Source organism: Zalophus californianus, chromosome 9 (assembly GCF_009762305.2).
Source record: "Zalophus californianus isolate mZalCal1 chromosome 9, mZalCal1.pri.v2, whole genome shotgun sequence".
Taxonomy (NCBI): Eukaryota; Metazoa; Chordata; class Mammalia; order Carnivora; family Otariidae; genus Zalophus; species Zalophus californianus.
In genome coordinates, this window is record NC_045603.1 from 21,152,329 (window position 1) to 21,270,894 (window position 118,566).

The window sequence follows — 118,566 nt, forward strand, 5'->3', positions numbered from 1 at the left end:
GTGACTTGTTAATAGTGGGGGCGGAAATCAGTGGCCAAAAGCCTGGAGGTCCAGACCCTTTCCTCTTAGCTCGAGTTTATCGGATCATATCACCTCTCTGGTCCTCAGTTTTCCATCTGTAAAATGAAGGCGTTGATCTGGAATGATGTTCTCTCTCTAGAATTTATTCCTTCCTTCACTCATCAAAAACAATCAGGAACGGGGCAACGGGGTGGCTCAGTCCTTAAGTGTCTGCCTTCAGCTCAGGTCCTGATCCTAAAGTCCTGGGATGGAGCCCCGCATGGGACCCCCTGTTCAGCGGGGAACCTGCTTCTCCCTCTTCCTCTGCTGCTCCCCCTGTTTGTTCTTGCTCTCTCTGTCAAATAAATAAAATCCTTAAAAAAAAAACAAAAAAAAAAAATGAGGAGGTCCTGCTGCTGGTTTGCTGAGGGACTAAAATGAAGAAGACAGTCCCTGCCTTCAAAGTGCTCAGCATGGTAAAGGCTCAATGGAGGTCTGAAAAGGAGGGAACACCTAACAGTCTTGTAGGTGGTGGTCAGAGGTTTGAAAGGAGCTGAGTTTTGAAGGATGATTAGGAATCTAACAAGAGCAAGGATAATGGGGGATAAGGAGTGCTTTCCAGGCAAAGAGAACACATGGTTCCAGACATGAGAGCACCTGGATGTTCTGGGAATAGTAGGTTTGAATGACTGAAGATTAGGAATTGGGAGATAGATCAGACTGGAAGAATAGGCACAGATGAAAGGTCTGGTAGGTGCTGAGGAGTTTAAAATTTTCCTTGCAGTCATTCGGGATTGGTTATAAAAAGGGAATGATATGATGGTATGTTTTAGAGAAAAAAAACAATTTCCAAGGATTTTTGAAAAACAGAGTGAGACTGGCGACAATTCCGAAAACTAAAAGTTAACAATTACCTAAACTAATTCAAAAGGGATGGAGAGGAAGAGGCCTCTGGAGATACCTAAGACGCTGACTTACTGGACTTAGTAATCATGTCATAATGGTGCCAATCTAAGAAACACAGGGAAAACAACCATGGGGAAAGAAAACTGCACTTTGGTGTGGGGTGTGTTCAGGTTGAAGTGTGAGAGGAACATGCAGGTAGAGGTGCTCAGAAGGGGTTTAATTGGTTGGTGCAGGAGATAGATATTTGAGAAGTTAATTCAACAAGTACTTGCCCCACACCAGACTATCCTAGCACAAAGGGTCCTGTTCTCACAGAGCTTACATTCTGGGGTAGGGGGGTAAGATGGTCATCCAAAACTTGACATGTAAGTGGTAATTGAACCTGATGCCCTACAGTGGGCCTTCTTTTTTACTGAATTGATCCCAGAACCCTTTGGTGCCCTTGACTACAATAGATCAATTTTCACCTATTGTTCAAATAAATGTATGTTTTATAGTGTTTCTGTTTAAAACTAAGGACAATTTGTCATGTTACTTCATGTAGCCAAATTTCCAAGTGGAGTAGTAGCTTTAAATTGGACTTATTGAGTACTAATATCAAAATCTGTACACTTCTCTACAGAACTTTAAGAGTTGTTTGATGAGTCATTAACAATTTTTTCTTACATGCATACTATGTGCCTAAGCATTTGAATACCACTTATTAAAATTTGAAAGTATGCTATACTTATATATGTACATAAACACTCTGTAGCTCTCTCTCTCTCTCTCACACACACACACACACACACACACATCCCACTTAATATTTCTAAACCATTTACTGAAACTTCGACAGCAGGGTATTTTATGCTTTCTTTTTATTCTCATTGTCTATGTAGTTTGTCTTGGTAACTTCTGTACCTTATAAAGATACAAGACAGGAGGAAAGTGAATCTGCAATCAAAAAATCTAAGCAAATCACTTCTCTTTAAGCCCATATCCCTCACTGGTTAGATGTGTACATTGGGTGAGGAGTTCCCTTCTAAATTCTTTGATTCTTGTTGCTTTTCCCTTCTGTATAAAAAGAAAGTTCTCTTGTTGCTTTCTTAACCTCATTTTTATTTCCCAGTTAGTACCATTTTAGTTCCCAGTTAGTACCTCACTCCCTAAGTGCACTCACCATCCCACCTATCTTGATTTTAACACTACAATTAGTAATTGAGGGTTCTACCTAATGAAGTGAAATCTACTTTCATGTGTAGATATTCTAATTGGTGCTTAGGTTAATAGCTATATTTTAGAGGTTCTTACTTTACTTGAAATTGCCATGGTTGCAACATTCAGAGCAAGCTTCACCGGTCTGTTTTCATCAAATGATAAAGTCTATTATTTATGACTTTGCCAGAATTGTGAAGATGTGCCCCCACTTTAAGAAAGCACCGTGCTTGGAAATCTAAATTTTAAGTTGTTACATTAGGAGTAATCACTTATCTGACTAATCAAATAGAAGAGCCTCTCAAAATCATATACCTCTTGGATGTTGAAATATGATTTGGCTTTTTCACAGCCCTGCAAGAATGCTCTATTGCTTAAAATATACCGTAGTTACAAAAATAAACTCAAAATGGATTAAGGGCTTAAATGGGAGACCCAAAATCATAAGAATCCTTGAAAAGAACACAGGCAGTAATTTTTCTTACATCGGCTGTAGCAACATTTTTCTAGATTTATCTCCCAAGGCCAGGGAAACAAAAGCAAAAATAAACTATTGGTTCTACATCAAAATAAAAAGCTTCCGCACAGCAAAGGAAAAAATAAAACTAAAAGGCAGCATAGAGAATGGGAGAAGATATTTGCAAATGGCATATCTGATAAAGGGTTAATATCTGAAATATATAAAGAACTTATACAACTCAACACCAAAAAAAACAAACAATCCAATTAAAAATGAGGAGAAAACATGAACAGACATTTCTCCAACGAAGACATACAGGTGGCCAACAGACACATGAAAGATGCTTAACATCACTCATCATCAGGGAAATGCAACACCACAATGAGATATCACCTCACACTTGTCAGAATGGCTAAAGTCGGGGTGCCTGGGTGGCTCAGTTGGTTAAGCGTCCAACTCTTGATTTTGGATCAGGTCGTGATCTCAGGGTTGGGAGTTGAGCCCCGCATTGGGCTCCATGCTGGGTGTGAGGCCTGCTTAAGATTCTCTCTCCCTCTCCCTCAGCCCCTCCCCTAAATCCCTCTCTCTTAAAAAAAAAAAAAAAAGAATGGCTGAAGTCAAAAATACAAAGAACCATAAGAAATATAAGAAGCAACAATTGTTGGCAAGGATGTGGAGAAAAAGGAAATCTCATGCACTATTAGTGGGAATGCAAACTGGTGCAGCCACTGGAAAACAGTTGGAGATTCCTCAAAAAATTAAAAATAGAACTACTATATGATCCAGTAATTACACGACTGGGTATTCACTCAAAGAATACAAAAACACTAATTTGAAAAGATATGCACCCCTTGGGCACCTGGGTGGCTCAGTTGGTTAAGCGACTGCCTTCGGCTCAGGTCATGGTCCTGGAGTCCCGGGATCGAGTCCCACATCAGGCTCCCTGCTCAGCAGGGAGTCTGCTTCTCCCTCTGACCCTCTTCCCTCTCGTGCTCTCTATCTCTCATTCTCTCTCTCTCAAATAAATAAAATCTTTAAAAAAAAAAAAAGAAAAGAAAAGATATGCACCCCTATGTTTATTGCAGCATTATTTACAACAGCCAAATTATGGAAGCAGCCCAAGTGTCCATCAATAGATGAATGGATAAAGAAGACATGATAGATAGATAGATGATAGATAGATAGATAGATAGATAGATAGATAGATAGATAGATAGATGATAGATACACACACACACACACATATACATACAGTGGAATATTACTCATCCATAAAAAAGAATGAAATCTTGCCATTTGCAACAACATGGATGGACCTAGAGAGTATAATGCTAAGTAAAATAAGTCAGAGAAAAGACAACTATCGTATGATTTCACTCACATGTGGAATTTAAGAAAACAAATGAACAAAGACAAAAAGAGACAAACCAAAAAACAGACTCTTTAACTATAGAGAACAAACTGATGGTTGTTACCAGAGGGGAGGTGTGTGGGGGGTTGGGTGAAATAGGTGAAGGGGATTAAGAGCACACTATTCTTGAGGAGCACTGAGTAATATATAGAATTGTTGAATCACTTATATTGCACCCCTGAAACTAATATAACACTGTATGTTAAGTACACTGGAATTAAAAAAAAAAAATAGTTGTTGATTTTTTTTTTTTTTTTTTGCTTTTGATGGGTTTATTAGTTGTTTTGTTCTGCATTTTGTGGCTGCTGCTGCTGGTTACATTTAATTCCTTGACATTATTGAGTGTCAATCTATGGATTATACCTTGTGTGAAGTACTGGATAAAATTTGGGGACAATAGAGGGCTTGATTTATTCATAATTAACTAAACTACTCATTCAGCAGATAATCTATTGAGAGCCAACTACATTAAAAACAATACTAAGCTTATCTTAAAGAAATGTTACAGATTTGCATTAACAAATAATATGTATAAGGAATTCAATGATATAAAATTTTATAACAACAGTTGTGATTGATACTAAAATGTTGTATTTATGTAGTGGATTGAATAGTGTGCCCCCTCCCCAAAAATCGTATCCATCTGGAACCTCAGAATGTGACCTTATTTGGAAATAAGATCTTTACAAATGGCCCCCCTCCTCAGTTTTGATAATTTGCTAGTAGTGTTCACAGAACTCAAGAAAACAGTTTACTTACTATTACTGGTTTATTATAAAGGGTACAACTCAGTAATAGCCAAATGGAAGAGGCACAGGGTTAGGTATGGGGGTGGGGGAGAGGACATGGAGCTTCCATGCTCTCTCCAGCACACTGACCTCCCAGCACCTCAATGTGTTCATCAACCCAGAAGTTCTCCAAACCCATCATTTAGGTGTTTTTATGGTAGACCTATTACATAGGCATTATTGATTAAATCCTTGGCCATTGGTGATTGACCTCGATCTCTGGGATCATCTTCCTTCCTCAGAGTCTGGGAATGGGGCTGAAAGATCCAGCTCGCTAATCACATGGTTGGCTCCTCTAGCAATCATGCCCCATCCTGAAGCATTTACAGCCCCACTCCCATCACCTTATTAGCATAAACTTAAGTCTGGTTGAAAAGGGCTTGTTTTGAATAACAAAAGATACTCCTTTCACCCCTATCAGGAAATTCCAAAGGTTTTAGAAGCTCTGTGTCAGAACTGGGGACAAAGAACCGACATTATTTCTTATTTTATCACAATTAGTTTTCCACATGAGAAGCACTGTTATTTACTATTACAAGGTCTTAACTACATGAATAAATCCACACCTGCATGATAAACTCCTACCTCTGTCTACAGTGCTCCCTCAGTTCCAGTTCATTTCCCATCACTTTCCCTACAGATGCCTTGTAATCTGGGAAACACCAAACCACATTCAGTTCCTCAAACTGGATCTCCTCCTTCAGGCATTCAGAAATTGACTTCTCTGTCTGAAGTGTCCTTTCTTTACCACCCCTCTTCCTTGGTGGGCCTGCAACTTCCCACTTTTCATTCATTAGCTCAATCCCTTGAGATGGTAGGCGCTGGTATCTTCATTTCACAATGGTGAAATTTAGGCTCAGGAAGGGTTGTGCTAAGGGTTGTCTCTCCCCAGATTACTTGTGCTTTTTTAACATTTGCACAACTCATCACCCCCTGCTTTTGCTCCTGCCAGTCCTTTCACCTTGAACCCCCTTCCCTCTCACCCTGATCCAAGGAAGTCCTGGCTACCCTTCCAAGTCCTAGGGAATTGCCACCTTCTCCATGAGACTTGCCCAGTGAGCCCACAAAACTTGCCTCTGCACTTCTTTTAAACCCCTCCAGGCAGCTACCACGTCCTAAGGATCTTGTACTTAGTGAGGACGCAAATCTTCTTGTTGTAGCCAGTGGAATCCAACTAATGCTAGTCCCACCTCATTCCACTATGTTTAGCACTTTGGCATGCTAAGCAAGCTCCATTTTGTCTGACATCAGGAGAAAGGGACATATAAGCCCATTACTTATAGAAGGTGTTTTATTGTATTCACCAAAGGATAATGGGGAGAAGAATGCAACAGTATAACAATGAATGAAGGAAATGAAATAATTCCTGCTTTGGGGAAGTATACAACAGCTGTGCACCCAGCTGTAGGAGTGTTTTCCAAAAGCAAAACAAAACAAACCAAAAAAAAAAAAAAAGATTAATTATATGCACTGAAGCGAATAGTGAGTGCTTTTAAGAGAGAAAAGGGAATATCCCATCACGGGAGTTGTCTGCATTGGTAAATGCTGCTTCAAGACCCTAACTGCAAAAGGGTTTGCTTGAGGGAATACATTATGTGAAAATCATTAATTTTTCTGTACGTTATCTCTTTGAACTTCAAAGAAAATGAAATGATCCACGGGCTATTACAAATAAATGAATATTCACCAGGACTTCTCCAGGGATGAGAAAAACACCATTTGTGTTATGAGAGTTTATCTTTTTGTTAATTACCCATCACCCCACGCCCCAGACACACACACACCAGGCCCAATAGGATGTGATTCACCATTTAAAGAAATGAGTTTGTATTTTTCAAATTTTGTTCCAGAAGAAAAGCCTGTTGCCATTATGTTCAGTTTATTGCCAAAATTGAACACAACTCTTTGATAAAATGTATGCAAATAAGGTAAGATGAAGAGCAAAATGAAATTTTCCCTATTTCAACAGAGAGAGGTAAAGAATGATCAATTTAATTAGGCAAGCAGGGCATGCCAATTAGAATGAAAGAGTCCCTGAAGCCTTGTAAAATATAATGTAAAGAAAGTCATCCTATCTAGCTCTATATTTACAACTGTGGAAGTTATGTAATTACTGCATAAATATTCGTCAAAATTCTTGTGTGAAACCAGGTACAAATGAAATAAAAGAAAGTTATACATCAGATTTATATTATGAGGGAAATAAAGAGCTAGATGCTATTGCCCCTTCAACGTTCATCACTGCACATCCCAGATTTCACAGAGAAGTGGGGTAAACTTATGGTCATTTACTCTCCATGACATCAGCATCTCTGCATGGTGATGATTGAACGTCCGCAACTCAGTCAATCGACCCAGGAGACAAGCAAAATGTTGAGGATTTTCAGGCTGATAAATCTTGCACAACTTTTGGAGCACATCAAGCAGTGGTTCCTGAAGCTTCTCTACTGCCTCTCTGTCCTTTATGTATTGTCTGTCTGTTTTGAGGTTTAAAATAAAAAGACAAAATTAAAAAGTGGAGAAGTGTTAATTTGACATAATTATAGCAACAGTAACTTGCTTGCAATGTAACTTATAAATGTGCACTTTTAAATGTACAAATTAAGTATTTAACTTGATGAATTTTCACACACAAACACACACACATGTATGCATGTAATCACAACTAGATCAAGATATAGAACATTTATTGCCCCCTAAATTCTCTTTCTAATCTATGCCCCTAAAGGTAACCCATACGGTGGACATATGTATCATTTCTAGTGGGTATATTCTAAGTAGCGGAATTGCTGGGTCATAGAGTATATGTGTGTGTAACTTTAGTATGTATGGCCAAAAAGTTTTTATTTTAATTATTTGTTTTATGGTAAAACAAAGTAACAACCTGGGATCGAGCCCCACATCAGGCTCCTTGCTTGCCGGAAGCCTGCTTCTCCCTCTCCCACTCCCCCTGCTTGTGTTTCCTCTCTCACTGTGTCTCTGTCAAATAAATAAATAAAATCTTAAAAAAAAAAAGGCTAACATTGAAATTATGCTTTACAAATCATGAATGTGGCATCGCTCTCAGATTATTAAAATAATCCAAAAATACAAATTTTATGTGCAGAGATATACATTTTGACATTGTTTAAAACAACAAAAAAAAGGAAACATCCTGAATATCCAAACATGGTAACAAGTAAATGATTGTACATCCATATGATGGATATATACATTTCAACAAACTTTTACTGATATAATTTTCTTTGAGAGAGAGAGAGTGCATGCATGTGCACACAGACGGGGAGGGGCAGGGGAAGAGGAAGAGAGAGAATCTTAAGCAGGCTCCATGCCTAACACAGAGCCTAATGGGGGGCTTGATCTCACAACCCTGAGATCATGACCTGAGCCGCAATCACGAGTCAGACACTTAACTGACTGAACTACCCAGGTGCCCCATTACTGATATAATTTTTTAATTATATAGTATGTTCTCTATTATTTTAAAAAAGTATGCAATTCCATTTAGGTCCCTGTTCAAATACCAACCCCTTAGAAAAGCCTTTCCTGACTACAAATAATAGTAACATTCTGCCACTTTCTTTCCTTATATCCTCATCTTTATATTTATATATTAGCATTACCACCTCCTGAAAATTACTTTTGTTTCCTCATTTATTGTCTTTCTCACCCTACTGGAGTGCAAACTCCATGCAGCTGTCTCCTGCCTGTTTCTTTACTGCTATATCCCCCAGTGTCTGGAACCATGTTTAGTGCATAGTAGGTGTTCAAAATGCAATTATTCAATGAATGAGTGTAATGTTTAGAAAAAACGTTGAGAAGAACTACACTGAAATATTAACAATGATTCCATTTGAGTGGTGGGATTACAGGCCATTTTACTTTTTCTTTGTGTTGCTGTGTCTTCCAGTTCTTTAAGAAACATTATTACTGGTGAGGGAGTAGAACAAATAAATGGCATAAAAATAAAAATGTAGCAAAGAAATTACCTGGAGAGAGGATAACAATTGCTGTAAGCAGAGCATACTCTTCCTGAGTCATTTTCAATTCTGCAATGCTTTTATAAAAACTAAACATAGGTGTTATGTACTCATCAGAGATACCTATGGGGGAAAGATGAAAAATTACAGAGGCATAATAAAATTTTTGAGTGACTAAAAAGTGTAAAACTATAAACACATGTACATACATGCACGTGTTAATATTTATGCACAAATGCACAAATAATGACTACATATTATGTGTCCAGTCAAAGGCAGGTCATCGCAAATACGGTCAGGTAACAAAATCCTCAAAATATCACCTAATCAGTGATTTGTGTGTCCCTGATTTTAGCAGTGCCTTTGTTTCAGTCACTTCTGTCCAACAATAAATGATAATATTCTCAAATTGCCCAAAGACTCTCCCAACTTCACCATTTTCTAGATAGGGTTTGGTTAATCTTTTTAATATTAATATCTATAATCACGGTATAGGTAGCATCTTAAACAACCAGCAAAAAATTATTGTTCTTAAGCCCAGAACATAAACATCTGCACTTACTACATTGGCTAGAGTTCTTCTCAGAGTCCATTGTCTACTAGGGCATTGGTACTTGGCTGTTCTCTTCTAAGTCAATACACCCAAAATCAAAAATACCATGTACAGATCTAAACTCCTCATCTTAGCTTCACCCACCCATCTGTCCGTGCCTGACAACTGAGACTCAGCCCTCTTTCTAACTTGGGCAGGTGCTGAGTCCTATGATTCGACCTGCTACCCCTCCCTGGGTGCTCCCTCTCCTCTCCATGACACTGGGAATTGATTTCCTTTAAGTCCTTATTTCTTTCCATCTGGATTACTACAACTACCTCCTCACTGGTCTTCCTGTCTTCAGTTCAGTCCCAGAATCACAAAATTCAAATCATACCCTGTCCCCCCAATTCCTACAAACCTTCAAAAACTCCCAGTGGCTTTTGTCATAAATGTTCTTCCTTTTTACATGGGAAATTCCAGGGCCTGTCCCCTGCCTATCCCACTACCCACTACTCACCTACATGATAATACTAGTAGGATCCACATTTATTAAGTACTCATTATGTATTAGGCACTGTTCCAAGCACTTCTTATGTTACAATTCATTCAATCTTCCTAATACTCCATGAGATAGGCACCAAGAAATTATATAATTTGACCATAGACACACGGTTGGTGAGATGTGGAATCAGGATGTGGAATCAGGATTTGAACCACAGCTAGCAGACTCCAGAATCCTGGCTCTTAGCTGTCACTAAGCTGTGTCACCTTTCTATCACCCAGCCTTTACTCCAGCCATGTTCAGCCACTTGGAGCTCCCTAAATTACTCAAACTGCCTGGTTTTTATATTCTCTCTACTTGGAATATCTTCCCTCTCCTTTATCTAGATTAAACCTCTTCGTAACTTAAGACTCCTTTGTGTCACTGCCTCCACTCATTCAACAAGTATTAATTTTGTGCTTGTTCTGTGCAAAGATCCACTCCAGAAGAGCTTTGACTGCAGAATTACCGAGAAAAGGAGGAGGAGAGGGAGCAGGAGGAAGAGGAGGGGAGGAGAAGGAGAAGAAAAAGACCGCGGGAATGAAAAATAAAAAGACTGTGATGTGACTTACGGATGAATTAAGATGAGGATGAATTTCCCAGAATCGGTCCACACTAAAATTGACTGCTCTATTCCATCTCCAACCAGACCTAGAGCCATACAGCTTTGGCCAAACCAAACTAGAATATAGTTGGATTCCAGACACTAAAGGGTACAATTATCATCTAATATTATGCTTCACAGAGTCAGAAAGTCTAAATCTTTACCTTTAGAATAATGTAAAGAGTCTTCCCAAACTGAATCCCTGGACTTTCTCTCTTTAGTCAGAATGTCTTCCCTGTTGACTTTTGATTCTTTAACTGACCCCAGTGGGCTCTCTTTACAATAGTGTCTTTGTTAAGCAACTTGTATACTGCATCATGTGGAAGATTCCAGCTTTTACAGATTGAACTGAATACCCACGACTAAACTAGATACAACTTAAAAATGCAGAAGGTTGAAGTATGTGAGCCTGGGAATACCAGTCTTGGTTTCCAACAAACATGGAGGTTGAGTTAGTGAGCCAGCTCTGAGTTTGAAATCTGACCTATGACTTGATGTTGGTCACAGTACTCAAACTTCCATAAGCCTCAGTTTCTTCATCTGTGAAATGCGAATTATAACAATAGCATTATATGAGATAATATATGTGGAGTGCTTAGCATAATGCCTGGTTGATAGCAAACCCTCAATAAATGTTAGAGCAAATGCTATTATTAATATTCAGGAAATTGGATCAATTTATAGATCATTAATTCATTTTTAACTCAGTTCACCTTAATTTTAGTTAGATTAAGCTTATTTACTTTTGTGTTTACAAAGCTATGTTTCTGGGGTTTTTTACATCCTGCACTCTCCTAGAGATGAATACAAATTGGCTGATCTGCAATTTGCTTCGGTATTTTTCTAGGTGTTAAAGCTAAACTAAGATCTATATTTTCCTGGTAAGGTTGTTTTTTTTTTTCACTTTAAAAAAGAAAAATGGCAGGGGGGCGGAGCAAGATGGCAGAGGAGTAGGAGACCTGGATTTCGTCTGGTCTCAGGAATTCAGCTGAATAGGGATCAAACCATTCTGAACACCTACGAACTCAACAGGAGATCGAAGATAAGAATAGTAACAACACTCTGAACAGAAAAGCGACCACTTTCTGGAAGGTAGGACGTGCGGAGAAGTGAATCCGAGGCGATATTCGGGAGGATAGACGGCGGGGGAGGGGGCCTCTGTCGGCCGCTCCTTTCAAGTGCTAGAGCCGCGGAGCACAAAATCGGAACTTTGAGAAGCCGGCTCCGCTGAGGGACGTCGCTCCAGTGGCTAAGCAGGGGGTGGAACCCTCGCGGGACAGTGTGGTCTCAGGACCCTCGGGGTCACAGAAAGACCAGGGGTGCCTGAGTGTGGCAGAGCTCCCAGGTATCGGAGCAGGGAAGCCGGCTGCAGAGAGGGAGCCGAGGTGCGGGCTCTCACCTCGGGGTTGCCATAAACTGTGATCCGCGGCCCAGTCGGGCCACTGCCCTCCAGCAGGGACCCAACAAGAGGCAGAGCCGGGGAGACTCCCCTTCCTCCCCCGGGGAGGAGCGGCGCGGAAGCGCACCACAGGGATCTGCTGGGTTTGGAGACTCCACACGGGGTCGGGTGCCAGACATAGAAATGCTCGGTCACAGGCCAGGTGAGCACGGAGTGCGGCCGGCGACTGGGGAGACGGGAGTGACTGCTTTTCTCTGGGGGCACACTGAGGAGCGGGGCCCCGAGTTCTCAGCTCCCCCGGGCGGAGATTGGGAGGCCACCATTTTCACCCTGGTCCTCCAAAGCTGTACCGAGAGCTTGCAGGGAACAAAAGCTCCTGAGAGCAAACCGGAGCAGCTTGCTTAGCCCGGACTCACAAGGGCGGGGCAATTCTGCCTCCGGCAAAGACATTTGGGAACCATGGCAACAGGCCCCTCTCCCAGAAGATCAGCACGAACAGCCAGCAAGCCAAGACCAAGTTTACTGATCAAGGAGAACGGGAGAACTCCAGCGCTAGGGGAATACTGCACATAGAATTCATGGCTTTTTTACCATAATTCATTAGTTTTTCAAAGTTAATTTTTTAACTGTTTTTTTTTTGAATTTTTCTTTTTCCCTTTTTCAAACAACATCTTATCAATCCCTTTTTAAAAAAACACTTTTTATTTTTTATTTTTAGAGTCATATTTTTATCCCTTCATTTATATCCCTTCAAAATACCCTTATTTTTGGCATATATATATATATAGGTTGTTCTCTCTTTAAAATTTTGAGATACAATTTCTTCTAACAGATCAAAATATACCCTAAATCACTAGTGTATGGCTTTGTTCTAGTCTCCTGCCTGATCACATTCTCTCCCTTTTTTTCTTTTTTCTTTTTCTTTTTAAATCTTCTTCTTTCTTTTTAAAAACAACTTCTTATCAAGTCCTTTTATAAAATCTTTTATAATTTTCATTTTTACAGTCATCTTCCATCCCTTTATTGTATCAACCCTTATTTTGTACATATATAAGTCTTTCTTCCTTTAAAATTTTAGCAGGCACTTTCTTCTAACAGACCAAAATATGCCCAAAAGCTAGTGTGTGGCACTGATCTATGCACTAGCCTGATCATATTAGATCATATTCTGTTTTGTTTTGTTTTGTTTTGTTTTGTTCTGTTTTTGTTTGTTTTTATCTTTTTCTTTCTCTTCTTTCTTTCTTTCCCTTTCTTGTCCCCTTGTTTCAGGTCTTTTCTGATTTGTATAGAGTATATTTGTTATACTGTTATAATGTTAACCTGTTAGCATTCTGTTCTCTCATTCATCTGTTCTCCTCTGGACAAAATGACAAGACGAAAAAAATCACATCAGCAAAAAGAACAAGAGGTGGTACCGTCTGCCAGGGACCTACTCAATACTGACATTAGTACGATGTCGGACCTAGAGTTCAGAATCATGACTTTAAAGATACTAGCTGGGCTTGAAAAAAGTGTGGAAGTTATTAGAGAAACCCTTTCTGGAGAAATAAAAGAACTAAAATCTAACCAAGTCGAAAGCAAAAAGGCTATTAATGAGGTGCAATAAAAAATGGGGGCACTAAATGCTAGGATAAATGAGGCAGAAGAAAGAACCAGCGATATAGAGGACCAAATGATGGAAAATAAAGAGGCTGAGAAAAAGAGAGAGAAACAACTACAGGATCACGAGGGCAGAATTCGAGAGATAAGCGATATGATAAGATGAAACAACATTAGAATAATTGGGATCCCAGAAGAAGAAGAAAGAGAGAGAGGGGCAGAAGGTATATTGGAGCGAATAATAGCAGAGAACTTCCCTAACGTGGGGAAGGAAACAGGCATCAAAATCCAGGAGGCACAGAGAACCCCTCTCAAAATCAATAAAAATAGGTCAACACCCTGACATCTAATAGTAAAACTTACGAGTCTCAGAGACAAAGAGAAAATCCTGAAAGCAGCTCGGGAGAAGAAATATGTAACCTACAATGGTAGAAACATTAGATTGGCAACAGACCTATCCACAGAGACCTGGCAGGCCAGAAAGGACTGGCATGATATCTTCAGAGCACTAAACGAGAAAAATATGCAGCCAAGAATACTATATCCAGCTAGGCTATCATTGAAAATCGAAGGAGAGATAAAAAGCTTCCAGGACAAACAAAAACTAAAGGAATTTGCAAACACAAAACCAGCCCTATAAGAAATATTGAAAGAGGTCCTCTAAGCAAAAAGAGAGCCTAAAAGCAGCATAGATCAGAAAGGAACACAGACAATATACAGTAACAGTCACCTTACAGGCAATACAATGGCACTAAATTCATACCTTTCAATAGTTACCCTGAATGTAAATGGGCTCAATGCCCCAATCAAAAGACACAGGCTATCAGATTGGATTAAAAAACAAGACCCATCAATATGCTGCCTGCAAGAGACTCATTTTAGACCCAAAGACACCCCCACATTGAAAGTGAGGGGGTAGAAAACCATTTACCATGCCAATGGACACCCAGAGAAAGCTGGGGTGGCAATCCTTATATCAGACAAATTAGATTTTAAAACAAAGACTGTAATAAGAGTTGAAGAAGGACACTATATCCTACTTAAAGGGTCTATCCAACAAGAAGATCTAACAATTGTAAATATCTATGCCCCTAATGTGGGAGCAGCCAATTATATAAGGCAATTAATAACAAAAGCAAAGAAACACATTGACAACAATACAATAATAGTGGGGGACTTTAACACCCCCCTAACTGAAATGGACAGATCATCTAAGCAAAAGATCAACAAGGAAATAAAGACTTTAAATGAAACACTGAACCAAATGGACTTTACAGACATATTCAGAACATTCCATCCCAAAGCAACAGAATACACATTCTTCTCTAGTGCCCATGGAACATTCTCCAGAATTGATCACATCCTAGGTCACAAATCAGGTCTCAACCGGTACCAAAAGATTGGGATTATTCCCTGCATGTTTTCAGACCACAATGCTTTGAAACTAGAACTCCATCACAAGAGGAAAGTCGGAAAGAACTCAAATACATGGAGGCTAAATAGCATCCTACTAAGGAATGAATGGGTCAACCAGGAAATTAAAGAAGAATTTAAAAAATTCATGGAAACCAATGAAAATGAAAACACAACTGTTCAAAATCTTTGGGATACAGCAAAGGCAGTCCTGAGAGGAAACTATATAGCAATACAAGCCTTTCTCAAGAAACAAGAAAGGTCTCAAATACACAACCTAACCCTACACCTAAAGGAGCTGGAGAAAAAACAGCAAATAAAGCCTAAACCCAGCAGGAGAAGAGAAATAATAAAGATCAGAGCAGAAATCAATGAAATAGAAACCAAAAGAACAGTAGAACAGATCAACGAAACTAGGAGCTGGTTCTTTGAAAGAATTAACAAGATTGATAAACCCCTGGCCAGACTTATCCAAAAGAAAAGAGAAATGACCCAAATCAACAAAATCATGAATGAAAGAGGAGAGATCACAACCAACACCAAAGAAATACAAACAATTATAAGAATATATTATGAGCAACTCTATGCCAGCAAATTAGATAACCTGGAAGAAATGGGTGCATTCCTAGAGATGTATCAACTACCAAAATTGAACCAGGAAGAAATAGAAAATCTGAACAGACCTATAACCACTAAGGAAATTGAAGCAGTCATCAAAAATCTCCCAACAAACAAAAGCCCAGGGCCAGATGGCTTCCCAGGGGAATTCTAGCAAACATTTAAAGAAGAATTAATACCTATTCTCCTGAAACTGTTCCAAAAAATAGAAATGGAAGGAAAACTTCCAAACTCATTTTATGAGGCCACCATTACCTTGATCCCAAAACCAGACAAAGACCCCATCAAAAAGGAGAACTACAGACCAATATCCTTGATGAACATGGATGCAAAAATTCTCAGCAAAGTACTAGCCAATAGGATCCAACAGTACATTAAAAGGATTATTCACCATGACCAAGTGGGATTTATCCCTGGGCTGCAAGGCTGGTTCAACATCCACAAATCAATCAACATGATACAATACATTAACAAAAGAAAGAACAAGAATCATATGATCCTCTCAATAGATGCAGAAAAAGCATTTGACAAAGCACAGCATCCTTTCTTGATCAAAACTCTTCAGAGTATAGAGATAGAGGGTACATACCTCAATATCATAAAAGCCATCTATGAAAAACCTACAGCGAATATCATTCTCAATGGGGAAAAGCTGAGAGCTTTTCCCCTAAGGTCAGGAACGCGGCAGGGATGTCCACTATCACCACTGCTATTCAACATAGTATTAGAAGTCCTAGCCACAGCAATCAGATAACAAAAAGAAATCAAAGGCATCCAAATCGGCAAAGAGGAAGTCAAACTCTCACTCTTTGCAGATGATATGATATGCATGTGGAAAACCCAAAAGACTCCACTCCAAAACTACTAGAACTCATACAGGAATTCAGTAAAGTAGCAGGATATAAAATCGATGCACAGAAATCAGCGGCATTCCTATACACCACCACAAGACAGAAGAGAGACAAATCAAGGAGTCGATCCCATTTACAATTGCACCCAAAACCGTAAGATACCTAGAAATAAATTTAACCAAAGAGGCAAAGGATCTGTACTCAGAAAACTATAAAATACTCATGAAAGAAATTGAAGAAGACACAAAGAAATGGAAAAACGTTCCATGCTCATGGATTGGAAGAACAAACATTGTGAAGATGTCAGTGCTACCTAGAGCAATCTACACATTCAATGCAATCCCCATCAAAATACCATCCACGTTTTTCAAAGAAATGGAACAAATAATCCTAAAATTTGTATGGAACCAGAAGAGACCCCAAATAGCCAGAGGAATACTGAAAAAGAAAAGCAAAGCTGGCGGCATCACAATTCCAGACTTCCAGCTCTATTACAAAGCTGTCATCATCAAGACAGTATGGTACTGGCACAAAAACAGACACATAGATCAATGGAACAGAATCGAGAGCCCAGATATGGACCCTCAACTCTATGGTCAACTCATCTTTGACAAAGCAGGAAAGAATGTCCAATGGAAAAAAGAGAGTCTCTTCAACAAATAGTGTTGGGAAAATTGGACAGCCACATGCAGAAGAATGAAACTGGACCATTTCCTTACACCACACACAAAAATAGACTCAAAATGGTTGAAAGACCTAAACGTGAGACAGGAGTCCATCCAAATCCTAAAGGAGAACACAGGTAGCAACCTCTTCGGCCTCAGCCACAGCAACTTCTTCCTAGAAACATCGCCAAAGGCAAGGGAAGCCAGGGCAAAAATGAACTATTGGGATTTCATCAAGATAAAAAGCTTTTGCACAGCAAAAGAAACAGTCCACAAAACCAAAAGACAACCGACAGAATGGGAGGAAATATTTGCAAATGACATATCAGATAAAGGGCTAGTATCCAAAATCTATAAAGAACTTATCAAACTCAACACCCAAAGAACAAATAATCCAATAAGAAATGGTTAGAAGACATGAACAGACGTTTTTCCAAAGAAGACTTCCAAATGGCCAACAGACACATGAAAAAGTGCTCAACATCACTCGGCATCAGGGAAATCCAAATCAAAACCTCAATGAGATACCACCTCACACCAGTCAGAATGGCTAGAATTAGCAAGTCAGGAAATGACATATGTTGGCGGGGATGTGGAGAAAGGGGAACCCTCCTACACTGTTGGTGGGAATGCAAGCTGGTGCAACCCCTCTGGAAAACAGTATGGAGGTTCCTCAAACAGTTGAAAATAGAGCTACCATCCGATCCAGCAATTGCACTACTGGGTATTTACCCCAAAGATACAAATGTAGGGATCCGAAGGGGTACGTGCACCCCAATGTTTATAGCGGCAATGTCCACAATAGCCAAACTGTGGAAAGAGCCAAGATGTCCATTGACAGATGAATGGATCAAGAAGAGGTGGTATATATACACAATGGAATATTATGCAGCCATCAAAAGGAATGAGATCTTGCCATTTGCAACAACGTGGATGGAACTGGAGGGTGTTATGCTGAGTGAAATAAGTCAATCAGAGAAAGACATGTATCATATGACCTCACTGATATGAGGAATTCTTAATCTCAGGAAACACACTGAGGGTTGCTGGAGTGGTGGGGGGTGGGAGGGATTGGGTGGCTGGGTGATAGACATTGGGGAGGGTATGTGCTATGGTGAGCACTGTGAATTGTACAAGACTGATGAATCACGGATCTGTACTTCTGAAACAAATAATGCAATATATGTTAAGAAAAAAAAAGAAGAAGATAGCAGGAGGGGAAGAATGAAGGGGAGTAAGTTGGAGGGGGAGACGGACCATTAGAGACGATGTACTCTGAAAAAGAAACTGAGGGTTCTAGAGGGGAGGGGGGTGGGGAGATGGGTTAGCCTGGTGATGGGTATTAAAGAGGGCACATTCTGCGTGGAGCACTGGGTGTTATGCACAAACAATGAATCATGGAACACTACAACAAAAACTAATGATGTAATGTATGGTGATTAACATAACAATAAAAAATTATTTAAAAAAAAAAGAAAAATGGCAGTCTTTAAGGCTTTCCTTGGCATTCAGGGACTACACCCATCATTTGTGGCTACCTGAAATAATAACTCATGACCATGCTATTTTTTTAAAATAGCATACATACAAGGATTGACGATAATATTAAAGGCAGCTGATTTGAAAATATTTAATTTTTAGAAATCATCTTTGACCACCTAACTTCCTATTTTGTCTTTCTAAATCCCCATTAACCTTCCAAAAATGTTACCTCCATTAGCGATCTAACTATAGCTAATACTTTTGAGGAAAAAAGAGGTAAAGATATTTGTTATGATTGTACATATTGTACAGGCTAACAGTGAATATAGTGAAAATGTAGAAAATAATTGAATTTTAAAAAAATAAATTTCCTACAGCATAGATCAAATATAAATCTGCATTTAGAATTGGAGTTAATAATCAGAATTAACCACAGCACCATCAACAAAGGGGTGTTTTAAGTGTTTATGAACCAGCAATTTCTAACCTAAGAAATGTAACAATAGTATCATTCCAAAGGGGCAATCTTTTCTTGTTTTCCTGCCTCCTCCTTTCTGGAGACTTGCTTCAAGTTTGTTTCATTTTTTGCTCCTATGCCCAATTAGCTGATTTTTGGCCACAAGGGGGGGCCATTTTCTAACTTAACAACAAAGACTACTGTGAAAAAGGATAAAGTTTAAAAAAAAAAAAAAAGTATGTTTTTGCTCCTGTTTCTTACTTTGCCTTTTTTAAAGAAAGAGGTATGTAACTGAACAATTAATTGTTCAATAATCAAAAATAGTGTTTGAGAGAAAAACTCCTTGATAGAATTAACTGCTATTTTATTTTGAATGTAAATGTCTTTTATTTCCTAATTAACTTCCAAGTTTTGATTGGGAACAAAAAATAAAGCAGAAGGATGTGTGTGTGTGATACAAGAATACATATTACAGAAGACACTATTCCTGGTATTTTAAATACCTCTATCTGATTTATTATACTTGATGGGATCAAGATAGACCAAGAATCTTACTAAAAATGATGCTTTTTGCTCAAAATCATGTAATTTGACATTTTCCTAGAAATGACACCACCCCATAGCATAGAAGTTAAGGTATAAGTCTCTGACATGCCCTACAAAGCAAGTTTGCCTTCTGCTTTCCTTTCAAACTAAGCTCTCTCCATCCCAGTAGTTTCTCTATGAGCTAATGACACCAAATCTTGGTTCCTGAAGCTGATTCACATCACTGTCTACACAATTTCTCTACCTCCCTCCCCCCTCAATCTCATGGCCAATGTACTATGGCAGAGGCAGACCGAAGCTCCAGCCCAAGGTCCAGCCACTGTTGGTCTCATTTCTCTTGTCTGAGGTTGGTCTAGTCAGCGACAGTACAATTTTGACCAATGAGACAAAGGGGAGTCTACTCGGGAGGTCTCAAGAAAGATTTCTATACTCAGGAAGAGGTCATTAAGTTTCTTCATTAAGTTTTTTTTTTCTTTTGGCCACTGTTGCTCCTAGATGTGATGCCTGGAAATGCTGTGGCCAGGAAGAGAATCAGCCTGAGGATAGAGCCAATACACCAAGGATAGCAGAGCAGAAATTTGAAAAAGACCCATCTTCCTGATAACGCGTTGAGCTCCTTAATTAACCAATTCTGCCGCCACCTTTTCTCTGGGTTTCTCTTTGAGCTAATGTCCTTACTTTTTAGGCCATATTGAATTGGATTTTCTGTAATCATCAGCCAAGGTCATCCTAACAGATAGTTCCTCTAAAAATAAGATACATTTTTAAAGTCTTCATGCTTTTTTGCCTGAAATATAAGGCAAACCCTGTTAGGCTAGGACACATCACTCATGTTTCAAGGCAACATTCAAATTTTGCTTTCTCTGTGGAGCTTTCCCTGTGTCAGTGAAGCAGAATTAGCTGCTTTCTTCTCTAGGTTCATTTCTATTGCATCTATCACAATTCATATCTCTCCTCCCCAATAGAGTGTGAAATGCCAGAAAAAATTCTATGAGAACAGAAACCAATGCTGTATTCCCAGTGCTTGACATACTGCCTGACCACTAAAGGGTGCTCCACAGATGTTTCTCACTTATCTCTGTATCCTCAGTAACCAGCATCCTGCTGGAGACATGGTAGAAATTAACAAATGTTTGTTAAATTGGGCAATATTCTGTTTTGCTAGTTCCTTGCAATGAAGGTGACATAGTTGTGAGACATGATGGGGCAAGGGATGCCCTTAAGACAATGGAAACATTCTCATGGTGTTAAGAGATTGGACCCTAACCTCTATTTCAACTGCTAAATTCTACACAGAGAGTCATTTGTGCCATACTGTTTGCCTTAAGTGAAAAGCTGCCAACAAGTTAGGAATTCAAAAAACAATTACTTTCAAAATAAAATATTTAATTTGAAATATTTAATAAATAACATGCTTCCCATTAGTCCTAGTGGCTAAATGTTACGTGGCTAAGTTAGATTTCACTGGTGCTTAGGAGTTGCCAGAGTTTGAATTGTCAAGTTCCAGATTCATCTCAACAAAATTCACCAATTTTTGTACACCAACTGTGTCCCAGGCACTGTGATAATGCTGGGAATAACCTTCTAGCAGTCAACAGATTAATGGAAGAAGCAGATACATAAATAAATTCATGTTGTCCAATACTGGACAAGTATAAAAGGCTTAGGGAACACAGCTGAGAGCCAATGAAAATGCTGACTCCTATATTAATTTAATACTTTCTCTTATTTTGAAAATGCCTTTTTCCTACAGTTTGAACCCCACATTTGTCTATGCCAAAATTACATGAACACTTTAAAAAGGAAAATGAGGTGTTAAGAACTCTAAATTTTGACTTATGCCTTTACTTTTCTTATAAACAGAGCAATTTGCATCGGTCTGTGAAAAGTTATTGCTAATTTCCTTAATGTTAAAATGTAAACTCATTCAATGTTAGCAATTTCAGTGCTGTCGTATTTTATGGTATCATATGATTATTCCTAGTTTTAATAAATATTTCAGCTTTAAAATCTAGTTTGCATAATAGTACATTAGGAATAATATAATTGAGGCACTAGAATTATATAGAAATAACCCAACCACAGGTTATGTCAGATATAATGTTCTGAAGCCTCAATTAACATAAAAAAACACTATAACCCTCATTAAGTAAATGTATCTCAGGAGACAGTACTTTTGTGTATGTAATTGGGATTTAATAATAGCAAACAAAAGAGTATGAATTTGAAGAACAAGAAAGGAAATTTCACATTATATTCCTTAAAGAGTTCTGTAGGCATAGACAGGGCAACTTTGAGATGATATGTTTCTCTAGAATTAAATGTACAATAGAAAGAAGAATGTGTTATATTTGCATAAGAATAAAAAGTTATTCTGAAAGGTCATCTTGCAAGATCAGGTTTTTATGTGGTGTGTGGAAGAGGCAATGTTCTAAAAATCCACTGGGAGAAGCAAATTCATAAATATTAATAAATGGAAACATCATTATAGATAATAAAATACGAAGCAGCATGTGAGTTTGAATGGGTTTTATTGTCACAATATGTGGTTGATGTTTGGGTAAAGTAATCTATTTATGAACTAGAGGCACACATATTTATTTATACAGTTCGTATTCTGGAAAACATTCTTGATCTTTTCTGAAACTTGCAAAATCACAAGTTCTGAAACCTATGTTAAGCAAGTTTTGGGGGTTTTTTTTGGTACCTATTTTTAACCTGCAAGACCCTCACAATTTCATACCTAGTTATTGCACTGATTTCTTTATAGACTTGTCTCAACCCCTCCAAAACTTCCTTCATATTACTGCTTGAAAGACTTTTCTACAGTACTGCTATGGTCATGTCGTATCTGCTCAGAACATTACAAAGACTCCTCATTATACAAGAACTATATTAAACTATTTTTTTGGTGTCCAAAAAAAAAGTCTAGCAGTTACTACATTTCACCTTCAGAAATACTATTTTTCAGCAATATCATGGTATTTGTGAATCTAACACATGGATGCTCTCACACCTCCACATCTTTGCACTTGCAATTTCTATATTATTATTTAATGGCTATAGCTCTTGGAATGCCTTTCTCAGACTTTTGTGGTTTGACGAGTTCTTAACCATCCTCCATGATTCACTTATCAACTTTTTAAGCCTTTTCTGACTCACCAAGTAGACTCAGGGAAGGCAAGCACATCTTTCTGCTTCAATTTCATGTTGCATATACATCCCTCCTGGTCCCAATTACACTGCACATTGTTTTGGAATCCTTTGCTTATACAACTTACCCATTAGTCTGTAAGTTCTCAGGGGACAAAGATCCTATTTCCTCATCTCCATACCCTCAATAATTATACAGTGCTTGGCACAAATCAAGTATTCGATGTGCATTTGTTGAATAGAAAGATCTCCTTTATAGTGCCTATTGATTAGTAACTCATTTCCCCCTCCTGCTCAATGGACATAAAGTTTCAGTTAAGCAAGATGCATCTCTGCTTTACAACATTGTACCTCTAGGCAACAGTGCTATATTGTACAATTAAAATTTTGCTAATAGTGTAGATCTCAGGTTAAGTGTTCTTATCACAATAAAAAAAAAATCAAGATACTCAATAACTGCCCAAGTGACTGGCTAAACCAGCAGTCAGAAAAATTGATTAGTTAAGAGAAGACAAGCAGTAAGACTTATAGAACTGGATGGTACCTTGGAGGTTACCTGATTCAACCCTTCTCCCTTACCCCCAGCCTCCTGGACGAATGGACAGATGAATGAACACACACACACACACACACACACACACACACACACACACACACACACACACACACACACACACACACACACACAAAATACATTCCAGAACATGTAAAATAAAATCTGTCCAGAATCAGAATCCGTATTTCTTGATAATATACTGTCTTTCAAAGGGTGAAAATCTCCAACAATATATTTCTCAGACTCTTTCCCTTCTCTCCATTTCTTCTGGGAGCATGTTCTTGAAACCTCTTGCCTCCTGAGAGATGTCTCCCATCCTGGCTTATCCTAACATTGCTGGAAGATTTATAAAGCATGACTGATGTTTTTCCTCCCCTGCTCAAAAATCTTCAATGTCTCCCTATTTCTTAGAAAATAAAGAATAAAGCCTTTATCCTAGCATTCAAGGCCCTCACCATTTGACTCTGACTTTTAAAAAATTCTATTTCCCTTTGATGTAACTCTGAATCCAATCAAACTCAGCTATTCATTCTTCTTTGTGTATATAACCTGAGCTTTCTTGCCTCAGTCCTTTGTTTCTGTTGGTCCTTCCCTCTTGTACCTCTACCCTGAATATTCATATCTAATATCATTCAAGGCCCAGCTTGCCAATGAAATCTCTCCAGAGCCTTACCAACTAGAAGTCACCCCATCTCACTTTCCTTCCACATTTTATTAAACTATCAATGTACAGTTCATGTCTTCCTACTAGACTATAAGTTCCTAAGAGAAGGAAGATGCCTGATTCCTCTCTTCACTACCTCCACAGTACCTTGCCCTTAAATATATGTTAAACTAATAAATCAATGGATATATATGAATAATGCATCTTTTTAAAATGTGCATTCTTTAAATCCATCGATGATAATTATGCTTTCAGTATTTAAGAGAAGAAAACACAACAATTATGGGATGGCTGCTTAAAGAATAATTTTCAATTTTTCAATTCTTTTCCTTATATTGCAAATGCAGAACTTCCTAAAAACTTTACTTCCAATATCTATTCTAAAACACTGATTTTATAAGTACTTAAACTTGTTCTAGTCACTCATAAGAGGATAATACTTTGGGAAGAAAAGATCTTGAGCCATCATTTCATTTCATTCATCCCTCCTCTCCCAATCCATATATAAAGTATCTCAGGAAAATAAAAACTTATCCTATTTTAAAACTCTTCTAAGATAAATTGCACAGAATTCCTAGAAATTTATTCCAATGTCTCTTAGCTCTTTCTGTCACAGTATTCCTCTATAGTAAGTTCAACTCATACTATTATTTTATTTTGTCTATTGAGAGGCAGTGTAGTATAGTAGTTTAGACACAGCGCTTCTAATGTCAGACTTCCTGTCTATCTCTGGGAAAGTTATTAACCACTCTCTGTGTCAGTTTCCTTATCTATTAAATTTGAATAATAACAGTACTTATTTCATAGGACTTTGCAAGGATTTGATGAAATCATATATGTAAAGTATTTAGGACAGTGTCTAAAACCTAGTAAATGAGGTATAAATGTTGCTATTAATAATTCCTTTTATTTTGCTTTGAATAGAGATGGATAATAGTTTGATTCATAGTCATTCATACATGAAGGTTTTGAACAAATGAATCTTTTTTTTGGACTGAATTATCTCAGCTCCTGTATGCTATGTTTTTTATCAGACTAATTTTCCAAACTTTAAAAAATTCCTCCTTTGGCCCTTAATCTTAATATATGGCAAAGAGTATTTTTGGTATTTTGCTAATACAACCAGGATTTTTGAACCAACCCTCTAAACGCCTCATCTATTTAATTCTTACTTGCAGGAGCAAACTCTTTACCATTAACCAAATCACTTACCACTCTTCCGAATTCTTTCTTCCAGTAGGTCAGTATGTCCAGCTGGAAGTTTCTTATTGAAAATCTCAGCTGAACGGAGGAACATAGCTTCAACTGCAGACCCTTTCAGCAAAGCAATCTGATCTTCATGGTCCAAAGTCTGAAATCCTGGGTGAAGGTGATAATCAAATCAGTATGAGGAAATTGTGAATTCTATATTAACAATATTTCATCATCACTATCATCCCCATTGATAAAGCATTTCCATAAAGTGATTTTATAATTGTTTTAAGATTGGGTATGTTGAGGTTCCGCCGCCCTCTTTCTCTTCAACGAGGTGGCCGAGTAGTTTGGTGGCGGCGGCCTTGCGCATTCGTGCCCCAGATGCAGAGATGCAGATCTTTGTGAAGACCCTGACGGGCAAGACCATCACCCTCGAGGTTGAGCCCAGTGACACCACTGAAAATGTCAAAGCCAAAATCCAAGACAAGGAGGGCATCCCGCCTGACCAGCAGCATCTGATTTTTGCGGGCAAACAGCTGGAAGATGGCCGTACTCGGTCAGACTATAATATCCAGAAAGAGTCCACCCTGCACTTGGTGCTTCGCCTCCGGGGTGGCATCATCGAGCCTTCCCTCCACCCCAGCTGGCCCAGAAATACAACTGCAACAAGATGATCTGCCGCAATGTTATGCTCGCCTGCACCCCCGCGCTGTCAACTGCCGCAAGAAGAAGTGCGGCCACACCAACAACCTGCACCCCAAAAAGAAGGTCAAATAAGGCCCCTCCACCGGCTCTTCCTTTGCCAGCAGGGCGGCCTCCTGCCCGAGCCCCAAGGCCCTGGGGCCTCAATAAAGTTCCCCTTTCATTGACTGGAGCAGTAAAAAAAAAAAAAAAGATTGGGTAGGTTGAGTCATTAAGTATCTACTGTTCTCTCCCAAATAGAAGCTGACTTTTATTTTCATTGAGTAGGATTTGTTGAACAAGTTGGGTAAAAAAAGGATGTCAGATCCACATCAAAAATACATATTAAGGCAGAACAGATTGATTCAGATGAAGCAATCCTCAGAAATTAGAAGAAAACAAATTCTCTTTGAGCCAATATATTAGTCACATCTGGTGTCATAGGGTCAACTCTGCAGAATGGAAGCATCCACAAACCAGAAAAAAATCTTTACATATATCCAGACATTTAAGGGAATATTTGGCTGATTCATTAGTTCATCTGGACAATGGGGACATTTTCAAAAAAACAAAACAATCAAGGTCATGTTAAGATACCTGCTCTGAGCTCAGCACTGTATCATGCAGGGTAGAAAAAATCAGAGAAATATGGGAATGGATTGATAACCTGAAGGAACATACACACTTGGAAAATCCAAAGTCCTATCCTGGCTTATATGCCACAGTCCCCAACAGCCTCCCTGACATCATTTCTTCTTCCTCCTTGCCCTCACTCACTGCGCTCTAGCCACCCTGACCCCTGGCTCTGCTGTGAACCAACAAGCTTGCTTTGCCTCAGTGGTAAATGCCCTTCCCCAGCTATCCCCATGTCTCACTCCCTCACTGTATGCAGATCTCTGCCTCAAGGTAATCCTACTAAAATAATACTCCCCAGAACTCACTGGTTCCTACCTGCTTTATTTTTTATTCATAGAATTTACCACTACCTAACATAATAAATTTATTTGCATATTTGTTGATTGTCTGCCACATCTAATAGAGTATAAACTTCCTAGGGGCAGACACTTTGCCGTTTTGTTCACTTTTGTATCCCCAGGGCCTGGCACATAATTGATATCCAAGAATTATTTGTTGAATAATTGGATAACTGAATAAATGGGAAACAAACACAAGCTCCTATGCACATATATACACACACACACACACATGCGTGCGCATACAGTACATATAAACTATACCATCAGGGTCTAAATGGCTTAGAAAAGTATTAAATAACAATGGGAGTTTAGAGAAGAGGGTAATGAGAAGGATTAAGAGTCACTGTCTTAGGGCGCCTGGGTGGCTCAGTCGTTAAGCGTCTGCCTTCGGCTCAGGTCATGATCCCAGGGTCCTGGGATCGAGTCCCACATCGGGCTCCCTGCTCAGCGGGAAGCCTGCTTCTCCCTCTCCCACTCCCCCTGCTTGTGTTCCTGCTCTCACTGTCTCTCTCTGTCAAATAAATAAATAAAATCTTTAAAAAAAATAAAAAATAAAATTAGACTATCTGTTTAAAAAAAAAAAAAGAATCACTGTCTTAGTGAATCTAAGAGCTCCTTTGGGGACAGGAGCCGTTCCTGCAGGGTCTCCAGCACCCTGGACAATGCCTGGCACAGATTATGTTCAATGAACTACAGAATGAAATGATTCATCTCTAATATCTTTCACAAACACCTTTCATTTTTGGAATTATAGCACTATTATTACTATTTATCTAATGCCATTTCCATTATTATTGTTAAAATGTTAATTTTAACTGTATTGTTACTCTTGTTAAAATTTCTCAGGAGTTTTGGGTCTTTTATCTCCTTTTGTATTTTAATTTTTTTCTTTTTTAAAAAGTTTTTTTATTTTTTAATTTTTTAAAAGTTTATTTTTAAGTAATCTCCACTCCCAATGTGGGGCTCAAACTCTCAACCTCCAAATCAAGAGTGACATGCTCTCTCAACTGAGCCAGCCAGGTGCCCTTGCTTTACACATTAAACATACATTAATTGTACTCTTTCCTCCCCTCAGGAACTAGTCTAATCAGATGTGTCAGTTATTGCTGTTGTCTTCAGATAAGCTACCTTTTATGAAGATTTTTTTCTTCAATTATTTTGTGATTCAAGACCAACAGACCATTTGAACGGAAAAACTCTCTTTTCACAAACAACCAAAAACATCAGATTTCTCCCTTTCCCAGTTCCTCCTCCCACACTTCCTACTCTTATATAAACTTGTTTTTGATCAAGATTGCCTTAATTAGCATATAACAAATTAAGTCCTTCTTTCATTGTTAATAAAAAATGAGAGAATATTAATGTTAAAATGATAATGAGCACTTTCTCCTCACATTTTATGAGTTTTATGTAGGCTTATGTCTATCCATGACACTTTAATAAAATAATAGCATAATGCTGGCCAAAGAAGACAAATTAACCTGTCTAATTAAAATCTTACATCAGAAGTTGCTTTCTATAATTTAATATTGCAGGGTTATGCTGTTGTACAAGGTTTTAATTATACTCTTCTAGATCACAGAATTCTATTGTACTAATATATTTTTAAAACACTGAAACAACTTAAATGTATTGGTTTAGATAGCATTGATAATGTTAGCTGGAAGAATTGGGAAGCTGGGAGATAAGAATCTTGAATTCTAGTTTCTGTACTGGCACCATCCAAATGACTATGGATAAGTTCCTCTCCCTCATTCCACAAATATAATTGTTCATTAAGCCCTATCAATTTTTGAATCTCTCTTCATGTTGTTTTCTCTCCATCTCCCACTGCTGTTATTTTATTCCAAGCCCTCTGCCTTGATCAGTGCAGTAGCATCCTAACTGATCCCTCCTCCTTGGTCTCTCCCCATTCAAATCTATCTTATATAAAACTGATCAAGTCATATCTATATAACATAAATCCATAGCTTCCCTGTCAACACAAACAACAACAACAAAGAGGCACCAAAAGTTCTCTACCATCCAGGGGATGATTATTAAATTCCTTAGTTAGACCCTTATCAGTCTGGTACCAACTACCTTATGTCTAACCAAGGAGCCCACCACATTATGCTGCGATTACATGGAATTTTCCTCTCTCATCTCTAATAATCCTGTTTTTATTTATGCCTTATATTTTACATTTTTACAAGCAGATCTCTCAACTTGGAAGTTTCCTTCTCTTCTGTACCACCAGGAAAACTGCTTTATCTTTTAGACCCAATTAAAATATTATTTTCTTGGGCGCCTGGGTGGCTCAGTTGGTTAAGTGACTGCCTTCGGCTCAGGTCATGATCCTGGAGTCCGGGATCGAGTCCCGCATCGGGCTCCCCACTTGGCGGGGAGTCTGCTTCTCCCTCTGACCCTCTCCCCTCTCATGCTCTATCTCATTCTCTCTCTCAAATAAATAAATAAAATCTTTAAAAAAATATTATTTTCTTTGAAGTCTCCCTGTCTTTCTCAGACAATTAGCAACCTCTTCCTCTATGTTCAAACAGCACTTGTATATAATTTTTTATTATGACCTTTCTTTAATCATTCCCCTTGAAGGTAATAGCTAGATACTTAGTATGAAATAGGTATCAACAAATGTTTATTAAATGAACAAATGGATAAATGACAACTTTGCAAAGTCTCAATTTCTTAGTCTATCAATTCAGAAGAACTATTATAAATGATTTCACATATCTTACCTGGTTCTAACATTTCATGCCTATAGTATTTAGACACATTAATTTAAATCAGATGTAAAATAATCACTACTTTACAATGAACAGAACTAACTCTCTCAATGTCATGAGAATATTACACAGTATAACAGAAAAGTATCTACATGTAAAAATACCTGGCAGTTTTTTTGTGAATTCTACGAGAATCTGTACATGACTCGTTGCCATTTCAGTTAAAATGAGAAAGTTTTCTTCTGCACTAAATTCTTCTTTTAACTAAATTTTAAGAGGAAAAAAAGCAAATGATAAATAAGTAGGTAAAAGGATAAATCAACACAAAATCATTAGACTAAAGAACCAGATTTGGATAATAAAATTTAAATTCCAGCTCATATTTTTCAGATCCTTGGAGGATAATTACTATCACCTAGATAGATATGAGACTTCTTATTCTTTGTTTAATGCTGCTAAAAGTTTAAATGTATAAACTAAATTCTCAGCTCTAGTTATTTCAAAATAACAAATTCATATATAAATTCTACCTCCAAGGTACTAAAAGCTCCAGAAAATATGAACTTTAAACCCATGTATTTTCAGATACCTGTACGTACTATTTTATTTGTTATTTCCTGAGGCATCCTCTGTTTGCTGTATGAATCCATAATATAATGCAGAAGATTCTGTTGATCTGGGGTGAGTTCAGTTTTCTCCTACACTGGCAAAAAAATAAAAGGTGTTAGGGAAGGTGGTTATAAGGCATTTTTTGTATATGTGCGTCCATCTGGAGTAAACTTATCTCAGAAATTGTTGATAAAAGCCCTAAATATGGCAGGAACTATGCACTCTGATATAATGTGTACCATAATTGCTTACTCTGGGTCCTTGGGCAAGCCATATCACATTTCACTAAATGTGTCCCAAGTTGTTCATTTTTCTATTTGTAAAATAGGGATAACAAAATATCCATTTCATGTGCTTCTTGGTAATATATAATAGTCTGGATATGAAATCTATCAAGCCCATTCAGAGAGAATTTCAGTGAAAGTTCACTAAGGAAAAGTTCCCACATTTTAGAGCATTCATATAAAGCAAGAGTTGACAAACTATGGCCCATCAACCAAACCCACCTGGTTTTGTGACTCGACTGGAATACAACCATACTTACTTGTTTATGTGTTATCTATGCTGCTTCTGCACTAAAATGGCAGAGTTGAGTAGTTGTCATGGAGACCTTGTGGCCAAAGCCTAAAATATCTGACCCTTTACAGAAGAAAGTGTTTGCCTAGCCCTGAAGTAGAGTCATCAATCTGGACAATTCAGACCCCAAACATCACTTTCTCCCTGACTAGCATCTTTTGAAGAGTGTGGATAATTGTGTCAACTCTTTGATTCCTCATACCAAAGTGTGATTGACGAAGTACTATGGCAAGATAATATGAAATTATTTTTTCTGAAATGAATGCAAAAATACCATACTTGGAAAACTAAATGTGGATGAAGTTTTCCTTGTTGGTAGTACAATAAGTATTAAGAAGAGTGTGACTTAAGCAAGTATGGATTTTTGTTTTCTCAACTAATGGCAAATTAAAGTTCCTCCATATACCCTGTGGATTATCACCATGTGTTTAACCAATCATCCAAAATGCTGTTCCTCTATTTTGTCTCAATTTGTTCAAAGGATTTCTTGCATAATTTGTGAGCTCTATGGGAAAGGCTTTTCTCTATTGTTCCACAGATGTGTATAGACTCAGTTTTACCCATTGATAGGGACTAATCCACAAACTTCTACTGAATACACATCCTTCCCACTTTACATTTCCCTTCTTAATGACAGAGAAAAGAAAATGGTCATCAGAACTCAACCTGAGGGGTGCCTGGTGTTCTCAGTGGGTTAAGTGTCTGCCTTTGGCTCAGATCATGATCCCAGGGTCCTGGAATCCAGCCCAGCAGCAGGGGATGCTCCCTGCTCTGCAGGGAACCTGCTTCTCCCTCTCCCTCTGCCTACCACTCCCCTACTTGTACGCTCTCTCTCTCTGTGTGTGTGTGTCAAATAAATAAAATCTTAAAAAAAAGAAAAAACCCTCAACCTGAAAAATCCATTTTCTACACTGAACCATTTCTACTGGCAACCTCTTGGTAGTAGGAGTGGAATGGAGCCAGGGAGACAGACAGTGTTCATTTTACTTTATTTACTGCTATTATTTGAATTTCTACACCAAAGCAGACATTACTTTCTCGATTAAAAAGAAGAAACCCACTTAATGCACAACTGGAATGAAATTCTGCTTATGGTGGCTTTAATTTTTTAAAGCCTCCCAGCCAGGTCACTACATGCCTAGAAGCTCAGCAGCTATGGGCTTTAGCGGACACCATTGCATGTTATTACCCTGCATGACTTGGTTGTCGAGGTCACTTGTCGCAAATCCCGACCTTCGCTGTCTTCATTAATGGTCTGATCTGCATGCTGCTTCACGTTTTTTCTTAGTCGTTTAGACTTACACTGAATTTCAGTTAACAAGCCTGAAAAAATAAAACACAGAGATTTCACCACAGAGTCGCATTGGGTCTGTGGTCATGAGGCTCACATCCATGCAATTTGGCACAGAGCTAATTCTAGCCCTTCTGAATTTTGAGACTTGGCCTTGAACAAGAAATTTATCCCTCTGTGACTCTCAGTTTCTTCATTTATAAAATAGGAAAACTATCTACCTCAAAGAGTTTTGTATAGAATAAGGATAATTGGGGGTGCCTGGGTGGCTCAGTTGGTTAAGCGACTGCCTTCGGCTCAGGTCATGATCCTGGAGTCCCGGGATCGAGTCCCGCATCAGGTTCCCTGCTTGGCAGGGAGTCTTCTTCTCCCTCTGACCCTCCCCTCTCTCATGTGCTCTCTCTCTCTCTCTCAAATAAATAAATAAAATCTTTAAAAAAGAAAGAATAAGGATAATTGGGGCTTTTTTAAAAAAATGTACTTTATGGAAAGAATTTGTAATACCAAAGCATTGTACAAAGCAAGGTATTCAGTCAATAAAAAAGTGAATGACACTCTCCCCATTCCAGGTCTAGGGGACCCTGAAAGCTAGTGTTTCACAACATAATGTTAATATTATTTCTCATCCATGTTCACATAGCTGTATCATAAAAAGTATATTCAATTTCACATTAAACACACATAAGTAAACACATACTGAGCAAAACAAATGTCAACATCCTTTAGGGAAAATTTTAAATCTTCTTAATTTTTAGAACTGTATACATTATTAAGAACATAGTTAGAGATGGAAATAACTCAAAGGGACTTTGAAATTTCCTTTTGAAGAATCATATATCATCATTAATTTATACTTAAACAGAGCTATAAAAAATAATGCAGAACAATCTTCCATATTCCCACTTAACATCCTTATTCTCTCAATGTTAATGAAACTAAGTTCCAGGAATTTCTTTGTCCAGGGAATTTATTTTATAAGATCACAGGAAAGCTCTGCATCTGTTACTGGACAAGTTTACATTAATAATAGTACAGACTCTTGTAGGTGGAATCACGAAAAATATCCTCAGTGCTCCCATTGGAATGAGTTCATGTTTAAGTGATGAGCAACATGAACTCCCCAGTATCAAAGTAAGCATTTCCATTGCAAGATTGGATTCCAGCAGTAGCCCCTACTGCAGTCTCTTGTTTCATATGCTAAGAGGAGATAGTGATCATCTACTATAAAACTTTCATCCACCCAGAGCTGGATTATTTACACTGACCTATTTTTCCCCCTCCTGCACACATTATTTCTCTGGGTCCATCCCAGTCGCCTGTACAGTGTGGGAACAATAGAATAGGAGTCACCTTCCAAAGGCTTTTATTCCCTGTGGCATTCCCTCCCTGAATGTTATCATCCCCTTGATGACATTTGTTTGTCATTTGCATTTTGAGGAATTGGACATATCTCAAAATCTGAGTGGTCTGTAGAATTCGCAGAATGAAAAATTAATATGTTATATACTAGCATGCATTCCAAATTGATGAAGATTATGGTTCCTCACAAAACCAGCAGTTAATACAGTGTCTCTTTATCAGATCAAAGGGCCAAATTATATTAAAACCCACAGTAGTTAATTTCCTGTGTAAACCTATACAAATTGGTTCAAAGCTGCACTAAGAGAAGAAGGACTACTAATAAAATGACTTGGTTTAAAACTCTATTTAGACAATTCAGAGGCAGTTATACCTTATAAAACATTCTTAATCTTTCCCACTACTGTGAATTTTTATGCTAATTAAACAATATTAAAGACATTAAATCAAATTTGGAGAAAATTTTTAGGCTGTTGTCATTCTTGGTAGCTTATTACAACATGTTACTTTCACTGTAGATTAATGCCACTTCACCCCACATGTGATTCTTGCAACAAGGAACAACAAAAAGCTGCTTCTTTCAGGGGAATAAAATGCTCTGTAGCTGACACTTTGGACAATTTCAGTGGCTCATTACCCTTTTCAAGAATTTGGATGGCTTAGTCAATCTCTTCTTTAGTATGTGAAGTACTAATCAGATGAGTTACCTGCCTTCTGCCTCCTTAAGAGATTTTTAGTGGAATTTAATTGCTTGATGTGAATACCTGTATACATACATTCAGCCAACATTCCCATCTCTTTGCATTTCCTTAGGCGACACTCTTGGCACTTTCTTCGCATGTACATGTCCATCACACAGTTGCCCCCGTTTTTACACTTGTACACAGCATTTTTGGTAATGCTTCTCCTGAAGAAACCTGTGGAAGAAACACAGAAAGGAATAAAAGGGCTCCTAACAACTTCTACTCAGAAAAACACATTAGGATTAAGGCATGCCAGAGCACTGTCTCAAGAACCTCTGGAGAGGGACGCCTGGGTGGCTCAGTCATTAAGCGTCTGCCTTCGGCTCAAGTCATGGTCCCAGGTCCTGGGATGGAGCCCTGCATTGGGCTCCCTGCTCCGTGGGGAGTCTGCTTCCCCGCCTCCCACTCCCCCTGCTCGTGTTCCCTCTCTTACTATGTGTGTCTCTCTCTCTCTAATAAATAAATAATATCTTTAAAACAATAAAAAATTTAAAAAAGAACCCCTGAAGAGCACCCAGGTCATCCTTGAGTGTACAGGTGGCAAAGGTACCTTCAACCTTACTGCAACATCCAAAAGGCTGTTATTTTCAATTTCTTGCTCAAAGATAAAGACACGTTTGAATTATAGCCTCTCTTAAGAAAAATCTTAACTTTTGGGGGGAGTGGTTAAAGATTTATTTATTTGTTTGAGAGAGAGAGAGAGGGAGCAGTGGGAGGGGCAGAGGGAGAAAGAGAGAGAGAATCTCAAGCCGACTCCCCACTGAACTTGGAGTCTGACACGGGGATCAGTCTCAGGACCCTGAGATCACGACCTGAGCTGAAACCAAGAGTCCGTCACTTAACCCACTGCACCACCCAGGCTCCCCTTTGCTTTGTTTTTTAAGATAGGTTACTTTCCTTATATCTTTATTGGGAGACAGCTGTGTACCAGTGAGCTCTAGGGGCCAGGGGTACAAAGGCAAGTAAGTCGTCCCTGCCCTCTTAGCGTTTATAGTGTTAAAGCCATGCAAACAACCAAACAAGTGAAATTGTGTTCCTGGGGTGGGCTGGGCTGGGCAGAGGAAGCAGGGAGAATGGTCAGTTCTGGGTGAAGAGATCAGACTCGGAAGTAAGTGTTGAGCTAAGCCTTGCAAAACGAGTTGCTATTTACCAGGCAGACTGGGAGAGGTCACAGTGATGGCTTCAGTTCAGTATTTGATATGCCCAGCCTTGTGTAATAATACAAACGCCAACCTTGATTTAAAAGCAAACATCTCCCCTGAGAAAGGATAGCCACAGCAGCAGCCTGTTACAATTAAGCTGCAGGCAGGAAGGAAACACAACTGCCTCTTTCTCTTTTTCCCCCACTTGCCACCTATCCTCTCTCTCCTCCACCCCGCTAACTGTAATTTCTGACACTTCCAGAGTCAAGGTGAAGCAGTGAACAAGGAGAGGATTGTGGGAGGCAAGGGAAGAATTAACAGGAAAGTGCTTAGTTGCCTGCACTGTTAGAAGCTGGCTTGTGCCTAGCAAGTTTCTGAAATTGACTCCTCTCTTGGGTTGGGTTCTTTAGAGAATGCTCACCACTGGGATTTGTTCCTTTGCAATTCCTCAATGAAGGCAAATAAGTCTCTATTCTAGCCCATGACTTATATCCCCTTCTTCCACATGTAGGAATTTGGCAATTCACCACCATCCTTTTTACTCTGAAATCCCTCCATGTGGCCTTCTTGTCATGAGCTTAAGACAACCCTGTGCTGGCTTTCTCTGGTCCAGCAAACTGTGGGGAGAAGAAATCTCTCTGATTTATCCATAAGCAGCCACCATATCGTTTGCCCTTTCAGCTTTTCAGATGAAAGTCAGATGCCAGTCTCCCGTGTCCCTCAGCTGTAAGGGATACATATCAATTTCCTCAAGTGATCCTGTTGAAGACCCTTTTGTTGGGCATGGGGTAGCAGGGCCTACTTAATGTATAGATTACACCTGGGGAAGGGGGGACACGTTTTCCTTAATCCTCACAAAAGTATCATATTTTCAGTGGTGGTCCTCAGGGAAGACACCTGCATCCCACACGACCCCCCTTTGCAATGGGATTTATAGCACACAAGTCACACGCTCCAAAATCTTTAAAGACTACTCTAGAATTTCCAACTCCTGACTGCTTCACACCCTCAAAGTAGGTGAGGTTTTTAACTATTTCTTAACTACCCACTGCAAGATGGGCTCACTTTGGATGTAGCAACTAGCGTGTTTATGAATGCTAAAACTGAGACACCAAGAGTCCTTCCTATTTTAACAGCCTGTTGGAATAATAGTTAACGTTTATTAAGCACTCCCTGGCTGTTGTTCTAACCACTTCACCTGCATTTAGTTATTTAACCTTCATAACAATTTTATGATGAAGATAATATTATCTGTTCCCATATTACAGATGGTGGAAGAGAGGAACAGAGATTAAGCCTCTTGGCCATGATCACATGGTTAATAAGTGGATCAGGAGGATTCAAACTCAAGCAGAAATTTCATCACAGACATGGAGATTTGTACATTCGTTATGACAATTTTTCCAGCAGAAGGCAATAAAAATTGTTCTAGTAAAGTAAGTATAATATGACAATGTCCCAATAGCTAGAAGTTCTGTGTCTTGAGGAAAAGGCATTATATGGCTAGGAATGGCCCTGATTAATTCTGAGTAGGGGAAATCAGAGAGCACTTCAGTGAAGGAAGTAGAATTTAGCCAGGTGTTGGAGAATAAACAGGGTTTTGAAACATGGACTGTGAGGAAGGAAGGACATTCTGGGAAATGAGAAAGTTATGGAAATGCCAAGGAAGGTTAGATGATCTATTTTGGTAGGAGGGTAGAGTATAGGGAGAATTAGTGGAAGGTGGGTAAGGGCATGTAGTGGGACAGAATATGGTTAAGTGTCCTTCAACATGATACAAAAGCTGTTGAGTTTTTACCATGCAGAAAGAGAAGCCATTAGAGAATGTTGGCAGAAGAGGGTGTGACCTAACCTGCATCTTGGGAAGAATCCTTGGGGCAAGGTGAAAAAGGGTGGAACAGCTGAGAGGTGATTGGTGCCTGAACTAGATGGTGACAACAGGGAGGAGGAAACAGGGAAACTCAGGACTTGGTAACCAACTCAACATAAAAACAGAAGCTGAAGAAAAAGTTAGAGACAGCAAGGTTTACAAAAGTCATAGACTTGCTTGTGAATCTGTCAGCTGGTATGACTTTCAGTAGGAAAGATCTTACCATTTTCCTAAATGTCAGATCCAACTACACAGTCTAAAAAAAGACTTTGTGCTTCAGATCAACATTGATACTGGGAGTGCAAATACCAAAGCATGCATTTTAAAAGAGTCTCTAGGCAAGAAAAGGAAAAAAGGAAGGAATAAGGAAGGAGGGAAGAAAGAAGAAGGAAGGAAGGAAGGAAGAAAGGAAATATCCCAGAGGCCCCTCCCTCTCTCTGTCCCTGCTGAGGGAAGGAGGGAGGGAGGAAGGAAGTCAGTTTTTTTCCTGGTACCAAATCAATGAGCTCAATGATGTTCTTTAGTCAACCTGAATATTCATGGATATTCAGCCCCTCCCAGGAAGGATTCCATTTAAAACCATCATAGATACTGGTAATACAATAGTTAACAGAAATAAACCTCCTTATTCCAAGATGAATCAAAGGAACAGTGCTAGGACAATTCTGCAGGTTTTTTTTTTTAACTCTTGTATTAACTGAGAAAGAAATCATTATCATCTCAATAGCTTAATTAATTAGCTTTCACTCTGAGATGGCAACACAATATTATCATTATATCATTTAAATATGGGTACATATACTATATTTATACTTATGCAAATCTCTCTATACACATACCTCTGCCTCTGTCTTGTGCATATTCAACAAGGCCCAGAAAAGTCATTTGAAAATGAATGGAAAGGAAATTCACTGAGGAACAGAGACTCCCTGGTAATGAAAGATGAGTAGACAGGGCTGACATTGCCATCTGAGGAAGGTGTAGCACTAGGGGAGTTCCTGCGGTGGCAGGAGAATATCTATAGGATAGGAAAATGGATACCTCCAATATACAGAATATTGTACATCCTGTTTCTCTGCTTCTTTATACAGACATAACTCACATACCATACGCTACTCCCAACGCATATGTGTATGTATGCGTGCGCACACATACACACACACACACAAGGACACATGAATGTGCTCACATCAGACTCCAGTGACTGACAGTAACTACCCATTAGTTTGAAATCAATAAAATATTAGTTGTTTAAAATTTTCAGGGTCTCAGGGCGCCTGGGTCGCTCAGTGTGTTAAGCGTCTGATTCGGTTTCTGCTCAGGTCACGATCTCAGGGTTGTGAGATCAAGCCCTGAGTCAGGTTCCATGCTCAGCAGGGAGTCGGCTTCTCCCTCTCCCTCTGCCCTCCCTTGCTTACTCTCTCTCTCTCTCTCTCAGATTGAGACACAAGCAGGGGGAGTGGGAGAGAGAGAGGGAAAAGCAGGCTTCCCGCGGAGCAAGGAGCCTGATGTGGATGGGACTCGATTCCAGGACCCTGGGATCAAGACCTGAGCCGAAGGCAGATGCCTAACAACTGAGCCACCCAGGTGCCCCTAAGTAAATAAATCTTTAAAAAAAAAAAAAGCTTTCAAGGTCTCCATACTTTTTAAACAGCAACAAATGCATAGAGCTGAATAACTAGTATGTTTACATGCACTGTAGCCTAAATAGAATTAGCCTTATGTCTATCTCAGCACATTGTCAAATAAAAAGGACTCCACCACCCACTTACATAGAACTCACTTTGTATCAGGCACTGTTCTAAACACTTTGCATATGGTGATTCATTTAATATCCACATCAATCCTATGAAGTGGATTCTATTATTATCTCCGTCTTACAGCTAAGGAGACTGAGTTACACAGAGATGAAGCATTTTGCTCGAGGTCCTACAAATAATAAATGGTGGAGCTTGGATTTGAACCCTGATAAGCTCAGTTCCAAACTCTATGCTCTTAATCAGTACATTAGGCTATCCTTCTACTAAGGAGCTTACATTGCTTAAAATTGTCTTTAGACATTAATCTTTTTAGAACTTGATTATAGACTCCTGATCACCTGGCAGAAGCTATTTCAGACTATTATTTTCAAAAAAGCAACCCTCAAACTTCTGAGATGGAGTTGATGAAAATTATTATTTTTTAAGCTTTTATTTTAATTCAAGTTGGTTAACGCACAGTGTTATATTAGTTTGAGGTGTACAATATAGTGAGTGATTCAACACTTCCATACAACACCCGGTGCTCATCATGATAAATGCACTCTTTAATCCCCATCACCTATTTTACTCATCTCCCCCACACACCCTCCCCTCTGCTAACCATCAGTTTGTTCTCTATAATTATGAGTCTGTTTCTTGGTTTGCCCACCTATCATCTATCTATCATCTCTCCCTCTCTCTCTTTTCCCTTTGGTCATTTGTTTTGTTTCTTAAATTCCACGAATGAGTGAAATCATATGGTCTTTGTCTTTCTCTGACTTGTTTCGCTTAGTATTATACTCTCTAGCTCTATCCGTGTCATGCAAATGGCACGATTTCATTCTTTTTAGAGCTGAATAATATTCCATTATATATGTACACCACATCTTCTTTATCTATTCATCTATGGATGGACATTTGGGCTGCTTCCATATCTTGGCTATTGTAAATAATGCTGCTATAAACATAAGGGTGCATGTATCTCTTTAAATTAATGTTTTAGTATTCTTTTTTTTTTTAGGTTTTTTTTTTATTCATTTCAGTCAGATAGAGAGAGAGCATGAGCAGGGGAAGAGGCAGCAGAAGAGAGAGAAGCAGACTCCCCACTGAGCCAGGAGCCTGACGTGGGGTTCGATCCCAGGACCTGGAGATCATGACCTGAGCTGAAGGCAGAGACTTAACCATATGAGCCACCCAGGTACCCCATGTTTCAGTATTCTTTAGGTAAATTCCCAGTAGTGCAATTACTAAATCACATGGTAGTTCTATTTTCAACGTTTTGAGGAACCTCCATACTGTTTTCCACAGTGGCTGCACCAGTTTACATTCCCACCAAGCCTGCCAGAGGGTTCAGTTTTCTCCACATTCTCACCAACACCAGTCGTTACTTGTGATGAAAATTATTATTGACTATTTAGTGCCTGCTAATAATTTTGAGTTTTTCCCTCTTTAAACTATTGGAGAACCACAGACAGACAAAAAATTTCACCTGACTTTTCCAACACCTACTTTTACCAACTATAATCCATATTGATTTGTTTTCTTAAATACATTTTAAAAGGACTGACTTTGGGGCACCTGGGTAGCTCAGTCGTTAAGCATCTGCCTTTAGCTCAGGTCATGATCCCAGGGTCCTGGGATTGAGCCCCACATCAGGCTCCCTGCTCCGTGGGAAGCCTGCTTCTCCCTTTCCCACTCCCCCTGCTTGTGTTCCTTCTCTCGCTGTGTTTCTCTCTGTCAAATAAATAAAATTAAAAAAAAAAGGACTGACTTTGAATTATTTTGGGAAGTTGCCTAACATCCTTTCAAAGTAGACAAATCTACAAACAACTTAGTAGTCAAAGGGCATTCATCAAACTTCTATACTTCCTTCTGTCAAAAAAATTCCACAAAATAAGAGAAAAATTCATGGAAACAGCATAATCTCTAAAAGTTAGAATGCAACTCCCTCAGTGTATCAAAAATGTTGATGAATCCCTGAAAGCTAGAAAACAGAGAAAATTTATGAAAAACATTGCCTAAAACAGGTGCAGAGAATGCAGGATTAGGAGCAATGGAGGAAACTCCAAATTCAGATACAAGATGCTGACGACCTATAAGCATTCAGCGGGAGTACTATGCTAAGCCAGGAGTTGGCTAACTACAACATGCATGGAAAATTCCACCCCCTGTTTATTTCTGCATGATCTGCAACCTATGAATGGTTTTTACATGTTTAGTGAGTGAAAAAAAAGTCAAAAGAAAATTATTTTGTGGTATGTAAAAGTTGTATGACATACAAATTTTAGTGACCACAAATAAAGTTTTATTGGAACACAGCCAAGCTCATTCATTTACCTGCATGTCTGCTTTCACACTACAATTTACCTGCACGTTTGCTTTCACACTACAATGGCAGTCAAATAGTTGTGACAGAGACCTTAATACCTACAAAGCCTAAAATATTAACTATCTGGCCCTTTACAAAGTTTGCCATCCATCTAAGCCATGGATAACAGTAGTATCTGCATGCAGTCTCAAGCAATGAATATAAACCAGAGGGGGAGGGCAATGCCCAGGAGGAATGGGGAGCCCCCATGCCTAGAAGGACTGAAACATTCTATCCAACCACACATCTTGTACTCCCTCCAGATTGCTAAAAGCAGGCTGCACAAACACAAACAGGATCAGAGGGGTGAACAGGGAATCTCAGAGGCTACTTAATGAAATCACTCTCCTTTCTGAAGTCATTTGAGAATTGCCTTTGTGTGAGTTTGCCTGGGAGGCAACTCTCAGTCTATCCTACTTTCACCTTAACCTATTAATATGAGGTACAGGGTCAAAGTATAAGACATTGCAAGGAGAGCTCCCACAAAGGCAATTCTTAAATTATATATTCTAATACTCATATATATCACAATTAGAAATGAAGATACTTAGATGCCTCATTCTTTATTTTTTAAAAGTGATATGACTAGTGGTTGTCATTTCAATGTGTGAAAGGGGTTGACAATCCTACTTAGTAATTAAAAAGATGGTCTATTTTGTATACAAGTGAGTAGTGTTCAATAATTTATAGTTGTGCCTGCTTTTGGAAAGTATGTTGGTGGAGAACACCAGGAGATCAATCTGTCAAACCACCAATGGGTTTGGATTTGCCATCACCTAGATTTTGTTTGTTTTTCTCTTTGTTGGTGTGTTTTTTCCCTAAACACAGAACTAACTTTTAAAACACTCATATGCAAGGAAAATGCTGTTAGTGCTGACTGTCTTTGGAAAGTCATTGACAGAAGGATACAAGGAAAGAACAGCACAGAGAATAAAATATAGCTCAGGAGTTCTAAGGATTTGACTACAAATTCTACTCCATTCTTTCATAGCTGTGAGACCTGGACAAGTACCTGAGTGTTGGTATCTTTATTTGCAAAAAGGAGATGATAATACCATCTACTGGAGCCATTATAAGGATAAATGAAATAAACAGTCTGAGGTAGGAATTGCCCAGCCCATAACAGAGAGTCATTACCTTCCCCAATTTGAGTCCATAAATGTGTATTTTTTCAATAATTTTAGCAATGCTAAAATGAAAGGATAATTTATTGAGTGATTCACGTACACTTTGCTCTTGTTCTTTCTCCTATGGTTTTTTGGGGGGTTATCCTTTTCTTCCCCCCTCCTTTTTTTTTTTTTTGCTTTTCTTTCCCATCCCAAGAGGGTAGACATTTTTCCATGTTCACTTGTTAAAACAAAAGCTAAAGTTGTCCATCTCTAAAAACAGATAACTCTCAAGTAGGGCTTTTGTTTTCAACCCCTCATCGAAAGGGTTATACTGGATCATCTCAAAGATGATGGAGGTGGAAGTCAATGCTTTTAGATTGGGAAAAGGAGGGGAGGGGTAATAATGCTCTGCGTGAGCTTGATTTTGCACATCTTTAAGAGCCATTCAGACTCCCAGGTGGGCAAACTCCCAGGAGCTGGAGGCTTAAGCAAACCCTAGATATTTTTTTAATCACTACTTTCATATTTACATATTGCTTATATATTTAGTTTAAACATTTTTTCTTGTTTAAATGTAATTTTTATTGTCTTAGTTTTGTCTAACATCATTGCTATATATTTATTGGAAATTTCAATTTTTATCCACTGGAAATCATCCTTTACCACTTAATTTTTCTGTATATTCTTTTTGATACTATTTCATTGCTTTTATATTTGTTAATCTTTTATTTTTTTGTCTTACTGTTTTCTCTTTTTGTCTGTTTTAGTTCAGTTATATAAACTGTTTCCTGGCTTTGCTTTAAAATGGTGACTAAGAGAGCTGGAATTTTGTCCGTTTTGTTCACCACTGCATCTCCTGTGCTTAGAATAGTACCTGGCATATGGTTGGTCCCTAATAATAGTAGCTGAATAAAGAACTGAATTAATGAATTCAAACTCTCAGGAGCTGGAGGCTTAATTAATAGGAAGAGAAATAGTTTTGAAGACTGTTTATGATTAAAGTTTAGGAGGCTGGATGAACAGAAAAATAACAACAATAAAATAATAAGAATTCACCAATAAAACAGCAATAACTAATGCTTATTGAGCATTCAAGTGTGTCAGGCATAGAGCTAGATGTTTCAAAAACAATGTCTCATTTTTTCTTCACAACTATTCAATGATAATAGTAATAATAATGGACATTTATTGAGGGTTCACCATAGGTAAGTATTATGTTAATTGCTTTATAGTAATAGTAATAATAATGATAATGATAACAGTAATAATAACAGACATTGATAATAGTAATAATAATAATGGACATTTATTGATGGTTCACCATAGGTAAGTATTATGTTAATTGCTTTACATACATTATCTTGTTTAATCCTCCCACCAACCCCTAGGTACCTACCTCAAAGGGTGGTCCTGAAGATTAAATGAGGTAGTACAAGTAAAGTCCAAGATAGAGCCTGCATATAATAATCATTTGATATATCTTATCTATCAGCAGCACCACCATCACCCTCATCTCAACCTCAACCTCCTCCTACTCATCTTTATTATTATCCTCATTTTATAGGAGAGAAGTCTGAAGCCCAGACATTCAGTAACTTGGACATCTGGGAAGAGAATCAGCGGTAGGGGAGGGGGTGTTGAAATCTGGGCTGTCTGCTATCAGAATCTGATTCCTCTTGTGATTTTTATAACACTTATTACAAAAGGCTTCCAATGCGGTGATATAGTTTAAGCGCCACCCCCTTGCAACCCACTCTAAGATAATTTGACCTATAGAGTTCAGTAGGATCATTATCAGATTTTATAAAATCAGATCTCAAAATCAAATAAGATTTCAGGAATTTCATGTGTGAGTCAGGGCATCTCAGCCCTGACCCATAAACAAAGGGCCCATTGGAAACACTCTGCATCTATTCCACACACCAGAATAGTTTCAACAACTATAAAGTCTTTCCTAGAACTTCAGAACTAAGTCAGAATATGTTCAAAAGGACACCCATTTACTCATAAAATGCCTTTTAAGAATTTTACCATTCTCTCGCTGATAGGTGTAGACTCTCCCAGCCTGGAGATGGATGTGACTGACATTGACTTATTTGGAAATGCAGCCATTTGAAATTTCCAGTCAGAGGCAGATCAGTTTTGTTAGTTGAGGCTTGAAGTTTGAATCAAAATTCATCTACACATTAGCACATTTTCATATGCCCCACTGATAACGGGGAGAAAAGAAAGCTCTTGAAATAATCTAGTGCTGAGCAAATGGCAGTCACTGTCACTTCGTTATGCTTCCATTCTCACAATTATTTTTAAAAATGTATTGAAATTTCTCTCCTTGATGCCATAAATATCGACAATAAAACATTCATTAAAATTAAAATATTTCTAACGTGAGACCAATGAAATCAGGATGTTTAACCATGATCTTTGTTTTGTTTTTAAGTTTTTAAAAATTTTTCGTGTGTGTGTGTAAGGATCACTGGTCTGACAGACCTGCATCAAAGTCCTAAAGCAAGAGAGCTGCCAGGATCTTTACATATAAAATTAAGTGAATTCTACAAAGACCCTGTGAAATAGATACTACCCTTTTTTTTTTTTTTTTTTTTTTTTTTTTGCAGCGTGGAGGCTTAGAGAAGCAAAATATTCCATAAACTAAGAATTGGCTGGCCATTTATCCACAACACCTACTTCTACGCTAGTGTATGTTCTCTATTGTAAAGGCAGGAAAATGGGACAGTCTTTCCCAGACTCCCTTGCAGCTAATGTTGTGGATATGATTTAAGCTCTGTGGGACAGATGCCCTTTTAAGACTGTTGTCTCTGCTGGCAAGCAGAGCTGTGGAATTATGCTGTGGCAGTGTCTTGGTTTCCAGTTGCTAGCTTCAAGGGCACTGAAAGGCAAGACACAGGGCATTCATAATGTGTATATTAGATTTAGCTGACAAGCCATCGCTCTGGAGCCAGTAATTATGGTGCAGGCAGCTTTCTGATCCCTAGATGGCAGCTAAGGTGGTGCCTTTCTGGAGCCAACAGCTCTGTGTTAGCTTCCTGTTTCCCCATCTTCCTGACCGCAGCAATTCCCTGGCAGGCCAGTTCTACAGGGTGACCCTGAGCATCCTCTTGGAGACTCAGCATAGAACCTGCTCCTCTGCTCTTCCAACTTCTCCTGTATTAATTCCTTACTGCTTGAAATTTTGCTTTCTGTTTTATTTCGCTGAACTCTGACCAATATATTAAGTAACATCCTTACTCAGCCACAAATGAGTCTAGATTCAACGCATGCCTGTGAAACCCAAAAGTCCACACCCTTCTTTTGATGGAAAGCTACGGAGTAAGATTCATTTTGTATCTGGTTATAAGCACAGATACCCAAGGGGTGTGGGGGACCGAGCTGGCCAAGTTGTTAGACCTGCCTGGCACGGGGTACTGGTTCTTTCCCTTGTACTCTACCCTGTGCTGTGAACCTCCTCCCTATTCACTAAGCTAGGATAATTTTCATTTGTTTCCTCAAGAGAACATATACAAAGCACAAAGGAGTTCATTGTTGGCTTTTTAGTCACCAAAGCCTAAGCCTCAAGATCCCAGACACTAAATTTCACCAAGTTGGGAGACAAATAAAGAGAAAATGAAGAGAGCCAAGACATGTTAAGTGCATGAGAAGGCCCTGAGCTCTGTCCCTCCCACCTTCATGCCCAGACTGCACCCTGGGATGTGTGTATTGAAAGATTATAGAAACTCCATGTCATCCGAGAATCCCAGAACAGAAGAATTCTTGTGCCCTTTCCTGGAGACAGCCTGGAGAGGCACCTGGGGTTGCCTGTCCTTAGGGCGGCATAGGAGCAGACAAAACGGTCTCTCTGGGCAGTCAGGCATGCCAGCACCACACTGGCAGAACATCAGGAACCCACCCACCTGAGCTGCGGGACAGGAGGGAGGCCAGACAGGAAGGAGAGGTGTGCTCAAGACCCCAAAATGGAGCCTCGGAGACCCTTCCCACTGGTGACTGAAGACCAGCTAGAATAACACCCAACAGACCTTGCACTGTGTTAACAGCAGTGAAAACCAGAGCCCCACCCACGGTGCCCAATCCCTCCACGACGCTGCATAATCATGGAATTTAGACAAAACCCCAGAGAAAGGTGGGGTTTTTTGGGGGGAGGAAGGTGAGTAGAATAATCCTGAATTGAATGAAATATAGTTTCCATGAATTCAATCCAGCTATACAGTTCAATCCAGCTATACAAAATGAGTTTACGTGTCTCATATCCATGCCCTGAGTGTTGTACTCTCTCGCTACCCACCTTCCAGTTAATTCTCACACACCCTCCAGAGTCACTGGTCTACAACAGGGTCAGCAAACTACAGCTAGGCCTATGGGCCAAATTCAGCCTACTGCCTGTTTTTGTTGTTGGTGGTGGTGGTGTTGTTTTTAATTTCCTTTTATAGGTTAAGTAAATCCACGCTATGCCCCTTCTTTATGTGGGTGTGTTTGCAGAATTGATTAATCACAACAGAAACCGCTATGGTGCAAAGCCTAAAATATTTACTCTCTCTTTGCAGAAAAAAACATGGCCAACCCCTGATGAGCTTTTTCTTCCTGAATTCCCCCAAGGATGGGTTCTCTCTTGAGCACTTTTCTGTCCCCTTGTGTCCTACAACCCCACACTTTCCTGGTCCCCACCCCATCTCTGGCTTCCTTCTATAAACTTTAGGGGAGATTCTTCCCCTGCCCGCTTTTAAAGTCAGTGTTTTTTGGGGTTGTCCTAGGCATACTGGTTTCACTCCAGTCACCCTGGATGCCCCAGATTCTTCTTGGGACACCAAGTTTCACCAAGTGTTCACCTGTAAGAAGGTGAGCCGACGCAGATTACTGACTTCAGGGGTTTATTCCCTTGGCCCAGACAATACCAATACTTTGTCCATTGATTTAGTCAATATTAGCCTTGAGCAAATAGCTCAGAGTAGAATGATCACTCAGTAGGCAAGGATTAAAAGACAGGGTAGCCTAGTGGCCAACAGCAGAAGTTCTGGAATTAGATTTATAAGCTATAGATTTGAAGCTCCACCTCTAATTAGCTGTGAAGCCTTGAGTAAGTTGATTAACCTCCTGTGCTGCACTTTTTTCATCTATAAAATGGGAGTGAAGTATTAGAACTAAAAGGTTTACTATTGAGGTAAAATAAATACATCAGATAATAAAGTCTTATTCTCCTTGATCTCAGTTTTAAAAGAGATGAGTTCAACAGTTTCTCTTTCTTTCAAAAAACAACAGGGGTGCCTGAGTGGTGCCCGATTCTTGATTTCGACTCAGGTTGTGATCTTAGGACTGTGGGATTGAACCCCACGTCAAGCTCTGTGCTGGGTGTGGAGCCTGCTTGGGGTTCTCTCTCCCTCTCTCTCTCTACCCTTCCACCTGCTCGCTCTCTCTCAAAAACAAACAGAAAAAACCCATAATCTATAAATTTATTTTAACCATATGAGAGGTTGTAAATAGGAAATAGCTTACTTATATATAAGCTAAATACACTAAAAGTCTTTTCCTAGAGATTTAGAACAGGTAGGAGTGGAGGAAGAGAAAATGGGAAGTTATTTGGGAAAAGGGAAGAATCCAGTCTGAGGGATTTCAACAACCAATAGAGTAAAACCTCAAGGAGAAAATGGCCAACCAGAGATGCTTACCTTTACACCCCTCACAGGTCAGTGCATTATAATGGTATCCAGATGCTCTGTCTCCGCAAACAACACATAACTCATCCCCTTTTATTCTCCCTGCTGATGCACCCATTCGGGCCTTTTTTGCTACAGGAATCTCTGCTACCTCGATCTCTCCCTGGTAGAGAGCCTCAGCCGGCATTCGCCTGAGTTCATATATTCCAGGAGAATACCACTCCTCAGGCTGCTGGGGGTAGAAACCCAGGTTGGAATAATAGGATGATGAGGAAATCTGTGGTTGAACTTGCGGAAATGGAACATTGTTGTATTGTGAGTATGGTTCCACTTCTAGATTCTGTCCCAAAGGTCCTGCTGCTTGTTCTGTTAGTACACCTGAACAAGAGTAACAAAATTGGAATTAATGTCTAAGAAAAGACCAAAATTTAACTATATAAAAATTGACAACTTTTTTACAGCCAAAAAAAAAAAAACACTGCAAAAGGATTTAATGACGAATTACAAGCTCAGAAAAATATCTGCAACATAAAAGACAGACCAAAGACTCATATTGTTAATAGGTAAAAAGCACTTGCAAACCAATAAGAAAAATTCAACAACCCCATGGGGGGAAACAAGGATAAAGGATATGAGTGGACAGTTTTTAGAAATACAAACACAAAATGTTTTATAAACGTACAAAAATGCACTCACTTATCAACAATTAAATTTAAATTTAAACTGCAATATAAAATACGACCATGTTCATCCTCAAATGAGTAAAGGTTAAAAATGCTCAATAGAACAGCAAACATTCTTAGATGACAATTTTTCAGTATCTTAGCATTTGAAACTCAAATACTCTTTTAACCCAGCAATTAGACTGCAAGGAAATTTATTTTAGAGATAGGCATGTATCTGTGTGAAAGGCTTCTGTAAAGATGTCCATGTGCAGGAACATCTATAAAAACTATAAATCAGGAACAATTTAAATATCCACCAATAGGAGTCTGGTTTAAATAAATTACATTATGTCTATGCACTGAAATACTATGTAGATGTGAAACAATGATTTAGATCTATATGTACCGATAAAGAAAGGTTTCTATGATATGATGCTATTTGAAAATATTAAACTATAGAATAATATATATATTTATGTGGGTATTAAAAGAACAATGTGTGTGTGCACACGCATGCACAAGGCAAATTTCTGCATGATACAAAAGAAACTGGATGATGGTGACTGGAAAGTGAGATTGTTGCTTTGTTTTCTGGGGTGGGAGGTTGCACAGTCTTTCCACTGTTTGTAACTTTGCCATGTAGATTAGTATTTTAATCATGGTAAAACAAAGAAGGAGCTTAAAAAAAAAAAAAAAAGGAGTACAGTGCCTGGAATTGCGAGTGTGGTTCAAATCCCAGTCCTGTTACTTATTTTCTGTGTGCATGTTGGTAATTTATTTAATGTCTTTAAGGATCAAATTTCTCTTCATAAACCAGGGAATAATAGGTACCTCATTAGGTTGATGTGAGAATTAAACAAGATAACGCATGCCAACCACTTCGCTAAATGTTTGGCACACAAGGAGTGCCTGATAAATTATAGTTGCCATTAAAATAGTAATAATAATTATTATTCTACTGCCATTATTACAAAATGAGACTTTTAGCTATAAAACCTCTAGGTATTAGAAAACTATCAGGTTGTGAAAATGCTTCTATTTCCTAGAAACACAATCTACTACTCTAGAAAATAAAAATATTTAAACTATGCAAAACACTAAAAAATTTAATAAACTAAATAAGATAGAGGAGAATATACAAATGTGTCTAACTCTTCAAAGGATGGTCAGGCAACCCTAGACTGAAATTCCAACTCCACCTCCGATGAACAGTGGGACTTTGGGTAAATTCCTGAAACTACTGATGAACCCCAGTTTTGATGGCAGTTTTGATCCTACCTTTTCTTTTCCAGCCATTTCTCCTGTTTTGACTTCTCTAATCCTTGAATGTGCATTGCTGCCTCCAGACTCAGGACCTCCCTTCCCCACCCTGAGCTCTGCTGCTTCCTGAGCCTGGAACCTTCTGCAACATAGCCATTTGCTCACAGGGCTTCATCTCACTATTCTCCACTTATCTATCTCTAAATTTCCTTTTAAGTATAGCTTCTCTTGGGAAGTCTTCCCTGACTCTAGGTCCCTGGGTGTTCTGAGTCTAGTTACATGGTACTTACCTATCCTCCCCTGGGCTGCCCTTTGGTCATCTCTAAAGAAAAGACTTCATGTTCGATGACCTTAAAGTTCTCCTTTATATCTAAAATCTCCATAAGTATATGACTAATAGACTACGGGCGTGAGAATTCAGGGCTCTTCTATAATGGCAAAGTGGAATATATGCATATCAAAAGTTTGTTGAAAAGAATGCTTTCTGCATTGATCCAGAAAAAGATTGTCGAAGCACAAAGTATACACTATCTGGGCAAAAATTAACTTCCTGTCTTTTATGCCTGACTTCTCCATATAAAACCAGCACTGAGTCAGTATATCTGACAAAGTTTGGCAATGGTGCCTTGTCTTATTACCACAAAATGGAAGAATATGAAAAGACGATATGATTACAGCGAAAAGAAGAGATAAAATATACTCAAAATCCTGATCTATTTCATAATTAAATATGACTAAAATTTGTTGAGTGAATAGGTTTGAAAAGAACTGAAAAGCATTAAAAGCACTAGTTTCACTTATACTTATTGCTGAATTTTATCCTCCAACTGATCTTACCCCATCAATTACCTGTTCCCACCCCCAAACCCAGAATCTTTCTGCCTGCAGATCCAGTAAGGTGAAGCAACTTGCCTGAGGTCAAACAATTAATGATAGAATCTGGATTTTACAAAATCCAGGGAAATGTGTGATTTTTTTTCCTCACGTGATAATTCCAAGATCGCAATGCATTGTTTCAATAAAACTAGTATTCTTGTAATCAACAGACACAATGTAGTCCCAACTGAAGTCAGATTATGGTATCAATATCATATCGGTCTTTGGAATCATTTCAAGCAAAATGGAAAGCTTTTGCAAAAACATGGATACTATTACAAGAAAACATGGTAAGAATACGAGAACAGCACATAATATTACTAAATAATGCTTCTATCCTCAAAGCACATCCACTTGTAATATTTCAGTGTCCCCACCAAATCTCCACAGCATGCAGGCAACTTATAATAAAAAGCCCAGCATGGTCAACATCACCCAAAATATTGGGATTAGAACAACTTCCATCGTTAACTGACTGTGAGACTTTGAACGACTGCCTAAAACTTTTCTGTTTTAATTTCTTCTGTAAAAGGGGACTATTAACACCCAGGCTTGCTATCTGCTATCTGCTATCTCATAAGGTTGTTCTGAGTATAGAATAAAGTAGTTGAGAAAAGGTTTTGATAAGTTGGATGCCAAAAAACATGTTTGTTTCCTAAAGAGCCTAGCAAAATCCTGATTTTAATAGTTAGCTGATAGTTAATTAGTAATTATTAACACTTGGTCTGTTTTGATAACATAAGTTTAGGATACTTCTTTCAATTATAGATATATACTGAACACTTGCTATTTTCCAGACAGTGTGCTAGCCTCTGAGAATACAATAGTGAACGAGACAGAATACAGATACAAAAGGCCCCCCCAGTCACTCTCTATACATGCGAGCACATGTGTTTGTGTGTGTGTGTTTGTGTGTGTGTGTGTGTGTGTGTGTCTAGAGATGTCAAGGGCTGGGACAAAAACAAGCAAACAAATACCAGAACTTTCTGATAGAGCATCAGATGTGGAATGCAAAGAGTAGGTCAACTTTAAAATATGCTTTCTAAAAAAGTAAATTTATTTCTATTTTAATACAATTTAAAGGGAATAATAATATATGAATATATACCTATAAATTTAGATTTATCAGTGCTTTTCCAGAATCAGTATATCAAAAAGTGGGGGAATTTGTACTCCTTTATGACAGGTAATGCTCCCTGAGAGTTTAGGAAGAGCTTTTTTTTTTTTTTGCGACTTATTTATTTATTTTAGAGAGAGCGCAAGCAGGGGAGGGGCACAGGGAGAGGGAGAGGAAGAGAATCTCAAGCAGACTCCCCACTGAGCACAGAGCCCAAGGTGGGGCTCAATCTCAGGACCCTGCTGATATCATGACCTGAGCCAAAATCAAGAGTTGGACACTTAACCTATGAGCCACCCAGGTGCTCCTAGGAAGAGCTTTTAAACGGGAACACAAGAACAGACAGACCCCTGGGGTGTCTGAGACCTCCTGCAAAGGAAAGCAAAACTCTTCTGAGTAGAGAGTCTCTAGCATTCAGCAGTTTCTCTAAAGGGATACCATCTAAGGGAAATTTCTGAGGTGATAGAAATGTTTTGTATCACCAATATGGTAGCCACTAACCATATAAGAATATAGAACACTTGAAATGTGGCTAGTGATATTGAGAAACTGAGTTTTAAGTTTTATTTAATTTTAATAAGTAAAATTAAAAATTACATAGCCACATGTGACTAGCAACCAGGAGTTTGTGATCAAAATCCCTGTGTACCCAAATGGGAGAATCAGGTTCATGTTGTAATGAAGGCACTTTGCCATGATCTCACAGTTTGTTCCTGATGAGCCTGGTAAGGGTTCACATTATATCCATTTTTTTACCCCTGGCACAATGCTGACCATAGTAAATGTTTCATGATCTTTTGTTAAAATGTTTCATGAATGGGAAAATTGCCTTCTCTGCCTTCCTTTAATCCTAATCCATGGTTTCTTAACTAGATGATACGGCTTCATTTGTAAGCTGTTGGCCATTCGTGGCCTCTGCGACGTTGGTGCCTTTCCCTGGCTAGCCGGCTGATCACCTCCTCTGTGAGGCCTCTCCTAGCTCCCCTTGGTTAATCTCGCGTACTCTCTGTCTGCACCATTACTGTAGCACACAGAAGCATATACAATCGTTTGGTTTGTTTATAGGCTTGTCCTCTACGCTAAACTTGAAGTGGTATGACACACTTGTTACAAGGGCCCTGCTGCATAGACAAATCTGGATTCAATTCACCTGCAACTTGCTAGATGAATGAATTTGGCAACGATGTTGAACTTCTTTAAGCTTCTCTTCCTCCCTCTATAATGTGGAATAATACAGTACCTGGGTGAAAGGTTGTAATACAGATAAGCTAAGACAAAGAATGTAAACTGCATCGTGCCAGACACAGAATAAACATTCAATGCATTTTATTTTATTGTTGTGGTAAGCCTGTGAACTCTTTGGGGAATATATTAGGTTATATTCCCCCCCCCGCCACCTTTTTTTTTTCATTCCTGATGCCTTACACAAAGCCTAACACAGTGTGCTTAATAAATATCTGTTAAATGTAAATGATGGAAAAATTCGCTTCTCCTGCCTTCTAACTAATTTCCTAAATACAGTGTCAGTCACTTTTATACATCATATTTAAGTAAAATAGTATGCTGCTAAGTCTATGATCAAAAATATGTTCAAAATTATAATTATTGTAAAAATGATTAGAGTTTCTCTTTTAAGTGAAAATATAAAACATAAGATTCTGTTTTGAAAAAAATATTAAAATAGACAATATTATATTATATAGTCTACATTTTAATTATAATCTATGTTTTACTTCAGAGAAAACAAATAGCCTAAGCCTAAAGCTGAACTCTTTATTCATCTGATTTTCCATTGATTTGGGAGAAATCTGCTATGAAACTAATTTAGTAAATCAGTGTTTCTCAATCTCTTTTTATTTTTCTCACCACAACCCATAGTTTGAAATACATTTTATATCATAATTCCTTTGTACACTTAAACATATGTAGAAGTAATTGAAACAAGATTTCCATGAAATAACACTTATCCTCACTTCTTGAAGTGCATTCTGACATTTCTACTCTATTTCTATTCTATTCTGTTCTATTCTATTCTATTCTGTTCTATTCTATTCATTTTCAATGGTGGTCATAAGCCACAAATAGACTTCATGACCCACTAGGATCTGAGACATACCATTTTTTAAAACACTGCATTAAGTAACGTACTTCAAAGTGCTTTTTCAAGTGTCTACAGGCATTAATGTTAGAACTGCCTAGTGTTTAACTTGAAAAAATCTTGCTAATTTCACATAATATTTAATGAACAATTTTAGGGAAAACATACTTAGATTTTATCTCAATGAGATACTCACCTGCCTCAAATCCTCAAAAATTACCCCCCCCCAACTTCTCACCCCAGTCTTCCAGATCTGACTGAGACATCTTCGACAGAGATCTGTTGCTAAAATCTCAAACAAAAGCCCCCCACTTCCTCAGTCCAATTGCAAAGATTCGGCCAAGAGCACCTGTGAATAGTGTCTTACCTTTATCAGGCTTCATGCTCATCATTTCCATGATAAATCCTGATGATGTGTGCCTATGGCGAGGACTACTTTGAATTGGATTTTCTAACCCCTGAAACTGCATTACCATTCTTAGCTTACTCACAGCAACTGAAAATGAGACTAGGTAAGGAGCAATAGAGGCCAGAGGTTCTTTGGTTTACTGATTAACTTCATTACAGAGAAGAATATTTGTAAATGTTTATGAGAAAAGTCCTCAATGCCAAGTTGCCTAGTAAGCTGGAAACCAGTGTCTTAGCTAAATATTTTTGGGGAGCACTTTCCAGGTTTAGAACTTAATATGTAGAGTAGGTTTCTGTTCAGTGGCTCTAAAAGTGGATTTGGGGTCAAGTGTCATGCTCTGTGTCTTGACATTTGTTCCTATCCATATAATTTTGTTATGTCAGGAAGCATTAAAGCATAATGCTTAACAGTATAAGGCCAAATGATCTGGGTTTATATCCAATGTTAGTGGAAGTGTGTCCTCTCCCTCCAAACTGGTATGTTGAAGTTCTAATCCACCACAGCATGCGACATTATTTGGAGAGAGGCTTTTTATAGAGGTAATCAAGTTAAAACGAGGTCATGAGGGTGGCCTCTAATCCCATATAACTGGTGTCGTTATACAAATGGGAAATGTATACACTGAGACAGACAGACATAAAGAGAAGACTGTATAAAGAGATACAGGGAAAAGACAGTCATCTACAAGCCAAGGAGAGGTTCAGGAATAGACACTTCCCCCACAGGCTTCAGAAGGAATCAACCGCTAACCTCTTGATTTTGGACTTCTAGCCTGAAGAACAGTGAAACAATCCATTTCTGTTCTTTAAGCCACCCAGTCTGATCCTTCATTACAGGCTCCTCAGCAAACTAATACAACGAGACTCCCTTGGTACTCACTAGCTCTGTGGACATGGACAAATTCCTGAACCATTTTCTTTCACCATTTCCTCACCTGTAAAATGGGGCTGATAACCATACAACCTCATAGAGTTACTATGAGCATTAAATAAGATAATGTTTATAAATGCTTAGCACAGTGGGTGGTTACACACCATCATTACATTGATGTTATGATTATTTGGCTTTGGACTCAGGTTGTAGGGTGGCTTGCTTACTGAGTAGGAATAATTTCTGCAGCATAACCTGTGGATATCAAGCCTATGATTGTTGGTTATTTTTTGGAAGAGAGGACTTTGGAATAGGATTCAGTAGGCCCAGGGTTAAGCTCACACTTAATGCAACCAGACGTCCTGTAGAACCTTAGGTCAGTCTCTCAGCTTCTGTGGGCCTCATTTGTCTACATCAACAGATGGTAAAACATAGATAATAATCCCTGCCCTACTTCCCTCATAGATGTGTTGTGAAGATAAAAACACAATAAATAAGCAGTTTGAAAGGCAAAAGTGATCTATATAAATGCAATCATCATTGCCAAGACATTTCTATAGCCTTCACACATTTACAAGTGGTTCCATATGCATTACATCATTTGATCCTAGTTGCATCCTCTGAGGAAGGTATTTTTTATGATGCCCTATCTTCTACTGTATTTTATAGACTCTACAAGGAAAATCAGGATGCTAAGTGATTTGTCTAAAGTCATGCGATTAGTGAGGCATTAAGTTAGGACTTTAAACCAGGTCTTCTGACTCAAACTCCGTGGTTGAAACACTTAGGCACACTTGCCCTCATTGCCATGAAAGAGGAAAAGAGTGATGGTCCATGGTTATGTCTCAGTTTGGATTGCCAAATTAAGACTTATGGTTTGCAAAGCTATTCTCAATCCTCAGTCTACTTCTGACCTCATTCTCCTCTCCTCACAACCCCAGAGCTATCATTGCCTTGGGAGGACCATGGGTGGGAGAGCTACCCAGAAGATGTAAACCAGGGCAAACTATCTCTGAATCTTCTATCTTATTTTTTTTAAGATTTTATTTATTTATTTGACAGAGAGAGAGAGAGCATAAGCAGGGGGAGCAGCAGGCAGAGGGAGAGGGAGAAGCAGGCTCCCTGCTGAGCAAGGAGTCCAATGTGGGGCTCAATCCCAGGACTCTGGGATCATGACCTGAGCCGAAGGCAGATGTTTAACCGAATGAGCCACCCAGGTGCCCCAATAAATCTTATTATTATTTTTTTTGGATGTAGTGTTCCATGATTCATTGTTTGTGCATAACACCCAGTGCTCCACGCAGAACATGCCCTCTTTAATACCCATCACCAGGTTAACCCATCCCCCCACCCCCCTCCCCTCTAGAACCCTCAGTTTGTTTTTCAGAGTCCATCATCTCTCATGGTTGGTCTCCCCCTCCGATTTCTGCCCCTTCATTCTTCCCCTCCTGCTATCTTCTTCTTCTTTTTTTTTCTTAACATATATTGCATTATTTATTTCGGAGGTACAGAACTGTGATTCAACAGTCTTGCACAATTCACAGCACTCGCCATAGCACATACCCTCCCCAATGTCTATCACCCAGCCACCCCATCCCTCCCACCCCCCCCACCACTCCAGCAACCCTCAGTTTCTTTCCTGAGATTAAAAATTCCTCATATCAGTGAGGTCATATGATACATGTCTTTCTCTGATTGACTTATCTCACTCAGCATAACACCCTCCAGTTCCATCCACGTTGTTGCAAATGGCAAGATCTCATTCCTTTTGATGGCTGCATAATATTCCATTGTGTATATATACCACCTCTTCTTGATCCATTCATCTGTCGATGGACATCTTGGCTCTTTCCACAGTTTGGCTATTGTGGACATTGCCGCTGTAAACATTGGGGTGCACGTACCCCTTCGGATCCCTACATTTGTATCTTTGGGGTAAATACCCAGGAGTGCAATTGCTGGATCATATGGTAGCTCTATTTTCAACTGTTTGAGGAACCTCCATACTGTTTTCCAGAGTGGTTGCACCAGCTTGCATCCCCACCAACAGTGTAGGAGGGTTCCCCTTTCTCCCATCCCCGCCAACATCTGTCGTTTCCTGACTTGTTAATTTTTAGCCATTCGGACTGGTGTGAGGTGGTATCTCATTGTAAATCTTATTATTTTTTCTAAAGATTTTATTTATTTATTTGAGAGAGAGAGAGAATGAGAGATAGAAAGCACGAGAGGGAAGAGGGTCAGAGGGAGAAGCAGACTCCCTGCTGAGCAGGAAGCCCGATGTGGGACTCGATCCCGGGACTCCAGGATCATGACCTGAGCTGAAGGCAGTCGCTTAACCAACTGAGCCACCCAGGCGCCCAAATCTTATTATTTTTTAAAAAAGAATTCTCTACTGACTTTCTCAATGGTCAAACAAATGGGCCTCTTGCCCTCAGAAACTGCTATACTAACAAGGAAATGAGTAGGACAATTTAGCTGATCCAGGAAACTGTTGTTGCTGAGTGAAATTCACAGAGGATATTCTCATAAGACTGACTGGACCCCTTTGCTTCTCTCTTAGTGATGCCCTACTGCCTCATGCTGTTTTTTTTTTCTAAAAATACATTTTTCCCCTGCCATTCTGTGCACTGAAATACTAGCCACTAGCCATATATGGCTACTTAAATTTAAATTAATTTAATTTAATTAGAATAAATTCCTCAGTTATGCTAGTTTTATTTTAAGTGTTTGATAGCCACATATGGATAGTGGCTACTGCACTGGACAAAGCAGATCTAGAATATTTCATCATCATGAAAAGTTTTTTTTTTTTTTTTTGAGCATTGTGAATTGTGTAAGACTGATGAATCACAGACCTGTACCTCTGAAACAAATAATACATTATATGTTAAAAAAAATCATCATGGAAAGTTCTATTGGTCCTGTTGCATATGGTACTTGGGAGCAATGTGAATGACATGTTATGCATGGTAAGTGGGAGTATCAGCTATGAACCCATGAAAAAAGGGAAGTCCCAGAGCCAATGTTGGCAATGCTTTTCTGAAAACTATCCTTGAGAAGAGAGTTGGTCAATAGACTTTGAGTAATTTAATCTCATTGGAAAGTCTTTCTCCACTGAGAAGGTGAAGTGTTCTCTTTGCCTTGTTCCTTAACCATCCAATTCTAATTGCTTATCCTGATTATATTCTGGATGCCACTTATTACCTATGGAACCTTAAGCATATTATTGAACATCTTTAAATCTCCGCTTTCTCACCAGTAAAAAGGGAATAATAAGGGTATGTACCTCATAGGATGTTGTGAGAATTAATATCAGTGGCAGATAGTTATGGAGCACTTATGATGTGCCAGGCATTCTTCTGAGAACTTGATTAAATAAAGCAAGTCACTTGCATAAAGTTGAGGCATTTGCCTAAGACCTCATACCCATAAATGACAGAGATGAACTTGAATGCAAGAAGTCTGCTAACAAATCTAAAATGTATTTAAGCATGATATCTGTCATGTAGAAAGCACCCAAGAAATAGTGGCTGTTACCATTATCACAATTTTTTTTATTCCTGAAGATGTATAAGTTTGCAACCTGATTTTATAGTCAACCTTCCTCAGCTTATTCTGAACATCCTTGAGATCTGTTTCTTAGCCTGCAAGGTTGAGAGCAAGGCCGTGGATGGCAATGGAGTTGCCCACCAGCCCACAAGTGTCCATCACCTATCTATAATTCTTCATCTCCCTCCATGCTTTTTCCAAACTATTCATGCCTTATCAAAAGAAGTAGTAGTCCATTTTGCCATAAAGAAGGTCTCTGTCGGTGGTTCTCTACATCCTACCATTTCTTAACTCCACTAACAAGGGTTACCAGATCTGAGATTCCTGGGAGAGTAAAAAACCAAGCCATAGTGAATTAATAAGAATCTTAGATATTGCATAAATCTGTGGAAAAGATGTGGGTCAGAAACAATACTTAAATTATGCTAAAACAAAGTTTCAGTTTTGTCTGAGCCAATGGTATCTTTCCATCTTCTGGAAATTTTCGGCTGTGATTTACCCATTAGATCAGAACTACCTTCACTTGAGTTAAACCCAGTGAGATAAACCCAGTCAATTCAGATACCTGAAGTCAAATTCAGAAATATTCCACAAAACTGCATCTCAAGACCTTGAATTTTAAAACATCTGGCTGATTCTGTAACATCTGAAAGATTCTTTTAATTTAAGCAAAAGACATAAGCAAGAATTTGATTCCAAAGTAAGTATCTTCTAATAAAAATAAAGCTTTACTCAGAGAAAACAGGCATAAGCAGCTGAGAGAAGCACAAAGTAATGAAAAATAGCTAAAGGAAAGGGATTATGGGAGAGAGGCCTCCTGCCACTTGCTGGGCCTCATTCAGAATGGGTCTTTGGAAAGACTATTAGATATCCTGAAAAAATTAATATAAAAACATGGATTCTACAGCTATTGTTAGCAATGCTGTAATATCAAGATGAGATAGAACATGTGTTTCCTTCTTTAGGGCACCCAGATATTTATTTCCATACTGTTGGTTTTTGTTGGCTCCATGAAGATTCTTTGCATTCAACAATGTAAGATAAATAGAACTTCCTTCCCTTAACGAGTAGAGCGGTGTTTGTCATTTCAACAATTTAAATAATAACAACTACATTGCAAACTCTGGATTAATTATGTTATGTGATGCCTTCAGAACCCTTTCCCACGGAGCCATTCAATTCTCCTAGCAAGCTGTGACGTGTCATCATTATCCCTGTTTACAAGGGACAAAACTAAACTTCAGAATGTCTCCATGGCCTCCAAGACTATTTCTCTCAATTTCATTGCTTATTTCCACTCACATTCAGTGAACTTTCCCCCATATCCCTAAGCTAAGAGAACCAGGACTCACTGCACTGGGAACAATAGGTAGGGGAGCATGAGACAGTACCTTCTCTTGCTTCTTCTGTCTATTGTTAGAATGCTTTCCTGTTAGTCTGAAATTCTGCAGTTTTCTGAGTTCTTAAAGCACAATTTGCTAAAAGAATACACAGGTTGTATTTAACATGCCATCTCCTACCCTATTCACCATTGCAAACCATGGGAAGCTGTGGACTTTGCCATTATTACCTTTTATTATGCACTAATTGCATAAAGATCCTGCCTTCTTCACTCATCAGAGAAGCCTTTCTCAATTCACTAAATTAGTATTTGACCAAGTTTCCTGGCTTGCAGGATGTCCCAAAGGAAAAGAGACTTATGTCTTTTGGGTCACCATGTCCTTCCATGCCAAGTCCTGTGTGTGGATTGAGTTACCAATGAGCTAGATTCCCATCTGGATTTGTCAGGGACATTTGGCTGCAGAATAAATTAAAGGACCTCACAAGGTCATTCCAGCCCCATCTCTACAATTCCACTCTGTCTAAGGTTCTTTCCTTCTTTTCTGCAAGGACCAGCCTAAGAAAACAGAACTATAGAGCAAATCCGCACTATCCCCCCTCCCCCTCAAAATCTTAGCCTTCCTTTGAGTATTTAAACTGATTTGGGGGAAAAATCCCATTTATAGTATGTGGCAAACCCCTCTGGTGGCAGTGTCACATCCTTCAGCCAACCCCTCATTTCAGCTGTAGCCACAGCAAATGATCACACGTGAGCTCAGACTCACCTTGTACTCAGTCTGTCATTTCAGGAGCATGCCACACAATTTTTGCTTTCTGCCCAGAACTTCTCCAACATCATAGGAGAGAGACCACTTGGCTTGATTCCACTCGGAGTAGTAAAAGCACAACCCAGAAGTGCCAGAGAGCTCATGCCCCCAACGGTGATCTTCATCCTGTTAGTAACTGTACCAGTTCCTAGTCCCTCAGAAGACAATTCTCCATGCTACTCCCCAGGGGTGTCAGGTTCCCCCATCCACCTCAGTGACCCTCACATCTCATCTCATGTTGGCTTTCCTCTTTCCCTGTCTCGTGACCCTAGTCTTTTGCTTCCACAACCCATCATCACCTCTCACATAAACTGCCTGCATATAAGTCCTTGCTTCAGGCTCTTCTCCTCAGGGTAACCGTTCATACATGTGGAGCTGCTTCCCCTTCCCCTTAAGCAAAGCCTTCAGAGAGTGAGGGGTCCATAGCCACCTCTGGAAGACACTGAAAGGCCTCACTCCAGAGGTCATGACTGTCTCTGGTGCCCATGAGTGAGTACTCATCAGTATTTACTGAATAATCTTCATATTGTCTTCCTAATGTCCTAACATGGAGATTTCATTATGGCCCTTATAGTCACCTGCATGGGGGAGGACCATACCTAATGCCACCTTAAAAGTCACATCGTGTGCCGAATGAGTACCAATGAGTCCAAGTCACCACTTTCTGGCACAACTGTAGCAATTTGTGTACTCAAATGTTAAAACTAGGCAGTGGTTCCAGAATTCCCAGTCTAATAATCTCCTTTTACTCTTGCTGGTTAATGGGAATGCAAGGTCCAGAGCCAGTTCTCTAGACCCTTTCAACTGCCCTAAATAAAAATGAAAAGACAAGGCCCTTCCGAGTCTATTCCAGATTTTGAGCTTTTGCATTTACTATTTCCTCCACCTAGAATGTTCTCCTTGGCTTCTTGCCTTTCAGTCTCAACTCAGTTGTCAACTCCTCAGAGGCCTTCTCCGATCACACATTAGAATAGCCCCATCCTTCCAGTTACTCTGATATCACCCTTTCTTGTTGTTTTCGTAGCACTCACGACTACCTAATGTTATTTTGCTTCTTTATTTATTTGCATGTTTATTGTGAGTCTACCCTCCTCTAGGATCTTGCCTGTCTTATTCCCTGCTTTATTCCAATGCCCAATATATAGTTGTTACTCAATGTTTGGGTAAAGACATAATAGCTATCCATATTCTCTACCATAAGCCTCACTCTCCTGTGTTGTAACAACATGATAGCTGTTATTCATTACACAGACCATTGGAAAAGAACTCCACTCTCCAGCTAGTTGAGCCCATGGGTTAACACTTGCGAGTCTCTGGCGTATCTCAAAAACCAGGAATGGTGAGTTAGGCACTGCCAGTTACTCATCCATGGGGCAGAGTGTTTTCCCTGGTGCTCTGCATCCTAAGCTCAGGGTGGGAAGCCCAAAGAATCCATCAGTGTCATCAGGACACAAAAGAAGATGGGGAGGAGGAATAAGGAAATTAAAATGCAAGGCTTCATCCACCCCTTCGGCATACCTTTAGCTCAGGTTTGTTAAGTAGAGTGAGGCTGAGGGCCTGGGAGGAAAGAGATGTAATAAAAATACTTAGAGCTAGCGCTAGAACTTAGTGCAGAAAAGGAAAATGTGTCCCAATGGCCACACTGGATATTAGTTTATCAGGAGAGAAGACCAGATGAAGATTTGAGGAAACTGCTCCAGCCAGGATTAACAGCTGTGCTTGCAGCTCACGCAGCTTATACTTTCAGAAATCTTAATGACAGTGTTAGGAAACAAGATGAGAACGTGGTCTAGCAAAGGAGAGCTGAAGGAAAAGCAACACTGAAAGCATGAGTCACAGTGCTTCCTTAAGCAATCATTCCCAGATGCTTCTAACTTGACAGCACCCCCACAACTTTTTTCTATCTGCTCACATCTTTTTCACCTCATGTTTGATGAGGTCAGCCTTCAATCTAACGTGCTTGCTTAGAGATCTTACCATGTAATCATAAAATTTCAGTGAGGTGAAAAAATAATCTTAGGTGAAATTTTCCTTAGTCTATGATAATGCACTTAGAGTTCTAATTATCCTGTGAGTTCTGATTAGTAGACAAAAATTATGAAGATGTCTATGCACTGACTATTTTAAGGACTAATAGAAGGGTAGACCAGAAGCAAATGGTCAGGTAGCTGGATAGGGAAGTAGGGCCCATTGGCCTTGAATGCACACACATGATGAAGAAAAGCCAAATGGAAGAAATAAGACAAGTATGTCTGAGAACCGGCATTTCATAAATAATTACTACTGCCATTGGTCTTTCTGAGAGTTACTGGTAAATATCTCTTTTTCCCCCTAAACCTCTTTTCTCCTTTCCTTTATTTATTACTTGATTCTTATTTATCAAATGCAAACTGGGGTTAATAAAATATGGTCACTGCCCTTAAATGCTCTTATACTGCATGGGGCAGGTAGATATGTAAACAGGTAATACAAATAAAGACCTCTCCTTGGAAGTGACCCACTAAACCATTACACACTAAGATGCTAATGACTAGTAGGTAATAGCATAAGCTATTAATTAATCTCTTTCAAGGATGTCTATAACCAAATAGGGGATCATGCCTTTAAACATTGAATTTTGTGGAGTTTCAAATGTTTGCATTTTCACTATCATAGTCTACCATGGTCCATGCACTAATGTAGAGTGGAAAACTGGGAGCATCTAAGTTTCCCAGCAGGGCTATTATACAGAAGGGAATTATTTTACAAGTGGCAAAAGGCTTCCCTACCCCATCCCAAATATTGCTGCTTTTCAGTCTTCGCTGATGTTCCCAATTGAAACTCTTTATAATGAGTTTTTTCATAAATGCATAAAGTGAAGCAATATATCATTTTATGGTATCATCTAGTTACAGATCTACTGAAAACAACTTGGAACAGTTTGTCCTCAATCCAATTTAAATGACTAATCATGACATTGTGCCATATGTCCCCCAGCACAAGAAGAATAGTGGAAAGGAAACTATAATCTAAGTAACCTCAGCATTTTATAGGTATAACATTAAACCATAAGAAGTATGATTTCATACTTTAGTACATGCTATAATAATATCAGAATTAGCCTGTACCCGGAATCCATTTCTACTCCCAGCTCTGTTAATTATCTAGCCTCATGGCCTTGGACAAGTCACAAAGCTCTCAGTCTTATAGTCCTCATCTATAAAAAAGAAGACTATTAGGTTCAATAAATCCAAGGTCTGAGCTACCTCTAACCTTGCATAGTAGCTAATGTTTATTGAGTACTTAGAAGGAACAAAAACTTTTGCCAGGCTCTATTGGATTCATCATCTAGGCTTTTTTCTCCTATATTTCCAAGTTGCACTTTGTTTTTACTTGTATTCAAATGAACTTGACAACTCACCAAATAAATTGTCAGAAAGAGAAAATTCTTCTGTGACAGGTAAGTGGGAGTGTTCAATGAGATTCATTCTTGATCCCATCCAAACTGTTCTATTTGAGAATGCCCCTTCGTTATGGTGGTCTTCCAAAAAGGAAAAAAACTCTGAAAGACAAATAAATAAGTAGAGAGTTTGAGGAAGGGTTGGCAGTTTAGATAGTTGGTTAAGAGAGAGAGATAAGGAGGAAGCAAGCTTATTCACAAAATAGCAAATGGATCCCTTTGTAGATACTTTGCCATAAGCTTTCTGTACATATCTGTTTTCAATATTTATCATTTTTATACCTCATCTGGACTCACAAATGTCCAGGATATGTGCTTTCAAAAGAGATACTCTCTAAAGTATCTGGGAAACACCATATGTTTTCATTTAAATTTCAGCACTTGAGAAATTTGGGCAAGATTTGATGATATTTTGGTTATGTCTTTATTTCTTTTACAAATAGAAAAAAATAGAAACAAATACAAAGGCATTGACTAAAAACAGGATAAATTGATGACTTATTATCTTAAGCCTTATTCCAAAGTTGAGCAGGTATTTACAAAGACACAAAAGTGATTTCAGACCACTTTCTGCTGGAATCTTCTTGAGTAGGTACTATGTCAGCAAATCAAAATTTCAGAAAGTGTTCTCTCAGATCTTAATTTTTGCTTTTTAGAAAAAATTTCAGGGGCTTGCATTTTCACTCTCAGGGTCTACCATGGTCTTATATTTATGTGGGCTAAAAAAAACATTATGGTATAAAGAAAAATAATGGTAAATCTCACCAAAGTGTCTGAAGTTTCATCCTGAGGAAATGTCCAGAATGAATCCAAGAGCCCAAAAGAAGCAATGTCCACTTTTAGTTATATTTCTAGGTCTTCTTTTCCTCCTGCCTTCCTTCCTTCCAATATGTCTCCTACTTTCCTGAAGAGGTAATTTGAAAGGTCAAGTAATGAAAAGTTGTGCTATCAGAATCTCTTTTCCAAGTCTGTTTTCTGAGGATGGTTTTCAAACCTTTTTATCTTGTCTCTACCAATAAATCATTTTGTCTACAAATAAATATTTATATTTGCTATTCAGGAAGAGAATATAGGGCTTCTACTGGACAAATATGTATTTCATTAGAATGTCCCTACTATTATGTCTTTATTTATTTCTCTTTCACCCAGCAGAATGTTCCAGTTCACGCAGAAGTGAATTTCAGATACACTGGGCTGCTGAAAACGTAGTCTACCATACTATGCTGCTGCATCCATTCCTTTATTCATGCTTTGAAAAAACATTTATTGAGAACTTATTCTGCACTAGGCTCTGGGCTGGATCTTTGGAGATAAGACAGTAAAAGGAAAAAGAAGTGTCCATGACCAATGACATCAAGCTTAATGAAGAAGAGAGACATTAAAAAATAATCACGCGTATACACAGATGATTACAGAGCATCATGAAAGCTGTTGATGAAGCCTAAGATCAGGATGCTCTAACAGAGAGGTTTGGGTGTGCAAAGGAGTGAAAATAGGGAAGTAGCTGATGAAGGATGTAGTTTCAAGGGCAATTTCTAAAGATGGTCAAGTCTAGGGCACATCTGAATTGAAGAGAAGACACCAGAGAGTGGGTGGTTGAAGGGGCAAGAAAGAGAGAGAACCTCCTGCTACAGGATACAAACCATGCGCACTGTGGGAATGCAGACAAATCTAGGTCCATCTAGTGAACCAATGGCATGCCCCTACCAGAATCTATTCCCCAGGAAGCCAAGGGGCCTGTTGGGAAGAAACCCATTCTAAAGTCAGGTGGAGCCAAACACCATGACCTTCACCCTAAAGCAAAATTAAGTCTTTGAGAAATGTGTAATTCTCACTGTAGTACAGTGTTTGGCCAATCCATACTGGATTCAAAAGGCTTTCCTGCCACCACAAGGTGAGAGGGAAGGCAATAAATAAAAATGAAATCTAGAAGCATTGATGTATAAAGTAGAGGTAGACACTTCCAACAGAATTCTTCCAACAAGTAGGAGAGAGAACTCATTTCAGCGCCACCCTTGTGCTCACACAACTCTGCCACATATCACAGTGGAACTTTGACCCCAAGAGGACCACGGCCTTTCTGGGGCAATTGTGTAATAGTAGCAGCATGCTAGGTATCACCATAACCCTCAGAGAAGCAGAGGAATCGTGACCACTGGTCGGGCGCTGTTCCCACTCATGGACACAAAAGGTAATGGAAGCAGCAGCCAGAACAAACCTGATCATGAACAAACATGAGGAGACCCTAAGGCACTTCTGAAATACTTGGACTTTGACAGAAAAGCTAAAAGGACCTGAGGAATAAACCAGTGAAAGTTGAGTTGTTACTGTTAATGAGACCTCATTCATACTCACAAGCTAGTTGCAGACTAGGGAAATTCAACATTCAATACGTGTACATGAATTATACAGGCAATATATTCACTGTGTATATATTAATATATCAATTATATATAATAATTGTATATACATGTCTGCATGTTGTATAATAAATGGGTTGAAAAGCCTCCCCCAAATTCAGACAACTACTATTCTAGATAGAATTCCTCCTCTGGAATAGGAAATTCCACAGTTTCCCATAATAATAATTTCCAGGAACCCACAATGTACAGAGTCAGGAATTTTTCCTAATATTCAATCCAAATGTATACTCTGTGATATAAGATCCATATCCTTTGGTCTTTAAAAAAAAATAGGAGATTTTGGTATTTTGACTCTTCCTTTGGGTTTCCTTTTGTGCTAACTTTTTCTAACATTTGTCTTTTTTAATCTTTAGTCATGTTCATCAAGCTTCCTCATACTTCCATACCATATGATAGCTCTGTAATATTTTCCAGGTAAACTCATCTTCATTTTGGATTCTTATATTTCCCTTTATATGTTCATATAAACTTGGTACCTTTAGTTTAAGTGCCTGGCACATAATAGGCCCTCAAGAAATGTTGGCACAATTAAATAATCTGTATTAATTGTTTTTCTGCTTAGTTCTGCCCAATTCCCTGCCATTTGGCATGCTCTTCCTAGAAGTGGCACAAGATAAGGATATGATTCTCCTATTAGCACATAATTTATCAATCTCTCACCCAAAGCCCAATTCCTCTAATTCTATAGCATTTGGGTTATTACCCCTGGCTGAAGATCTATTATGTGGGTGCCCCTGATTAGCTAACAAGAAAGCCTTCCAGAATCCAGAATCCATGGCAGAGTCTGCTCAAACCAGGTTTGATGGATTTATGATTCCTGAAGGGGCTTAAAGAAAAGGAAAGTCTTTAATTTTTGAAATGGTAATGTAAGCACATGGTAAGCAAATCAAACAGTACACTGAAAAATAAGTCTTCCTTCCAGCTCTGTTACCCATTTCCCTTACCTAAATACAATTACAATGGCCAGTTCCTTGTGTATCCTTCTGATACTATACCCACTCTTAGCATAAAGGGCCCTTAAACACTGTACGTTAAACCAGGGTTTGGCAACCTATTGCCTTCAGGCCAAAGCTGGCTACCCACCTGTTTTTGTGTAGCCTGAAAGCTAACAATGGTTTTACACTTCAGAATAGTAGAAAAAAATCAAAAGAAGTATACTTCACGACACATGAAAATTACATGAAATTCAAAAGTAAGTGTTGGTAAAGTGTAATTGGCACACAGCCACACCCATTCATTTATGGAATATCTATGGCTTTTCTCCTCCAACAATGGCAGAGGTGGGTAGTTGGAACAAACAATATATGGTCCACAAAGCCAAAAACATTTACTATCTAGCCCTTTGCAGAAGAAGTTTGTTAACCCTGCCTTCAACGAATAACAGAAGAAGAAAAATGTTTAACTAAGTAATATTATAGGCAAACTATGAATAAATGTAATGATTGCCTTGGGAGTGTAAACCCACTAATATACATCTCATAATAGTAGGGTCTTTACCTCTTAGCAGCTCCTTAATGGGATTCGTGAGTTTAGCCTTATTTGGCTTGTCATTTAATGAGCCCTACTATGTCCCAAGTATTTGACAAGTGTTTCCATATATATTATTTCTTTAATTAGGGTTACTTCTATGTCCTCCTTTCTCTGATATTCTTCACTCCCTTGTTGTGGGAAGAACTGCAAGGGAAGACTAATTCCAGGAGACCCCACACCTTAGTTCTGGAGGCTTTTTTTCCCCCTCAAATCCTCCCTTCCATATAAGGAGTCATTTTATAGGTTGAGAATAAGAAATGGGTATTCTCTACACTAGTGGCCTTTGAATAGTTTTGTTCATTTACTCCCTACAAAAAGTTTGAAAAACAGTGTACTCCATCAATACATTTTTGGGTTTATATCTGTAGTTTTTCACTTTAAAAAGTTGCAAAAAAAATTAACTTCCAACATATAAAAATTGACATTTTACATGCTGTTACATTACTCTTAAATCTATTCAATTACTCTTCAATGTACTCTTAAATACCACAGCAACTTAATAGCCTCCCTCATCCTTCAAAGAAATACAAAAAAAAAAATGTTCTTTAACCTGTGGAAAAAAATTTTATCATTCCTATTCCTCTGTGAGTTCACATTTCATTCCACTTCACTGCAGAAGTTTACTCTGATATAGAATATTTTATTACTTGAATGTCTGTTATTGATCATCAAATCATACTTTTCTACAACAAAAACATGCACATAAATTTGGATTTTAAGAAACATCTAGTGAGTTTAAGATTTTTAGTGTTTAAATAAAAAACATTCTGGATTGAGTGCATTACTACTTATTATCAGTGTCCATTTCATCAAAACTATACATTACCCCTTAGGCTTTCTCTACGAATAGCATGGATCATTCTCCTTGGTGTCAAAGAGCACAGCTGGAGAAAGTAGTCCATTGTGGATGAGAGAGCATGAAGATGAGAAGGAAGTCACCACTGTCAGGCATGAGCCACAGCCAGCGATGACTGAGCACATGTACCAGAAGAAGAACACCTCCTTAGAAATAGTTAAAAGGTTCTGTTTAAATACTGAATGTTGAGAACCTGTAGACAGAGAGCCTAAAAATTCTCCAGAGTTAGTAATGAAAGCCCACATCACAGAAAGCCATCATTTCTATTCAGATGAATTCATGTGTGTGTTAATACACAAAGTTTAGAATCAGAGCAAAGAAAGAAAAATATCTGAATTTGCACACAGACTTCCCCACCTTCATGCCTTGTTTTCCTGAAAAGTTGTTAAAATTTATTTTTAAATGAAACTAGCTTTAAAACTAAAAGACCCACTGCAGAAAATTCAGACAATACAAAAAAAGCATTAAAGAATGCCGAATTGCATTCTATAATTTTTTTTCAATTTACACTTCTACCAGCATGGAATAAGGGTGCCTTTCTCACGACACCTTCATTAGCATTACTTTCAACAATCTTCTCTAATTTCATAAGTGACAAATCCTATCTTACTGTATTAAATTACATTTCTTTGATTACTAGTAGAGTTGAATTTTTTTTACATCTTTATAGTCTATATGTGGTAATTTCTTTCCATTTTCTGTTTATGTCTTCTACCATTTTTCTATGGAAGTGTTAATTTTTTAATTGAATTAGAAGAGTTCTTTGCATATTGAATGTAGTAGAGTTCTGGAATATTTACTACAAACATTTTTATTTTCTTTTAATTATCTTTACCTGAGAAGTTTTTCCATTGTATGTAGTTAAATATATTTGACTTTTTAAAGCTTATTTTTATTGTTTTTTATTTTTAGTGTATGGTACAAGGTGAGTTTTCTCAGAATTGCTTGTTGAATACTTTTCCCATTGATTTATGCTCCTTCTTTTATTGACACTGGATTTAGTTTCCCATTGATCTATATTGTACCAATATCATCCTTCCCTATTATTGTTCATTCTTTTTCAGTATTTCCTAACATATTCTCATCTTTTTATTCTCTGTAGTAAATCATCACATCTTGTGTCACATTCTTCTTTTTAAAAAAAGTTTCTTAAAAAAAATTCTTTAGGAGTTTGAGATGTACCAAACCTATATACTTAGGTAGGAAGATTTACATCTTTATAATATGCAATTTTGCCTTTCGTGGGCAAGTTCTGTCTCCTTGCACACTCAGATGTGCTCTTAGAGCTCTCAGTTCGATAGATTTTTTTCCCACGTATGCCAGAACTTCTCCAAGACACTCCTCCATCATTTATCTTTCTCCTCCTCATGTGGGAATTAATGATTTCACTACATCTGTCATCTTCCCCACTATAGCACCAGATTGTAAATTTGAAGAAGACAGGAATCATAATTATTTATGATTAAATATCATATATTTCTTTTGAATCCCCCTATCACACCTGGCAGTGCTACACATACACAGAAACAACAGCTGTGGTGTAGTAGAAATGTCATGGGGGATGGGACATGAGAAGATTAAGATAGAGAACTGTGCTGACCTTTCATAGCTTCATGTATGACCTAGGACTAGTCACTTAACACTCCGGTCCCCGTACTACATAAGTCTTTACACATATGAATAGGTGACATGGACAAAAATGCTCACTGCATTGTTTCCAATAGTAAAAAATTGGAAACAGTATAAATGCCCATCAACAAGACAATGGATATAATAAAGAAATAGTATATGCATAATGCTGAAAGTATATTCATAAGTGTTATGCAGTACTTAAAGTGAATGAACTAGGACTATATGTATTCATATGGATAAAATTAAAAACATCACACCGAGCAAAAGAATCAGGTTGCAGAAAAATACAAGCAGTTTGATAAAATGTATGTAAGTTTAAAAATATACAAACAATGCTACATATTACCATTGATGCTGTAATGTAGGAGTCAGTAAACTCTGATTCATGAGCCAAATCCAGCCTGCCAAAGACCAAATTTGCCCTTTTGCTTACATATCTATGGCTGTCTTCACACAACAATAGCAGAGTTCAGCAGTTTCAACACAGTTCACATGGTCTGCAAAGCCTAAAATATTCACTATCTGGTCTTTATAGAAAACACTATGATCCCTGCTCTAACCTATAGAGACATGTATGGAAGTGTTGGACCCACAGTCAGAATAGTGCTGCAGAAGGACTGGGTGTGTACATAGGGAATTTCCATAGCATCTGTAATGCTCTCCTTCTTAAGCTGGAGGGTAAATACAAGGAGGTTGATGATATTATTCAATTTCTTTGCATGTGGGAAGTATTTCATGATGAAAAAGTTTGAAAGAAATTATATATGTAAAAATCTTCCTCATCTGTAAAGTTATGCAAGTTCCTATAGGATTTTGTTCTTCTTACACATTCTTAAGGCTCTGAGGAGAAAGTATTCCTTTCTTAAAAAAAAAGATTTTATTTATTTGACAGAGAGACAGAGAGAGCACGAGCAGGGTTTGGGGGTAGAGGGAGAAGCAAGCTCCACACGGAGCAGGGAGACCGACTCGGGGCTGGATCCCAGGACTCTGGAACCATGACCTGAGCTGAAGGCAGATGCTTAACTGACTGAGGCACCCTGAAAGTATTCCTTTCCATAAAATATTTGGGAACTCTAACTGTGGCCAATGAGGCACTACTAGAAATATTGAACGGCACAGTGAGATCTATGTTCAAGAGTACTCTAGTGAAAAGGTGGGATGGGGAGAGTAAACAGTGAAAGGCGGAAATTCGTGGCTGAAGTGAGGGGATCTCATGCTTCACTTGATGGTGTCGGGAGAGATGGAAAAGAGGAGACCTGAATACAGCAAACATAAAGGAAGGGGGGAGAAAGAAGCCTGATGATTCAAAGTTTAAGCCCTGGGTATTGGTGGAAGCAGGAACAAAATGTTTATTTTACTTTATGTTTATTTGTATGATGCTGTAAGCTAAGTCTTAACTTAACGACCCAGGAATAGTTTCAGAAATGGTACACACTGTTTGTTTTTAACGTGATAAGACACATAGTGACTGGTAACTTAGACTCCCACTTTCTGGTTATCAATTTTTACTTGTTTAGATACTATTTGTCACCGGAAGTGTATGGAGTTCCTCTGATGTAGCATAAACCGTTTGCAAATAGAGACCTTGGAAAGACCCCATTCCAATTAAAGAGCTTTGACTCTGACTTAGAAAAATCTCAGTTCTCAGAAGATGAAGATAAAAACCAGTTACACGTGCTGGTTCTCTATAAACTCTTCACACCCAAGGACACCATCCTTGGTGACAGTTTTCTCAGATGAACCCAGTTGTTGATGGCAAAGTTAAATATGTAAATCATTCTTAAAGATCAGGAAAAATGTAGACTTTTTCTAGCTGTCATTATTTCATGCCCAGGGGAAGCTCTGGATTTAGCCCAAAGTCTGGAAGAATGTTCATAAGAAAAAGAGAAAAGAACTCTTAAAAAAAAAAGATTTGGTCTCCCCAGAAGCACTCAAACTGAAGTAATTCTTTTCAGGGCAAAAATACAAATTTAATGTACATAGATCCTTCCCAAAGTCCAGAGAGATGCATAAGACAATGTTTGGCCAGTACCAACCACACGTCAGGCAGGATGACCACGAGCCAGTATGGTCATCGTGACCACATTACTCTGAGAGTGGTGCCCTATAGGAACCAGACAGTATTTATTACTATCACAGTAACTAGTACATATTTTGGGAGATATAGATTAAAATAATACCTACCATTTTATGAGTACTTACTATGTGACAGCATCCATGCTATGTTATCTCATTTAATCTGTAATAAGCCAAGTAGGTGTTAACATACACACTTTATAGATGAGAAAACTGAGGTTCAAAGAGACTCAGCAAACTTCTTAAGGTCACACTTCTCAAGGACACATTGACCTTCTCACCTAGTGAGAAGCAGAACAGGGATGTAAACCCACATCTAACTCTAAATTCATGCTCGCTTGTGCAGCTCTGCCACCAAGACGGTCACTAACCACTTACCAATCCCTAGTGAGGGTGAATTGGCAGTTCTGCAAGGTCACTTTTGCCTAAGGCAGTCAATGTGTTCATATGCACAAATTAATTAAACCTGTACAGGGTTTGCCTGTTATATTATTTTGTTTCTTCTTTCGTGTTTCTCAAGTCTCCATTTAAAAGTATATTACATTCAAGCATTGTGAACCAAAAATACTTAAGCCAACCAGACCTCTACAGCTCTTTGAGTTTCTGTGCATGGGAGATTACACAATGGGGCCTAAAGAGTGGCTAAGCTTTATTTCCAACTGGATATAAAAGTTGAGGCCCCTAAGGCCATGAACCTGACAGTGAGTACTCCTTTTATTCTACACCTGGTCTCTTGCTTGTCTTGCTCAAGCCCCACCCAGGCTTCTCAACCACCTTGACTAGTGCTAACCTCCAGGAGGTTTTCATACCACTGGGTACCTCTTCTTGTCACAGTCTTAATTCTATCTTTGTGTTTGTGGTGATTGGTTGTATATCTCCCCCACTGGACCATCAGTTCCAGGAGAGCTCACACTACATCTCCAGTGCCTAGCAGACTGCCAGGCACATATTAGATACACAATAAATTCTTGTTGATTGAATGAATTGAAGGATGGATGAATAAACTAACTAAACACACAAATGAATAAATGAATGGTATACCTTCACAGAGAACCACCTTTAGAATCAGTCTTGTTTGGGCCACAGGATCATTAGTGAATAGAAATGTACAAGAACACACATAAACACTGAAGAAGGGTTTTTTTGATCACATACAAAACCTGATAACTAAGGCTGTTTTCCCACAATGGAGCCCTAATTACTAAACTGTATCCATTCCTGTTGGAAATCTCTTAACCATTTTATACATGAATTGACCACCTCAGGAAATAGTTTTAATAACCCTCCCAAATCTCCTTTTGTTAATTTCTCTTCCCTTAGAATTACCAGAAATAGTTTTTTGTCTTCTTAATGTTTACTCTTCACAGTGAGGAAATCTGTCTCCTTTTCCACAATCTGCTATAGTCAGAATGGTCAAAAATTTATTTATGCTTTTTCTATTACCGACCTATCATCTTTTTTCCCAACAAATTCATTGGTTCTCCTGAAATCTTATGATTATTATTTACGTAAATTATTTGTTATTTGCAAAAGTAGGCACCATACATTATTCCACTCTACACACCCTTTTGCAGTATGAGCTTGCCACTACCCATCAACAGATGAAGTCTATTCCCCAGCCCTTGAACTTGAGGTGGTCTGGTAACTTCCTTGACAAGTAGAATGGTAGATGCTATGAGACATGTGAGTCAGGCCTTAAGAAGCCTTGGACCTTCTTTTCCTCATCTAGGAATGTTGCCGTGAGACTGACACACTCTGTGTAGATGCCCCCAAATACAAAACCTCTTGGACAGAGAAGTCCAACTATCTCAAATGTCCCAGCTGACGGCCACATCAAGACTTCATACCTATTAGTAAGGCTATCTTGGACCTTCCATTCCAGTTGATCTTCTATCTGAATAAGCCACATGAATGAGTCCATGCAAAAGTAGTAGACGGACTACTCAGCTGACTCATAGAAATATGAGAATTATGAGTAATTATGAGAACTAATTATGAGTAATTAATCATTACTCTTTTAAATCACTATGCTTTGGGGTAGTTATTACAAAGAAAAAAATAGTGGATATAGAAAGTAGTACCTGGAAGAGGGAGAAATTTTTTTTTAAAAAAAGGCTAAAACATAATGGCCAAATGGTTTTGGGATTGGGAATTGGGCAGAGCCTGGAAGGGCAGTAAGGAGACTGCTCTGGAAATTGGAAGAATGGTGAAGAAATTACTATAGGAAGCTGGGATGGTCATATTTTGTAATCATGAAACAACTGGCAACACTGTCACCTGTGGTAACTCAGAAGATGGAGAGTTTCCTAGTGAACTTGTGGACTTGATTAAGGAGATTTCCAAGAAGTATAATGAGTGTGTCACTTGGTGTATTTAGCTGCACATGATAAGCTCCATAAAGAAAGAAATGAATTAAGGAAGGCACTGTTCATTTTGTAAGCAGAATTTAAAGTAAATATGAAGGGTTCAAGACATGCTAAGTTGAAAAGTAGGACTGTTTTGGGCATTTTTGGTCTCTCCAACTAGCAGAAGATTCTCAATGAATGAAATGGCCCCAGGGTAGATATCACATCATGAGTGTGGCTATAAGCTCCTTTGTTAAGAGCCCAAAAAACTTAAGGATGTGCCTAGTAGACATTTGCATCTAGGTAAAAGGTCTTCTCAGAATGTCAGGGGCTTTATCCCATAGCATTATTCCACAATAACTTGATATGTCCAAAGCAGAAAGGAGTCTGTCTCAAAAAATTATGGAGGTAGGTTTTCCAGCACAGTCCTAAAAAGGCTCATAATAAATCCAGAAAGTGTTACGCAAATTGCTCTAGTAAGACCAATGCCATCTTGAGCCAAAAGCTGACTTTGCAATTTTTCCCATTATGCAGTGAAATCTATTTCCCCACCTCTTTAATGAGTTGTTATTAATATGACTTTCTTTGACCAACAGACTTGTTCTACTTCTGAGGCTAAGCCTCAAGAGACCTGTAGCTTCTGTTTTCACCCTCTTGGAATGATGTCCTGAGACCATCATGCCATAAAGAGACCAGGAATGAAATACTCCAGGCAAAAGAGACTTAGCCATTCCAAGCATCCCAATCAATGGCAACATCAAGGACCCTGTATTGGGAGTAAGACCTAGCTGGTCCTCCAGTTGAAATCAGTTGCATTATTGAGCCCAGGAAAAAGCAGAAGAACCACCTAGCCAGCCCACAGAATTATAAGAAATGATAAATCAGAGTGGCTCAGTCAGTTAAGCATCTGCCTTCGGCTCAGGTCATAATCCCAGGGTCCTGGAATCGAGTCTCACATTGGGCTCCTTGCTCAGCAGAGAGCCTGTTTCCTCCTCTCCCTCTGCCTGTCGCTCCCCCTGCTTGTGCTCACTCTCTCTCTCTCTGACAAATAAATAAATAAAATCTTTAAAAATAAGAAATGATAAATCATTATCTTTTTAAGCCATTAAGTTTTGGGGGTAGCTTGTTACATAGTATTAGACAGTTGGTTATCATCCCCCAAATGAACAATATGGCATGTTGGCTATCGTCTTACTAACATCTAAAGAAAGTATTTTCTTTAAAGTAATAGGTTTACTCTTTAAAAATGGCATCTCAATGTCAATTTCCAATGTCAATGCCAAGTGAATTCATCTACTCCCTTATTTATTCAGTCGGTATACATTTATTGACTCTATGTCAGGCACCAGACATACAAAGACCAAAAAAAGTCATGATCCTTCAAGAAGCTCAGTGGAAATGTCCAGCAAGGAAAACCCAATTCAAATAGTCTAGGGGTTGTTATGAGAGAGGTAAGCACAAGTCCCTTCAGGAGCATAAGCAAGGACATTCATTCAACATTCATTAATTCCCCACTATGTATCAGGCTTTGATCTAGATCTTGGAAATAGAATGATAGATGAGACAGGAAAAAAAAAATCACCTGTGTCTTCAGAGGCTTACATTCTAGGGCAAGAGATGGATAATTTGCAAATAAACAAAAAGTGAGAATTCCACTGGTGATAATAAGAAAATAAAGGGGACAAGGGATAGAGTGATGCCCCTGGACACTATTTTGGACAGAGTGAACCAGGAAGAGCTCTCTGAAGAGACATTTGAGCTGAGAAGTGGAGGATAAGGAGTAAGCTATGCAAGAGGGAAATAAGACCAAAGGCAGAATGGTCAGCAAGTGCTAAGAGCCTGGGCGTGGAATACAGGAGGAACAGCAAAAGCCCAACAAGGCTGGCGATGGGTGAGCAAAGGGACAGTATAGGAGATGGGGTCTGAGAGAAGACAACTTTCATATGGCCTTGTTGACTTCGGTAAAGAGCTTTGTTTCTATTCTAAGTGGGAATCACTGGTGGGTGTCAAGCATACGTGTGACTAGGAAATCTTTCTGAGGGTGGAGGGCTGCCTCTTGAATTTAAACTTGAATCGGCATTAGACTAGGCGGAGGGCATGCAGTGGGGATGGCTATAGGAAGGGAAATCGCATGCTGTGTTCTGAGCAGTCATACATCTTTTATGCCATAACCGGTGGATTCAGTGGGAACCAGTGGGGGAAGGATGACCTATTCAAAAAATAGTGTCCAGAAAATTGACTATTCTTTTGAGGAGAAAAAAATTAAAGATGTTTATCTTGCATCATCCCCAAAAATAAGTCTCAGGCAGATTAAAGATTTTAAAAATTATAAAATTATTGGGAGAAAATATAGGAAAACACATTCATGACCTTTGTGAATGAAAGGGTTAAGAAGAATTTCTTAAACAAGAAATAAATAGGAAAAGAATAAATTTGACTATATTAAAATCAAAAAGAAATCAAGACACCATAAACAGAGCTAAATATATGAAACTGGGAGAAAATGTTTACAACATAAATAGTAGCCAAAAATTTGTACAAACACTACATAAATAACTCCTATAAATAAAAACAGAAAGGATAAACAATCCAGGAAAGAAACTGGCAAAGGATATAAAGAGAAAAATTCACTGAAAGGAAAATAAAAGTGGCCAGTAAACATATAAAACATCTGAAGCTACTCAGAAAAATGCAAATTAATATAACTAGATACCATTTCCACCTATCAGATTATCAAAAGTTTTTTGCATGATAATATGTATTCTCAGAGACTGCTAGTGGGGGCATAGTTTTTCATCTTTCTGAAGGGCCCTTGAGCAATGTGTATCAAAATAAAACTCAATTCTAACTCTTAAATATCATCCCTGGATAAACCTTGGCACATGTGCACAGGATGTTCACTGCAGCATTGATTCTGTTTAGAGCAGGAAGTAAAATCTCAAAGTTTTATTAGGATTTTATCTAGAAAAATAAAAATTATTCAATATTTATATTATATTCACACATATTAATTTTAATCACCAGAACTCTGTTGTAATACTTAGACCTAACAAAGAAAAAAGGTATTACTTTTTCCGTGCAGTATTTCACTTCACAATCAAGTTGTGTTAGATTAGCATTGTACTGACACAAACTTACAGAGAGGAGAGACAGGAAGAATAGCAGACACTGCTTTATTATCAAAATTGGAAAGCGGCAAACTGAGGGAAAACATAACTCCTTGTGGAGGGCACAGAGGTTAGGGAATTACAGAGTGGGATGAGAGAAGAGCAAGGTGGGCGGATATTTTTATATAAGTACAACTTTTGCTTCCCCGTGCAGCTAGGTAACTAAGGGCATGTGTATAGTGATACCTTGTAGACACAACTCCACTGGCAGTAAATAATACCGCAGTAAGAAATAACTGGGAAGGGGCACCTGGGTGGCTCAGTCGCTTAAGCATCTGCCTTCAGCTCGGGTCCTGATCGCAGGGTCCTGGGATCCAGCCCCACATCAGGCTCCCTGCTCAGGGGGAAGCCTGCTTCTTCCTCTCCCTCTGTTCCCCCTGCTTGTGTTCTCTATCAAATAAATAAATAAAATCTTAAAAAAAAAAAACCTGGGAAGATGAAAATTGTTCCTATTTCTCTTAGCCCTTCACGATCTTTGTTGCTAGGATGAAAGAGGAAAAATGAGACTTTTAGCAAAACGAAAGGGGAAATTCTCCCTATCAAGAAAAGAACACATACCTTCATGCTTTTCTTCATCCACCCACCTAAGGACAATGCGAGCCTTTTCATATCTGTCACCTGGTGATGTGTATTCTCCTGGCTTTCATAACCTGTAGACTCTGTGAACCACAACAGTGCTGAGCTCTTCTTGGACATCCCTAATCATAGCACCATGGTGGGTTCATGGAGTCTTTCATTAAAATGCTCATAAATGAAGTCTCCAACCAGTGTTTCCAGACTAATCTCTGGGTTAAAGCAAATAGTGTTGAAAGTTTCCACTTCCCCCTGCTCATGGCGCAGTCACCAGAAAACACCCTACAAAGCTTTAGGACTCTTCACAACTGTGCTAGGGCTTAACACATCATCCCTGGCAGCTGAAATGTTTGCAGGCTGCTCTACCTGCTCTCCCATTAGTCCAGATTTCAAGTTTTCCGAGCTTCCAACAATGTCAGGGCAGCAAGGAAAGGACTTTAGAGTCAGAAAGACCTGCCCTCATGTTCAGTACCTGCTACTTCCTAACTGTGTGATCGTGGATAGATTTGTCCTCTTTGAGGGGGCACCTGACTGGCTCAGTAGGTAGAACATGTGACTTTTGATCTCAGGTTTGTGAGTCCTAGCCCCATATTGGGGGTAGAGTTTACTAAAAAATAAAAATAAGTTGTCCTCTTTGAGCCTCTGTTTGCTCATCTATAAAATGAGTATAAGAAAAACTCCCAAGCAGGCTTACTGTGAGAAGGAAACAGGCAGTTTATGTAAAGCCTGTGACTTATTAGTAGGTGCTCAAAGTCAGCAAAATCCATCACGGACACACACATTTCTTTCCTTACAAAGTACTCAGGGCCTCACAACTATTGGGTGTTCCATCACAATCTGGCCAGATTTGGGAAGTGTGGAAGGTGTGGGAAGACCTGAGTATATTCCTTTCCTTCTTGGACTCTGGAGAGAGGGCAGAGGAGCCTGGAGAAAAACACAGCTGCAGATACTGAGGAAGGGTCTTAGAACAAGAGTGTGTCGTTCCTGGCTGGTACTTATCAGCTACCTCCAAGTTGCATCAGCCACATTGCAACATTCTCAGCAAAACAGAAAAGTCCACGGTGCAAATGGCACAGGTCCATCATTTGGAGGAGGGGTGATTCAAAGATGAAAGTGTTTATCATTTCATAAAATCACAGCTAGAAACCCAATGATGGCTCCCTCAACATCTTTCTCTACTTCTCTTGTCGATACTCTGAGGTCCCTTTATCTAAGGCAGTCCCAGTGGCAACATCAGATTTCTTTAAAACTCAGGTGAGTTTCCCAGAGAAAGAATCCAAATGAGTCATGTGTATCCCCCCGCTTCTAAATAAAAATTCAGTTAAGAGAACGACCCAGGCTCACCTTATAGTTAGTTGCCTAATTCCCTATGGCAGTGAGCAGGTGATGCCTTATCTGTGATTCAGACTGTGGACAATTTTAACATCAAAGTTTTTCCTAACATTTTCCATCTTTTTTCAGTATTTCCATCCGATATTAATATGATAAGCGGAAAGCAAGTTTACAACCGAAATCAAAAGAGAAAGCTTTTTAAACCTACTCTTCTCCTAGGAAAAGCTTTTATTCAGTTACCCATGGCTTAAACATTGTCCCGTCCCTAGGTCCGAAGTCATTTGAGATTAGCAATATTCCCAAACTCACAGCAACATTTGATAAATCACCAGAATAGAGCATACTATTCAGGCCAAATTGTCTACGGAATCAGAACAGAGACATTTCTAAAATTCACTGTCTCTGGTGGTTCTCTTGGGTGACCACAATGTTTAAAAGATATTCCTAAATAATTTGTCAATAAGGTAAGCAACTGTTAGACCCATGAACTCCTGCTTCCTCTTGTTTGTTTTTAGAGTTTCTTTTCCTTTTCTTTCCCTTCTTGTTTTTAGGATTTTACATCAGACTCTACTAACTTAAAATTCATTCACCGACCAAACTTCCTGATGTTAAAGAGAAATTTTAAATAACAACTTCCCCTCCGTTGCCTTCAGAGAGAGACACCCGGTCCCAGAGGAATTAGGTACTCACTTGGATTATCTCAGGTTGGAGATGAACTTTCAAGGCCCTGGGAGGATTCTGAGTCCAGTCTTCTTCTCCAAATCGCAGCAATTTTGCTACAAATGCTCAGAACCTGGGTTTGCATTGGGGTGAGTCCAGGAGACAGTGGGGTGAGGCGGAGGAAGAGGAGGGAGTTCTAGTCAAAGCTGTGGATGATCACAGTCGGCCTTCCGGCTCAGCAGCAACATCTCTTCCTTGGCTCCGTGCCTCATGAGCACAGATTAGTCATTAACAATCCTTTCCCTGATAAATGATATAAACATAGAAAGGAACCTTGGGAGGGCCTCGATATTCCCAGGACAAACTCCCAGAGCCCCAGAGTAGGAAATGGGACCTGGCTGAGGAGCCCTGAAGCTAGCCTTTTAAAACATTTCTCCTCAGCCTCCTTGGTAGGGTTCTGAGTCCCCAGGTTTCCGCAGGCATGGTCTGAAAATGAACTGTCCTCCCCCTTCCCCCCAATTTCTTTTAATAGCTCTACTACCTCCCAGGGACTGAAGTTAGCAACTGAGCTTTCTTGACCCTTCCCTCTCCTGGGCCTCCTATAGCAAGTAATAACAGATCCATGTGGATTCTATCTTTGGAATGTCTCTTATTTCCAACCCACCCTGTTCCTCTGCTAATTTGGGCCTACCACAGCCTCCTTTCTGAAGAGCAGCATTGGCTTCATATCTTTCTCTTTCTTTTTTTTTTTCTCTTTTCCAAGTTGCACAGTGGTATAAAGTGTGGGGGCTGTGGTCAGATGCATACTTATTTGTCACAACCCTGAGCAAGACGCATAGCCTCTCTGAGTCTTAGTTGCCTCTCCCATAAGGTAGAGATAGAGTATCTCATGGGCTGTGGTGAGAATTACATGTTAAAAATGTGTAAAATGTTTGAAAAGTGCCTGAGCTACAGCAAGCACCCAATACATTTCAGCCATTATTATTTCTTTGCTTTATCAATTGAACTAATGTTGAATGGTCATCTGCATACTATGTACCTAGCAAGCACCTTGCTAGATGTTCTCCTAATCAAAATCCCCTAATGGATTCCCACTGCCATAAAAATAAATTTAAAGGGCTCCTGGATGGCTCAGTCGTTAAGCGTCTGCCTTCGGCTCAGGTCATGATCCCAGGGTCCTGGGATCGAGCCCCGCCTTGGGCTCCCTGCTCCGCGGGAAGCCTGCTTCTCTCCCTTTCCCACTTCCCCTGCTTGTGTTCCCTCTCTCACTGTTTCTCTCTCTGTCAAATAAATAAATAAGATCTTTATAAAAAAATAAAATAAATTTAAAATGCTTTGGTCTGACACTTAGAACTCCTTCCACCCTCTAACAATTTAGCCCTAATCTATCTTTCTAGCATTTTCTTACATCCTGTCTCTTCAGAGACCTTAACCTCTTACCCACCTATGCCAAGCTTTCCTGGCTCCATGCCTTTGGCTCAAGTTCCTCCTTTTACCTAAATCACCTTCCTTTCCTATCCTCAGGTCTTCCAGGCCCACCACAAGTACTGAGTTCTCCCGGAAGCCAACCCTATTCCTCATCTGCCCCTACTCTGCCCACCAAACCCTCCTCACCCTTTATTTATAGTTCTCTCATTGTCCCTTAATCCCTCTGACCTTGTATATTATAGTCACCTACTTACCTCTTTTACAAGAACAAAATTTCTGGAGGAAAAGCATGGTAGCCAACTTGCCTTTGTATCCATCCCTGGTCTTCGCATAGTGCCTCTCATGGAAAACTATTGCATAACTATTTGTTAGCTAAATCAATTAGTGAGCTGAGAAAAGAACAACTTTCCAAAGTAGCATGTGCACACATGGGTGGGTGTATGTGCATGCACCAATGTTCCCCATTGTAAAGGTAGTGGAAGGTCTACATTCAAACCTCTTAGGATTGCTATATTTTACTTCTCTTATTAACTAGCATCTGTAGGTCCTACAGGCTCTCACTCCCTATGCCTATGGGCTCCCTATATACTGAAGCATGCCCCCAGATACACACCCAGATACAAGGAAGAGGGGGAATCCAGCCTTGTAAATTCTCCCCTCCTACTTGAAGAGTCTGGTGACACTCACACTGCTCTGCAACTCTGGGATGCTTGAAGGACTCCTGCATGACTCCCAGACCAATTCTTCTGGGATGGCAAGAGCTATGCTGTGATTTCATTCTCCCCAGCAACAGTAGAAGGTGATGGTTAAGGACACAGACTTGGGAACCTATCACTTGGGTTCAAATCTCAGCTCTGCCACGTTTGAGACCTTCGGATTTTCCTTAACTTCTCTGTGTCTCATTTATAAAATGGACATATAATTACTACCTATTTCACAGGGTTATTGTAAAGATTAAATCAATTAATATGTGCAAAGTACTGGTACATATAGAGTGTCTGATACATAGACGTGCTCTCTAAGCATTAGCTACTACTGTTTTTCCCTAGGCATTTCACACTATCATATCTGCCCAACTAGACTAGATCTGAAGGATCTCAGTTATTGGGAGTGAAAGGTATTGAGGAGGAGAAAATTTCAGAGTAAGGAAAAGGCAACATCAGAGCCTCTGAGCCAGGAGGTAGCTTGGAGAATCCCATGAAGTAAAGAAGGCCAGTGTTTTTCAACTAAGAGCACAGAAGGAGGTGTGAAGAAAGACAGATAGGGGAGGTAGGGGCAGTGGTGTGCCGGGGGAACGTTTAACAACCTCTCAGAGAGGGGCGTATACACACACACACACACACACACACACACACACACTCATGTTTCAACTTTTTAGATATGAGAGATGTGTAACGTGTTTCACAAATAATAACAAGACACAAAGTTTTTATATATTATAAATTCCATGTAGCCAACTGACCCTCACAGAATGCTTTCACTTAGCTTTGCTGAACTCCTCTATTGGCAGCCAATTTTCAACCATGATTTGATCAACGGAACTGTATTCTGGTCCACAAATGCTTTTCCCCATACATTTGTTATCATGAAATCACATGTGTGAAATAATGTTGAACAGCTACCCTCACAAAAATTATACTCATTAAATCACACCCTCTTTCAGTTCCAAAATATATGTTGGAAATTCATTCATACCAGTGACATGAGCAGCTTCTTGGTTGAATCAAATAATAGTTTTCAGACACTGGAAGACATGTCTTCATTTTTGTGTATGTGTTCCTCACAATGTAAAGCTACAAGCAGGGCACACCTCTTTTTTTTATTAACATATAATGTATTATTTGTTTCAGGGGTACAGGTCTGTGATTCATCAGTCTTACACAATTCACAGCGCTCACCATAGCACATACCCTCCCCAGTGTCCATCACCAGCCACCCCATCCCTCCCACCCCCACCACTCCAGCAACCCTCTGTTTCCTGAGATTAAGAGCCTCTTATGGTTCATCTCCCTCTCTGGTTTCATCTTGTTTTATTTTTTCCTCCCTTCCCTTTGATCTTCTGTCTTGTTTCTCAAATTCCACATATCAAGGCAGGACACACTTCTAAGTTTAATCTTTATTATTAACATTTTCTCCACCTAGGCCAGAGATCGCAAACTTTTCTCTCAAGGGCCAAAAAATAAATATATTAGGTTTTGCAGCTACATCTGGTCTCTGTCATATTTTATAACCTTTTAAAAATATAAAACCTCTTTCTTAGTTTGCAGGCTGTACCAAAATATCCATGGGCCAAATTCTGTCTGCCAGCCCTGCCTGCCTTAGACAATTGACAAAGCAATAAATCAAATCCTGATTCATGGATTTTCGCTCATTTCTGTAGCATAAATATCCTCATCATGGCTAAACTATCAACGAGATGTTACTTAACACGAGGTTGGGAAGAGAGGTAGGGTGGTACACCATTACTTAGTATTTCCACCTTACAGATACATACAATAGATGTGAATAACCACAAGAGCATAGATAATTGTAAAATATAGCAAAATAACGAGGAGATAATGAGTTTTGAGTATTACATCTTTTTAAAAAATGTATTTAATTGTAAGTTTATATACTTTAATTTTTAATATGGCTATGTTTAACAACCTGCTCAGAAATTCCTGAAATTTAACAAGTGGCCCTTGTGAACCAGAGCAAGCCAACTCAGCACCCCACTGAGGGCATGAGGGCCTCTTCCATCTAGTCCTTATAAGTTAGAAGCTAGGAAGTAGTATCTCCATTTTACAAATGAGGAAAGCAAGACTTAGAGATCAGTGGCGTCAAAAACAACAAATCTGGGGCTTTAAACTTAGGTTTGTTTTCTCCAAAGCTAATATAGTCCTTCCTATACTTTATTCCACTATTAAGCCAGGCAAAGTGAGATCAAAATATTTATGAAATGCTTATCAGTACTGGAATATTTTAATTAATTGCTGAATAGGGTAGAGATGAGGGAAATCATTAACATATTGTTAGTGATCAACTCTGGTATAGTTTTAGATGTGTAGCATAAAAGCCACTCTGCCAAAAAAAAACGATCTCTATTCATAGAAATTCATATTTTTTTATTAATGCTTTGGCTTTTTTATCTTCTCTAATTTCCTCCTTTTTTTAATTGAAAATTTCCCCCACCCACCCTAATGAATGAGTTCATCATAAATCAAAGACAAGAAAAGATCCCGAAGCAAATGGGAAGCAGAACAGGCAAACTTTGAATGTTAGACTAGCAAAGGTATGACCTAACCTAGGGACAGGAGACGTGGGTGACCACCACAGTCAGAGAACAGAGATAGGACACTCAGCTTCACAAGGCAGTAACCACAAGGAGGACACTAAAATAGAAAGGGAGGGAAGGAAAAAAGCATGGATAGTTGAGTTGGTCTCTTTCCCCATTGGCTCAGTCCTGGCTGTGAGTGAATCTTTGTCCCAACACTGAGTCAGTCTTATCAGAAGTTTGTCTGCAGCAGTCCTTATACTACCACCTTAAGTAACTTCCTTTCTCTGGCTAGGCACCGCAACCCTCAAAACCAGAGAAAATTTGTAAGACCTAGGACAACATGGTAGGGGCAGTGCCAAAAGTGTGGGTATTCACAGTCAGGGACTGGGTTTGAGTCCTGACTCTGGTCTTGTCACATGACTTTGAGCAAGTCAATCTCTGGGTTTCCTCCACCCAAAATAATATTATGATGGAAAACAATAACCTCATTGGGTTATTATGAAAATCAACATGAAATACCACATGAAAATGCATGGTACAAGAACAGCAAAGAGAAGCACTGGCAGGCCCCATAAGATGTGAAACCTTCAGGAAGCTAGAAACCATGAGAATCTGACCCATCTCTCTGCAATCAACTTTTAAGTGACTCACTAAAGTCACAGGGTCTACACTGCAGAGATAGCCATCCTATAGATGGTGAAGTACATAGCTGGACATTCATTTAAACCTGGACAGCCAGTCTTAATGATCAGAACCTTTTAAAAATAAAATATGCACAGTATTACTCAGCCATCAAAAAGAATGAAATCTTGCCATTTGCAACAATGTGGATGGAACTAGAGGGTATTATGCTAAGTGAAATAAGTCAGTCAGAGAAAGACAAATACCATATGATTTCACTCATATGTGGAATTTAAGAAACAAAACAGATGAACATAGGGGAAGGAAAGGAAAAATAAAGTAAGATAAAGACAGAGAGGGAGGCAAACCATAAGAGACTTAAGTATAGGAAACAAACAGTTGCTGGAGGGGAGGTGGGTGAGGGCATGGGGTAACTGGATGATGGGCATTAAGGAGGGCATTTGATGAAATAAGCACTGGGTGTTATATGCAACTGATGAATCACTAAATTCTGCCTCTGAAACTAATAATACGCTATATGTTAAGTAAATCGAATTTAAATAAAAAACTAAAAAGAAAAAACAATTTTGATTCTTCAAATCAAAAATATATATATTCACAACCTGTTTTAACATGCAACCCATGAGATAGAACATTACTATATTGTACTTAGGACGCTAGTTTCTCCACTCATCCTAGATCAAATGCACTTTGTTTCTGTATCTTCCTTGCCCCTCCCTTTTTTGGAGGGGTCCTTTATTGTTGTTGTTTTTAATTCATGAGTAATAATGGTCAGTGTAGAAAAATAAATGCAGATAATCATAAAGAAGGAAATAAAATTTACTTATATTCTTACAACCCATAGAATCACACAATATACTATTAACACTGATATATTTTCTTCTTAATTTTTAATGCAAATAGATATATCACGGGGCCGCTGGGTGGCTCAGTTGGTTAAGCAACTGTCTTCGGCTCAGGGCATGATCCTGGAGTCCCGGGATCGAGTCCCGCATCGGGCTCCCTGCTCAGCAGGGAGTCTGCTTCTCCCTCTGACCCTCCCCCCTCTCATGCTTTCTCTCTCTCATTGTCTCTCTCAAATAAATAAATAAAATCTTTAAAAAAAATAGATATATCACATCTTCTCTTTTCATAAAAAATGATACCATGTGGTATATACTTTTCCAAAACTGTTTTCCTCTTTTACTGTATCATAAATATTTTAATATCATTAAATCTTTCACTACATATATAACATAATTTAATGGCAATACAATATTCAGTTCATAGATATAAAGCCCTCATTGATCAGTTGCCTACTGTTGAAAGTGACGTATTTCCAATTTTCCTCCATTATAAATAATATTGCAATGATCATCCTTTGTAGCTAAATCCTTGGCTACATCTAAGATTATTTCCTCAGCCTGTTTTTCTAGAGGTGGAATGAATAGGTCAGAGTGAATAAATTTTTAAGATTCTACAGTAAACTTAGCAAACTGTTTTCAGAAAGATTGTGTCAATTTATATTCTCCCAATAGGATCTCACTATGTCTATTTCTTGCCCTTTGCCAGCACTTGGGGGCCTTGTGGGTGCTTCTCTTTTCCAGAGGAAATGTCTTCTGAGATGCCTTCAGTCCTCACTTACCCCTCCCCATACAGAAGCAACATGGACATTCGAGCAGTGTCTTTTGAACTGTGTGACATGACCCATTAGTGGTTCATAAAATCAAGTTAGTGGGTCGTGACCAGCATTTGCTTGTTTTCAGTGAAATGGTGTATTTTTTAAAATAGCATAGCAAATATTTCCATCGTGAGTAGAAAGGTACGTACCAATTAATGGAGCTTTTGTTTTACTTACATATGTGTGTGTTGATGAGGCCTAGATTTCAATATAACACAGTTGTAAGATCACAGCGTAGATCTAACTCAACACTGATTAAATCTAGACTAAGCACTGCTTAGTCCAAAGATCATAGAATCCATGCTGATGAGGCTTGGATTCAGGGCATAATTTGGTGGGGAAGGAGGCCAGGGGAACAGAGAAAGTACACACATCCCATTTATATTCCCTGGTAGGAAAATGCTGTTGATGGAAATGTGATAGAACTCTCAAAGATACACAAAATTAGCTCCTTGAAAAAAGTATAACTATAAGTCATGGTTTTATAGTAGGTGAAATTATAAATTTCAGGGTGTGACAAGTAATCTGTACCTCTCTTCTCCACATATTTTAGGCACATTATGTCTATAGTTACAGATCTGCCTCTGCTTCTCCCTACTGGTATTTGGGGGGCAACTCATTTAATCTCTCTAAGCCCCAGTTTCCCCACCTACAAAATGAGGGTGTTCAACCAGATGACAGCCAAGGTCCCTTCCACATCTGTGGCCCCAGGGGTCTGTGCTGTGCTGATCTATTGCAGGTTCTTGTAGTCCATTAACAGGACTGTTTATGAGCATGTAACAAGGGGCCCCTCACTTAGAAGGCCCTGTATTTGGTTGAATGCTCTATCGTCATTGTTTTGAAAATTCTTAATCATTTTTTAACAAAGGGTCTCATATGTTCATTTTCCACAGAGCCCCACAAATTATGTAGCTGGTCCAGTCTATTAATTCCGACATGAAGTCTTCCTGATAGGAACATGGCATTCTTTCCACCTTGGTGGATAAAGTACAAGCTGCTTAGAGGGTTTATGATCTACACTGTTTCAAAGTCTGTTGTGCACTAGGAACAACACATAAGGGAAGCTGTTTAGAACTTTTGTTCTGCCCAAGGCTTGTGTTCAATTGTTCTAGCCCCAGCTGGAGTGGATTGTCCAAACTGCATTCAACTCTTATAAAAAAAAGTCTTAAAATAGGATGACCCATTTAATGCCATGTGCTGCTATATGGGTTAATTGGATGTGAAACATTCGCAGCAGTTTCTCAATAAAAGATACAATACAAAGATGAAGGTTGGTGTTGGGCCTGAGTGTTATATTATGCCCAACCTGCATTTTAAACCCAAAGGTTGCTAAAAAGATTATTAATAGGTAGAACAAAGAACACATTTGGGGACATGGCCCATTTTATATTTGAAAAGGCCCCATCTGTTGGGGAAATTCAGCTGATAGCTCAATGGTTATCTATCTTTCTTCAGTGGGGACAAGGCTACTTATCAAGAAGGCATATTTTCAGAGCTCTACAGTGGTGGTGATACTGTATTTACACTATTCCTTTTGTGTTTCAGGGGCTGACTATAGGCCATAACTATGGAGCAGAATCAGATATGATGAAAATCACGATGCTGGTCTCCTCAAAAATGATTCTGAAACACAGGAGCCAACCAGGTACTTAAAACATCAGTCTTTACACATAGAACAATCACTTACTAAACATCTGCTACTCAAAGGCTTTGTTTACCCTTTGCAGAATTCCCTAATCAGCATGGTCCATATGAATGTTATCTCTTCTCTGTACCCTCAAAGCACCCCATGTTCACCCTTCTCAGTGTACTTTTTATTCATTACTGCAACTGTTTATTTCCTCATGTTTGTCCTTCACTAGTTTGTAAGCTCCTTGAAGGCAAGTCCTGTGGTGTTTTGTTTTGTTTTGTTTTAATCTCTTTATCTCTAGTCCTAGCACAGCACCAAGCCTACTACAGGTGCTCAAAAAATCTCTATGGGTAAGTAAACAAATGAATGACATATGATATATGAAGAGCTCCTACAAATCAATAAGAAAAAGATCAACATGAAACAAAAATGGGTAAACCACATGCAAAGATGATACATAGAAAAAGATGTACACATGACCATTACACATATAAAAAAAATTGAAATTCAATCATAATGAGAGACATAATAAAAGACAAGAAAGGATATTTAAATAGCCGATAACACATAAAAAGACATCCACACCCAGTCATAATAAGAGAAATGCAAACTACACTGAGATATCATTTTTCAGCCATCAGGTGGGCACAGATAAAAAGAAGTCTGCTAACATATTGTACCAGTGAGGATGAAGAAACAAGCACTTCCATTTATTGCTGGTCGGGATGTAAATGGGTACAATCCCTAAGGAGGACAGATTGCAAATGTGCATAACTTTTACCCAGTAATTCCATTTCCAGGGGTCTATCCTAAAAAATACACATGCACATGTGTGCAATGATACTTGAACATAGAGTTAAATTCACCTGGTATGCTCCAGATGTGCTGTATTGATTGTTAATATATTGAAATTCTTCCTTATGTATTGGTAAACAAGCTGTCCTGAGCCCAACACCCTACTGCTGCCCTGTCATCCAGCCCTTCCCTCCAAACCCCCAGACCTTGCTGCAATGGGACAACTCAAGAGGTCACACCTGACAGGTCACGCCTGATACTGCAGGGGCAGCCAGGACCATGCTTCAGCACTGCGGCCAGCCTCATTCTGATTGATCCGTGCTTGTGCTGTAAGGACTGTTAGATACTTGCATCTCACTCCTACGTTCAAGGCTGTTCACTGCAGCATAGAATCTAATAGCAAAACTTGGGAAACGGCCCAATCAAAAGCTAACATTTATTGAGAGCTGACTATGTGGCACACACTGTTCTAAGCACTTTACATTGATTCTCATATTTAATCCTCACAGCAGCCCTAGGGAGGAGGCACTATTGTAATTCCCATTTTACAGACAAGAAAACTGAGGCACAGAGAAGTTACCCAATATCATATAGCTAATGAGTGATGAGCCAGAACTCTGTCAAGGTAGTCTGATTCCAAAGCCGATGCTCTTAGAACAAAATGTGCTTCAGTAGAGACTGGTGACATTAATTAGGGTCTATCCATGGAATAGAAACTTATATAGCCATAAAGAAGATGGGGACACTCTTCACGAACTCATAGTGGAATATCATCCAAGCTAAACTACTCATTGAAAAGAAAGTACAGAATAATGTGTGCAGTACCTATCCAATTTGTGGATCTACACACATGTGTGTATATGTATTTATATATATACACATATATATGTATTTGAATACATATATGCATATGTATACATATACACACACACATAAAATCACAAATTGGATACGTAGCATGTATCTGGAATGATATATAAGAAATTGGCAACACTGGTTGCCTACCTCTGGGGGACGAGGTATTAGGAGAAAATGTTTGCAGTGTGTACCTTTTGCACCTTTTGAATTAATACTATGTGCACATACTGCCTGTTTTTAAAAATTAAACTGCAAATTGGTGTTTTAAATGAATGATATATACATAAAGATTCTGAGGCAGAAAGTCAAAAGAGCTTACAGAGAAACAGAAGAGGTGAGTGAGAGTCCACCCTCCTGGTCATCAGGCGGAGTGGAGTCTTTAAAGAAAGGGGAAGTTGGGAGGATATTCAGAGAGTTGGGGAGGGTATCCCTGGGGTGGGGCAGAGGTAAGGAGACCCTGATAAACTTTAGAACACAATGAAGTGAAGGTCACTGGAGGTCTGTGTGTCCTCTATGGTTGTGAGTATATGCATAGGAAGCCAAGATCTGGGCGTGGAGGGCCTGGAAGGGGCCCCTGAGGTTGAAGGCGGATTAGAAATCAGCCTTGTGGTGCCCATCTTAGGGAAATTCAGAGGAACATGAACTAGAAGTGCCCAAACCTCATCCTGGCTCGCATCCAGGGCTGGTAAGGAGTTAAGCTGTGGAGCCATTCTCAAAAGACTGAACAAGAAACAAAGAAGTAATTGAAGGGTTGGTGGAAAATGGGGCTGAGGAAAAATGGTTCAAGGAGCTGATATTGTTGGTTCTGAAGGAGGACAATTACTGTCCCTCCTTGACGGCACGTCACTGTCAGTGGGCTGGTGGCCAGCTGTTCTCTGCCGCCACAAAGGAGACAAAGAGGGAAAGGGCTTCAACTGCAGCATGAGCAATCTAAATTGGATTCAGAGAAAATCTTTTCATCAGAAAAAAAAAAATGAAGTTGTTAAACGCTGAGGGAACAGATTCTGAGGGAAGATAGGGCATCACTATCCCTCCCTGTAAATTAGACCTGATGGTATAGACACCAACTGCATCCGATTTAGTCATCCTTGGGGTCTCCAGGGTCTTCATCTGAAGCTGTGGGTAGTAACACCAACCTCATAAAGTTGTTATAAAGGTGAAAAGAGAGCTGGTGCGTAAAACATTTAGAACAGGGCCTACTCTACAGTAAATTCTGAACAATAGCAACTATTGTCCTTGATGGTAAAATAGACAGTGTCTACTAACAATGAAGGTCTTCAGTGATTCTGGTGATTACCTGGGATGGTCCCAGATGGTCTTTTTGATTCAAGCAAATATCCCAAGTGCTTCATCAATAGTTTTATGTCTACAGCTTTATAAGGAAATTCTAAGTTTTCTGGAATAAATAGTAGACCATTCATCTCATCTCCTTTGGTTGTAAGGAGTTCTGGTGTCAGCCATGTTCCCAGAAGTCACATTTCTGACAACCTTATTCTCTGGGGGAGTATAGATAAGAGTTTTTCAAATATTTTGAATTGCAACCTATGATAATAAATAAATTTCATACCACAACATAGTAGACAAATGTACACACACACACATTCACACATGTGTAACTGAAATAAAAGTTTACCAAAAAAATGCTTAGGTTATCTATGTGTTATCTATTCTGATATTTTCTATTTTATTTTATTCTGTTTTTTAAAACACTGATCTTGATCCACTAGATTGATTTCATGACCCACCCATGGATTGTGACACATAGTTTGAAAAACTTATGTCAAGTCTAAGACCATTGGGCAAGTTTCTGACCTGCTCTGGAGTCTACTAGCACAGCTGTAAAAAGGGGATTAAATTATCGGTATCTTGGTGTCTTATGAAGTTTAATTTAGAACACTAAGTAACAATGGGCCTAACATTTATTTAATAGACTCTCCTCAATTAAAGTTGATTATGCCATTAAAATGGCCGCCCTGAAGTCCCTGTGTTAAAGCTGGGCAGAAGTCCTGACACAGAGCCCATATGCTGTTACTTGGTAGGTATCCTCCCCAGTCAAGGTGCTTGGTTTCCCCTCTGATAACAAATGCTCATCAGCAAACCTGAAAAGAATGTAAGAGCAAGGTGAGAGGTAGCCACAATACAAAACTAAAGTGTTCCCCAAAACATGAATGGACAGTGCTTAATATTAAAGCCCAGATGAGAATGAGTGTTCAAGAGCTACAGAAAGAGGTAAATTATGTCCTTTTCTTCCATTTAAAAGGCGAAGTAGAGAAGAATATACTTTAGGAAAAAAAAAATTCTGTTTCAAGTGGCAAAAATACAAAAAATAACTAAATATTTTGTTTCTTAAGGAGTACAGATTGGGTGCTGAAAACATTAATGGAAAGAGCTCTTCTTTCAACTAAGACAAATGAAAGAAATATCAGTATCACAAGAAAAAAAGAGATGGGCATTTCACCTGTAAACACAGCTCCCTTTAACTTGGCAGTTATAATTCCTTGCCTTGATCCTGAAATAACTAAATACAAACAATTCTCAAATTTTGCTTCTATCGTGATTATAACTTCTTACCATGACCAGTGAAGCAGGATATTAATGGAATGATCATTTTGTGTGTTGTTGCTCTATTCTTCAGTCTCTCCAGAAAAGCCACCATTCTACTAAGGGAGATAGATCTCGTGCATTTCCTTTTCTTTGCCTACACAACCCCAAGCCCCCAACACATCCAACTGAGAAGAAAGCAGAAAATTCCTGAAAGATCTCTTCAAAGAGATTTTAATGGTAACCCAAGAGTAGAGACAGAGAAGAGATGGTTTGGGGGCAAGATTAAGAATTTTAGAGACCCTTGGGGCACTTGGGTGGCTCAGATGGTTAAGTGTCTGCCTTCAGCTCAGGTCATGATCCCAGGTGCTGGGATCGAGTCCCACATCGGGTTCCCTGCTAGGCAGGGAGCCTGCCTCTCCCTCTTCCTCTGCCTCTGCCTCTCTCTCTCTCTCTCTCTCTCTCTGACTCTCATGAATAAATAAACATTTTTAAAAAAATTTTAGAGACCCTGACTGAGAGAGATAATCCTCCAAACATAAAATCAAAATAGAAACAATACCAACCCATAACATCAATAAAAAGAAATCCAATTGAATTTAGATTTCTTTTGATCAATAAAATGATTTTGTGTAATACCAATTATTTTAAAAGTGTGTGTGTGTGTGTGTGTGTGTGTGCCCCCAAGCCCCTGCATTGTGAGTACCCTAATTGACTATTCTACCTTTGGGTTTATCTAACCCTTAATACTTGAAAGGAAAGATATTCCCAAGACTGGAAAGTGGAAGATTAGTAAGAACCCCCACTCTGCCTTGGGTAGTAGGGGGACTTCCAAGGGAATGGCTCCAGTGGATTTCTAGGAAGTTTGGGCTCTAAGCCCAGGGATTCCAAGCCCTGCCAAAGATTCAGGCATCCTATGTGTGGTGCAGAAACCAGGGAACTGCAGAAAGGCCCCTGCAGGCTGGGACAATGGGCAGCCCAGTGGTAAACACTGTGGATAGTGTCCTATGACTGATGAAATTTTACTATGTGTAAAAGCTTGACACAACACTGGAGTAGAGTCCCAGTAATGACCAAGACTGAATATCTTCCCAGCATGGCAGAATGGAAAATAGGTTATTTTCATACACTTGAGTTTCTGGCCAGCAATTTAAACTTTCTCACTCCTGGACCTGACACTCTGGTGGTACCTTTGCAGATGTGGCTGAAATCTTCCTTCCTGGACCATGGAGCCTCTGGACTTTGAGAACGCCTCTTCTACCATGTCAGGCAATTCTCCCACCTGGTCCAGCTCAGCCAATCAGATCTTATACCTTGGGTATAAGCTGTCAGGTTGGCATCTTACAAGCAGGACTGGAGCAATAGGCAAAGATGAGCTGAAAATCTATACCTATCTCTGGGGTTTTACATTTTAGAAATAAACTCCTACTCCTACTACAATAATACATCATCATCCATTATATTGAGCATATATGAGACAAGGTGACACTTTGGGGAGACATATCTCACTGCAAAATGATAAATTGTTTCAGACATAAGATGTTGTCAGCCCATCCCCCTCTTTTCTATTTGCAGGCAGAGGAAGGGAGTGTGTCCGTATCAGATTTGGGGATCAGATATCACGGATGAAGCTGAAAAGAGTGAATGCTTTGTTACTTTAACAAAGCCCATTTTCAAAGCTTTGTCCCTCTCTGCTACTGTACTTATCAAAGAGAATCAGATTATCATCAGAATGAGGCCCAGCATAATTTTATAAAGAAAAGTAGATCATTGCTCATTGGATTTTAATTACTAGGTTTAATTTTGTCAATGCCGCCTCCTTTCATTGTTTTCCTCCAAAACACATCCTTGGATGTTTCTCCCATCCTTTCTGATTTTATGATTTCCTATCTACAAGTATTAAGTACTTGGTTTATTAACATTTTTTCTTAATTGACTTTTTTTGTTATGTTAATCACCATATATTACATCATTAGTTTTTGATGTAGTGTTCCATGATTCATTGTTTGTTCATAACACCCAGTGCTCCATGCAGAATGTGCCCTCTTTAATACCCATCACCAGGCTAACCCATCCCCCTACCCTCCTCCCCTCTAGAACCCTCAGTTTGTTTTTCAGAGTCCATCAGTTCTTAGCATCAATCTCTATGAATCACTTTGGTAATATCTTCTCTGTGAAGATAATGGATAGTTAGTATTGCTCTTATAGCATAATATTAATAGCATAATATTAATAGCAATAGCATAATATTAATATCCACAAATTTAGGTTTCCCTGCGCTTAATTGCTGAATGCACTATATTGAAAAACAAAGCTACTATTTACTTGATAAAATGAACAAAATGTGTCTATAACAACCACATATGATATCTAAAGTTATAATCAGAGCTGGAGTTCCTCTTCTCCCTCCTAAAATGTAAAAGGAAGTAGGAGAGAGAAGGTGATTATGAAAATCAAAGAGATCTTCAGCAACAGTAGAAAAGGGAGCATATGAATATCACTCAGACCCATGAGGTCACAGGGAAGGTGCAGACCCCTCATCCTCAGGCACAACGTGGTATTAGAAGGATGTTTTCCAAATCAGAAGTCTTGATGCATGGTGCAATGAGAATGAGTGTAGTTATGAGCACAAGCACTCCCCACTTCACCCTAATTCATTCATTCATTCACCTATTCAATCATTCATTCAATACATATTTACTGAGCTCCTGCTCTGAGCCAGTCACTGGGCACACAACAGTGCATAAGAATGAAGCATTTCCTATGTTCATGAGGCATATTATCCAGTAAACGCCAAATACACTTTATTTTTTTCAAATCTACTTTACATAAACAAACAACATGAAAAAAATGTATAAACACAAAAGCAACTGAAACAAATTTAGACATCCATGGCTGCAAATAGGAAACAAAAAAAATAGAAAATAATCATCATTCTCATTATGTCCTGACCTGGCATTCTGCATATAATTACCCTAATACTAAAAAACTTTCCAAAGTAGATCTTGTTACTTTCTTTACACCTAAGGAAGCTGAAGCTGGCTAAGGAGCTTGCTTAAAGCCAACAGCCAGAAATTCCAAGTGGCGGGGTTTGAACCGGGACCCATCAGCCTTCCAAGACCACTCTTTACCTATATAAGGACATCTTCTTTGGGCAGAGGGCTTTTCCCCCAAGAACCAGAATCATCATATTAGAATAACAGAAGGAGACCTACCTAGCGCATATTAGCTTAGCTCCTTCTAGAAATGCTTCATAAGGATTTATCATCTCTTTTTCAAAGACCATTAGAAAAATAACTTTTATATATAGACCACTTCTGTTTCTTCTAAAATACTGCGGTTGAAGGTATCATTTACATTTAGCCCTGTTATTAAAGTCCACACAATAACTTGTTTTGCCAAGCTTACATGCTTTCTTATGTTAGATATATAAGTCATCACGTTTCTCTTTTTGCTCTAGCTTCTAGGAACTTCTAAGCTTAATATCTCTGGTTTTACTTTAATTCACTCATTTGTTCATTCAGCAAATATTTATGGAAAATGATTACTTTAGTGTGTTTATTTTGTCCCTGTCTCAAAGGGCTTTTGATTTCCTTTTTATCTTTATTGTAATTGCTTTGCTATTATATGTTTATTATAATGTATTTTATCACATGGGTTTTTGGAAGTAGTCAGGAGAGTATAAAATGTAAATGATAGCTAAAATGATTTTACTGTAAAAATGATAGGATCTGGGATACACTGTAATAGCAGTGACTGAGAGCACAGGGCTTATAATCTTGTAGACTCTGGGTTCAAATCTTGGTTCTGCCCCACTCACAGTGTAAACTGAAACAAATTACACTTTCTGAGCCTCTGTTTCATAAAATGGGACTAAGAATTCCCACACAAGATGTCTATAAGGTTTAAATAAGATAATATATGTAAAGCATCTGGCATTGCCTGGCACGCAGTGTTTAATAATTACTACTTAGGATTAAAGCAGTAAATGTACAACAAATAATTCTACCCATAAATCCCCAGTTTCTGAGGTGGGGTGAGCCTGGTTTTCATGGAAAATAAATGGACATTTTTAAAACCTCAAAATTTAAATTAATTTTAAACTGCTTCCCTTTGGTCCTCTCCAAGATTCTCGGCAATGTTCCATCACCCTTGGTTGTTGAGCCCTCTTGTCTAATTATAAACTAAATTCTGGCTTGTTAGCAGAAAAGATTTTCTCAGGCTCTGTTCTATAAACAATACCAGAGAAATCACAGATGCTTTGAAAACTGGGAGGGTCCTCCCAGTCTGCACTTTTTTTCCTCTTAAAGACCCCACAAATGACTCTGGCTTTAAAAGTTGTATATTTGCTATCAGCAAGCACAGCACCTTATGCTTTCCTCATTGATGACATGAATCACACTGTCTTACAGTTTATTTCCATGTCTGCCTCACCCATAGGAAACTTCTTGAGGGCTGGCAGTATTTCTCATTCCCATTAATCCCACTTCCTAGCCCAGTGGCAGGCATATAGTAGGTGCTCAATAAATACTTGCTGAATCAATGAATGAACTAACCAACTAATGAAAAGCTACATGAGGCCAAGGACCATATCTAATGTATTGTGTTTTCTTCCCATAGCACCTATCATAGTGAATGAATGAATGAATGAATGAATGAATATTTAGCTGAGCTCACTTGAGATACAAAGAATTTTTAAATAATAATAATTTAAATATAATTTTTTTAGCTTAAGCTACAAAATAATAACTTTCTTAAATCCCAGAGTCAATTTTTAGAGAACTTTCAAAGCCATGACCAGCATTTAAGTTTGGATTTCTTTGTGATTATTTTCATCAAAATTCTCAAACAAACCTTGTGAAGTTCTCACAGTGTTCTAATGTGGAGTCTTGGTGTTGCACTATTTCTCTTAGTGATAGGGGAAGCTTGGACAGAGAGGCGTGAATGGACTCCCCCAAAATCAGACTGAGTTTAACAAGGCCTGCAGGTGGAGCCTGAGTTGTGTTCTTCCTAGAACTTCATGTCTAGAAGATGTGAAAGAGGCCTGCCAAGGGTTTAATCACTATGAACAACCAGGAGACTCTTGGGAAATAACCCTTCCAAAATTGGGTTCAAGGACACCAAGCCCACGGAAAGGTGTGTGTGTGGGGTGGGTGATGCTAAGTACTTCCTTTCATGAACTGTTCACTTTCTCAAGTGGTCTCTCTGCCATGCACAATATCAACTTGCACGTGAAACTCAGCCCCTTCCTGGATTCCCACTCACACAAAAAAAACCCAACCTCACAGAGCCTTTCTTTGAGTGGTGACCTAATAAAAGTTTGGGGAGTCTATTTCTTTGTCAAGTAACTTGATACCCCTCCCTTTCGCTTCTTCCCAATATCTTCATTTACCCATGCAGAGAAATATCCAAACCCCTCTTATTCTACCTTCTCTTCCTAGTCTTTGCCCTGATGCTTATTTTCACACTCAAATGACTCACAAAGATATTTCCCTAAACAAGGCACTTCCCTCCATAAGAAGACTCTTGTACCAGCCGTTAAAGAATGATTTTCACCACTTGGGCAGAGTTGCCTAATTGTTTCCCAATATCTAATCTCCTTTTATATGCTTAAAATCAGAACTCCTGAATTTTAGCTGGGTACATGGACACCCAGAATAAAGACTTTCTCAGCCTCCCTTGCTGCCAAGTGTAGTCATGGAATAGGAGCAGAACTAATATGAGCAACCTCCTAGTACATCCTTACAAGGAGCATGTCCTCCGCTTTCTTTGTACCTGCTTCCTATTGGCTGAAATGTGGACATGTCAGGGAATGCTGGAGCAGTCATCTTGGACCATGAGAGAAGGTTGTGTGTTGAGAATGAGAAAGCAACAGGATTGAAGGAATCTGGGTCTCTGCCACCACAACAGCAGCTATTTCAGTCCAGAACCACTTACACGCAGACTATTATGTAAGGAACAAATAGACTTTTCCCTTGTTTAAGCTACTTTTATTTTGGTTCTTTGTGACAGCCATTAAAACTATATCCTGCCCAATACACCTCTTTACACAGATATTGGCAGACATAAGCAGCATCAGTAAATACTGTGACGGGCATTCTAATCAGATTATCCATTAGAGTAAGCCCTGTTCATTTCCTTTCTGTCGCTTTTTTTGTTTTCCTTTTTCATGTAGAATCATTCTGCCAACTCTTATCAAGTCGACAGATCTCTATTGTTTTCAGTTATAAATAAAAAGTTTAGCATTTTATATGCAATGGGATTTTTTTCAAACATTTCCAATTAACATAGCATGCTTCTGAATTCAGCTTTAGTTTACATTTAAGTTAAATTTAAATTTTCTATTTAAATTTCAGTAAGCTTAAAATTTTTCTTTCAGATTTTTTTCTTCTATAAATGTTTTAGTATGAAATCTTCAACTATATAGAGAAATAACATATATTTTTAAAGACCCCAAGAAATCACTTTCAAATCTTAAGGTTTTTTTCATACTTGGTCCATTTAAAGTTTATGAATAGTATTCTACAACTTGCTTTTTCATTCAACATTAGGCTCTAGTTCATTCATTTTCATTCTCTTTTGTAATTATTCTGCAATGTTTCCATTCTCCCATTGATGAACATTAAGGTTGTTTTCAATTTTTCACTATTCCAAAGAATGCTGAAATGAACATTCTCACATCCAACTCTGGGGGCACAGGTTCAAATGTTTTCTAGGATATGTCCCTGGAACTGAAATGGTAGCACTGTAGTGTATGCACACTTTCAACTTTAATAGATTTTACTGCATTACTCTCCAAACTTGTTCTACCAATTATAATCAGAGAAAGACATGTATCATATGACCTCACTGACATGAGGATTCTTAATCTCAAGAAACAAACTGAGGGTTGCTGGAGTGGTGGGGGGTGGGAGGGATGGGGTGGCTGGGTGATAGACATTGGGAAGGGTATGTGCTATGGTGAGTGCTGTGAATTGTGTAAGACTGATGAATCATAGACATGTACCTCTGAAACAAATAATACATTATATGTTAAGAAGAAGAAGAAGAAGAAGATGATGATGATGATAGAAGGAGGGGAAGAATGAAGGGGGGGAAATTGGAGGGGGAGATGAACCAGGAGAGACGATGGACTCTGAAAAACAAACTGAGGGTTCTAGAGGGGAGGGCGGTGGGAGGATGGGTTAGCCTGGTGATGGGTATTAAAGAGGGCACGTTCTGCATGGAGCACTGGGTGTTATACGCAAACAATGAATCATGGAACACTACATCAAAAACTAATGATGTAATGTATGGCGATTACCATAACATAATAATAAAAAAAAAGATGATGCTGAACTCACTAATTCTGAAAAATATAAACAATTCATTATAATTTGTGCTAAATAAAGTATTTTAAAATATAAAAAAATTATAATCTCATTTCTCTACATCTTCACTAACATATCTTGTCAGCTTTCTTACTTTTTGCCAATATCACGAGATTGAACTTGTATCTCATTTTAATTTGCATTTCCTTGATTACTGTTTAGGTTTATTTGCCATTCAGTTTTCCTATTCTGTGAGATGCCTCTTTATATTCTTTGCCCATTTTACTATTGGGTTGTTTGGATTTTTCATTGATTCATAGCTAAATCTTTACATATTTGGAATCTTAAATTTTTCTAGTTATACGCATTACAAATATGTTCTCTCTCTCTCTATGGGCTGTCTTTTAACTTTCATGCACAAAATTTGAACACTGTAATGTCAGTTTTTTCTCTACAAATTGTGCTTTTGTCTTAAGAAACCGTTTCCTACCCGAAACCATAAAAATATTCTTCAATTTTTTATTCCAATAATTTTAAAGTTTTTCTTTTCAATTAGAGGTCTTTAATCCATGGAGAAATAAATCTAAATTCAAACTTAAGTTTTTTAAAATCTGGGAATACCAAATTATAGCTTTTATGACAATTGAAGGACTAGTGAAAGAAAAAAAAATTTGTGAAAAAGTAGAAAATACACCCAAAAGAGCCCAGAAAAAAGATCAGAGGTAGCTGAAAGAACTCTGTCGTATGTATTTTTTTCTTTTTTATGTCACTTTTAAAGTACTCTTCAGATTCTTTCATCCATTTCTCATGCAACATATGATCTTCAGCTTATGTATCAAGCTCAATTTATGCCCCGCTCCAGATCTGCTCATCTTCACAGACCCTGCAGTGCTGGCCACTTGCCTTCCTTCCCAGGCTGGAGCAATCCCAGAGATGGCTCACATCCCAGCTGCTGCCACCATCACCTCATATCTTAACATCTCCAATTTTCTCAGCCTCCCCAGGGATGAGGGCTGGGCTAAGCCATGGATTCCTCTCTGCTCCAGCTGTGTGGGAACTGTAGCAGGTCCAGGGTGCAGCCCCAACCTGATTTTCCCAGCCAGTGGTTGCCCAAAAGGGCAACATTAGGCAAGTGAGGGAAACTCGGGGTCCTGTAGGGCAGGCTTTTCCCAATGAAGCAGAAGATGGAAATAGGCTTGCTGATAATGTCATGCCTTTATTCTTCTTCCACAGTTGACTGTTCTAAGAAGCAGTGAATCCATGTGGCCACCCAAGAGATGTTCTGCATTAGCTAGCAGCATTTTCTTGAGAAGGTGTGTCTAAGTGGGGCAACATACCAAATTGTATTGCTTTCCCTCCTTCTCTGTCTTATTCCCATTTTTCCCTCCCTCTTGCATTCTTAGGATTGCATCCTCTTCTCCAGTAAGCATTGCATGGAAAATTTGCTTCACACTCTTTTCCAGGGATCCTACAATAAGACAGTTTGCTTAAATTTTTCAAACATGTATTATCCATCAGTAACTAAAGTGTATTTTTTATCAAAACTGCTAAGCAGTTTTGAATTTGCATATATGACACATTTTTAAGGCCAGGGAAGTCTACTGGGGAACTTCTAGGAGGGATCTTTCTCCCTGATAAAACAGACAGCAGCATGAGAAGAAAGCTGTCTTCTGCCTTCAAAACCCTCTTCCTTCCCACTCTAAATGTATTCTGTGGGAACCTGAGGTTTGGTACTTCAGCTGCCATCTTGAAACTCTGAGATGGCTTTGCAAATGGCAGAGCTGAAAGGTGGAAAGAGACTTGGTACCTGATGACCCCTCTGAACCCCTGAACCAACCCAGGAACAGACTATCTCCAGACTTCTTGTTCCATGAGATGACACTTAAAGATCATCCTTGTTAGGCCATTATTGGGTATTCTGATGTCTGCAGCCAAAGTCTCCCTAAATAATGCAGATATCATCTGTACACCCATGGTACTTGGAGCCATAGGAGTGCATGAGACCAGCAGAGAAGGCCTTGGGCAGGACTCTGAAAAATGCCAATGTTAAAAGGGCACACAGGAGGGAAAGGAAATTATCCAGGGGTGTTAGAAGGACCAGCTCAGACATTAACAGTCTCAAATAATAAAGGCAGCAGTACTCATAATCTAGCAGCACCACAAGGAAGAAATGTAACTGAAAATTTAGCTCTTTAATTGCAAATCTGTTCAAATATTTGACCAAGATAAGGTGGAAAACAGGAGCCACAGGTTTTTATCTAAATAAACATTGTGGGTTTGTTTTTTGTTTTTTTTAATTCTGGTAACTGTATTCTTTTTGTTTCACCCCATTATCCCAATCAAGAATTAGTATAGAGTAATTCATTGATAGGTAAAGTGAGTATCTTCAAATTCCTTGCTTAAGAGTTTCCTATGGCGTTGGGTCATGAAATTCACTTGGCCCTGGGGAAATCATCATCGCTTGTCAGCATGAAGCCAAGCTGATGAACAATTCTGACAACATCACACACCAAATTAGCGAGCTGGCCAACTTCAGATTTCTCGACTAGCTACTGTTTTTGCCAAGTTTTTAATTGTGAATGGACATGATAAGGTTATCCCTCTCCCTTCACTTAGAATAAATATTTGTACACTCACTGACATTCCCCTGTCCATATAATGCATTTATTCAGTCACTGTGTGATTGGTGGTTTAAAGGGATAATACTCTGCTAGACCATAGCATAAAAGATGAGGTCGGGGAATACTTTGTGGGAGATAATAGTGCAATTTTAGAAATGTTTAAGGTAAACTAATTTAGCTCTAGAAAGAAGAAAGGGCCTGGGAAAGAGCTCCGAAGTCAGAGTTGCTGTTAAATTTCAGCCTGTCACTTAGAAACTGTGAGAAATTAAGCAAGTTGCTTAGACTCTCTGAATCTCAGTTTTTGCTCTGCCAGATTGAGATAATAATATCAACTCCCTAGGGTTGTTCTGAGGACTAAATCATGTCTGGAAAGAGCTAGCACAGTGCCTGGCTTATAGTCCATTTCAATAACTAAAAATCCTAAATCAAAACATTTACAGATTGTTTTTAATATTGGAAAAGATTATTGAGGCTAACTATCTATTAACTACATTGCAAAATCATTCTCCCAGGCATCCTTAAGTTTCTTAACTTTGTATATAGTGTTTTTCTTTGGGCAAAAAATATCCACTCTTATTTGATCCTGTCTGTCCATTTTTTTCTCTTTATGGCTTCTATGTTTAGGTCTTGCTCAGGAAAGCCATTCTCATTTTTAAGATTTAAATATGTTGCCCCTTATTTTGTCCTAATTACTTTTTAGTTACACATATGTAATAATCTGAGACTTTGTGTTAGATTATTATCTAACTTTATTTTTTTTCCAAATCAATATCCAGTAATCTCTCTTTTCTATTGAAATGACAACTTTACCACAGATTAAATTCTGTAAATGTATGCCTCTGTTTCTAAAACTTTGTCTTCTGTTTCATTGATCAATTTATCTATTTCCACATAAGTACTGCATTGCTTTCATTGATATTGCCTTATAGTATGTTTTAATATCAGTAAGGCAAGATCCTCATTATTCTTTTTTCTCAAAATAGTTTTTATTCTAACCCATTTTTTTCAATCAGATGAAATTTGGAATCGCTTATAGTTTTCTTTCAAAAAAAATCCAGCTGTAAACATTACTGAGATTGGATTGAATTGATGTGTTTTATGAAATTCAGTCTTCGCATCCAAATCTATTCAAAATGTCTTTTGTGTTCTCTAAAGAACTTTCTGAACATTTCTTGTTAGGTTTATTCATATATGTACATATTATAGTTTTAAAATTTTAAGTACAATTCTTGCTAGGATTTTTGATGCCCATTTTATAGTTTTATCACTAAGATAAACAGGAGTTTTATTTGATACTTTTAATTGGTCCTCACTACTATACATGGGAAGGTATGGTTTCTACCTTCTCGTGTGATCATGTGTGATCTTCTGAATCTTCATATTAGTCTGCCTAGTTTTTCCATTGGTTTTCTTGAATCTTTAAAAAATAGGACATCAGATTTTTACAAAAGTGACAATTTTGTCTCTTCCAACCAATATTTATACTTTCTTCTTTTTCTCATTATATTGTATGTTTTGAGCCCTCCAGCATAATGTTGAATAGTAGCAAAGATAATGGGTTTCCTTGTCTTGTTTCTGACAGTAGCAGGAATTATTCTGATTTTCACCATTAGGTATAATGATTTTTCCAGTCCTCCTTTTGCTGAGTGATTTGCTGAGGTACATGCACTGAGTTTCATCAAATGTCTTTTCAGTATCTCTTTCCACCTGTTAGTGAGTAGCTTTTCAAATATTGAGGCATCCTTGTATTCCTGGGATAAACCCTACGTTTTTATGAACTATTATTTCATAAATATGGTGGATTTAATAGGCTGCTGTTTTATTGAAGAATTTTTCCTCCATTTATCAATGGGTGGGCATAAATTTTCCTTTGTGTGTGTGCTCTCTGTGATAGTTGTTATTGTCGCTCAGTTCTAGGCCCACCCTTCTATACTTTGATTCGTGATGCGAGAATTCTGCAAACCACATGTCTGCTCTGCCAGTTGGCTTTTTTTAGGCTCTGACTAACAAAGAAGACTGCAGGCTAGAAGAGGAAGAGAGGATTTACTCCTTCCTGACAGCTTGCGAAGATCTTCCTGTTTGCCCCTCTTCCTGTTTGTGGTATCCGGGCAACGCTTCTTCACCCAGGCAGCAGCAGCTCCTTCCCATAGCAACAGTTGACTCCAGTTGGTGGGTTTTTGGGTTTTGTTTTTTTTTTTCAATACTTGCAGAACCAGCCTCAGCATGTTCCACACCCCCACTCCACCACATCCCGGACACCAGCACAAGTGGGGCAGCAGCCTCTCTTGAAAGATCTGAATTTCAGTTCATGGGGACCCTCCTCTAAACTTCCATATTTTAATAAATTTGAGTTCTTCCCTTTAGTTCTCCATGCCCTGGAGTGGAACCTGCTTTCTGCAGTAGCTACAGTGCTGGTACCTTAGAGTTCTCTTTCTAGCCTTTTGGTTACCTGGGTAACAATTTTATATCTAGTTATCAATTCTTTCCATTATTTTATCATTTTTCGATAACTGCCAAGTTTTCTATCTCTCGACTGGACCTTCACTGGTCCACTATCCTCTCTGGCTTTGGTAACAGGGTCTGGTAGCCTCTTTGAATGAGTTAGAAAATTTTCCTTTTTTTCATTTGTTTCTTGAGGTTTAATAAAACTCCCCTATGGACACTTCTGGGCCAGGTCCCTTTTAAGAAGTATATATTGAAATTAATTTTTAATTTCTTTTGTAAATATAGTTCTATTCAATTTTTGTATTTCTTCTTGAGTCAATTTTGCTAATTTATATTTTCTAAGAAAACTGTCCATTGCAACTTTCTTTTCAAATTCGTTCCTATTAAGGTGTTCACAGTATTCTCTTAAAATTCAATTATCACTTATATTTTAATTTGCCTAGGTATAGAATCTTAGATTCAAAATCAAATCTTTTCAGGCCTTTGGAATTTTGGTACATTGTCTTTCAGCATTCTGCCAATGAGAAGTCTGTTACTACTCAGTTGCTATCCCTTTTGTAGAGAAAGCCTCCCTTTCTATTGTATTCTTTCTCCCCTTATAAAAGTTTCCTAATGTTTTTCTTTATTCTTTTAGAGTGAAGGATTTTCACCAGGTGGATTTTTTACAAAAAAAATTCTGCTTGTAATTGTCTATAAGAATGTCTATTTCAATGTAACATGTCTATTCAGTTCTAGAATTTTTTTTATTGTCTTGATAGTCTTTGATTATCTCCTTTCTCTGTTTGGTAATCTTATCAAATGAATGTTGGACCAGCTTCCACTCCTGCCCAAGCTTGGGTAACAGGATTGAATTTATGCTTTTGCCTTAAACGACTAAAAAACTGGACAAAATATTAGAAATAATAGGTATTAGACATTGGATAATAGAATTTAGGACCATCATCCCTGAGAAAAGTGAAACAAATGAGGTGAGACTTAGGATTGGACCAGCTTACTGTTGGAAGGCAGTTTCCAGGCCATAATGCAGGGAGGTTGCTGCCAAACAGAAATCACTTGGCAACCTTGTTGAGTTGAGGATATAGAAATCAGATTTTAGGGAGGTACCATTGCTCAGCCATCAGATGGACAAAAATTAAAAAGTATGACAAGGCTATGGGGAAACAGACACAGACACTCTAATACATGCTGGTGGGAATGTAAATGGGTAAAACTCTTCAGGAAGGAAATTTGGCAATATATTACAAAACTACATGTGCACTTACCTTTTGTACCAGCAAAAATTGAAGATATATCTTCAATTATATATATATATGCATATATATACATATATATATATGTTCATTTCATCATTGTTTACAACTGCAAATATATGGAACAACCTAAATGCCCATATACAGGGGACTGGTTGGATAAACTCTGATACACCCACACAACAGAGTATAATGCCACTATAAATAAGAATTAGAAGATTTCTATGAGCTGATAGGGAGCAATCTCCAGGATATTGCCAACTGAAAAAAAAAAAAAAGCCAAATACAAAGAGTGTATATGGCATGGTATCCTTCCTGTAAGAAAGAAAAGTACATAAGAAAATATACGTTTCTGCTCATCTGTGCAAAAGAAATGCAAGAAGGATTAACCCGAAACTAATGAGATTATTACCTGTGAGGAGTGGGTGAGAATGACATGGAAAGAATGGGAGAAGGGGAACGGGGTGGTAGGGATAGCCTTGACTCTTAGAATCATGGTCATGTTTCATAGACCAAAAGAAAAAAAATCAGTTAAGGTCAATTAAGATGAGTGTATGCAGAGGGTAGAGGACCAGGAGGACCCAAAATGGGATGCAAACAGTACAAGTGAAACCGAACTGTATTACACGTGAATAATAGAGCCACACTTGCTGTACCTCTGCAAAGTCAAATCAGAGTCCAAACCATACAGTGAGGACCCACTGAACAAGCCTGAGACTGCCTCATAGCCAGAGACCTAACTTTTATGCTTTTCCATTCCTGCACATATGGAGCCCTCTGTTTTATTGGACTTTAGTTATTTGTCATCATCCTTAGTGACAACCTTAGCTAGCATCTGAAGAAGCCATGGGTTTAGGAAAATGTTCATTATTTTTAGATTCAGCTCTTAGTTTAAGAAATATCTGCTATTGGGATCAGGAGCATGCCCTGCCAAATAGGGGACAGAGAATGAAAGAGATTGATTGGCATAGGGTTGATGGAAAAGGCAATTCTTCTTTTGTGAAATAAAGGGCATGATATTGGATGAAAAGATTTCATAATCATCAGTTTCTATATGACTTTAGAATGTTCTTCACACTCATTAACAAAGATTACTTGTAGTTAGCCTTTTCCGTTTAATCAAAACTGGAAGAGAAGTGGACACAGGTTTTAAAAGCCTGGTGAGACACTGAGTAGGTGAGTGCTTTAACGACTCACTGTTGGGGACTTTAACTCTCAGCTTATCATGATGTGTTAGGTATAATGCTGAGAAATAATCAATAATCAAGAAGTCATTTTTTTTACCTTTAAAAATATTGACCTGCTGATTTCACACTCAACAATTTCTCACTAAGAAGTGATCAGAGACATGCACAAGTGTTTAGATACAAAGATTGCAGCATTATTTTTCATAGCACAATAATGGAACCTAGATGTCCAACAATAGAGAAATGGCTAAGGACATTATGTTACAGTTATACTGTGGTATATTACCCATCTACCTAAAATGTTTTCCAAAAAATAAAGTGTTTTCCAAAACCCTCTAATGACATGGGGAAATGCTCAGAATATTAGAAAATAACACTATAGGGAAGTTTGCCTGCATGATACTGCCTGATAGCAGAAAAATGTTGGGTATCAATAGCTCAGAGGTATGTTCATTATTTTTTTAAAGCAGATAAAATGTGTGTATGTGTGTGCGTACTGATTTATATACGTATTTATATATTTTTATAAATATGTATGCATGCACACACAGGAAAAAGCCTAGAACAGTTAACAAGGAAGGAAAAAATGACTACATGGAAACACCAAAATGTTAACAATGTTTATCTCTAGGTAATGGGAACTTTGGGTAATTATTGTTTCCTTACTCATATTTTAGATGTTTTCCAGATATTCTGCATTAAACATTAGGTTACTTTTGATAATTTTATTTTTCCTGTTGCTCACGCCAATAATCTTGGAGCTATTTCAAACTTTTTTTCTGTAAGATCCCATATCCAATGCATCAGCAAACCTGTCAACTCTATCTTCAAAAGAGTTCTGAATCTATTTGCTTACTTACTGCTTCCCCTTATGATGATCCAAATCCCTGTCATCTGGCACCTGAATTTCTGCCATAGCCTTCTTTCCAGTCTTTTGGTTTCCACACTTATTCTCCACTTCCACCCCCATCTCTAGAAGGACCAGAGGAGGGGCTTTCAGATACAATTATGGGGAGTAAAATGGAGTCGCATTTACAGAACAACAAGCCAATGTCTAAAGAGGAGCATTTCTAATGGGGGAATTGCAGGAAAGCTGATACATTTCAAGGAATACTAGAGTCTGACATTGCATATGAAGTTATGTTCCTACTCTGTGCTTAAATTACATACCCCATCTCCCATTATCCACTCAAAACATACAGTGAAAATCTCTTATCCATAGTAAACTTGAGTTAGTGATGCTTAGCTTGCTTGTGATAAATCCATTTAGATCTAGCACAGAGAAAGTAGGAGACAAAATGACACATGAAGAGCAGGAAAGAGACTGGAGTAAGAAGTGACTGCCAAGAATCTTCAGAAAGCACTGAAGTAGGCACTGAATTTCCCACAGTACATGTGATGGAGGTTTGAGCCATTTTATTCCCACATGAAGAGAAAAGGGACCTCAAAAGTCTGGAGAACATGGGGCACCTGGGTGATGCAGTTGGTTAAAGGTCTGACTCTTGGTTTGGACTCAGGTCATGATCTCAGCGCTGTGAAATCAAGCCCCACGTCAGGCTCTGTGCTCAGTGAGGAGTCTGTCTGATATTCTCTCTCCCTCTCCCTCTGCCCCTCCCGCTCTTGCTCTAACTAAGATAAATAAATCTTTTTTAAAAAAAGTCTGGAGAACTTAAGTACATCCACTCAGGCAATTATGTTATATTAACACAATATCAGGGGAAAAATGGGTTGGACAGATGCCATTTCCACATTGCTTTCTAATTGGCTTCATGCAAATATCTCATGAGCAGAGGCTGTGCCTCATTAATCTTCATATGTCTGACACCTGCCACAGGACCTGCCACAAAACAGGTGTCAGAAAACAGTCGAGAATGAGTGGATTAGTGAATTAGGAAGGAAGAAGGATGGGAGGGAGGGAGGAAAGAAGGGAGAGGAAGGAGAGAAAGAGGGTAGAGAGGGAGGGAAAGGAGGAAAGAAGAATGAATGAATGAATTTACAGATAACAATAAGAACGGCTAGTGCTTCTGGAGCATTTACTATACCAGGTGCTATTCTAAGCACTTTCACTTATTAACTCATTGACTCAAGATTAGAATTCAATTCCCCTTGGCTTTATGTACCTTGTATATTTTCATTATCAGCTTCACCAATGATCAGATCCATGGTGCAAAGAACTCTCTAATGAGACTGATTTTAAAAAGCAGATGTCCTTAATTAAAAAGAAGATGCTCATCAAATCTGTTCTTATGTAAGTTGTCCAGGTGCTGTTGGCTTATGAAAATGCGTTATGAACACCAGAGGCTAGAAATGCTGAGGGAATGTCCTCATTATTCCATTATATGAGCAACTAGAATTGACAGGCTAAGTCAAAGCAAAGTAATTATACTGTTAATTCAGGCCTCCCCAAAAGCTGCTGGTCTCAGCAGTTGTCAGTTCACTAATAACAAACCTAACATAGATTTGTAAATTTTTCCCAAAGGTCTTTGAGTACATTCTCTTTCATTTAGTCACTCAACAAGTAGTTATTGAGCAACTACTATGCACAAGGCACCACTCTAAGTGCCTGGGCACAGTAGTAATCCAAACACTGTCACGGCTCCATGGAGTTCACATGACCTCACAACTGAGACAGCAGGACAGTAATCCCCACTTCACAGATAAAGAGGTTGAGGCTCAGATTGCTTAAAAGACTCTGATCACGATCAGAGATAATGGCATTAGATTCTAAGTCTTGGTACTTAGAATTTAAAACATGGTAACTTATATAAAGAGATCTCCTTATATAGAGATGAAATAGTTTACAGTGTTTTGGTTTCCCCTCGGACTGTAGAATATTTTGCCATGTGTCACACACACACAGTGTGCAGGTTGAACCCTCTATTCCCTTGTGGCAGTGTTGCTTAGAGGATTCAGTGGGGAGACTCCTGGTGGGAAAGCTGTAGGCACCTTCGAGTCCACTCTCTCAATCATAAGATTTGCCCTCAGCAAATCTTACCCAGAACCCAGTTACCTCCCTCTACCTCCATTGCTACACTCTGGCCTAAGCCCTGTTCATCTCTTGTCTAGGTGTCCACCGTCTTTCTTCCTCTTCACTTCCCTCACCACAATGGCCAGAAAGATCTTTTTAACATGTAAGTTGGATCTTGTCACTTCTCTGTCCAAAACTCTACAAAGACCCCCCCATTTCACTGAAAGTAAAAGCCAGCTGGCATCCTTGCGGTGGCTGACAAGACCCTGCACAATCTGGCCCCCACTTCACCTGAACACATCTCCTTCATTCTCCTCTTTGACTCACACTGACCTCGCTGTTTCTCAAACCCACAAGGCATGTTTCTACCCCTGGGACTTTGCACCAGCTCTTCTCTCTGCGTCAAAGTTTCGCCCCAGATATCTGCATCTTCATGTCTTTGCTCAAGTATTATCTTCTTAGAGGCTGCCCTGAGCACTCTATTTGAACTTACCACACTCTCAGATAATTCTAGTACCCCTTACCATGCTCTATTTATTTTCCATGTCGCACTCACCACCTTCCAAAAAACTATATAAACTGTTTCTATATTATGTCCATGGTCTTTCTTCCTCCACAAAGTCAGGAATCTCTCTCCCTTTCATTTTCTTATGTATTCCCAGAAACTAGAATAATACCTGGCATATTGTAGGCACCCAGCATGCATAATCATTATAATAATAATTATTATTGCTATTATTGTGAATGTCAAGGGGCAGGAACTATGAGACTTTTAGAGAAAAATTTTCTCTCTTGGAGACACTAAACTTCAGAGAAGGAGACGAAAACTTTTCATAGTCAAAGATAATTAGATGTGAATCCTAGCTCTGCCATTTACTTTACTAATACTTACCTCACAAGTGTCTGGTGGAGCAATCCAATCATAATTAATATTGACTCTCTCAAACTAATACTCAAGTAGCAGTTTTGTTTTACTTTGGCCAGATTCTTACTTAACAGCATGGCTTTGAACACATTCCTTCCCCCTTTAGAGCCTTGGTCCACAGAGCTAGGTAATGAAAGGGTTCCTTGCCATGTTCTCTCAGTAGAAGCCCATGACCATGGCTTGGAGAGTTCCAAGGGCCTGGTGGGAACCTTGGGCCTCACAAGACATTGCTTCATCCTTTCCGGTGGATTAGCTAATCTGCCTCTTTTCATTACCCAGCCCTTTAAAAGTCAACAGATAATAACAGGAGATAAATAAAACCTTTGTCACTTACTGCTGCCTCAGTTTTATGCAAGTGATGCAAAAGGAGTTGCAACAGGAACCTTTGAACAGGAGACCAGTCAAATGGCACAGGCTGATAAACTTGTTTAGAATGCAGCTTTTTCCCCCACTGGAATTTCTCAAAATTAACCAACTGCACTAAACAAGACCCTTCCAGACAGCTGTTTAGAGTAGTTATTTCCAAACTTCTTACCACTAGACATCCCCCCTTTTCTTCCCACAACCTCCCCCACATAAACCCAGGTCTCCAAAGTTCTTTCTACCAAATAAATTGATATATCAAGTGATAATTCCTATATTTTACATTAGACAAACTAGTGAGTATAGTCAAAGACTTACACTCATTGGAACTTCCAATCAGCATGAGGTAGACATAACTTTCACACTGCATGGTTATCCTTTGAGCCACAAACAAAGAAATGTGAGGTTTTACACAGCCTGAGCAGCCTAACTGGAAGTATATTCATTCATTCAACACAGATTTAATGAACACCTACTATCTGCCAGACGCTATTCTAGGTGCTGCAATAAGCAGTGAACAAAATGCACAAAAATTCCTATCCCTGTGGAGTTCACATTCTAATGAAGATACAATAAAGAAGAAAAATAAATAAAATATATACATAGCATAAGTTCTAAGAGAAACATAAAGCAGGAAGGAAAATGGGATGTTCAAAACATGGTAGGGGTACAGGGTTGCTCTTTTTAATGGTAAGGTTAGAAAAGTTCTGACTGAGAAGATGACAATTGAGCAAAGATCTGGAGGAGGTAACAGAGTGATCCCTTGAGACATCTGAGAGAAGAGGAATAGGCACTGAGGAGGAAGCATGCCCAGTATCTCTGGGGAGCAACTAGAAGGCCAGGACAGCTAAGACAAAGGACATAAGCAGGAGACACAGGAGAATAGATCAAAGAAAGTCTTGGAATTTGTGCTTAGGGTCAGTTTTTACTACTAGTGAGAGGAGAACAATTGAAAGGTTTTGAAAAAAGCAATGGCTTGATCTTCATTTTAATGGCATCATTCTAACAGTTGTGTGAGGCAGTGGGATGTTTCCAGTAGTACCCTGAAATATTAAAAAAGGCACAGGAGGGATGCCTGGCTGGCTCAGTCAGTGGAGCATGTGACTTTTCATCTCAGGGTTGTGAGTTCAAGCCCCACTTTGGGAGTAGAGGCTACTTAAATATAAAATCTTTTAATAAAAATTTCCAAAATTGCTTTGTTAAAAAAATTAAAATATAAAGGGCTCATGAAAGTAGTAAAGGCTATCTCAAAGATGCAGAGCTTAAGCATTACTAATAATAGCCAAAAAGTGGAAACAACCCAAATGTCTGTCAACTGATGAACAGATAAACAAAATGTGGTATATATCTATATAATGAAATATTATTCAGCCATAAAAAGGAATGAAGTACTGAAACATGCTACCACATGGTTGAACCTTGAAAGCATTATGCTAAATGAAAGAAGCCAGTCACATAAGGCCATATATGATCCCATGTATATGAAATGTTCACAACAGGCAAATCTGCAGAGACAGAAAGTAGATTAATGGTTGCCAAGAGATGGGGAAAGGGGGAATGAGGAGCAACTGCTAATGGGTACAGGGTTCTTTTGGGGTGACAAAAGATGTTCTGGATTAGACAATGATGTTGGTTGCATAACTTTGTGAATATACTAAAAGCTACTGAATCTTACGTTTTAAAAGAGTAAATTTTGTGGTATGTGAATTAATCTCAATTTTTTAAATAAGAGATTTTGGCTTTTGGAAAGCACAACCAAGAAAATTACTTCTCTCTGCTCTCTGCTCAGTCACCCTCCTCCCCTCAGGAAACACGCAGCACTAAATAAAGTCAATTCTGTGAAACTAGTCAACGGTCAGCCAGAATAATTTAATCCAGGAGAGTGGATTGTGATTGTGATTTGTTTCTTTCTTCCAAATGCCTCTCACATCTACCCTTGACTATATGTCCCTATCACCATGACCCTTACTTCACATGGATAAATGCATCAGCCTTGCTGGGGTACCTACCCCTTTTCCCTCCTTTCTTTAATCTCCAATCTGTTCTAACAGAACAATCACAAGACACCACTTTCATCACTCCTGTGCCCCACTTAAGAATCTGAAGTTGCTTACTCAATGCATTTCCCATGTCAGAGAATGTATTTTCTAAAGAAAACAAAAAAGCCGGCTCTGTGGCGCAATGGATAGCGCATTGGACTTCTAAAGAAAACAAAAAGAGATTTGTCGTCTATGATTTTTGTATTGCTTCCACCTTAGAAGTGGAGTTTGGATGCTAAAATGTTAAAAGATGTTTTTTTGGTTTACATGGAAAATGGAATACAGTATTTCAAATCAGAGCTAGCTTAGAAAATTTAGGAAGAAAGGTTGATGTACCAACCGTTTACTGAATCAAGTTTACCAGACTATTCCTGGCTTTTTTAATTCTACAACAGTCCTTTTCCTTTCTTCCTTGTTCATCTTATGTCTGCTCTGATAGGGAGGCCTTCTTCCTCCCTCCACTGTTCTAAATCTTGCCTTCTTTTTAAGACCCAGCCCTGGTTCCTGCTCCTCTGTGAAGTTCTCAGGCTAGGCCAGTAGTCTTTCACTTTGGCTGTTCTTGGGGATCTGCTGACATTACCAGTTATCCGGAGTGTAGTCTGGGCATTACTCCACACCCTTTGGGTAGATTTCAAGTGTCACCAAGGTTGAAACCCATTACGCTAGGCATATTTTTTATCCTGGTATATGTAGGAATAAACAAGACAGACAAAGCCTTAACTCCCATAGAACTCATACTGCAGTGGGAAAATAAGCATATTTTTTCAGAGAGTGATTTTAAAAATAGATAAAAGCAAATAGGTAATGAAATAAAGAGGAGCTAAGAGAGTTGGAAGAGATAACTTTAGACAGAGTAACTTTAAGTATTATGAGAACTCTCACTTACATGTGAAATCTAGAACCGTCAAACTCACAGAAGCAAAGAGTAGAATGGTGGTTACCAGGGGCTGAGAGTGGGGGCAGGGAAAACAAGCAGGTGTTGGTCAAAGGGTACAAAGTTTCAGTTATGCAACATGAATAAGTTCTGGAGATTACTATACAGCTTAGTGTCTATAGCTAGCAATACTATACTGTATACTTAAAATTTGCTAAGTGTAGATTTTATGTTAAGTGTTCCACACACTAATAATAATAAAGGATGTGAGGAAATTTTTGGAGATGGACATGTCTTTGGTCTTATGCAGGTGATGGTTTCATGGATGTATACCTATCCCCAAACTCATAGAGTTGTACATATTAAATATATACAGCTTTTTACATACCTCAATAAAGTGGTTTTAAGAAGAAAAAAAGATTTTCAGTGACATTTAACTGAGACCTGAATGATGAGAGAAGCCAAAATATGAAGGAGAAATTCAGGCAGAGAGAACAAGGTGAGTGACAGAAAAGAGGGCAATGAACAAAGGGAAGCATGGAACAACACAAGATTGTTAAGGAAGGCAGATGATGTAGCAACTTGTAGGTCATGGCAAAATTTTGGTTTTTATTCTAAATGTGATGAGAAGCTGTGGTAGATTGTTTGCAAAGATGACCACTATAATCCTTGCATCTCTGTCATTTGCAAAATGATTTTGAGACTCCTTTCATCAAGAGGTAAAGTCTACTTTCCCTCTCCTTGAACTGAGGAGACTGGCCCTGGAACCAAGGGAATGTGGCAGAAGTGACATTGTGGGACATCAGAGACTTGGCATCAAGAGGCCCTGCAGCTTCCATACTCTCCTCCTTATAATACTGCCCTGAGTCCATGTAAGGAAGCCACCAGCCAACTGGAAGATGAGACCATCCAAACACCATCAAACACAAGATGGCTGAAGTCACATGAGTGACTCCAGGGGAGACCAGCAGAGGAACCACCTGCCTGAGCCCAACCCAAATTGCTGACTCACAGAAGTGTGGGCCATTACACAGTTTTGTTTCAAAAACATAAAAATTTAGTGGTGGCTTGTTCTGCAGTGATAGACAAGCTCTACAGAAATCTTTGGAGTTTTAAATAAGGAGCAAAATCAAATTTTTATCCTTTAAAAACCAATTTCATCCCAAATACACTGATGAATCCATCTGTAAAAACCATGGTTTTCGGGGCCCCTGGGTGGCCCAGTCAGTTAAGCATCCAACTCTTGATTTTGGCTCAGGTCATGATCTCAGGGTCGTGGGAGTGAGACCCACAACAAGCCCCGCATGGGCTCCGTGCTGGGCATGGAGCCTGCTTGAGATTCTCTCTCTCCCTCTCCCTCTGTCCCTCTCCCCTTGCTTGCACATGCACATGTTCTCTCTCCCTCTCTCTCAAAAAGTAAATAAATAAAAATAAAAACAAATAAAAAAAATGGTCTTCAATCTTTCTTAAAAAGATAAAAATATTATGGCCTTCATTAGAGAGAGTGCTGCTTACAGGTCTATGTCAGACCACAGGGGTCTTAAACCCTTCTCTTCAAAATGAAATCTTATCCTCAAGCATATTAAAACCATGTGAAACCACAAATACTAGACGAAAAAAGGAGCCAAAAGTCGTTTGACTCTTTACCCCATTTCAGCTAAGAACAGTATGAGAAAAATTCTGATGAAAGCTAGGATAGCGTTTTAGACCAGAATTCATTATGAAATGTGTTTCTAAAGAAGATTAAAAAGGAAGTATCTGTGAACCCTAAACTGGAGTTTCAGTTCTATGTTATGCTGAAATAATCAAGGAAGCATTACATCATTCTTAAAAATGTGAAAGATTAAAAGATGATCTTTGAACGTACAATCTCGGAAACAACTTTAAAACAACCAGCACTCTTAAAATACAAAAAGCTGTTTTGTGGAAAAATTCTGTAATTAGTAAAAGCCAAGATGCTTGCTCTTGCTGTGCCTAATTATTTGATCTGCAGAGAAATAGGATTCACTTTTGTTATATAAATAGCATGATTTTGTAAATGGTTCTTTAAGTGATAATATTTAACCAAGCTTCATGGCTATTTATTCACAGTACCTCATAGTATTTTCCATTAATTTCTCAAGGATGTTAACATTATCTTCCTGGGGTGTTCATCATCATGTTTGATCACATATTATGGTCAAATGGTATATGGCTTGAAAGAAAACTATATGCATAGTACTTTCAAAATGAGTTTACCTATTTAATTCCAATGTCTTATAATCATATCTTATAAGAAGGGTGGGAAAGGATGGGAGAGAAATAAATTAGAGAAGTTCTCACCTACCTGATAGCCCCACCACTTGAAGCCAAGCTCCTCCACTCAGTCTATGGCAGTAGAGAAAGAAGAAGAAAAGGAGTATAGAAACAGACAAAAGTGAAGAAAGGAGAGTGCAAGTGAAGGAAGGAACTAGGGGGAAAATAATAGAGAATAAACAAAGGAAGTTAGATGAGGAAAAGAGAAAGGGAGATGAGGCCAGATGCTTGAGTGAGAGAATTAGGCTTTCACAAAGGCATGTCAGTTACAGCCATCGTGTAACTATTAGGTTGCCTTCCATTTAGCACCTGTAGCTCATTCTGGGCAAACCTTAGCCTCTTTTGGATCATGGACAACTTTGAGAATATGATGAGAGCTATAAAATATAGATAGATCCTCTTTCTGGGCAGAAGTGAACATAGACGCTTACCATTTTCCTTCATATTTTCTGAGGGTGTTCTATGAAATTTGGTGTTCTATCCCAAATTGAGAACTTTTAAGGTCTCAAATCAAGGCACTCAGGTAGCTTCTCACACACCAACATTATCCGAAACCACTGTGGCTTTACTTGGCTTCAGGATCTAA

General features: G+C 38.8%; 1 protein-coding gene and 1 pseudogene across 5 annotated transcripts; one reads left to right on the top strand and one right to left on the bottom strand.

Annotated features, from left to right (window-relative positions):
• Positions 1 to 6,620: 6,620 nt before the first annotated feature.
• NR1H4 (nuclear receptor subfamily 1 group H member 4) lies at positions 6,621 to 81,165 on the bottom strand. 5 transcript variants are annotated; one of them, XM_027595776.1, is made up of 12 exons: positions 80,924 to 81,165; positions 72,943 to 72,979; positions 65,065 to 65,203; positions 64,261 to 64,401; positions 47,882 to 48,247; positions 34,000 to 34,152; positions 31,775 to 31,908; positions 30,000 to 30,098; positions 29,565 to 29,664; positions 25,038 to 25,184; positions 8,752 to 8,865; positions 7,001 to 7,239 (listed from the first exon to the last, which is right to left on the bottom strand). In XM_027595776.1, the coding sequence occupies exons 4-12, from the start codon at positions 64,337 to 64,339 to the stop codon at positions 7,001 to 7,003; spliced, it is 1,431 nt and encodes a 476-aa protein (XP_027451577.1). In that variant the 5' UTR covers positions 64,340 to 64,401; positions 65,065 to 65,203; positions 72,943 to 72,979; positions 80,924 to 81,165. The 5 variants fall into 5 exon arrangements, with proteins under 5 accessions (XP_027451574.1, XP_027451577.1, XP_027451576.1 ...); XM_027595775.1 differs by lacking the exon at positions 72,943 to 72,979; XM_027595777.2 differs by lacking the exon at positions 72,943 to 72,979 and having other exon boundaries at positions 34,012 to 34,152; positions 80,924 to 81,164.
• LOC113923151 lies at positions 25,217 to 25,913 on the top strand (annotated as a pseudogene).
• Positions 81,166 to 118,566: the final 37,401 nt, after the last annotated feature.

Coding starts and splice junctions, on each gene's coding strand:
- NR1H4 (XM_027595773.1), bottom strand. CDS start 54,361: ATGGTAATGCAGTTTCAGGGGTTAGAAAATCCAATTCAAAGTAGTCCT. Junction 34,153..47,881: donor GACCTGTGAGGGGTGTAAAG/GTAAGCATCTCT, acceptor TTTCTTCCACAG/GTTTCTTCAGGAGAAGCATT. Junction 25,185..29,564: donor ATTCACAAAAAAACTGCCAG/GTATTTTTACAT, acceptor ACCTTCACCCAG/GATTTCAGACTTTGGACCAT.